The following is a 144179-nucleotide window of genomic DNA, read 5'->3' as shown; positions in this document are numbered from 1 at the left end:
TTCCTCAACCTGTTCCTGGTTTTGGGGTGCTTCTCAAGCTTTTGAGTATTAATGGGACACCCCCCCAAGGATCTCAGTTCCTTCAAGGTCTTACAGGAGGCTCTGACTTCTCCCCTGGCTTGTGAATAACCACAAATTTATCCCTCTGCCCTGGGGCTGTGAGGAAGGATCCTGCTTTATGGGGGCTCCAGACTGCAACTAGGGACTGAATATAGTCAAAGCCCCAGAGTCCTGTCCCAGGGACAGAGGACAGATCTTGACAGTCTCCCTCAACTCTCTTACCTTCCATGGGCTGAACACTCAGGGAGAAGCTGCCAGGTGGCTCCTACTGGGCCGCTCCACAGGTCTGCTTCCATTTCCTGGGATCTGGGCCATGCTGAGGGCTGCGGCTGTGCTGAGGAGGGCCATGCTGGCCTAGGTTTCATGCTCACTCTGGCAGAAGTCTCCCTGCTAATCTTCCAAGTTGTGCTTGGTGCTCCCTGGGGTAGAAAGTCAGGAAACTGCTTCTGCTGCCAGGAGCTGGGGCTCCCAGGGACCTGGGGCTGTTCCTGGAAGGCTGAAGCTCCTTTGCTCAGGTGTGCTGTTACCCTTCCAACCTGGTGGAACAGAGCCTTCCCCCTATTTTCCAGGTTACCTTGGGCTGAGGAATTGTCTCAATGGATCTTCCTGTGGGTTCTGTCTCTTGAAAATAACAATTTTAAAGGTTTTTGAAATATTTTGAAGAGAGCTCCTAAGAAAGGCTGTTCTCTTGCTGCCATCTTCGCTCCTCTCTCCACAATAACTTGTTGATTGAAAAGACAGGGAATGAAGAAAAGCCATTTATTCAGCTTATTATAATATCCTATAGAAATCTCAAACTGAAAATACAAAAGGTTAATTGAACCTAGAAAATACCACAAATAACAGTGATGTGATCTCTTGAAAAGGAGAGAGACATAGCAGCCCAGAGTAAAAGCAGTTTAGAATATAAAATCATCTGCAAGTTCTAGTAGAGGAAGGTGGCCAAAGATTGTTAGCAATTTTAAAAAGATGGAAGAAAAAAATGAGATTATAAAAATTTTGGTATGAATATCAAGACATATCATCACCAGGCTATTTGTGGAAGAATTTGTTATGAAGATAACAGATTTTTTTTCACCAAAATAGTTTCTATAGACAATTATTTTCATCAGTCAAAGAAAATGGACATTTAACCCCTAACATCTCAGACCCTAAAATACAATGTAAAGAAGTAAAAATTGCATTTACAATGAAGCTACAACTTCTAAGTTATAAGGCAAACAAGATGGCAGATGAGATTTTCATTCAGATTCCACTAAATGTCTTTTAAATATTAATCAAAATTGTCCTTTCAAAAATGAAGACTTATGTACTAGATCTATAATAATTACAACTTAGTCCACAGAACAGGGAAGAAAAGAATCCCAACACAAAATAAAATCCTTATGAATTAAAGCTGGAGAATGCTAATTCTTACAGCATTCACTAAGCACCCTTCCCATATTAGCCACCACATTCCCAGCAGGGACTCTGATCTATATAGGCTTCAGACAGGAAGACTCAAATTGGGATCCCCTCGAGCAGCAGGGATTTTGTCAGCATAGTCTACCCCTGTTTGGCACCCCATTACAAAACATGTGGTAGATAACATTTTCTGTCCAGAAATGTGAGAAGGAATGGAAAAAAGAGAATCCTGCCAGCAGCTCCTAGATTACAGTTCCCCCCACCATCACCACTACCACCACCAAGATGTTATCTGGAGCTCCCTTCCTTTCCTGCCTCAATCCTGAAAAAAGTAACTTTCCATTCAGTCCAGTTATGTGGGAAAGGAGAGTCATAGGAGGAACCAAGGTGGGGAACAGTATAAGTAACAGAGGATTTGAGCTAAATTTCTCAACAGATAGAACTTAGGCTGCCATTGAGAAGTTTTTTAATTCTCATGAGCTTCAGTTTTCTCATCTCTAAAATAAAAGGATCTCTGAAGTTCCTTCCAGATGTAGATCTACACATATAAAAAAAATTTGATACTGGTTATATTTTAAGAGCTAAAAGGAAAAGAAAGATCGTTTTAAAGTAAAAATAATACTTGACCACAAGCATGAAATCCTATCAGATCATATCTTCCATTGAAAACCTGGAAAAGCTTTGAAATTTTTCCAAGTAATCTAATGTAAAATAGACATAAACTATTCTGAAGGTGAACTTTGTTTCCTCTGATGCAGATAAAAAAGTAAATTACCTTATCATGTACATTGAGAAGGCTCTTTCATACCCCTGCAACATATTCCACTCTACTTTCTTTTTCTTTGACTTCTGTAAAACTGTTCTCTCCTGGTTCTTCCACTTTTCTGATCATTTCTTAGTTTCCTTCACTGGATCATCATCCATGTTCTGTCTTCCCCAAGGGTCTATTCTTGGCCTTTTATTTTCCCTATATACTCTCAGTGCACTCATTAGCATCAGTATCTGGATAAAAGATTTTTTTAAGGGAAAGGGGGACAGAGATAGACATATCTCTAGAGGGTACTTTCCAGTAGTTTCAATTAATCAATTATCATTTCTATGAAGATAATTTCAAGATCTCTAATTTCTCTCCTAAATTCTAGTCTCACTTCAAGGCCACATTTTTCCTGAATACTCCATCAACATCTCAAACTCAGTCTGTGCAAAAAATTGAATATTCACTTATTAAGCATGCCCACAGATACTGGGTATACAGACACAAAATTGAAATACTTCTTTGCCCTCAAGTAGCTTACATGAAAGGGGATTTCAATATGATTCTAATATCTATAGATAGATGTGAATATATATATATATATATATATATACATGTGTGTGCATATGTGCATGCATATGTATATATGTGTGTGTGTGTGTGTGTATACATATAAAACAGATGGAAATACTTGAAAGAATAAGTTCTGACTGTAGGGAGCAGGATAGACCTCATATAAAAGACAAAACTTAAACTGAATCTTCAAGGAAATCAGGGATCCCAAGAAATAGAAATGTAAAGAATTGTTGAGAAGAAATCTGAACTGGCTCTCTGAGGGATGTGAACTATTGGAAAGGGTTTGGTAAAAAACGATAATGAATTTAGTTTTAGACAAGTTGTATTTGGGAGGCTTATTGAAATCCATTTTATTATTTTTAATGTTATTCTATTTTTTCAATTTCATTCAAAGACAGTTTTCAACTATCTTTGAGCTTTGTGGTAAGAGCAATACCTCTTTTAGAGATTGAGATGGTCCTTGAAGGGTACAGGGAGTTCATTTGGCTTCTTCTGCTGCCTGAGATAGAAAAAGGCCTGGCTTAGTTGGAGCTGTTGTGAGAGGTTTTATTTGAGCTCCTGATGCCCTCCAGGGTAATGGTTTCCTGACAAAACACTGCTAGGTGGCTAATGTACCCATGGGTGAAAAGGGGAATAATGTTTTATTTGAATTATTGTCCTTTTTAAATGAATTATTTTAATCTATTATTATTTATGTTTTATTTAATTTTTATGAGCTATGAGTGCTTCATTGCATTTAAACTCTTAAGGTTGAAACAGTGGACTGGTCTAGGTTAGATATGACACAGAAAATGCTGATTCTAATCTTCAAAGAGATAGAAAGAAACAAAATAAAACACAATGCCTTTTTTTTAAACTGAAGAATGACAATGGTAACATACATAGTTGAGTTAAATACTTCAATTCAACATTCATCAATTAATTAAACAATCAACATTTGTTAAGTATCTACAATGTGCTAAGAACTGGAAATATAAAAAGAAACAAAACATAGTAGTTTACAATCTAAAATATTATTATATTAATATATTGGAGGCACTATGCAAGATGAAGGATTATCTCATTAACCAGCAAGCATGTATTAAGTATATACTATATGGAAGAGAAGTGATTCAAATGCAAAAACTAAAACAATCCCTAATCACAGAGAACTCATATTCTAATGGAGACATGGTCCAACATAAAATTCTATTTTCATATTAGTACTGTATCATAATTTCAGAAGGGGGCAAGAGGGAAAGAATCAGGTATTTTTTTTTCAATCAAAACTGGCAATAATACATCTTTCACTGGTTTCCAGAATTGTAAGGAAAGTACATCTAGAATTATGAGCTATTATAATTTCTGTTAATCTCTTATTTTTACAATCTAATTGTTGCTAGATATAGCCAGCAGGTGTCACCATGGAGCAAAATTGGCTACATAATTCCTTTTATTTCTTCCAATAGGAAAAGTGAGGAGCCAAATACTCCCAGATATCTTTTTACTCCCCCTGGATTGATTCAAGGAAATATTACCTTTCATCAAAGCCTCTATTCTACAAGTTGAGCAGTTGCACCCAACTTCAGTAATTTGACTCATGTTAGGCTAAGGGCAAAATGGTCCCATAGGTCGGGTATCTCTTTCCCCAGGTAGATAATACAATACACATAATTATTAACAGCATCTTAATAGCTTAGAGCCCCTAGTCAGGAAAATCAGTTTGGATTTTTGCCCCAATTACATTCGGAAATTTTACATTCTAGTAAAATCCTGATTCCCCTTCACTTGGTACATGCTAAGTGTACTGATTCACATTAATAACCTTTATGATCAACCATTAATTTTTATATGAAACAAAAATCAGGATTAGGAAACAATTTAGATTTTTTTAAAAATTATAACAAGAAATAATTATGTAACAGTATCTGTCATCAAATAGAAATATGGAGTGGATATTGAGGAAAGGACAAATCAGTTATAATTTACAGTCTCTATTTGAGATCTTGCTTCCATTTACCATTTACCATTGATCTCAAAGACAAACTATGTCAGTCTTTCAATGTCTATTCCCTGATCATTTCATCTTCTCACAAGTATACAACTTACCTGTATACTGAATCATCTCTGCTTTGTATCCCTCATCTGCTTGTCATAGTCTATGTGACACTTTTTCAAAACTACCAAATGTGACCAGTTTCTCCCAAGTTCAAAACTTTGCAGAGGTCCCAGAAATAAATGCCCTTCTGAATCATTAAATCCCAGATTCCCAACAGATCACAAACCCCTGTTTTGGCTGTAATTCCAAATATTTGACATAGTGAAAAATAATTTTTTTAAAATAACAAATTGTTAATATTCTAGAGACAGAATTATTTTCCTTTCCAGAACCTTATTAGGCAGAAAATTAGATATAAAATTACAGTTTATCTGATAAAGATCACATATCTAAAATATATAAAGAACTTTGTCAAGTCTGTAGGAATATGAGTCATTCACCAAATAATAAATGCTCAGGGGATGTGAACAGGCAGTTTTCCAATGAAGAAATCACAACAATTATGGCATTGTGGGGAAATACTCTAAATCATTATTGTCCAGAGAGATGCAAATTGAAATAACCTTGAGATATTATTCTATAACTACCAGATTGGCTAAAGTGTTAGAGAGGATATATGACAAATGTTGGAGGGGGTGCAAAAAAGATTAGGGCACTGGTTCATTGTTGAGGGAGTTGTGAATTGTTTCAGTCATTTTTTAAGGCAATCTAGAATTATGCCTAAAGAGTTATACTACCAATACAACTACTTGGCCTATTTCAAAAACTGATCAGGGCTAAATGAAGAAGAACTTATATGTTCTAAAATGTTTATAGCAGCTGTCTTTGTAATGGTAGAAGGCTGTAGAACCCAGGGATGCCCATTGGCTGCGGAATGACTGAATAGGTTGTGTTGTATGACTGTGATGGAATGCTGCAGTGCTGTAAGAAATGATGAGTCCATTAGAAAAACCTGGAAAGAGTTAAATGAAATAATGAAGAGTGAAATGAGCAGAAATAAGAGAATATTGCATATATTAGGGACTTGTGGTGAGGGGGGGGGGTGGCAGGTAAGGCACAGCTGAGCCTCACCTCTGATGTGAAGGGTTGAGCATGTACACCTGGCTCATATATGAAAACCAGGACAGGTACTAAAACCACATAGGTTTTAGAGTCAGAATGAAATGCCAGACAAAATTGAGGGTAAGACAGGAAAGTTTCCTTTAGAAAGCAGAATTCAAACTGAGTTTTGAAGAAAACTTGGAAACTAGAAATGTAAGAGGTAGAGGATAAGAGAGCATTCCAATCAAAGGCTCAATTTTACGAAGGCACAGACATAGGAGACTAAATTTCAATTTGACTTTATATTTGATTTGGATATTTCTTGTTTATATTATAGAAAAGGACAGAAACCATCTTCACCTCAATTAATATAATCATAAAAAACCCATAATCTTCCTACAACCACATCATAGTGCATGAAAAAGTTATTAATTAATCTGAGAGTATTGTATCATTTTGACCATCATATGAAAATGGAGTATACCACCCAAGAAATAACATATAATTACCTTCAAAAATATCAGAAATATCTAGGTTCATATATAGCAACCAGTCCAAAAGTAGAACAGTCTGGAACTTTAAAACTCCAAGTTTGTAGTGAGATCCCTGAGTGGTAATCACTCTTAAAAGAAAGAAAGTTTCTCCTCCCTCTCTCCTTCACTGCTACCCCTCATTGATAATGTCATTGAAAAGATTCAATCAGTAGTAGGGAATGCTACCAATTGGGATACAAGATACTGGCTGAATAAAAGACAACAGGAATACTGAAGCAAATAGATTCAGAAAAACAGTCACCCAAGGAGGGAAGACAAGGAAGAATGCTGATTAGAGACTCAAGAAAGAATTTCTACACCATGGGTGTCCAACCTTTTAGCACTTGTTTGCTCAACAAAACTAGTCAAGGTCCACAAATAGAATTTAATATTTATTTATGACTACAATGTAACTTATGTCACCAATGATTATAATAATAACATGCAACAATGTCACATGAATGGGCTGTGAGGGCCACAGGTTGAACATACCTGTCAGACTATATATCACTGAGAGTTGTGAGTGTCCCACACTGACACTGGCTTCCTGGCTGTTCTACCACAAGACACTCCAGCTGGTAACTTCGGGCATTTTCTCTGATTGTCCCCCATCCCTGGAGTGCTCTACATACTTTACTCTGATGACTGACTTCCCTGGCTTCCTTTAAATCCCAACTAAAATCCTACCTTCAACAGGAAGCCTTCCCCAATTGATTCCAGGGTCTTCCCTCTGTTAATTGGTTCTTATTTCTCTTATAGGAAGCTAAGTAGTACAGTAGATAGATCTGGAGTCAGGAAGCCTTAAATTCAAATTCAGCCTCAGATACTATCTGGTGACCCTGGGCAAATCATTAATCTTGTTTGCTTCAATTACACATTGAATAACAAAATGGTAAAGCACTCCAGTATCTTTGCCAAGAATCCCCTAAATGGGTTCACAAAGAATCAGATGCAACTGAAAAACAAAAGCTTTATGCTATATAACACTTTCTTTGTATATATTTGTTTGCATGTTGTCTCTCCTATTAGATTGTAAGCTTCCAGAGGGCAGGGACATCTTCTGCCTCTTTTTTTTATCCCCTTCACTTAGCCCAATGTCTGATACATAATAGGTGCTTTAATAAATGTTGACTATTCTTTTTTTTAGGTGGTTTTTTTTTGGCAAGGCAAATGGGGTTAAGTGGCTTGCCCAAGGCCACACAGCTAGGCAATTATTAAGTGTCTGAGACCAAATTTGAACCCAGGTACTCCTGACTCCAAGGCCAGTGCTTTATCCACTACACCACCTAGCCGCCCCCACTATCATTATATTCTAAGGATGAATCCACCCTTCCAATGGACCTATAAGTATTTGTGGAAAATTGTGACCCAGAATTTAGGGTATGGTAATATTTTACACCAACTGTCTGTACTCTACTACTTTAATAAATATTTTTGTTCTAAAGTTAATCATTTTTTGGCTTCTCATTTAAAGAAAACACATCAGTGGAGACTTATGATTAACAATACTAGAAATACATCTCTTCAGATACACTAAAAGTAATCTGAGTGGTAAGTAGGAACTATCTCTTTGAGGACCCTAAAACAGAAGTTTTAGTAAATGTTGAGAGAGCAGTCCCAAAGAGGTTACTTTATTACATATGTACACATTATCTCCCCACTTGAAACAAGGATTCAGAATGATTTACTTTATTACATTTATACATTATCTCTCCTCTTGGAACAAGGGCACAAAATGATCTTTTGTACTTAAGAATATTTTATTTTTTCCAATTATGTACATAGTTTTCAATATTCATTTTTGTAAGATTTTTAATTCCAATTTTTTCTCCCTCCCTCCCAAGAAGGACTCACCCCCCCCCAAGAGAGCAAACAATCTGATATTAGGGGATACATATACAATCATGAAAACATATTTCTATATTAGTCATGTTGTAAAAAAAGAAACGACAAAAAGTTAAGTCATGAGAAAGAAAAAGACTGCAAAAAAGTGAAAATAATATGCTTCAATATTCATCCAGATGTCAAAGTTATTTTTCTGAATGTGAATAGAATTTTGCAGAATGATTTACTTTTATTTTCATAGCCTTATCATTTAACAGAATGCCTGAATTATGGCAGGCACTTAGCGCAGTGGATAGAGCAGTGGCCTTGTATTCTGGAGGACCAAAGTTCGAATCTGGTCTCAGTCACTTGCCACTTACTAACTGTGTGACCTTGAGCAAGTCACTTAACCCTGATTGCCTCGTATTCAGGGCCATCTCCAGTTATCCTGATTCCTATCTGAGCACTGGACCCAGATGACTCTGGAGGAGAAAGTGAGGCTGGTGACCTAGCACAGCATTCCCCTCACTCAAATCTAGTTCACATGCTTGTCATAGTATCACTTCCCTGATGTTGTGATCTTCTTCAAAAATGAAGGACAAAACATTAAAATTGGTTGATTAGACTAGTTTATCTAGAAGGTAATGTGAAGGATAGTAGTGTATAATAAAACTGAAAAGATAAGCAGTGGGCAAATTGAACCAGAGGTTGACATATTTTCAGAGGGCCTTTGAATATCTGAGGTCTTTGTTCAATCCATGAGAATGTCAGAATTTTGATAATATCTGGCTAATAAAATATTTCAATTATATTTTGCCTTCTATTCTATCATTTGAAGACATCAAAAATAATATATTTATGATATGTCCAACATGAAAATTCCTTTTATTTTATTAAGTAAAAATGATTTGGTTTCTGAATAAAAAAATGCCTGGAGGCATTGTCAATGTTTATGTGTAAAAATAGGTGGCAGCTTTTATGATATGATTTGAGGAATATTAAAAAGGCAGCCTGTTCCTCAAAATGCCCCCATTATCCTAACACAGACACTGCAATTATACTGTAAAAGATTAATTCATTACCTTCTTTGGGTATCTATTCTTATTTAAAATCAGAACTCATGCCAGAGCAGAAATATTCATTACATTTATCATTTATCATGTTTCTTTGTGAAAGCAGAAAGAAGGTACCCTAAGAAAATCATAGGCATGTAGAGGGATGATTAGGTGTGCCTTGGTGTGTTGGCATATACCTTACACCCACTTATAAAGGGAATGGAATTCTTATGGTGAAGGATTAAAGAAGAAAAGAGGAAAGCTATTAAAAAGAAAGAACATGGTTTTAGAATCAGTGTTCTCATGTGATCATGAACAAGTTATTTAACCTCAATGGACCTCAGCATCATAAGATGACAGGATCATAGATTTAGAGGTAACCCTACTTACTAGCCTTTTTCCTTCAAGTTTAGTGGAATCATACACACACACACACACACACACACACACACACACACACACACACAGAGAGCTTAGGAGCTATTGAATGCAACTCCCTTCTTTTACAGATGAGCAAACTGAGGCACAGATTGGTTAGGGACTAGTAGGTGTCTCGATTAAGATTTGAATCCATGTCTTCTGGATTCCAAATTCAGTTGGAATCCCTAACTGCTTTATTTCATCATCTGTAAAACAAAGAGATTGTACTCGATGACTTCTAAGATCCCTTCCTATTATGAACTTGTAAAAATTTGAATATAATACTTTCCTAAGGAGAAATCTGAGTGGGTCACCTCTCAGAAAGGCTATAGGTAATCAGAAGGCAGCATGGAAGCCTTGGGCATCTACATTATCTCACATGGTGACCTCATCAGCACCCACAAATTTAATTGCCATCTGACTCCCAACCTATATATCCAGCCCTATTCTTTTTGTTGAGCTCTAGTGACTCATCTTCAACTGACTCTTAGAGATTTCTAACTGGGTATATTTTAGACAATTCAACCTCAATATGCTTTAAACAGTTTTCTCTTCAATTCAAACCTTCTTCTGAACTTTTTTGTTTCCATCAAGGTTACCACCATCCTTCTAATCACCAAATTTACAATCTTGTTACCTTCTACTCCTCAATCATCCTCAGCCCACATGTCCAATCTGTAGGCAAATCTTGTCATTTAAACCTCTACATTTGTCTTATTCATCTATTCTTCTTTACTATTATAGCTACCACCTTACTTCAGGACCATATTATTTCTCATCAGGATTTCAATGGTTTCCTGTATGTTCTCCCTCCCTCAAGTCTCTCCTCATTCCAATACATCCTCACATAGTTGCTACAGTGATTTTCCTAAAATGCAAATGCAAACTGTGTCATGTTGTTGTTGTTGTTGAGTCATTTCCAATCTTGTCTGACTCCATAACCCCATTTCCTTGGCAGAGATACTAGAGTGGTTGACCATTTTTCTTCTCCAGCTCATTTTTCGGATGAGGAACTGAGGCAAACAGGGTCTCTTGCCTAGGGTCACAAAGGTAGTAAGTGCTTTGAGGTTGGATTTGAACTCTGTTTCTCCAGAGTCCAGGGTAAGTATTCTATTCACTGCACTACCTAGAAGCCAAACCAAATTTTGCCCCATTCAATAAATTCAAGTGACTTGTTTTTGCCTTTAAGATAAAATATAAATTGTCTTTTGTCTATAAAGTTCTTCATGACCTGACCCCTACATTTATTCATAGATATCTGGATGCTTTTGCCAGATATGGAGCTCATATTCCCTTCTGTTGGTTTACCTGCTTTTACTCAAATCTTTAATAATTTTTTCCTTCCTGAAATCTTTGCTAATTTCAGACTATATATATATATATATATATACATATATATATATATATATGTATATATATATATGTATATATAAAATATGTTCCCTTGCAGATTACTTTTTGACTACTTCCTCTGTGATGGCAATTTTCATGGTACCTTAGCCTCAAAGCAATCTCATCCTCTTTCAGAATAGACAATTCACATTTTGGACTTTGTTCCAAATGACTTCTAAGGGGACAGAATTGGCCCTAGTTGAATGTTGGCCTCTTTTGGCCTTAGAACACACACACACACACACACACACACACACACACACACAATGTCCAACCCCAGTGCCCTCTGTTCTTCAGAGCTTCCATGTTACTGTCCCAGCAAAGAGTAGACAAACTTCTGTTTTTTGCACTTCTGCAATACTGTGATTAGAGGCTGGTAGGAGGGAAGGGGTTAATGGAGTTCTGTTATAAGCCTTTGGGTCAGCTTGAGTGGAAAGACCTGTTGAGTAAACATGTCAGAGGTTAGGGATTCTTGGTGTCCTAGACACTGGAAACTGCTGGAATCACCTTACCTTGCATATAATTCCTATTTTAGAGAGGGTGGAGAGATGGTGACTATTGGAGAAAATGTCTTGTTATCCAACCTGTTATTTGCATGATTATCAAGTCCCAACCCACTTTTATAATCCCATGATACATTTTTCTCCAGAAGATTGACTTTAATGCTGATATTTATTCAACATTCATCTCCTTTTTCCCATGGTTATATGCTTGCCCCTTTTCCTTTCCCAAAACTCTCCCCTTGCCACTCACCCTGCCCAGTCTGGAATACATTTCCTTCTCATCTCTAACTCTTCAAATTTATTTTGAATATTTTATACATAGACATATTGCTTTCCTTTCTGTCCCGCCCACCTCTCCCACAGGTAAGAGTGGATTTGTCTTTGTATCTCCAGCACCTAAAACTTAGTAGGCACTGAGAGGCTTAATTGATTCTTGACAATCTCTAACATACCTTTCAGTCGGACCATACCAATATACCTCTGGTGACAATGCTCTGTGTTGAACAACTCTAAGGTCTCATATTCCAAGAGAAATTGGGTCAATTCTGTAGCACAGTGGATAGAGTTCCAGACTTGCAGTTAGGAAAAACTTATCTTCCTAAGTCAGGGTCCGACTAAATAACAACATTCTCTGTTAAAATGGCACAATATCAAAAAGTCATGGAGGGGCAGCTAGGTGGCGTAATGGATAAAGCACCAGCCCTGGAGTCAGGAGTACCTGGGTTCAAATCCCGACTCAGACACTTAATAATTACTTAGCTGTGTGGCCTTGGGCAAGCCACTTAACCCTGTTTGCCTTGCAAAAACCTAACAAAAAAAGTCATGGAGAGGTAAGGTATCATTTATGATCTTTAAAACTTTCTATAAGTATGTTTTATTATGCTTCCAACAAGGTCCCTTCATAGATTCATAAATAAAAATTTTGACACCCAGGACAAATAACACAAAACTTACTTGAACTTTAAAGAGGCCAAAAGATGTCTTCAAATCTTTTGACAACTTTATTTGTGAGTGGAGAGTAGGAGGATGGAAAAGATCCAGAAAGAAATCCTAGAAATGTCAGGATGAAATGACTTATAGGAGGATAAACTCTGGGACATTGCCCCATGGGTAGGAGGCAGAGAACCTATTGGACCTGACCCCACCTGTTGTAAGGTAATTTCTAAAGGCTTCTGCCTCTGGGGAAAGAAGCAAACCTGGGCAGGACTGGGCTAGGCTGGGGAGGAGTCCATCTGGGGCATGCTGTAAAGGGGAAAGAAGCTCCTTGTTCTACTTCTTGCTATTTGGCACCTGAGACAAAAGCCCATTCTATCTGGCCTAGTTATATCTCTGCTTTTCTAGTTCTAACTTTAATATCTACAAAAGAACAAGGGTAACTGGGGGAGGGAGGCAGAGGGGGACAAAATTCACCTATTTTACTGTTTTACTGAAGACTTACTTAAAACCATTTACTCAGCAACTAGGAGCCTGTTTTACAGGATAATTTGATAACCACCAACTCTTATGTCCCTGTGCAGATATCCAGCAACCTGGCAAGAAACCAGAGCTATGATACAAACTGTGACAACAGTGTCTGGAGTCTGAGAAAACTTTTTATTATTTGAAAAATGCCTGATGCAACAACCACTGTCTAGTTTGCTGACCAGTTACAGGAGGGAGAAACAAAGTTCAAGGGAATGTTATTGATCTTAGGGTGTCTCTTCATAGAAGGTTATGAAAAATAGAGGGAATTATATCAGAATTTGTTTACCAAAGGAAAAAAGTTCTCTTTCTGCCTCTGTGCCCAAAACCAGGACTGAGAGTTTTTATGTCATTTTAGGAACAGAAGCTGAAACTTGGATGTCAAGAATTTTGGACAAATCATTTAAAATTCTCTGGGACTCAGGTCTTCAACTATAAATTAGGGAGTTGGATTGAATAACCTGTAAGTTCCTTTCCAACCCTGAACCTATGGTCTATGATTAATGACACAGACTGAATATCTTCCTGCGCCCTAACAGGGGGGAATGTGCTGATAAAAGTTTACCACTGAATCTCTGAAAAAAATATACACATGACCCTTTAAACTTTTAAGTTTAATTTGCATATTATTGACATTGTCTCCCTCACTTTTCTGAAGTCTAGACAAACATCACATCAATAAATCAAGGCTTAATTTGTAGCATTTGCTAATTTTAGAGATGTAAACTCACAGGAAAAATTGACTCTCAGTATGATCTATTTTTGTCCCCTGCCAAATAGGTAACCTTCATAAATATCTGTGGCTGAAAGAATTCTCAGCCTTCTAGTGATGGAATTCTTCTTAGATTGGTCATCAGCTGATTCCATCACTGGGCCCATATTTTTCAGTCTGCCAGAGTCCTTCCTATTCATCAAAACCACAAGGGTTACCTTCCTACCATTATGAGATCTGAGGGTAGAACTTCAGTGAAGAAAAAGAACTGGAATAACAATAGTAATTGTTGAAATGCATAATAGTTCTGTTTAGTTACAAAGTGTTTTAACACTCTAGCTCTTATTTGATTCTTACTACTATCCTGGTTCATTTTTCTTTTTTAATATGGGAGCGGAGGAAGACCTAAATTTATGATTTCTTTCAAGCCAAAAACTCTATTCAAATGTCCTCCTTCAATACAAATCAACAATTGTCTATAACTTAGAGTGCTGACTGGGGCAATGATATCATCAGAGATCTACCATATAACAGAAGTAGGACTTGAACCTGATTCTAAGGCTTCTCTCTAGATATTACAACATTGATAATACGATCCTGGCCATGCTCAGGGAGGACAAGGATGTAGGAGAAACAGGAGACTTACAAGAGAGTTCTCTACTTGCTGGGGTTCTGTTGCCCTTTTAGTAAGCATGTTTCTTGCTCCAAATCTATAGATTAAGTCTCAAGCCAATTCTTTGTGCCATAAATTCAATGAGCTTAAGACAAAAGAAAGGAAGGAAAAGAACCTGGAAACCTGCCCTGCCCAAGTGCTTTAAAGCCCTGACAGTAATCATTCATTAATTCCTTTCACTTCATCCCATCCTAATATTTGACAACTCCTTCTAATCCTTATTGCTGTAATTTTCCTTCCCATTGCCACCATACTCTTTGTGTTGCCCAGTGTTTTCTGGCTCAGTCTAGGGTCCAGGACCAGAACACGAAAAAGGTCATGTGTTCTGAATCAAGAACTGACTGAATTCAGAAAAGACTCCCTTAGCTGACCCATGGCCTTTCCCAATCACTGTAAGCATGATTGAGTTTCATGTTTAGTGCTGACTTTCAGGTTGATCCACTATCTGCTACCCAACTCTGGGTTTCATAGCCCTAAGTGCTGCCTTGCCCATTCCCATGGTTCGCTGGTCATCTTGAAGAAGATTAGAGTTTACACTGGGAACTTTGCTTATGCTGTTTCCAACAATAGGAAAAATCAGGGATTGTAAAATAAACTAATTTAATAGATAAAAAGAATCTATGCCCTCAATGTGAAAACCCATTTAATGAAAAATCTATCCAAAGAAAGGAGTTAGGCATGTTTGATGAGGCAATGAGATATTGTTGAAATATGTTGAATTTACAGTCAGGAAATCTGGGTTATCATCCTGACTCTGATACTTACTAGTATCCATTTGTGGTCATGGACAAATCAAGGTTTCCAGTTTTTATTAAGTACCTATTCCAAAGTGTACCACTGTGTCTGACCACCATGGGCTGAACTAGTGATACAAGACCAAAAATGAACCTTGCCATGAGGGAGCTCATATTCTATTGAAAAGGAAATAACTAGTAATTTCTAGAGGGCACTAGCAAATTGGGGTGAGGGGTGATGTGAGTATCAAGATAGGACAAGACAGTTGGACTGAACTTGGAAGGAAGCTGGAAAATTCACTCCATCAATAAGTTGTGGATAATAATCTTTGTACTTATCTAGGTCACAAAACTGTTATAAATGATCCAATAGTCAAAAATTCTATATAAATATGATTTTTTCAATTTCATTCAAAGACAGTTTTCAACTATCTTTGAGCTTTTGGGTTCCACATTTTCCTACCTCCTTCCCTTCCCTCCCCCTTTCCCATGACAACAAGTAATTTGAAATGATTATGTACTTGTCCAATTATGTTCAACATATTTATATATTAACCTGAATGTTCATTTTAAAATATCTACTAAGAAGTTGTAGAGATATGACTGAGAGGACACTATAGTTGAACATATAGATCTGGAAGTTTTTTACATATACATGATAATTAAACTAAAGAAAGCTAATCAAGTCGCCAAGGAAGAAAGTGTAGGAAGAAAAGAGAAGAGGGTCTACAATAGATTCTAAATTCATCATCTTTTCCTTCTAGGTCAATTCTTCTTCCAAACTTCCCCAAGGTCACCATTTCCCCAGTCATTCAGTTTCATAACCTCTGACTTTTCCCTTTTTTAGACTTTCCATGTGTAATTAGTTATCCATAGGATAACCAAGGAATCATATGGGTCATCTAGTCCAAATTCAAGACAACAAGGTGGTGTCAGAGTTTACAGAGTGGGGATCTAGAGTCTGGAAGATGCATTCTGGGTACAATTTGTCCTCAGACTCTTAGTAACTGTGTGACATTGGGCAAATCACTTAACTCAGTTTGTTTTGGTTTTCTCATCAGAAAGAAATGCAAATCACTCCAGTATCTTTGCCTAGAAAACCCTAACTGGCTTCACAAAGAGCAGGACACGATTGAAATGAGGAAGTAACAATGAAAAATCCAAACTCTTCCCTTAAAATATGAGGAAACCAATGACCATAAGGATTGAATGATTTCCCCAAGGTTGATTGGATACCAAGGGAAGACATGGGATATGAACGTACCTTCTGACTCCAAATTCAGCACTCTTTCCAAGGTAACATTTTTTGCCTTCTCTCTACTGGCATGACCACAATGTAATTCAAGACCTCATCACTTGTCAAATGGAATGAGATTTTCCATGCTTCCTCTGTTATCTACCTTTCACAATAACTGCCATAATAATCTTCATAAGGTAAAGAACTGGTCATGACACTCTCCTGTACAAAAAAAATTTTAGTAGTTTCCTACTGTCTTTTATAATCAAATATTAACTCCCAGACTAGTATTTTAGATCTTCCAAAATCTGGTGATTTTTTTCTGCTTCTTTATCTAATTCCTCAACTCCATCCTTGCCTGTGAAATGATGCAGAGCTTCTCTTTGAACTAGTGAGACAGAAACATGTCATATAATAGAAATATGCTTGGTTCAAAATCAAGATAATTGGATTTGAATCTTGGTTTTAGCAGTTTCTTATTATGTGACCTGGGACAAGTTTTCTCAGAACTCTGATCTCTCCTCTGCAAAATAATAACAACAACAACAATAATAACAATAATAATAATAATAATGATAATATTTCTGCTACTTAATTAACTGTTCTAGTAAGAAAATAATTTCCAAATTATCAAATAGCTTTAGAAATGAGAACTATTATTAAATAGGGTTTGTTTTTATTAGGTTCCTATTTGTAATACTATAATGGGGCTTGGGCAATTACTAATCTAGAATTACACAATGGTATCAGAACATTCTTGATTTTTAAGGTGTGGCACAGCTAGGAAAATTTCTATTCTCTGGGCTCCTATAGTTGACTTTAGGAAAGATCTTGATGAGACTGAATATTCCCCGTACTAGGGTCTCAGGCAAATCTTCACCTTCCCTGACACTCTGAATAAATCTAGAAGGGGCTCACCAAAGCTTTCTAAAAACCACCCCAATCCAACCAGTCAGGTTGTGGTTTTGACCAGGTGAAGAAAAAAAGATCATTGGCTTCTCATTGGTCTGAAAAATATTAATAACAGTCATCTTTATAGTCACAAATCCCTATACATTATCTTGTTTAGGAAAAACTGAAATGCAGTGGAATGAGCAATGGTTTTGAGATTGAGATTCAAATACAGTCTCTAATAGTAAATATGTAACTTTGGACAAGCAAATCTAATTAACTTCTCATTAGCGCAAAGGATAGAGCCCTGTATCTGAGGCAAGAAACTTTCAGTTCAAGTGCATCTTCAGGCTCTTAATAGTGGTGTGTCCCTGGGCAAGTCACTTAAGCTCTTTATATCTCAGTTTCTTCTTCTATCAAATGAGAATTATAATAGCATCTATCTCCCAGAGTTTTTATGAGGCTCAAACAAAGAGATTTGTTTAGTGCTTGGCATGGTGTCTATCACCCCTGCAAATGTTAGTGAATTTCTATTTTTAATTTGTAAAGTGTCCTGAAAACCTTAAAGTGGTGTGGAATATAAAGCTACTTCAATAAGTTGGAATTCTTAACCCATGGGTTGACCTCTTTCCTCAATGCCACTACAACCACCCCCTCAAAAATCATAAAATTTGACAATTCACTGTTGACAGAGAGATAGACAGAGAGACAATTCACAATTATCATATAGTCTAGAAAACATGACAGGCTAAAAAAAAACACATCACAGGAGTACTGATGTTTTTCTCTTAACTCTCACCCAACGTCTCCCCTAGTCAATCTGAGGAAGAATAGATATTTAAAACATTAATATAAGTGGATTTGTATCTTAAACACCTATCATAGTAACTAGAACATAGTAAGTATTTAATATAAGCTTGTTAATTGATTGATCATCAAGGGAGAGAATGAAACTGTGACCTGAACTTCCTCTTGTTTCTATAAGGGTGGGATCAGACACATACACACTCCAATTAACATAATTGGTTGGTTTGATTCTTGTCCTTTGTTATTGGGGAAGACCAAAATGGCATCACTATGTTTAAGACAAATTATAATGTGTCCAACTGTGGCTTATCAGATCAATACAAGTTCAGAATGTTCTATCAGGTTGGGCACAAAAAGTCCATGGGAACATCTGGGGTATTAACTCTAAACTTAAGGATGTCATGTTTCCTTTGAGCTGCTTCAATTGCGTTTTCCTCATAGAGTGCAGCATCCTCACTGGTGAGGGCATACCATGCTGGGTGGCCCTGTGCCAGTGTCTCCCATGATATACAATCAATTCAAAAGTTCTTCAATGAGACCTTTGGTATCATTTCTTCTGACACCCTTGTAAGTGATTGCACTGTATGAATTCTCCATAAAATAGTTTTTTAAGCAAGCATACTTCTGGCATTCTAATGACGTGTACCATCATAGTTGTACTCTCTGTAGTAATGTTGGAATGCTAGGCAGTTTAGCTCCAGAAAGGACCTCAGTATCTTCTCCTGTCAGGTGATCTTCAGAATCTTCCTAAGACAATTTAAGTGGAAGCAATTCAGTTTCCTGACATGGCATTGGTAGACTGTTCAGGTTTCACAGGCACATGCAATGAGATTAACACAATGGCTCTATAGACCTTCAATTTGGTAGTCAGTCTAATACTCTTCTCTCCCTCACTTTCTTTTTGAGCCTCCCAAATACTGAGCTAGCTTTGACAATGCAAGTGTCAACCTCATGGTCACTGTGTACCTCTTTGGAAAGGGCACTGCCAAGGTAAATGAACTTGTCTCCAGGACTCAAAACTTCTCCACTGAGAATAATCAATGGTTCTACATATAGATGGTGTGGTGTTGTCTGATGGAGCAACTGTATTTTCTTGGTGTTAATTGTTAGACCAAAATTAGCACAAGCAGCAGAGAATCGATCCATACTTTGTTGCATCTCAGCTTTGGGGATGCATTGAGTGAGCAATCACCTGCCAACAGAAGATCCTGTACCAACACTCCCTTTACTTTGATCTTGGCTTGTAACCTTTTCAAATTGAAGAACTTGCCATCATATTTCTTAATTATATCAATTAATCAAACAATCCAAATTGCAAACTAAGACCAAGTCCTTAAGCTGAAAAAAAATGCTTTTTTCATTGATAAATACATGTTTTCCACAGGAGAAAGATCTTTAGATCTCTGTCTAGCAGGGCAGCTAGGTGGAGCAGTGGATAGAGCACCAGCCCTGGAGTCAGGAGTACCTGAGTTCAAATCTGTCCTTAGACACTTAATAATTACCTAGCTGAGTGGCCTTGGGTAAGCCACTTAACCCCATTTCATTGAAAAAAAACTTAAAGAAGAAAAAGAACTATGTGTAGCAAAATGGGCTTTACTACCATTCTAACTAGAGTTAAAAATTCTACACAGATGTTGACTGTACATGGGGAGATATGTGTGCCTCCCTCCCACAGTTTAAGGAGAATGTTTTTGTAGCTACTACTCTTAATATACCTTTTCAATAAACATCCTTTTGTAAAAGAATAACCCCCAACAGAAAAATGTCTATCAATATATCAGGAGGCAAGTTTATCAAGAGCTAAGGCCCAGCAAGGAAACTGCCTGAACTTGGGTTATCAACAGTCCTTTGTGTTCACCTTCTGGATGATCTCATCCTCTGGCAAAATCATATAATTATTGTATTGCTTTGATCAACACCAGGTGTTCTTTAAACTGGACCAAGCACCTGCTATATCCATGTTCCAGTCATGAAGTCCTGCTATGAATTAAACTTTTCACATTGTTACTGCTACCCCTCATTATCAGAGCTACTGCACAGATATTGGTATCTGCTCATGCTGCCTTGGGTCCCCACACACACACTACAGGTAGAGTCCTGCCCTTCCTTGTAAGCTGTTTCCCTCACCTTGAAATTAAACTTCTGTTTGATTCCTGACTTTCCTGTCTCTAAGCCTGCTCTGTTTGGCTACAAACACCAAGAAGTTAAAGGCTAATTCTGTCCAGTTAACAGTTCAAAAGAGGAATGAGCAATTTTCAAAAGAAGAATCTAAGTTATTCATATTAATGTTTTTAAATGCTCTCAATTACTAATCCTTAGAGAAATTAAAATCAAAGAAACTTTGAAATTCCCCTCCACATCCATTAGAGTAGCAGAGCTGACTAAAAAAAGGAAAATGGCATTATTGATGTATCTGTGAATTGGCCCAGTCATTCGAAATAACATTTAGAATTCTGCCTCCAAATTACTAAGCTATCCATACCTCCTGAAGAAGCAACATCACTGCTCTTTATTTCCCACCTGCTACTCTACTTGTTTTCAACTCCTTGACTATGATGCTCTTACCTGGGATAATCTCATCACCAGGAATTTCATCATTATGGAGATGACTTCAGCTTTGGTCTTCAACACCTCTTGAGTAGCCTCAGTTGCCCATCTCTTCTGATTGGAAGACTGGAGGGTCAAGCAAAAAACTCCCAAACATTCTTTTATAAAATGCTCAGAACGTTCAGTCATCCCTTCATCTCCCACCAGCTGCTCTGCTTGTCATTTAAGAACAGCATGTGCCCAGGGCCTGGTAACCTCTATCACTGACTCAGTCTATAAACCCAAAGAGATTAAAGAAAGAGAAAAAGGACCCACATAAACAAAATATTTATAGCACTTTTTTTTAAATGGAAAAGAACTGGGAACTAAAAGCATGCCCATCAATTGGGGAATGGCTGAACAGATTACAGTATATTAATGTAATTAAATACTATTGTGTTGTGAGAAATTATTAAAGGGATAACTAGAAAAACTTGGCAAAATGTATATGAACTGATACAATGAAGTAAACAGAATTAGGGGGACTATTTATGCTATACAATAATATAAAGGAAAAAAGCTTTGAAAGACTTAAGCCCTCTAATGAATGCAATGAAACCATGATTCCAGAGGAATGAAACATGCTATTTATCAATTTAGAGAATGATGCCTATGTGTGTGTGTGTGTGTGTGTGTGTGTGTGTGTGTGTATATATGTATATATATATATATACATATATATATATATACATATACCTATGTACACACAAATATGCACTCAATGGATTGAGGGGCAGAAAAAGATGTGTATAAACACACAAATATAGCTCTTTATGTTTGCAGTATATCTATATTTACACATATGCCTATAAGTGATGACAATGATGATGATAAAAAAAGACCATGATTATTCAAGAACAAAGGACAAACATCATCATCCTCACATATATATATGCCTCACTCTCTCCTCCAAATCATCTGGGTCCAGTGATCACATACGAATAAGGGTAACTGGAAATGGCCCTGGTATGAGGCAATTAGGTTTAAGTGACTTGTCCAAAGTCACACAGCTAGTAAGTGTCAAGTGTCAAATTTGAAATCAGGTTCTACTGATTCTAGGGCCAGTGCATTATCCACTGTACTACCAAGCTGCTTATAGGTAGATATATGTTCTATATATGTAATTGTTTATAAATATGTATGTATATACCTATATACTTATGTGTTGCACATGTAAATATATGTGTATAGGTATATGTAAATATGAATATATACACAAATGCACATATATATGATTCAAGGAGCAAAATGAGATATGTATAAATATACCTATATACATATATCTCTTCATGTGTACAATAATTTATATATACATATATGTATATTGTATGTGTGTGTATGTGTGTGTGTGTGTTCCCTGAAACTCTGAGAAATATATGATTGCAAACATTTTCCAAGTTCCTAGTCTCCATAGATCTTCTGAGTCTTCTGGGGATTTAGAAAAGCCTAGATTATAAATATGTTCCCTTTCCCCAAATCCTTTTGCATTGTAATTTCAAGTTCTATGTCACCTCCTGCTAAAGGGATTTCAGGAAACCATAAGGAATTGGGGTGTGGTACTTCCAAAGGATCCCTGAAACAAAACTAGAAAAAAAGCTTGATCTTCCCATATTTATACTGGACTGATTTCTTTCCCCATTCTGGAACATTAGTTTTAAAAATCAGGTTTAATTTCTTTTTTCTTGATATAAACCATTCCTCTCTAATTTGATTTGTGAATCTATTATTTCCAAAACCTTGCTAATAGGCTATAATTATAAATTGGCAGTAAAAAAAAATTTCATTTTATGGGTGTAAACAGAACACTTAGAGTAATGTTAATTAACTGGAGATATGAATCCATAGTCTCTAGATTTCCTTCTCTGTTATTCTTCAATAGGATAAATTGAGTTTGTGAACCAGATCATGCTGAGATCTGTGGAGATTCATTCATTGAGTCATTCATCACATGCCTAAAATTCAGAGATGGGATTACAAGTGTCTAAAAGATTCAGTGCTTTCTCAAATTTCTTCATCCTTTATAGACTTGCTGAATGGCTCAAAATTCAATACCCTCCTCCATTATTTACAATATAGGCACAGCTGTGCTTCAGGGAAGAGCCTATGATAAATCTAAAATTCTGTGAAAAATCCATATCTGACTGAAAATTCTTTGATTCTATTCTTGTCTTTTAAGGATGTGCCTCGTAGTTTTAGAGAACTGAAAATTTAGTTTTATCTTCTACTTTGCAGATAAGGATCCTAAAACCCAGAGAGATAAGTGTCCTACTTAGTTAGTGAGTTAAGATTTAGTGAGATTTAAAGAGTTAAGATTCAAAGTTCAGTTACCTCACTCCATTCCAGTATGCTTTCCTCTCTACCATAAACCTATAAATGAACATAGAGTTTGTAATACACTGGAGAAGAGACAAATTAGGAATGTGATGGAATGAAAGAATGAATGAATGAATGGCATTTCATAAACACTTACTATGTGACAAATACTGGAATTACACATTTTAAAAAAGCTAGTTCATGCTCCCAAAGAGCTTATATTCTAATGGAAGAGATACCGTTACCGTTTATTTCCCACTACTAACTGAATGCTTTTTATTTTTGCAGAACCTTTTCAATTTTAATGTATTCAAAACTGATCATTTTTAACTCCTGCAATCTTTTCTGTCACTTGTTTGGCAAAACTTGATCTCTGCTTCATAGTTATAAAATTTATTACCTTCATTGCTCCCCTAATTTGTTAATGATATGTCCTTTCATAACTAGATCATTTATCCATGAGGAGCCTATTGTGATACAGGATTTGAGATGTTGATTTCAGTCTAAATTCTTCCAGACTGATTACTAACTTTTCCAGCAGTTTTGGTCAAATAGTGAATACTTATCCCAGTAATATGTACTTTTGGATTCATTAATTGTGCCACTATGTTCAATGCCATCTGGAACTTGAATACCTAATATGTACCACTGATCAATTTTTTTGTGAGGTAGCACCCCTTTATTGAAGCTTATGAATGTGCTGGACTTTTGGCACCTACAGATTGACAACATAGATGCATTGGCAACAGCAAGCAACATGGGGTGGGCAGGAGAGCTCCTGAATACTCGAGCAGCATGGGCACAGTATGGGGCTGGGCAGCAGAGGATTCAATGGGAAATGTCCTGCCCTGGTATCTGTTTCATCTTCAGAAAACTCAAGTCTGTCTAATATAAAATGACACATAAGGAAATGACGATAAATGGTGGTAAGAGTTAAACTAGCATTGACATAGACCACCAGGCCACAAGCCTGGTCTGAATGCAAAGGCCTGAACTGACCAAGACACCTGAAATCTTGAGCCAAAAGGGCTGAGCCTTATATCTGCCAGGCCTGGAAGCAAGCTGAGGCCTGGGGAGGATACTCACAGCTGTACTGCCCCAGGGTCAGCCATTCCCACCCATGTCCACAGCAATCTCTATCGGATTCTAAGACTCCTTTCTGGGAATTTTAACACTCAAAGAAAGGGGAGCTCTACTTTCTTCAGGGGGCAGTAGTGAAAGGAGGGAGAAGAGGGGGAAGAAACCCTCGTTTCCAGTCTGGGGGGCAGGGGAAGTTCCTTCAAGGTTCCTGGATCTCCAGTTTCAAGCATCCCCTCTGGCTCTGCCCCTAAGAGAAGTCATGCACTGTGAGGTCACAACATCCATGAGGCTGTCATGATGAGGAACTCCTCAAAGCTGAGCCGGACACTGCCCTTCATGCTTATGTCCTTCTCTGGAAAGGCCTCGGTCAGCAACTGAAGTTGGGTGCCCACCTGGATGAAGCGGTCTAGCTGCATGGCAGGATTGGCAGAACGCAGGTAGTACCAAGAGAACAGGAGCTGGGTGAACTGGGGGCTCAGGTTGTAGCCCATCTGAGACAGAGCTTGCTGCAGTTCATTGTTAGCTGATGGAGCCCGAGTGGTCCTGGTCATATTCCTGGAAGAGGTTCTTCCACTGTTGGATAAAGGTCCACAAGGCAGAGAAGCCAAAAAGATCGATTCATCCTGTTTTGGTCTTATCAAACATGTTTATCATCATAAGACAGGTTTCATCATTGAATGTGGACCAATTGGAGTTCACCAAGCCCTGCTTGAGCTCCTTCACAGAAATGTAGCCACTGTGATCTGAATCCACTGTCTGGAACCAGGAGTATGCCTCGGGGTCTACACCAGGAGGAATGTTGCCTGCTGATGGGCCTAGTCCATAAGGTCCTGGCTGAGGGCTATTATAAGGAGTTGTAGCAGGATGCCGTAAGGACCTCCTGGGCAGAGCCTCCATAGGGTTCTCCAGGAGTTGATGAGGGGAGCCCCCCCCCCCCCAGGGCCGGGATGTCCATAGGCCCCACCACCAGATGGTGCTCTGTAGGGCCCTCCAGGAGCTGGGCCTCCATAAGCCCCACCAGGGGGTAGCCCCCCTTCATACTGGGGATGTCCTAGGTAATAACTGCCTGGTGGGGCTCCTGGGGCCTGTACAGCAGTTCCTGGGTAGCCCTGGCCGGATGGGTAGCTGGACATGGCATCAGTCCACTGATCAATTTAAAAAATTTTTAAAATGATGTCAAATAGTTTTAATGATGATTTGAATTACATTTTGAGATCTGGTTCCACTAGACATCCTTCCCATATTAAAAAACATATCACCTTGAGATTGTTGACTTTTTGTCCCTCCTGATGAATTCTAGTATAATACTAATTCTTTTTTTTCCAGTCTTCCTTTTACTTTCCCCAGAAATTTTTTTTCAAATTATGAATTATTGCCCCCAAACTGGACACTTTGGGTTTATCAAATACTAGGTTACTATACTTATTTGATTCTAAACATCATGTACCTAATCTGTTACTGTGCTATATTATCCCTCTGTATTATAAAATTTTGAGGTATGGTCCTATTAGACACTTTTCCTTACTCTTTTTTTCATTGATTTCCTTGACATCATTTTCCTTTTGCTCCTCCAGATGAATATTGTGGGTTTTTTTTCCTAGCTCTATAGAGTAGTTATTTGGTTAGCTGACTGATATAGCACTGATTGAGAAAATTAACTTGATATTTACATTTTTATTATTTGCCTTGGTCTAACCATAAGCAATTAATATTTTTCCCCATTACTTATATTTGCCTTTATCTGGGCAAAGAATATTTTGATTGTGTTTATATTGTTTTTTGTGCTATTTGGCAAGAAATTTCAAGTATTTTATATCTTCTATAGTTATTTTAAATAGAATTTCTCTTTCTATCTCTTCATGCTGGTTTTATTGGTAATATGCAAAAATACCGATAACTTATTTGGGTTTCTTTTATATCCTGCAACTTTGCTGGTTATTTTTTCTATTAGTTTTTAGTTGATTCCCTAGGGCTCTCTAAGTAAACCATCATATCATTTGCAGATTATTAATTTTGTTTTTCATTTCCTATCTTTTTATTTTCTTATTAATATAGTTATCACTCTGCAAACTACTGAATAATAATGATGATAATGGACATCTTGCCACACCCTTTATCTTATTGGAAAGGCTTCTAGCTTATGTCCATTGAAGATAATGCTTGCTCTGGATAAGTAGAAATACTACTTATCATTTTAAGGATAGCTCTATTTGTTCCTGTCCTTCTTTGTAACAAGAATGGGTATTGTACTTTATCAAAAGTTCTTTTTTTCATCTACCTAAATAATCAGAATTTGAGGTTTTTTTGTTGTCAATATGCTTAATTATATTTATACTTTTCCTAATATTGAATCAGCCCTGCATACCTACAATAAATCCAGTTTGATCACAGTGTGATATATTTGTGATACATTGCTGAAATTTCTCTTAATGCTTTATTCAAAATTCTTTTTTGCATCAATTTTCTTGAGATAAATGAGTCTATAATTTTCTTTCTCTCTTTTGACTCTTCCTGGTTTAGGTATCATGACTATATGTATAGAAAGACTTTAGTAGAATTCTTTATCAATTTTTTAAATAGTTTTTTATAGTAATTAATTTTTAAATGATTAATAGAATTCATTTGCAAATGAATCTGTTCCTGGAATTTTATTTTTAGGGAATTTATTTGTTACTTATTCAATTTCTTTTTTCTAAAATAATGTTATATGTATAAAGATGAAATGGTTGCATGATTTAGATATAAAGGGTGATAACATAAGCAAATTAGAAGAACAAGAAATAGTCTATCTCTCACATCTATGGGGAGAGAAAGAATTCATAACCAAATAAGAGATAGAAAACAATACAAAATATAAAATAGATAATTTTGATTATATTAAATTAAAAACTTTTTGTACAAACAAAATCAATGTGATCAAAATTAGAAGAAAAGCAGAAAGAAAGCTCTTTACAGCAAATGTCTCTAATAAAGTCTTCATTTCTCAAATACACAGAGGACTGAGTCAAATCTATAAGAACATAAATCACCCCCAAATTGACAACTCATCAAAGCCTATGAACAAAGAATCAGATAAGGAAATCAAAGCTGTCTATTAGCATATGAAGAAGTGCTCCAAACAACTATTGTCTAAAGAAATTAATGTGACTCTGAGATACCATCTCACACTTTTCAGATTGACTAATGTGACAAATAAGGAAAATGATAAATGTTGGAAAAAATGTGAGAAAATTGGGACAATACCCTGTTAGTGGAGTTGTGAACTGATCCACCCAAACTGAAGAACAATTTAGAACTATAACCAAATGTCAGACAAACAGTGCATATCTGTTAATCCAGAAATACCACTACCAAGTCTGTATACCAAAGAGATCACAAAGGGAAAAGGACCTACATGTGCAAAAATATTTATAGCAGCCCTTCTCATAGTGGCAAAATATTGGAAATTGAAGGGATGCCCATCAACTGGAGAATGACAAAACAAGCTGTGATATATGAATGTATTGGAAACTATTGTGTACTAAGAAATGATGAACAATTGGTTTTCAGAAAAACCTGGAAAGACTTGTATAAACTGATGCAAAGTAAAATGAGTAGAACCAGGAAAACAATATACATAGTAACTGGGACACTGTGTGATGATCCTTTGTGAATGACCCAGCTGCTGTCAGCAACATAATGGTCTAAGACAAGTACAAAAGGAAATGTTATCCATATCTAGATAAAGAACTGATGAACTTTGACTGCAGATAGAAGCATTTTTCTTCAATTACTATATTCTTTCTCATGGTAATTTTTCCTTTTATATGTTTGTTTTTCCACAACTTAGACTAATATGGAAATATGTATTACATGATAGCACATGTATATACTATTTCAAATGAGTATCAATTTCAGAAGAGGAGAGGGAAGAGAGGGAGAGAGAAAATTTTAGAACTCAAAATTTTGTACAAATGCATGCAAAAATTTTCACAATATGTGACTAGGGAGGAAATAAAACATTATTAAAACAAGAAAAGTAAAATAAGGTTAAGTATTTTATTTCCTCTTCTGTTAATCTGAAAAGTTTAGATTTTTATAAATATTAATGTATTCCATTAAAATAGGTTTAATTGTTATATATCTGAGCAAAATAGTTCCTAGTAATTAATTTTATTTCATTTTCATTGCTTGTGAATTCACCTTTTTTCATTTTTAATATTGTAATTTGATATCTTATTTTGTTAATCAAACTAACTAATCATTTATTATTTTGTTGTTTTTCCCCAAAACCAATTCCTAGACTTTTTTTTATTAATTCAATGGTTTTCTACTTCCCATTTTGTTCATTATCTTTGATTTTCAAGTTTTCTATTTTAGTGTTTAATGAGGATGTTTAATTTGTTGATTTTCTAACTGTTTAGTTGCATGCAGAATTTTTTAGTTACTCTTTATGTCTTATTGATGTGTTTAGAGATAAGTACTACTTTGGTTTCATATTGAAAATTATTGGCATTTTTCTCATTTTTGTCAATATCATTATTGAGATTGTTGTTTTTATGATTTATTCTTTGACCTCCTCATTCTTTAGGATTAAATTGTTTTGTTTCAAATTATTTTTTAATCTATGCTTCAAAGGCCCTTTGTTGAATTAATTTTATACATTATGGTTAGAAAAATGCATTGAATATTACTTCTTTTCTACATTTGTTTGTAGAAAACTAGTTAACCAGAATAATATCTTTACATCAAATTTCTCTGATAAAAACCTGATATGAAAGCTATTTAAAGAATTGATATGAAAAATTAGGAATAAAAATGATTCCTCAATAGATTCAATATCATATATAAGTAGTCTACATATGTGAACTGGCAATTCTCAAAAGAAAAAAGGTAAATTATCAACAATCATTTGTGAAAAAAAGTCCATATGAAATAGAAATGAAATAGAAATGCAAACAATTCTGACATTTTTATCACACCTTAAATTAGCTATCTTGTGGGAAACAAGGAAAATTATTATTGTTATTATAGTGGCTGTGGAAGGACAAGTACACACTGGTAGAGCTTTGAAGTAGTGCTACTATTTAACACAGCAATTTGGAACTGTACACCAAAAGTTACTAAACTTTGACCCAGTATATCAATACTAGACCCAGTATATCAATACTAGACCAAACACACATACACACACACACACACACACACACTCAATCATCCACTCACTCACAATTTTTAAAAAACAATGTATAAAATGTATAAAAAGATTTGTGGAAAAACACCCCAGAATAATATAGTCCAAAATAAGTTTCCAAAAAAAGGAATAAAATAATGCAAGCAACTGAAAATAAAAATTTCAAGGAAATATAGTCATTATCACTCATGATTTTACAGCAACTACTTTAAAAAAGCACATTGGAATATGGCATTACATATCCTGGAACAAAAGATAAAGGTTTCTATCTAAGAATATCCTGCAAAGCTAAGTATACATGAGACTTTTTAATAGACTAGAAGATTTTAAAGCTTTTCTGCTGAAAATGCCTTATCTAAATAGTCAAACACAAGTCAAAATAATTCTGAAAATTTAGTTAAATTTAAGTAATTTGAAAAGAACTAAATTGTAACTTTATTATATTTTAATATAAAAAAGATAAGTATCTCTTCAGGCTCCTAATGATTTCAAGGGTCTAAGACAAACACAAGGCCTAAGGTTGGATTGAACTGTTCAGTTTTGCTGATTTTAAACAAAAGTTTAGATGGGGGGGATGAAATATAATGGAGAAGAAATCAAGGAGGGGAAGGAATTTATATTTTTGCATAAACAAAGTTCTTGAGAATAGTATACATATATGGAATAATGGTGCGGGGATGACCTCACCAGGTCATCTATGCATGCAGCTCAGAATTTGATAAGAAAATGCTTTAAACTTATCAAATGGAGACAGGAAAAGAGAAGGCCTGGATATTGCAATGAAAATAGGGATGGAAAGTAAATAATCAGTAGCAAAAGAAATTTCATTGTCAAAGGATGAATCATAAAAAGAGGATTTAAAAAGAGAGAAATAAATTAAAAGAAATAGAAGAGTAGGAATAGACCATTAATAGATTATTAATATTGATTAGATTCTTTTTCTTTTTACTACTGTTTCCTATGTAGAACAGAAATAAAAAGGAGGAGGATGAATATGATAGAGATGTCCAATTAATGGACACCTAGTTTGCTTCTGGTGATTTACTAGAGCAAAAGTTGATGTCCAGGAGGGAGGGAAAATGGAGATGGTAGTTACTGATGTCCTAGTGGGTAAGGGATGGATGGGACATTATTCTGATAACCTAGTAGTAGCATAAGAATTATATAAACCACCTAGTGTATTTGACCAGCCAGGAAGTCCTGTATACTTTCAGTCATCAGGTCCTTCAGTGGGAGAAGATGAAGGTGTAAACCTGTTTGTTTATACAAGGTTAGTTTCTCCAAAATTTGAATTAACCATTATGATGAGGTCAAGCATGAGGAAAATAGAACTGAACCCATCAAATTGCCTCAGAAAATCAAAATACAGAAGCTTGCTCTGACTGGGATAGCAATGTGGTAGTGCTTCGGGTTACAAAAAAACTTCAGCAATAGAACTCAGAAACAAATGAAGAAAACCTGGCTAGGAAACCATTATATGTAACCATGTTACACTCCATTTAACCTTAGGGGGATGAGACCAGAATCCAGCTGAGTCAAATTCTATCCTCTAGCAGTCACTTGGAGTAGAGACTGAGGTCAGGGAATAAGGAATTTATACAGAGTGAGAAAAGCCTGAGACTATTTTGAGGTTTATGGAAGGACTCAGAAAGAGAGCAATATGAAAATTTAATGGGAAAAGATTATAATTTCTGAAACCCTCAAGAAAAAAAACTCAGTTGAAACTTTGAATATAGGCAAGTAAACCAACAAGGATACTAACAGAAGAATATATGACCTTCATATTAGTAAAAAAAAATTCAAGTATCTATGAATATTGCAAGAAAAGGAAAATGAATCAATACCTGATGTGATTGAGGACTTATGGATTCCTTAGAAGCACTGACCACAGCATAATATTCTTGAATGTCTTAAAAGAAAAATAAGAATTGTGAAAGTAGAATGTATAGCCTGCATGACAGAAATAATTGACATAATAGAAAAAATTGAATCTATGTTAGCAAATCTCACCAAGTTAACCAAAAGAGAGATAAGTTATTGTAAATGCAATATACAGAAATGAAGGACAATCTAGAAGAAGAGAAGCAAAAAGCAATAACATGATTTCCCACATAAGTGAAATACATTGATCCTGAAGATAGAATGCATAATGGCAACCTAAGATTATAGGTCTCCTAGAAGACATGAGATGAACTTGTCCATAAAATAGGGAATAGATTAGACTAGAAATTATAATGCAAAATGTATTGTTCATAAGAAAAAATATCTGAAACAAAGATACATAAATAGTCAAATGGGAGGTTGCATCAAAATTTATTATGCCATAAGTGAATTTTTTAAAAAAGAGAGGAGAACAAGATCTTATATAACACCAATAAAAATAATCAGTTAAAGGAAAAAATCAAGGAAATCATATTATTCTCAAAAAACTCGAAGCTATTAAATATTGTCAATACAAATATACATATATACATCAAATGGCATAGCATTTAAGGTCTTAAAGAAAAAGTTAATCAAGTCACAAGGAGAAATAAAAAACAAATTATTAGTTGGTTTCAAAGTGTCTCTTTTAGATCTAGATTAACAAAAAAAGGAAATGAGGAAGAAGACAACTGAAGAGAATTCTAGAAAAGTTAAGTGCTATAATTCTCATCATTACTAAAATGGAATAAAAAGAATAGTTATTTATCAGTTATGCATGGCATCTTTATAAAAATTAACTGTACTTAAGCACATAATAAAATAAAAATCACAAGTTGTGAAAAATTAAATACTTTCTTTACTTATCACATTATGAAAGTTATAGCTACTAAAGAGCCTCTGAAGAAAGGCAACAAGCTTATATGGAGCCAAAATAATATAATTTTTAAATATTGATGATTCAAAAAATAAGTCATGGAAAAATGAGTAATTTCCATAAAGAAATATTACAATAATAATATAACATATAAAAAAATTTTGGATGTAGCCAAAGTTGTCATTAAGGACAAATTCATACTGAGTACTATTGTCAACAAAAGAAATAATCAATGAATCAGGAATACAACGAAAAATGAATTTCATATTATTTTTGTATTTAATTATATTTATATATAATATTTTATAGTTTATTAGAAACTAATAAATAAAAAACACAGGACTAAGTGATATTTACAAGTGAATTCTATTAAACATCCAAAGAATAATTAATTCCAACATAGCAAAGATTATTAACAAAATTGGAAAAGGAGGAATGCTACTAGTAATATGCAGGCTGATCAGTGGAATAAATTACTAATAAGGGATCCCATTCATGAGATAATGTTTAAGCAATATGCTTCTTCTCCTCACCAACCTCAGATCTCAATTTGATTCTCTTACATTCTTCCTCTTTCTCATGAAACACTTTATGATCAGGTCTCCAGTTTATTTCCTTTTACTTATGAGTATTCCTTCCATGAATCTACTCTTCCATTTCTATCTTCCCCTCCTTCTTCCTATTCTTGCTGAATTTCATGTATTTTTCCCAAACTTTTGGTCAGTGTACGAAAATATCTGCTTGTATCACCCCCCTCAACTTATTCCTTGATGTTTATGTACTCTTCTTAGGTTCCTCATTTATATGAGATAGTAATACCTTCACCATCTCCCTTTTCAATTTGTCTTATGTTAATACTCACTTTTTGACCCTTGAAGTCATCAGTTAGAACCTAAAGGAATACATATCTCCTCTGCCTCATTAGAATGTTTACATTCCATCATTATCCCCTTTGAACTGATAGAATGTTTTGTACATTTTGAAGTTTTCCTTGATTCTTGCTCATGGATTTCTTCTCAGTTCTAATCAATTAATCAAGAATGCTTGAAAGTTTTCTTTTTTCCTAACATTTCTTTCATTCCCTTCACCCCAAGATTATTTTTAGTTTTTCAAAGTAGTTATTCTTGTAATAACACTTTTAATGTTGCTTTCATTTTCATTTTCCAGAATATTTTCTCTCTATAGCAGTTGTGATCCTGAGTATGGTTTCTTGACATTTGAGCTCTTTCTTTCTGTTTGTAAAGTTTTTGTTTTATTTTGCTATGATATTCCTGAGTATTTTTGGTTTGCTTTTCCTTTTCTTCAGGAAATGATCAATGAACTCTTTCCATTTATACTTTGTCATCCAGTTCTCATAGATTAGAGTACTTGAAAAATATTGTGTTCATATTTTGGTTTAGTCATTGCTTTCAGGGAGTCTAATGATTATTAAATAATCTCTTCCCAACTTATTTTTCAAGTCAATTATTTTTTATAGTAGATACCCTTTCTCTTCCCCCCCATAATTAGTACCCTTTTAACACAATATAAATCTTTTTTTTTTATTTTTAAAATTTTGTACTAATATAGCTAATTAGATAATGTAATATGTGATTAGTTTTCATTTTCAAATCAGTTATGAGAAACTGAGGAAAGGAGTCTATCTCTTACAGATAAACAGATAGGGAGAATAGAGAAAACTATAAAATAAGTTGATGTATAACAAACAGGAAGGATGGGGGGAAGTCATAAAGAAAGGAATCTGCTTCTACAGATAAGAAATAATTAAACTTACCACAGGAATGCAAGAAACCATAAAATTAGAATGCTGGGTGAAGTAATGAAAAAACTTGGCTCTAGACTAGATGTCAGATTCACCTGTCTGTGTTATGCATTCAAATAAGGGCAGAAGAGCCTAAGGGTCTGATAATTAAACTGAGGGGAAGGGAAAGTTTGATAAGGAATGGGGACCAATGTGGGGAAGGAATTAGGTACTTTGGATAGGCCTTGGACCTCTGAAATATGCAGCCAAGGAAGGCTTGAGAGAGGGAACTGAAGTTTAAGGAACAGAGATCAAAGTTGCTTACTCTTTGTTTCTGTGTGTTTCAAAAGTCTTTGATGACATACATCTTTCCTGTATTAAATTTTTAAGTTATTTCATTCATCCTGGAATCTTTGTTTTTCCTTTAAAATTTATTTCTAAAAATAATATTTTCCATTTTCTTTTCTAAACTATTCTTTTCCCCATTCTTTGAAACCTATTATTTCTCTTATAAGTTCAGTTTTTTAATCTTCTTATTCACCTCTTAAAGTCATTGTGACAATGCTATTTTTTTCCCCGAGACTCTGCTTACACTTGCTATGGATCCATGTTTCTTCTTCTGAGCACATCTTAACCTATAAATAAATACAATAACATTTATGTTTTATGTTTTATGTCCAGTGGTTTCTTCTATTCAATTCCTAGCTTGAGATATTATACCAGGGTCAGACTGTTTCTCACTCTTAAATGGTGTGTCCAGGTTTTGAGTTTTTTCCTGATGGTGAGGGGAGAGGCTTTCCCTGATTTTAATGGCTCCTGCTGTTACTTTGTGCTTCCATTTGTATAGCTGCACTCAGAGTACAAGTAGGCTTCTAAATTCTTGGTCAGAACTTTGAAGGTTTCTGGTCCCCTAGAATGGTATCCACAATTGTACTTTGGTCTTTGAATGTCAAATATTCCCTGTTGAAGTGCATCATTCTTCCGATTCCCTTTCTAACATTCTCCATAGTTTTGGGCTATTTTTTTTCCTGGAGTTCTGCAATAGATGAAGGTCTTCTGTTTCTTTAGGGGGGTTCCTAAATGTCAATTTCTCTGAATTCCTTGTCAGCTATAACTGTTCTTTAGTAGAGCTGGCCTTTTCTATTACTTTCATATTGACATTTTACATAAAAATTCCCAAGTATAATTCTTAACTTAAAACAAGAAAAAAATGAGCCTGGAGACTTTGAATTCAGGGATTACATTGGGATAAAAGGTATAAAAGTAAGTAACACATACAAATACATCAGTCTCCTCCACCTGGGATAGATCAAGCATAAAGATATCATGCAAGCTATGGCTGAATTTGTTCAAAGATTTATTGACATTCTGAAATCAAAGCTGAATGAGATCACATTCAAAGAATTTAACATCTATATGAGTAATATATATTATTATATTATATATTTATATTGTAATATAATTTATATATTATTTATGTATATGTGTATTGTGTGTATATATGTACATGCATGTGTACTGTACATGCATGTGTATATGTATATGCATGTGTGTATGTGTAGATGTAGATGTAGATGTAGATGTAGATGTATGTGTATACATATGTGTATACATATACTTTCAGACCCATAAAATGGACCAAAACTTAGGTAGGTAACTTAACAGACTTGCATAATTCACAAAATGTAGGACCCACTTTCCTTAGATAGTGAATGAGATGTACTCTTTCTTGCCAGACAAAGGAAGAATAGGATTAATAAATATTTTAAACATGATAAAGAGGGAAAAACAACTATAAAACTGTTTTTAGAATTTACAAACCACTCTACCAAGCTACAGTAAAGGGTGACAACAAATATGCATTACTGATTTGTTAATTGTAACAAGTGTATGGCTCCACATAAGATTCAATGAAGTTTAAAATAAAAGGGGAAAAAATCACTTAACCTTTGTTGCTTTGCAAAAAAAAAAATTAAATGAAGTGACATACAAGAGGAGTAACCTATAGGAAGGAACCAGGACATGTCTTTTTTAGAATCTAGAAGGAGAGAGAGTTCATCCACAAAAGTCAATCTCTGACAGACATTGGGATATAGACATCACCCTGGGTTCTCTACAACTTTGAAATTGAGAACTATGTGTCTATCACCTGAGGGTCTTTTTAGTTAAAAACAAACACTTTTGTCATCCTACATTGACTTTTAGTTGATCAGTTCTTTGGCTCTGATTACTCATGAAAGGCACAGAAGATTATAGCTGAGGAAATTCAGGCTTAACATTTTCTTCCATTTCAGTACATTAAGAGACTGGGCCATTTTATTTCATATTCATATCCATATTCAATTAATATTTTTATATAATTTATTTTCTTCCATAAGATCACAAACCCCATCAGGATAACAAATATATCATTTTTTTAGCTATATCAAAGCAATAGCTTTACTAATGTCACTATATTCTTTATAAACTCTAGGATTGTTTAAATTTTTCAATAGGATAATTCTAGGTAGTTTGAAATAATACTATATAGCATTTATACTGGAGTAATTTAAATAGGCCTTGTTGTATACATTTTCAGAACATTTCTGATGAATGACATCTATTTGGGTTTGTCACTTGACTTTCATCTTCAGGTATCTGTCTTTGCCCTCTTCAAAGCACTTTTTCTCCTCTTCAGTCTCTACGTCAGGAGCAGAGTTACAAGGAGTGTCTGCCCCTCTTTGCTCAGGAACACATCATCAGTGAAGGCACTGGCAACTTGGTCTATCTCTTGAAAACACAACCTAACAGGGTCAACATCCACCAAGACATAAGTCTTCATAGAGTTATCTTGCTCATGAGGGTCATGAATCCAGAAATGGTGACAATATCTTAATTGACTTCTATAGACTCCAAAGCTAACTGATACATAGTACAGACTTCTCTAATTCCTCACCTTTAAGCCTTCATCATGCCTTAGTAAACAGTTTTCTTAAGCTGATGTGACTAAAAACATCTAGATCTTCTACTGCCATTCTTGTAGTATTTCACTTGGGCTCAACTTGGAGCTTTGTCATCTTGTAAAAACAGGTCAGAATTTGTACTGTACTGCCATATCTTTCAAAAATTTCATGTAACTTTGGCATCAGAATGAGAACTTGGTGTATTCTCATTGTTTAGAGAAGGAATGCCAAAAAATAAATAAATATACTACAATAACAACACAACTGCATGTACCCAATGTTTATTCTGGTTAGTCTTGATTAGGCATTGAATTCTTTTTTTAACCACTTCCGATATAATTTCCTTCTTGTTCAGCCTCAGAAAAGGAACTTGCCTTTTCTACTCGGAGAAAGTTACTGTGACAAGAAACAAAACACAAAGTAAATCTAATTTGTATAGCCTTAGAAAATTTCCATTGGCAGCTCTTCTTGTTATTCACTTTCATTCAATGAGTTTTGGAAGCCACCCAGATTTTGTACTTGTCTGTCTCTTCTTTTCTATGTGTAATTTGTGCTTTCACATGAGACAGTCTTCAGCAAACTAAACCACAGAAAATAACAACAAAAACAGATTGCTAACATAGAATCATTTGCAAATTAATTGGGACAAAGTAATGTAATTAGATTTATTGACATAATATAATCCTTCGAACTTTTTAGTCAGTCACTTGTTTTACATAATTTGACATTGAGTTGATAAGATTTTAATATATTCTTTAATTCATCCTTACACTACATTTATATTGGTTATTAAGTGCAACTTTGATGGGAAAATTTTTCCAAAAATATTTTTACATATAGGTCATAGTGTGAGGAATATAAGGATATTTGGCTTCCACAAGAATGTGAAGGGATAATTGTTAGTTTACATTACAAAGACTGGGGTCTGCCTGTATTGTTGCCTATGAGTAGGTATGTGAGTTAAACAAAAGATTTAGCCTCAAACTGTTCAAAACTGAGAACAGGTCAAGTCTGTCACACCTAGTCTGAGCTAACGTAGGGTCTGTACCTTTCTCCATTGTGCATGCTCAAGGAAGTAGCTATTCTTCCTCATTAGTATAATGAGTAGGGTTGGGAAAAATGTATGGGGATGAATGTATCAATTGGATTTATGACCCCAGCCAATGATTGGCATCAATAAGCAAGAACAAAACCTTTCAAAGGGTATTTAAGATCTAACATTTCCAGGATTTAATGCACCTCTCCCCTTAAGAGAGAGGTGTGCCATTTATTAAGATGTCTTTTTTAAAATTTATTTAATATTTATTTAGTCTCATTTGTACAATGTGTTTTTATACATTAATAAAATATTCTTGTTTAAGAGTAAACAAAATATCCCCTCCCCTGAAAAAATATATACTCACTTGGGCAAAAAGGTAAATGGGAGAGAAAAAAAAAATAAAATTTAAATTAAAAAAATAATAGGAATAATTGTAGGTATGGCCAGGTGGTGCAGTGGACGGAGCACCAGCCCTGGAGCCAGGAGCACCCAAGCCCATATCCGGCCCCATACACCCAACAATCACCCAGCTGTGTGACATGCAAGCCACCCCAACACCACTGCCCTGCATAAACCAAAAAATAAAGGAAAAAAAGACCTAAATAAAATAAAATAGTAATAATAGTGGGGGCAGCTGGGTGGCAGACAGAGCACTGGCCCTTGAGCCAGGAGCATCCAGGTCCAAATCTTGCCTCAGACACCCAATGATCATCCTGCTATGCGGCCCCAGGCAGGCCACCTAGCCCAATTTGCCCTGCACCCCCCAAAATAATAATAATAATAATAATAATAATAATAATAAATGTGCTTCAGTCTGTGTTCCAAAACCACCAACTCTGTTGTGGGTGGATCATATTCTTTATGATAAGTCCTTCACAAAAGTTACTTCCATATTTTTCCACCATTGCCATTGCTGATTGCAACTCCCTCCTTACGTATTTCTCCACTACCATGTACTATATTTTCTCTCTCCTTTCACTCTGACTCTGCTGTAGGGTAGCTGAGTGGCACAGCAGACAGATCCCTGGTCCTGGGGCTAAGAGGCCCTGAGCCCCCATACCACCCCTTAGGCCCAGCATCCACCTGGCCCTATGGTCCCGGACAGGCCATCCAATCCCAGCCCCTTGCAAGAAATAAAAAAGAAAAATGCATTATATCTGACCGCTCTCCACCCCCCATGGTCCATCCTCTTTTCCTTCCTTCACATCCCCACCCCTTCCCCCTGCTCCTCCCCTCCTTCTTACTCCAGATATCTATACTTCATTGAGTATATATGCTGTTTCCTCACCTCATTAGTCAATGAGAGCGAAGATTCCCTCACTCTCCCTTGCCTCCCCCTTCCATATCATTGCAATAGCTCATTGTAATAAAGAAAAATCTTATTATATGAAATATCTTGGCCTACTCCCCCTCTCCTTTTTCTTTCTCCAATTACATTTCACTTTTATCTATTGACTCCATTTTTACACCATATTTTATCTTCAAATTCATCTTTCTCCTGTGCTTCATCTATAAAAACTCCTTCTACCTGCTCTGTTAATTGAGAAGGTTCATATGAGTATTATCAGTGTCATTTTTCTATACAGGAATACATGTAGTTCATCATCATTAAGTCCCTCATATTTTCCTCTTCTCCTCCAATATCTATGCTTCACTTGAGTCCTGTATTTGAAAATCAAACCTTCTGTTCAACTCTGGCCATTCCAACAGGAACATTTGAAATTCCCCTGGTTCATGGAAAGTCCATCTTTTTCCCTGGAAGAGGACATTCAGTTTTGCTGGGTAGTTCATTCTTGGCTGCATTCTAAGCTCTTTTGCCTTCTGGTATATTGTATTCCAAGCTCTACGAGCTTTTAATGTAGTTGCTGCTAAGTCCTGTGAGATCCTGATTGCAGCTCCATGGTATTTGAATTGTGTCCTTCTGGCTGCTTGTAATATTTTCTCTTTGACTTGGGAGTTCTGGAACTTGGCTATAATATTCCTGGGGGTTGGTTTTTTGGTATCTCTTTCTTGGAGGGATCTGTGGATCCATTTCTATTTTTCCCTCTGCTTCTAGGATATCAGAGCAATTTTCCTGTAGTAATTCTTTGAAAATGATGTCAAGGCTCTTTTCCTGATCATGACTTTCAGGTATTCCAATAATTTTTAAATTATCTTTTCTAAATCTGTTTTCCATATCAGTTGTTTTTTTCAATGAGATGTTTCACATTTTCTCCTAATTTTTCATTCTTTTGGTTTTGAAGTATTGATTCCTGATTTCTTGTAAATTCAGCAATCTCCCTGAGTTCTATTCTTTGTCTGAAGGATTTGTTTTCCTCAGAGAGCTTTCTTATCTCTTTTTCCATCTGGCCAATTTTGCTTTTTAAAGCATTCTTCTCCTCAATAACTTTTTGAACTGTTTTATCCATTTGACCTAAGCTGGTTTTTAGCATGCTATTTTCTTCAGAATTTTTTTGGATTTCCTTGACTAAGCTGCTGACTTCATTTTCATGTTTTTCCTTTTTTTCCCCATTTTTCTTCTAACTCCCTCATTTGATTTTTAAAATCTTTTTTTAGCTCTGTCATAGCCTGAGCCCAATTTCTGTTTTTCTTGGAGTCTTTAGATGCAGGAGCTTGTGCTTCCTCATCTTCAAACAGAGTGTTTTGATCCTTCTTGGGCTCACAGGCAAAATATTTCTCAATGGTGTTCCTCTTGTTTCTCTGCTTGCTCATTTTCCCAGCCTTAGCCTGTTTTGGGGGTGCTTCCTGAGCTTTTGGGACATTCCCACAAGGGTCTCAGTGTGTGAGGCTCTGTCCTCCCTCCTGGTCTGTGAATGACCCTATGCACCCCCCTCGGCCATGGGGCTGAGGTGGGGGGGCCCTGTTGTTCTTTGGGGGGGCCTAGACTGTGATCAGGATCTGAATGTGGTCAGAACCCCAGAGTCCTGTTCCAGAGGCAGAGCTCAGCAGTCTCTCTCTTCACTCCCCTCCCTAGGTTCAATGGGCTCATGCCCTGGGGGCTCCTGCTTACTGGCTCCACCTGCTTCTGTTTCCTGGATCTGGGCTGCCTTGGCCATGCTACTCACTGTGTGTCCTGAGGGCTGGGCTTCATGTGCTCCCTCTGGCAAAGGTCCCCCCCTTCTGCTGTTCCCCCAATTTGTGCCTGCTGCTCCCTGGGGTTTAAGTCAGGAAACTCCCTGGCTGTTGTGAGCCATGGCTCCCAGCACCTTAGGACTGTCTCCAGGAGGCTGAAGTTCTTTCGTTCTGGCAGACCACCCCTCTGTAGGCCACCCCTCCAACCCTGGGGAGCAGAGCCTTTCTGCTCTTTTATAGGTTACCTTGAGTAGAAGAACTGCCTCTCTGGGTCCCTCTGTAGGTTCTGTCTCTTGAAAATTTAGTTATAGTCCTTAGTTTAGAAGTTTTATGAGAAAGCGTCTAAGACACAATCTTCTCTTGTCACCATCTTGGCTCTGCCTCTCCAAGATGTCTTAATAAAAAAAAATTTAATCACCCTGGACTAAATATTCACAAGCTATTGATAACAATTTGTGGGTTCATTGGGGTATCATATAAATCTTTTTGATATTTTCCTGAAAGAATACAAGAAAATAATGTATGTAAATGGTTTGATTTCAAACATATTCACTTGGTGTTCCCTGTGGGAGAAATATCTCAAAGATTCTTGGGAAGATTGGCCCAGGTTTTGGAGCCAAGAGTATTTAAAATGTCTTGGGGGTAAGAACCATAGTAAGAGACAATCTTCATGGTGGTAGGGTGGTGGCCAGAATTGCCCTAGGTGGCTGAGAAGTCCTCCAGGCTGGAGATCTAACCCAAAGGAGAGGCTAGAGGATAATAGGGTGCCCCAAAGGGAGAGAGGAGTATTTTGGGGTCCCTCTCCAGGAATTTCCATGAAAGAAACAAAAAGCCCACCATGGAGAAGATTGCTGGCAGATTTGGGGGCAAGAGAGTCTTGGCTGGTAGCCAGAAGCCAGAAGTAAGGAAGTGGATTAGATCCAGTCTGGTGTATGAATGAGTTTGAATGTTCCTGCAGATTTGTGTGTTTTGTGTGTTCATATGTTCTATGTTCTGTTTTGTGCAAGTAGTCTGGACTAGGTATTTCTGGGTGTGGGGACTCTGGTCTAAGTTTTAAACTGTGGGAGAACTGGGAGTTGGGTTAAGGAATTTCAGAAGGTGTGAGAGGAGGAAGTAGGTCTGCAGTTTCCTCCTTGTGGTGCTCAGCCTTTCCCACACTGGACACTGGTGTTCAGAGTTAGAGAGAGAAAGCTTTGGTTCAGGGAGAGTTTAAGAGAGAAAGAACTTTTAAGGTAAATGATTAAGATTGAGAAGTTAGTTATAGGAGGGAAAGTTTCTTATTCTTATGACTATCTAGGAAAGACCTCATGTTTTCTTCTTGGGTTGGGGGAAGGGGATGGTGGGTTGGACATGTGATATGTCTTGATCGCATCCACCATCTTGTTAAGACTTGAACTCTAGACTGAGTTCAATTGAGGAGTGGGGTAGGGGAGACTTCAAGTACCAAACGCTTAAACCTTAAAGGGATCTATATTTTTAAAGTGGTTTGGGATCTTAAACTCTATTGAAACTAATGTTAAAGGAAAATGTATTATGTTACTAAGAAGAAAAATACGTAATTATGTTATATGGGATATTTACTGATTTCTTTTGGGAAAAAGCTCTAATTCATTTTAATGTTTAGTCTAATAATGATAGCAATTATATTTTTATTTTGAATGGAGGTTTTGGATGTAAGTGCTAGGTTCTCTATACAAGATATTCTAAAGCTTTAATCAAATTAAACTGTTAGGAAGTTTAGATGTATAGTTGATAGCAAACTAAATGAATTGAGGTTTCATCTGATGATTTAGTCCTTTGCCATTGAATTAGCCATGGCATAAATAAGAATTATATTGGGGTTTTAAATGTATCATATATATAAGATCAGATTGTTGGAGGAGCTGGGTACAACTGTTGTGTAGGGCTCTGATGGATGACAGAAAAGTTGTATGGTCCTACTGTAAGATAATTTATTGATGAGTCAATTCTATGTATCAGTTATGTGATATTCTTGTGTAACTACAGAAAGATTGTATTTACAAATATTTGATTATCTCTTGTGAACATATAAACTATTTGAATACTGTAATGTTAAAGCTTGGAATTAACATGTAATTGTTTTGAAGGAGTAATAAGAGAAATATCAAAAATTATGACCCCTTCTGAGATAGATCTGTGGGTTCACACACAAGGTAATAGTGGAAGGATTGTTTTGTTCAGTCTAGTAATTTGTGTGATATTCTTATTGTTGTTTTGTTTTATTGAAATTAATAACACATGTAGGGAAATTTAAAGTCATCTTGTTCTAATAGTTTGAAAGAAATCTGAAAATAATGATTTGTTATGTTAAGGATGGCTAGTAGTTAAACAAGTTTATGTATAGAAATGTTCCAGTTACATATGTAAACTAGAACTATTTGGAATGCATATATATATATACATAAACGCGCACGCGCACGCACGTGTGTGTGTGTGTGTGTGTGTGTGTGTGTGTGTGTATTCCAAAGCTGTGGTTGTCTGCTTTGAAGTAAAAGTTCCTATGTAATATGAGAAAGATAAACACAAGAAAGATAATTTGAGATTTTTCTGGACAATATTTAGCTTAATTGTTATGTTAGGAGATGATGGGCAATCTCCTTGCCAAAGGAGGTGTTAATTTGTGGTAAAATACAACAGTCTAGAAAAAGGATTCTCTAGCCAAGGGGAATCAGATACACCATCTTTATATAGAAAGAGTAGATATGATTTCAGACAAAGGGATGTGGGTCTGGAGATCATCGAGTGAGAGGTAGGAGATGAGGCATGAAAGTCAGTTTTACCAAGGACCCATACTAAGAGCTTTAAGTAGGGGATTCATTAATTGGGACCCTATTAAGAGCATAATTGGAATTTAGTGAATTGGACTCACTTGAAATTCTAATTAGGTAAAATTATTATGTTAGATCATGAGACTTTTAATCAATTTTCTCTTTTTTATGTCAGATAATAGGATATTCAGAAAAAAGGAAGTGTTACTGGATCAATGTGGTCTTGGATTCAAGGATGTCAATGGGCTGAAGATTTCAGGTGACAGGAATATGCAATTGAAGGGTTGACTTTTCATTACAGACTAAGTTTAGACCCTTTTCACTTGATTCCCCCAAAAGTAACATTTGGATCATGTCTCCTGGTAGAATAAATCTGGTCTAGAACATCTGTTTACCCATATAATCTCTGCCTGGTTACTGACATTAAAAATTTTTGTTTATAGAGGAATTTTCCTTTAATGTCCTGAATCTTTATAGCAAGAAGTTTTAGGTCAAGTAGGTTTAATAGCCAGATAGGTTAAGTGTGTGACTCTGACACCTCCTATCAGCTATATGCTTAGATAGAAATTAAGATTCCTTAATTTTTATGTTGGAAGGAATATTTAGATAAGAAGAAAAATGGTGACTTTTTAGGATCATTACAATTTCAAGGACTAATTTAAGGAAAGGAATATGAGTCAGATTAGTAAATCAGGAAAATGAAAATCTATGGTATATTTGGTAATATTTGGGAAAAAAGAATTGATTTTGGTTAAGGATGCTTGAATTGTTTAATGAGAGCAAAAGGTTAAAATTGTTTTTATTTTCAAATCATATGCTGGGTACTCTGAGCTAAGATGATTGTTAAATGTATACATTACAAGTTTAAGTTAATGCAATAATTCTCAGCGGCATTTAATCCACTGTAGTGAAACAATTGTGGAAGTTTATTGTGTTAAAGTGAAGTATGTGTGCTAACATGACAGTGAGCAAAATGTAAATTGTAAAAAAAGCTTCAGAATCTCATTGTCTTGTGATGAAAACATGTGGTTCTTTTGAGTAAAATGTTAGTTGCTTTACCAGAAGATGTCTCAACAAGTCACTTGAGTTGGAGAGGACTTTTTGGAACTGATTCAGAAGATGCAGAAGTGCATAGGATGTCTCCAGGGGAGAAGAGAAGAGACAAGAAGAGATACTGGACCAATTCATCTCCACCATCTGTCACCTATGTGTACATTATTTAGTAAGGGAATCTATTCCTTTTGATACCTGTAACTTCTCCTTGATTCTGTAAGTGTGACACTTCTTCCCTCTCCTTATAGATAACAAAGTTTTTTGATGAAAAGGAGGAGGAGAGGCAGGGTGAAGAAAAAATTAATGATTTCATATTAGATAATGATAATAATGAGACAACATACTAAAACCTATGGGAAACAGCCAAGGCAATTGTAAGGGAATATATTATATCATTAAATACCTACATGAATAAATTAGAGGAAGAGAAAATCAGCAAACTAAACATGCAGCTAAAAAATTAGAGAAAGAACAAATTAAACCCCCCCAATTAAATATCAAATTAGAAATTCTAAAACTTAAAGGAAAAATTAATAAAATTGAAAGCAAGAAAACTATTGAACTAATAAAAAAAACCAAGAGTAGGTTAAAAAAAACAATAAAATTGATAAACCTCTGGTTGATTTGATTTAAAAAAAGAAAGAATAAAACCAAATTGCTAGTATCATGAATGAAAAAAGGTGAACTCACTACCAGTGAGGAGGAAATTAAAGTAATAATGCCCAACCCTATGCCAATAAATTTGATAACCTAAATAAAATGGATGAATATTTACAAAAAGATAAGTTGCTCTGGTTAAATGAAGAGGAAATTAAATACCTAAATAACCCTATCTCAGAAAAAAGTAATTCAACAAACCATTATTGAATTCCATAAGAAAAAATCTCCAGGACCAGATGGATTCACAAGTGAATTCTATCAAACATTTAAGAAACAATTGGTTCCAATTCTATATAAATTCTATTAAAAAATAGGTGAAGGCAGAACTCTGCCTAACTCTTTCTATGACACCAATATGGAGCTGATACCTAAACTAGGAAAAGTCAAAACAGAGAAAGAAAAATTACAGATGTATCTCCCTGATGAGGCAAAAATCTTAAATAAAATCTTAGCAAAATAATTATAGCAAGTTATCACTAGAATAATAACACTATGACCAAGCAGGATTTGTCCCAGGAATGCAGGGGTTGGTTCAATATTATGAAAACTGAATATAATCAACTATATCAATAACAAACCTATCAGAAATCATATAATAATATCAATATATGCTGAAAAAGCCTTTGACAAAATACAGCATCATTCCTTCTAAAACACTAGAGAGCATAGGAATAAATGAATTGTTCCTAGAATAATAAGCAGTATCTATCTGAAACTATCAATAAGAATTATATGCAATGGGGATAAGCTAGAGGCATTTCCAATAAGATCGACTATTCAATATTGTGTTAGATAGTTCACTTCAGCAATAAGAGAAGAAAAAGAAATTGAAAGATTAGAATTGGGAAGGAAGAGACAAAACTCTCACTCTGCGTAGATGACATGATGGTATACCTCAAGAATCCTAGAAAATCATTTTAAAAACTACTAAAAACAGTTAGCAACTTTAGCAAAGTCACAGGATATAAAATAAACCTTCAAAAATCCTCAACATTTCTATATATGACTAGCAAGATAAAGCAGAAAGAGCTAGAAAGATAAATCCTCCTCAAATTAACTTCAGGCAATATAAAATACTTGGGAGTCTACCTGCCAAGACAGACACAGAAACTATTAAAACAACTACAAAACACTTCTTACACAAATAAAATCAGATTTCAATAACTGGGTGAATATTAACTGCTCATGGATAGACCAAGCTAATATAATAAAAATGACAATTCTACGAAAATTAAACTACTTATTGAGTGTCCTACCAATTAAAATTCCAAATACTTTAATGAGTTAGAAAAAAATTTAAGTAAATTCATATGGAGAATGAAAAGTCAAGAATTTCCAGGGACTTAATGAAAAAAAGTGCAAAAGAAGGTGGCTTAGTCCTACCAGATTTAAATTATATTATAAGGTATCAGTCATCAAAACCTCTCTGTATTGGCTAAAAAACAGATTGGTGAATCAGTGGAATAGACTAGGTGCAAAAGAGATAGCAGGAAATGATGATAGTAATCTGCTGTTTGATAAACCCAGAGTCCAGATTTTGGGATAAAATCTCTCTCTTAGATTAAAAACTGTTGGCAAAATTGGAATTCAGTATGGCAGAAACTTGGATTAGACCAACATCTCACAACATATACCAAGATAAGATCAAAATGGGTACAGGATTTACATGTAAAAGACAGTATTAGAGGCAAACTAGAAGATCAAGGAATAGTTTACCTGTAAGAACTATGGAAAGGGAAGCAGTTTATGACCAAGCAAGAGATGGAGAACATCATTAAAAACAAATTAGATAATTTTGATTACATTATATTAAAAAGCTTTTGCACATATAAAACCACTGTAACCAAGATCAAAAGAACCGTAGTAAATTGGAAAACAATATTTATAACTAGTACTTCTGACAAAAGACTCATTTCTAAAATATATAGAGAACTGACTCAAATTCATTAAAAAAAGCAAGCTATTCCCCAATTGACAAATGGTCAAATAATATGCAAAGGCAATTTATAGATGAGGAAATCAAAGCAATCCATAGTCATGAAAAATTGCTCTAAATCACTACTTATTAGAGAAATGCAAATTAAAGCATCTCTGAGGTACCACTTCACACCTCTCAGACTGGCCAATATGATCAGAAAGGAAAATCATCACTGTTGGAAGGGATGCAGGAAATCTGGGGCACTAATGCATTGTTGGTGGAGCTGTGATCTCATCCAACCTTTGTGAAAAGCAATTTGGAATTATGCCCAAAGGGTAATAAAAATGTGCATACCCTTTGAGCCAGAAATACCTCTTCTGGTCTGTACATCACTTGTACAAAAATATTCATAGCAGTTCTGTTTGTGGTGGTCAAGAATTAGAAATTGAGTGAATGTCCATCAATTGGGGAATGGCTGAACAAATTGTGGTATATATACATTATGGAACATTATTGTTCTATTAGAAACCAGGAGGAATGGGAATTCAGAGAAGCCTAGAAGGATTTACAGGAATTGATGTTGACCGACTTGAGCTGAACCAGAACATTGTACACCATAACAGCAACATGGGGTGATGATCAATCTTAATGGACTTTCTTATTTCACCAGTGCAACAATCAGGGAAAATTTGGGGTTATCTGCAAAGGAGAATACCATCTGTATCCAGAGATAGAATTGTGGAGTTTGAACAAAGACCAAAGACTATTGCCTCTAATTTTAAAAAGTTATTTTATTATGTAATTTTGCTATCTCTTATACTTTACTTTTTCTTTAAGGATATCATTTCTCTCTCAACATATTTAATTTGGATCAATGTATGGCATGGAAACAATGTAAAGATTATCAGACTGCATTCTGTGGTGGGTGGGGTAGGGAACCAAGATTAGGGGAAAATTGTAAAATTAAAAAATAAATAATTTTTTTAAATTTTTAAAAAAAGAATGTGAAGGGAGAATTGTTCATTTACATTATAAACACTAGGGTCTGCCTGTATTGTTTGCCTATGGGCAAGTACGTAAATTAAGACAAAAAAATTAAGCCTCAATCTGATCAAAACTAAGGTCAGGTCTGTCCCACCTAGTTCTGCATCCTTTTCCTTTGTGCATGCCCAAGGAAGTAGCTGTCCTTGCTCATTAGTATAATGAGCAGGGCTGGAGAAAAATTGGGATGAATGTATCAATTAGATTTGTGACCCCAGTCAATGATCTGCATGAAGGGGAAAGAATAAAGCCTTTCAAAGTGCATATAAGATCTAATATTTCTGGGATTCAGTGACCCTCTCCCCTTAAGAGAGAGGTGTGCCATTTATTGAGATGTCTTAATTAAAAAAAACATTTTAATCACTCTGGACTAAATATGCACAAGCCATTTATAACAATAGTTTTCCTTTTCTTACAAAAAAGGGTTTAAATTGTCAAAAAAAGAGCTTTTCTATACACAAAATACAATGTAGAAAGAGGAGGAGAAATAAAAAGATGATTCTCCATGTCATACCCTGGTTTTTTAAAAGTATGTAAAAAATTCTGTACATTACTTTCAATCCTATTCTGTTTTCTAGGATTTCTTCTGGATTCCTTTCATTCATTTCTATATATTTTCTAAAATTTTGCAATGGTCTTCTTTTGCTTTTGGGCACCACATTATTGATCTCACCTGATTCTTTCAAATTATAATCATAGAGAAAGAAAAAAGAAGGAAAAAAACATTATAACAAATAAACATATTCAAACAAAATTAATTGACATAATTCTTTTTATTTAAAATTTTAACCTGCTTTATTAAAACTTTCTTATAGATAATCAACCAAAAACAACCCTCAAATTTTGATTTGAACTACTGGCAATTTCTAAGTTGGAATCTCATGTTGAATATTTTCCATGGATTTTCTTTTGGAAGGAAGGGAGGAAAGAAGGAAGGGAAGGGAAGGAGGGAGGTTGGGGATGGGGGGGCGAAGGTAGGGAGGAAGGGAGAAAGAAGAAAATAAACTTCAATCTACATTCTGAGTATATCATTTTGCAAAACACATCTCATCATGAGTCATTTAAAATTATGTGTTGTTCACAGTTACTGGGTCTTTCAAAGTTGAAAATCTTTACAATATTGCTGTTAAATGTATGAATAATTGCAGATAAATTGTTTTGAGTTTTTTCACTTCATTTTGCTTCATTTCATAGAAATCTCAGAATTTTCTGAAATTATCCCCTTTATCATTTCTTATAGCACAATAATATTCCATTATATCCAAATACCATAACTTCTTCAGTCATTCCCCAAATAATAGGCCCCTCACTTTCCAATTTTTGCCACAATAAGAAAGTTGTTATAAATATTTTTACACTTGGAGATATTTTTCCCTTTCTTTTGTCTCTTTGTGCTATAGACCCAGTAATGGTATTGCTGGACCAAAGGTCATGGTGTTAGAGCGAAATTTATTGTACTCCTATTTGATTTAAACACTTGTTTATTTTCAATCATATTATTCAGTGTAGTGATTAGATCTGTTACATTTATCTATTAATATACATTTAGTCAGTATAATCAATTAATAGCAATATTACTACATATTTTATAGACTTGATTAAGTTAAGTAGATTCTTTCTTATATTAGACCCCAGAACTTCAAATTACAAGTTAGAAGTTAACTTGCTTGTTAACCTTAGAAAACTAATTAAAGAACCTCCACCTTTTTGCGTAAGTGACCAAAGCTAGCAAGACAGAAATGACTTAATGATTTGGAAAGTCCCTTGCAATTTTTGATTGTCTCTTTACCCTTATAATCTTTTTGCTCAGAAATGAGCCAGTGGTCACTACTTAAAATTTTATTGTTCAACATAGGATCAGGGAATGTCATCAACTCTGCCTCTATCTAGACATCCTCTATCAGTCATTGACTGTAAGCAGGAACTAAAAATTCTTCTGAAAGATCATGAAACAGGTTTATCAACCAATGAGACAATATTTACTTTGCCTCTTCTTTTTCATCTAGATATTAAGCTCTGGAAAACAAAGTCCCTGGAACCAAGGCATCTGAGATCAATGAGGAAATCTGACGTCCATTCATTAAAGTGGGCCATGTCCCTTTAATAAATGGTTGCTCAGCATTCTGCCTCAACAGTTTTCTTTTAAGTGTATATTACACAATTTTGGCCCCACAGTGAACAGTTTAACAGGGCATAGTTTCAATCTGGTGTCCAAAATGGTTGGTCTAGCTCACAGCTTCTCAATTAGAGCACCATTAGTGAACCTATGTTCATACAATATCGCCAGTATTTCTCATTTTCTTTTTTTGTCATCTTAGTCAATTTGAGTGATGGGAGGTGACATCTCAGAATTAAGTATTAGTGATTTAGAACTTTTTTTGTATGGATATTGATAACTTAGAGATTTTTCTCTGAAAACTGCCTATTCATTTCCCTTGAAGATTTATCAGATTATTCTTGTAAAATCAACTCAACTATAACTTAAGTGAAATTTTAAACAGAGAATGTTGCTGCAAAGATTTTCTCCAGTTTTTGAACTCTATAAAGTAATCCTTTGGTAGTTTAATTGACATAACATTGAATAATAAAATTAATCTGGGTAGAATTATCTTTTTTATTATACTGACTCAACTTACTTGTGAGCAATTAGCAGTTTTCCAATTAATTCAATCTGTCTTTATTTGGATGAAAAGAATTTTATAATTGTGTTCATATATTTCCTGTGTATCTTGGCAGGTGGACTCCTAAGTATTTTATCCTGTCTAATTATTTAAATGGAATTTCTCTTTCTATCTCTTTCTGCTGGATTTTGTTTGCAATAACTGAAAATGCTGAATCAGGGCTTTAAAAAGATACTTCTTATCGTTTGTGTGTGTGTGTGTGTGTGTGTGTGTGTGTGTGTGTGTGTGTGTGTGTGTAACAGGAATGGGAGTTGCATTTTCTTAAAAGCTTTTTCTGCATCTACTAAAATGATAATATGATATTGGTGGTGGTTGTTAATGTGACCAGTTACACTTATAGTTTTCCTAATACTGAAACAGTTCTGTATTCCTGTTATAAATCTAGTTTGTGATCTTTGTGTCATATTGCTGTAATATCATTGTTAGTGCATAACATTTTTTGCATCAATATTTATTAGGAAAATTGGTCTATACTTTTCATTCTCTGCTTTGACTCTCCCTGGTTTAGGTATTAAGACCATATTTGTGAACATTTGTACCGATTTTTTCTTTTTTTTCTTGTCAAGCAACAGTTTTTTAAATTGTATTTACACATTATTAAAATAGTCTTGTTGTAAGAATAAAATTATCTCCCCTCCCCAACAAAAAAGAATAACCTCATGAAAAATAAAATGAGAGAGAAAAAGATAAAGAAAATTGTGCTTCAGGACATGTTCAGATACCTTCAGAGAAGTTGCTTCAATATTTTTTCTCACAGTTGCTATTGCTAATTGTATTTCCCTCATCCATTCCTCCTCACTGCCATTAATTCTATTTTCTCTCTCTTTTCACTTCATCTCTCCTTAAAAGTGTGTTGTGGGGCAGCAGACACAGCACTGGCCCTGGATCCAGGAAAACCCAAACCCAAATTCCACCCCAGACACCCAAGAACCACTCAGTCACGTGGACATTGGCAGGTCATCCAATTCCCACCACCCTACAAAAAACAAAAAAGTGTGTTTCATATCTCACTCCTCTCTCCCACGATTTTCCATCTTCTCTATCACCTGCACCCCGACTCCTCTCCCCCGACCCTTTTCTCCCAATTCCTTCCTTTCTTTTTTCCTCTGGGGTAAGATAGATTTCTATACTCTCTTAAGTGTATATGTTGTTTCCTCTCTGAGCCAATTCTGATGAGAATGAGGGCTCACTCATTTCCCCTTGCCTTCCCCTTTTCCACTCAATTGCAAATTGCCCTTTTGTATGAAACATCTTAGCCCATTCTACCTCTCATTTCTCTTTCTCCCAGTACATTCCCCCATTTACTCCACCTTTATGATATATTATACCTTCATATTCAGCTTCCTCCTGTGCCTTGCCTATATTTGCTCCTTCTAACTGCTCTATTAATTGAGATGGTTCATTTGTGTTAACAGTTTTATCTTCCCATAAGGGAATACAAGCAGTTCACCATCATTTAATCCCTCATAATTTGTCCTTCCTGTCCATCCTCTGTATGCTTTACTTGAGATGGTTCTTGGCGATCAAACTTTCTGTTCAGCTCTGGTCGTTTCAACAGGAAAGTTTGAAATTTCTCTATTTCACTGAATGCCCATCTTTTCCCCTGGAAGAGTGTGCTCAGTTTTGCTGAGTAGCTGATTTTCAGTTTTAGTCTGAGCTCTTTTGCTTTATAGAATATAATATTCCAAGCCCTGTGAACCCTTAAGGTAGAAGCACAACTTGGAAGAATCCTACAGTAGTGTCACAATATTTGAACTGTTTCTTTCTGACTGTAATATTTTCTCTTTGATTTTGGAGTTCTGGAATTTGGCTATAACCTTCCTGGGAGTTATTTTTTGGAGGATTTCTTTCAAAAGGTGATCAATGGATTCCTTCAGTTTCCATAGCTTCTAGGCTATCAGAGAAATTTTCCTGCAGAAATTTTTAAAAAATGAAGTTTGGGCTCTTTTCATGGTCATGACTTTCAGGTAGCCCAATAAGTTTTAAATTATCTCTTCTGAATCTGTTTTCTAGGTCAGTTTTTTTTCCATGAGATATTTCATATTTTCTTCTAATTTTTCATTCTTTTGGTTTTGTTTTATTGTTTCTTAATTTCTCACAAATCATAAACTTCCTTTAGTTCCATTCTATATGGGACATTTCCCTATTTGAAGGTGTTGTTTTCTTCAGAAAATTTTCTTATCTCCTTTTCCATCTGGCCCATTCTGCTTTTTGAAGGTATTCTCTTCATCAATTTTTGTACTGCTTTTTCCATTTAACCTAAACTGCTTTTTTTAACATGTTATTTTCTTCAATATTTTTGGATCCCCTTGACCAAGTTGCTGACTTGGATTTCATGATTGTCCTGCATTGCTCTCATTTCTATTCCCAATTTTTCTTCTACCTCCCTTACTTGATTTTCAAAAATCTTTTTTGAGCTCATCCATAGCCTGAGACCAATTCCTCTTTTTCTTGGAGGCTTTGGATACAGAAGTTTCAACTTTGTCATCTTATGAGTGTGTATTTTGATCATCCACGGGACCAAAGTAATTATCTATGGTCAGAGTCTTTCTTTTTCTATTTACTCATTTCCTCAGCCTGTGCCCTGGTTTTGAGGTGCTTCCCAAACTTTTTAATGTTATTGAGGCAGGCCCACAAGGACCTCAGTTCCTTCAAGGTCTTATAAGAGGCTCTGACTGCTGTCCTGGTCTGTGCTCTGGTCTGTGGAAGACTACAAGCACTGTCTTCTGCCCTGAAATTGTGAGGAGGGTCCCTGTTCTGTTGCGGTAATAGGGGGCCCCAGACTGTGACTAGGGCCTGGAAAGAGCACCAGAATCTTGCCTAATGGATGGTGGAGTGACCTCAACAGTATCCTCTGACCCCCTTGCCTTCTGTGGACTGAACACTCTGGAAGTAATTGCCAGGTGGTTCCTTGCTGGTGGCTCCACGGCCTGCTTCTGTTTCCTGGACAGGGGCTGCACTGAGGACCTCAGCTGTAATGAGTGCCAAGGCTGTGCTAAGGGCTGCCTCTGTGCTAAGGGCCATGCTGGCCTTGACGCCCCAGAGGTTTCCCACTGCTCTTCCAAGTTGTGCTTGGTGATCCCTGGGTTGGGAGCTCTGGAAACCACCACTATCCTGAGCCCAGACACTCCCAGGGACCTGGGCACCCCACAGGCTGTTCCTGGAAATCTTCAACTTGTTAGTTTCAATTTAGTGTGACCTGTCATCCCTTCCAACTCCAGTGGATCAGAGTTTTCTCAGGGATCTTCTAAGTTTCCTTGTACTGGAGAATTGATTCATTGGAACTTTCTGTAAGTTCTGCTGCTCTAAAATTTGGTTTGAGTCATAATATTAAGGTATTTGGAGTATTTTAGAAGAGACTTTCTAGGAATTCCTGCCTTCATGCTGCCATCTTGACTCCACCCCTGTACCTATTCTTTCAAAAAGTTTATATAGTTTTTTTGTTTTGGTTTGGTTTTTGTTTTTGTAAGGTAATGGGGTTAAGTGACTTGTTCAAAGTCACACAACTAGGTAATTATTAAGTGTCTAAGGCTGAATTTGAACTCAGGTCCTCCTGACTCCAGGACCAGTACTGTATTCACTGTGCCACCTAGCTGCCCCTAAGTTTATATAGTTTTAAAATGAATTGTTTTTTAAATGTCTGGCAGAATTTGATTGCAATCATTCTTTTTTTCCCCTTATGAACTTCATTTATGTCATTTTGAATTTCTTTTTCTGAGTTCTTAAAGCACTACATTTCCTATTTGTTAATCTGAGTAATTAATATTTTAATAGATATTCATTCATGCCATTAAGATTACCATTTATTTACATATATTTAAGCAAAATAGCTCCTAGTGATTTTATTTTGTAAATTTTATTTATCTTTCCCATTTACATGTAAAGGTAGCCTTCTACTTTCATACTTTTTGCAACCTTTTGAGTTCTACATTTTTTTACCACCCTTTCTAGCCTTTACTCTTCCCCTGTCCTCATAGCAGTGAACAATCTTATATAGTTTGTACATGTGCAAATGTGCAGACTCATAGTAATTTTCATTTTCGTTGACTATGAATTCACTTTTTTCATATTAATACTGGTAATATGGTTTTCTTCTTTTTTAAATCACATTAACCAATGGCTTATCTAATTTTTTTTTCTGGGGGCAGGGGGAACAATGATTTTGTTAAATTTTCTTCCTTATTCAACTCACCTTTGATTTGCAGGATTTCTCTTTTTGTGTATTTAATTAAGTGGGTTTAATTTGTTGATTTTCCATTTTTTCTAGTGGAAAGGTCAATTTATTTTCTGCTTTTTATTATATTAATGTGTTTAGGGATAAATTTTCTCCTAAGTAATACTTTGGCTACATTCCAGAATTTTTAAAATGTTTTCTCCTTTTTGTCATTATCTTTAATGAAATTATTAATTATTTCTATGATTTATTTTTTGATATACTCATTCTTAAGGATCTAAATCATTCAATGTCCAAACAATTTTTAAACTATACTTTACTTTTAAATTTTTTTTATTTTTTTTTATTTTTTATTTTTTAGGTTTTTTGCAAGGCAATGGGGGTTAAGTGGCTTGCCCAAGACCACACAGCTAGGTAATTATTAAGTGTCTGAGGCCGGATTTGAACTCAGGTACTCCTGACTCCAGGGCCAGTGCTCTATCTACTGTGCCACCTAGCTGCCCCTAAACTATACTTCAAAAGCACTTTTTTAAATTTTGATTTTTATTGCATCTTGGTCTGACAATGATTCAATTAATATTTCTACTTTCTGCATTTTTATGAGGGTCTTATGCCCTAGATGTGAAGGTGTGATGCACAGCTGCAAAATAAGGGTACTTCTTTATAAAACAATTCAGTATTTTCAAGAGGTCCATCATCTAATATTTCTATAATTCTATTCATCTTTTTAACTCATTTCTTGATTATTTTATGATTTGATTTATCTGAGAGGGATAATTTGAGGCTCCCCAATATTGTGATTTTTATTATAGATTACCTTTAATTCAATATTTTCTTCAAGAATTCATTCCATTTATATCAATTTCCTTTAAGAATATTCTATTTTGTACCTGTGTTCAGTTTTATATTAATTTTATGGTATTTTTTAGCAAAATATAATTTTCCATGTCTATTTCTGTGTTTGCTTTGCCTGAGATTATGAACGATAACCTTCCTTTTTTTTAACTTCAGGTTATGTAATAGATTCTGCTCTAGTCCCTTATTTTAACTTTTTATATTTTTCTGTTTCAAGTGTGCTTCTTATAAACTACATATTGTTAGAGTCTTGTTTCTAATCTGTTTTGCTATCATCTTCCATTTTATAGATAAGTTCCTTCCATTCACATTCTACATTATGATTGCTAATTTTATATTTTCCTCTATTATACTTATTCTGGGTTTTGGGGTTTGGGGTTTTTTTCATTCTTTTCCCCTTTAGGCATCTGCCTTACTTTGGGCTTTTATTTTATTTCTTTTAATCTTTAAACTACCCTTCCCCTTAACCCTTTTACTTTCTCTAAATCCCTTTCCCTCCTACTTTCTTGTTGGATAAGAGAAATTTCTGTGCCCAAGTATTTGTGTATGCTTTATTCTTTCCTTCTTGAACTAGTTCAGCTAAGAATGACATTCAAGTGCTGTTTACTCCCCTAATGCCTCCTCCATTGTAAATATACTTTTCACATGCCTTTTGCTACTGTGATAATATTCCCCATTCTTTCTGTCCATTCCCCATTTCCTGGAGCATAACTATTCTTCACTTTCCATTCTTTTTTGTAATCACTCAAGCATAGTCGAGTCATACTTACGCTCTCTGTTAGACCTTTTCTAAGACCTCTACTACATGTACCATTTCTCCATAGAAAAGTGAAAATAGTTTAACCTTTTTAAGTCCCCTATGATTTCATACTCATGTTAACCTTTTTGTGTTTTTCTGGAGTCCTAATATTTAAATATTGCATTTTTTGTTCAGTTCAGGTCTTTTCATCAGGAATGCTTGAAAGTTCTCTATTTCATTCAATTTTTCCTTGCAGGATTATACAATTTTGCTGGATAGGTTGTTTTTTATTATAATCCTAGATCCTTTATCTTTTGGATGATCAAAACCCAAGCCCTCCATTTTTTATTAACAGTGGTGGTTAATAAATTTTATGTGGCCCTGACTGTGACTCCATGTTACTTGAATTCTTTCCTTCTGGCTGCTTAAAGTATTTTCTTCATGAACTGGGAGCTCTGGATTTTGATTATGATAAGCTTGAGAGTTTTCAATTAAGAATTTCTTTGAAAATTTGAGTGGTGGTAGATTCTTCCAGTTTCTACTTTGTTATCTGATCCTAAGATATTTAGATAGTTTTTCCTTCTAACTTCTTGAAATGTGATATCTAGACTCTTTCTGTTATTCATAGTTTTCATATAGTCTAATAATAATTTCTGTTTGATCTCTATCTTCGTGTGTGTGTCCCTGTCACCCTGACTTTGTCTCTCTCTGTCTCTCTGTCTCTCTGTCTCTCTGTCTCTCTCTCTGTCTGTCTGTCTGTCTGTCTGTCTCTGTCTCTCTGTCTCTCTATCAAAAGAAGCTTACCGAGAAAAAAACAGTAACAAAATTCATCTGGAGGAACAAAAAGTCAAGAATTTCAAGGGAACTTATTAAAAAAATGTAAATTAAGGTGGTCTAACTTTGCCAGATCTAAAATTATACTATAAAGCAACTGTCATCAAAATTGCCTAGTACTGGCTAAGAAATAGAGAAATGGTCCAGTGGGTTAGTATAGGTACAAAAGAAACAGTAGTAAATGGCTATAGTTTGAAAAACTCAAAGACTTCTGGGCTAATAACTCACTATTTGACAAAATGACTGAGAAAACTGGAAAATAATATGGCAAAAACCAGGCATAGGTGCACATCTCACATCCTATATCAAAATAAGGTCAAAATGTGTACAGGATTTAGACATAAAATGTGACACCATAGATAAAATAACAGACCAAGAAATATGTCTGTCAGATCTATGGAAAAGAGAGAAATTTATGACCAAACAAGAAATAGAGTACATTACAAATTGCAAAATGGATGATTTTGACTAAATTAAAATTTAAAGGCACTGATAAAACCAATGCTCCCAAAACTAGAAGGAAAATAGAAAGTTGGGAAACAATTTTCATAGCTAGGGGCTCTGCTAAAGGTCTAATTTCTAAAATCATAGAGAATTGAATCAAATTTATTAGGTTAAAAGTCATTTTCAATTGATATTAGGATATTAACAGGAAATTTTCAAATAAAGAAATTAAAGCTATGTATAATCATTATGAAATCATTACTGAGTAGAAAAATGCAAATTAAAACAACTATGAGGTACCACCTCACATCTATCAGATTGGGCTGAGGACAAAAAAGGATGGGGGAGGTTATGGGAGGATTGAGACATTAATGCATTGTTGGTAGAGTTGTGAACGAATCCAACCATTCTGGAGAGCAATATGGAAATTTACCCAAAGAGCAACCAATCATACCCGCTGACCTAGCAATACCAATACTAGGCCTGTATCTAGAAGAAAACACAAAAATGGGAAAAGTCCTCCATATTCAAAAATATTTATAGCAGCTCTTTTTGTAGTGGCCAAGAATTAGAAATTGGGGGAATGCCTATCAATTGGGGAATGGCTGAACAAGTTATAGTATATGAAAGCTATGTGTTCTATATGGAACCATGAATGGTCAGACTCTAGAGAAGCATGGAATGAATTACAGGAACTGATGCTGAGCAAATGGAGCAGAACCAAGAGAACATTGTACATGGTGAATACAACATTGTGAGTTGAACAATTTTTTTTTTATTTATTTAAGGCAATGGGGTTAAGTGACTTGCCCAAGGTCACACAACTAGGCAATTTTTAAGTATCTAAGGTCAGATTTGAACTCAGGAACTCCTGACTCCAGGGCTGGTTTTCTATCCACTACGCCACCTAACTGTCCCATTAGTTGAACAACTTTGATGGATGTAGCTCCTCTCAGCAGTTTAGAAAGTTAAGACAAGACTTCCAAGGTGAAGCTAAAATGGTGGTAGGAAGCTAGCATGCTCCTGGAGTTTTTCCTTATCCAACTCTAAATGAAGCCTCTGCACAGATATTAAAGCTACAGATCCCACCAAAAAAAAAAAAAAAAACCCAAGATCCAAAGAAATGTTTAATGGTAGGCATTGTTGAGGATCTTCAGTAAAGATCTATTTCTTTGTGAGAAAAGGGGAAGTAAAGCCCAGCTAGGTGGGAAAAGCAGAAAAGGCATCAGAAGGCTTTTAGCCAGAGTGCAGTCCAGGTCCTGACAGCTTGACAACAGCACAGCAGCAGCTATATAGCAAGCCAGCAGTGTGGGTCCTAACCCCAAACAAAGTCTGAACTCTGGGAACACTTGGCAAAGAACAGTTTTGGTTTGGTTTTTTTTTTTTAAAAAAAAGCTTTCTAAGAATTTATTTATTTATTTTCTTTCTTTCTTTTATTTTATTTTTTTATTCTCATTTTGTACAAATTTTTTTACATTAATAAAATATTCTTGTTTAAGAGTAAACGAAATACCTCCTCCCCCCATAAATATAGACTTGCTTCAGAGATAAAGTAAAGGGGAGAGAAAAAAAATTAAAATTAAAAAAAATAATTGTACCTATGGCCAGGTGGCGCAATGGACAAAGCACCAGCCCTGGAGCCACAAGCACCGGAGACCACATCCAGCCCCATAGACCCAACAATCACCCAGCTGTGTGACATGCAAGCCACCTGATCCCCAGTGCCCTGCAAAAACCAAAAAGAAGGAAAAAAAAGACCCAAAATAAAATAAAATAGTAATAATAGTAGGGGTGGCTGGGTGGCAGACAGATTATTGGCCCTTGAGCCAAGAGCACCCGGGTCCAAATCCGACCTCAGACACCCAAAGATCACCCTGCTATGTGGCCCCAGGCAGGCCACCCAGCCCCATTTACCCTGCACCCTCCCACAAACAACAATAATAATGATAAAAAATGTGCTTCAGTCTTTGTTCCAACACCAACAACTCTGTCATGGGTGGATCACATTCTTTATGGTAAGTCCATGGCAAAAGTTACTTCCATATTTTTCCATCATTGCCATTGCTAATCGCAACTCCCTCCTTTTGTATTTCTCCACTACCATGTACTATATTTTCTCTCTCCTTTCACTCTGACTCTGCTGTAAGGTAGCTGAGTGGCACAGCAGAGAGATCCCTGGTCCTGGGGCTAAGAGGCCCTGAGCCCCCATACCACCCCTTAGGCCCAACATCCACCTGGCCCTATGGTCCCGGACAGGCCATCCAATTCCAGCCCCTTGCAAGAAGTAAAAAAGAAAATGTGTTATATCTCACCACTCTACCCCCATGGTCCATCCTCTCCTCCTTTATTCACATCCCCACCCCTTCCCCCTGCTCCCCGCCTCCTTACTCCAGATGTCTATACGCCATTGAGTATATATGCTGTTTCCTCTCCTAGCCACCTCTGATGAGAGCAAAGGTTCCCTCATTCCCCCTTGCCTCTACATTTCCATATCATTGCAATAGTTTATTGTAATAAAGAAAAATCTTATTATATGAAATATCTTGGTCTATTGCCCCTCTCCTTTTTCTTTCTCCCAATAAATTTCCCTTTTTTCTATTGATTCCATTTTTATACCATATTTTATCTTCGAATTCAGCTTTCTCCTGTGCTTCAACTATAAAAGCTCCCTCTACCTGCTCTATTAACTGAGAAGATTCATATGAGTACTATCAGTATCATTTTTCTATACAGGAATACATGTAGTTCATCATTTTTAAGTCCCTCATATTTTCCCCTTCTCCTCCACTCTCTATGCTTCACCTGAGTCCTGTATCTGAAGATCAAACCTTCTGTTCAGCTCTGGCCATTCCAAAAGGAACATTTGAATTTCCCCTGGTTCATTGAAAGTCCATCTTTTTTCCCTGGAAGAGGAATTTCAGCCTTGCTGGGTAGTTCATTCTTGGCTGCATTCTAAGCTCTTTTGCCTTCCAGTATATTATATTCCAAGCCCTACAAGCTTCCAATGTAGTTGCTGCTAAGTCCTGTGTGATCCTGACTGCAGCTCCATGATATTTGAACTGTGTCCTTCTGGCTGCTTGTAATATTTTTGACTTGGGAGTTCTGGAAGTTGGCTATAATATTCCTAGGGGTGATTTTTTTGGGGATCGCTTTCTCGGGGGGATCGGTGGGTTCTCTCCATTTCTCTTTTGCCCTCTGCTTCTAGAATATCAGGGCAATTTTCCTGTAGTAATTCTTTGAAAATGATGTCAAGGCTCTTTCCCTGATCATGACTTTCAGGTATTCCAATAATTTTCAAATTATCTTTCCTAAGTCTGTTTTCCATATCAGTTGTTTTTTCAATGAGATATTTCACATTTTCTTCTAATTTTTCATTTTTTTGGTTTTGAAGTATTGATTCCTGATTTCTGTTAAATTCATCAATCTCCCTGAATTCTATTCTTTGTCTGAAGGATTTGTTCTCCTCAGAGAGTTTTCTTATCTCTTTTTCCATCTGGCCAATTTTGCTTTTTAAAGCATTCTTCTCCTCAATAACTTTTTGAACTGTTCTATCCATTTTACTTAAGCTGGTTTTTAGCATGCTATTTTCTTCAGCATTTTTTTGGATTTCCTCGACTAAGCTGCTGACTTCATTTTCATGTTTTTCCTGCATCTCTCTCCTTTCTTTTCCCAGTTTTTCTTCCAACTCCCTCATTTGATTTTCAGTCTTTTTTGAGCTCTGTCATAGCCTGAGCCCAATTTCTGTTTTTCTTGGAGTCTTTAGATGCAGGAGCTTGTGCTTCCTCATCTTCAGACTGAGTATTTTGATCCTTCTTGGGATCATTTGCAAAATATTTCTCAATGGTGTTCCTCTTATTTCTCTGCTTGCTCATTTCCCCAGCCTGGGCCTGGTTTTGGGTGCTTCCTGAGCTTTTTGGACACTCCCACAAGGGTCTCTGTGTGTGAGGCTCTGTCCTCCCTCCTGGTCTGTGAATGACCATAAGCTCCCCCCTCTGCCATGGGGCTGAGGTGGGGGGGGGGGGGGGGGGCCCTGCTGTTCTATGGGGGGCCTAGACTGCGATCAGGATCTGAATGTGTTCAGAGCCCCAGAGTCCTGTTCCAGAGGCAGAGGACAGATCTCTGCAGTCTCTCTTCACTCCCCTCCCTCAGCTCAATGGGCTAATGCCCTGGAGGCTCCTGCTTGCCAGCTTCGCCTGCTTCTGTTTCTGGATCTGGGCTGCTGAAAGACCATGCTGCTGGCTATGTGCCCTGAGGACTGGGCTCCACATGCTTGCTCTGGCAGAGGTCCCCCGCTGTTCCCCCACTTTGTGCCTGGTGCTCCCTGGGGTATAGCTCAGGAGACTCCCCTGCTGCTGTGAGCTGGGGCTCCCAGCACCTTGGGGCTGCCTCCGGGAGGCTGAAGTTCTTTCACTCTGAAGTTCTTTCACCCCTCTGGTGGGCCTCCCCTCAGAGCCGGTGGAGCAGAGCCTTTCTGCTTTTTTCCAGGTTACCTTGAGTAGGAGAACTGCCTTTCTGGGTCTCTTTGTGGGTTCTGTCTCTTGAAAGTTTAGTTAGAGTTCTTAGTTTAGAAGTTTTATCAGAGAGTGCCTAAGACTCGATTCTTTCTTGTCACCATCTTGGCTCCACCCCCCCCCAAAGACAATTTTGAACTGGGAACAAACCACTGAATAGGCAGAACCTGGGCATCAATGAGGAAACAACCTCTGCAAAGGCAATATCTGGACAGCATAGGCAATATTTTGGCCAGTGACAAGCCAGATATCAGACTCCAGTCCCAGCATAAAAAGCTTGGGTCTATGCTCCCCATACCCAGGATTAGAGCTCAGACTAACAAGATTAGCAAAAAAAGCTAAAAGAGAGCTCCCTATAAAAAGCTGCTATGCAGATAAAGATGATAACAATGCCACCTCAGAAGAAGAAAACAGTGAAAAATTACCTACAAGGGAAGTTTCAAGAGTCCATAAACTGGACTCAAATCCAAAAGAAAATAGAAGAACTTAAAAAAATAATTTTAAACCAAAGAAGACAGGAAGAAGACAAATGGAAAAAAAGAAACAAGAGTCATTATGGAAAACTGACCAAAGAAATCAACTCCTTTAAAAGTAAAAATAACCATCTGGAAAAAGAATATAACTTTTCAAAAAATAAAATTGATCAACTGAAAAAGGAATGCAACTCAGTAAAGAATAAAATTAGCCAATTGAAAAGGAAACACAAAAGTTAACTGAAGAAAATAAAACTCTAAAAATTAGAATTGGACAAATAGAAATCAATTAATCTACAAGACTGCAAGATTCCATCAAAGTAAAAAGACTGAAAAAAATGGAAGAAAACAAAGTGCCTTTTTTTAGGTTTTTGTAAGCAAATGGGGTTAAGTGGCTTGCCCAAGGCCACACAGCTAGGTAATTATTAAGTGTCTGAGACAGGATTTGAACTCAGGTACTCCTGACTCTATAGTTAATTAAATGAGACATGACTTTAGTGACAGAAGGTGAGAACCTACTAAGAAGGGTTGGACTTAATCCATACTTCACTTAACAAGAGTTTAAGTACCATGGTTGGGAAGCTAAGGGAGCAATGTGTGTGTGAGAGAGACAGAGAGAGTATGCTTCTGTGTTTGTGGGTAGGTAACAAATGGTTCATGAAATTATTTGACTTTGCAAGATGCTTTAGCTCATGAGGATTGTGTGCCCTTGGAGGGTACTTGAAAACAGGGTAAGGTTTAAAATGTTTATGATTTGATGTGATTCAAGACTCTTGAGAAGTGTATTTCTAAAGAAACAGAAGAGGGAAGAGTACTTAGTGACTATGAGATAATACTGCTTATCAAACAATCAGCAATCAATCAATCAATATTTCACTGATGGTACTTGATAGACAGTACTTCTAACACTAACTAACACCAGGAGAAGAGGAACATAGATTTAATATAGTAGAGGGAAAGAAAGAAGTGTGTGAACATTGAGTAAATACTACTTAATATATTTGACCCAGAAAGGGAATAAGATATATTCCCACTTGTGTTTAAAAATCTATCTTACTCTACAAGGAAAAGTGGGGTAGGGGAGGAAGGGGAATAAGAGGAAAGAAGGGACTGATAAAAGGGAAGGTGAAGAAATAAGTAAAAATGAACTGAAAGAGGGGTGGCTAGATGGCCTAGTGGATAAAGAACCGGCCTTGGAGTCAGGAGTACCTGGGTTCAAATCCTGTCTCAGACACTTAATAATTACCTAGCTGTGTGGCCTTGGGCAAGCCACTTAACCCCATTTGCCTTGCAAAAAAAGCCTAAAACAACCCTAAAAAAACCTAAAAATGAACTGAAAGAAAAGTTAAAGGGGAAAGAGAGTAAAACTTCAGTGAGGAAGAATAAAAGGAAATGAAAGAGAAAAATATAAATGAGGAAAAATAGCATGGAGGGAAATACAGAAATAGTAATCTTTGGTGGGTTTTTTTTAGGATTTTGCAAGGCAAACGGGGTTAAGTGGCTTGCCCAAGGCCACACAGCTAGGTAATTGTTAAGTGTCTGAGACCGGATTTGAACCCAGGTACTCCTGACTCCAGGGCTGGTGCTTTATCCACTATGCCACCTAGCCACCCCTAGAAATAGTAATCTTAACTCTAAATGTGAATGGGATGAATTCTACCATAAAATGGAAGCTGATAGAAGAATGGATTAAAAACCAGAATCCTACAACATGTTGATTACAAAAAGACATATTTGAAGTAGAGAGATACACATAGGGTAAAGATAAAAGCCTGGAGCAAAATATTTTATGCTTCAGTTGAAGTAAAAAAATTAGGAGTAGTGATTCTGATCTCAGACAAAGCAAAAGCAAAAATTGATCTCATTAAAAAGGATAGGAAAGGAAACTATATCTTCTTAAAAGGCACCATGGACAATAAAGCTATATCATTATTAAGCATGCATGCATCTAGTGATATAGCATCCAAATTCCTTGAGAAGAAGCAAAGTGAATTACAAGGAGACATAGAGAGCAAAACTTTAAAATGGGGGACCTCAAGCTCCCTCTCTCAGAACTAAATAAATCTAATCACAAAATAGACAAGAAGGAAGTAAAGAAGGTGAATAAAATCTTAGAAGATTTAGATATACTGGGTGCAGCTAGGTGGTGCAGTGGATAGAGCACTGGCCCTGCAGTCAGGAGGACCTGAGTTCAAATCCAGCCTCAGACACTTAATTGCCTAGCTGTGTGTCTTTGGACAAGTTACTCAACCCCATTGCCTTAAATTAATAAAAAAAATTTAAAAAGAAGACAGATATGATAGGCCTCTGGAGAAAACTTAATGGGGATAGAAAAGAATATACCTTTTTTCTCTGTAGTACATGGCACCTATGCCAAAATTGACCAAGTACTAGGGCATAAAATCCTTATAATCAAATACAGAAAGACAGAAATGATCAGATCGTGATGCAATAAAAAATACATGTAATAGAGAATAATGGAAAGATAAACCAAGAATTAATTGGAAACTAAATAATTTAATTTTGAATAATGAGTGGATCAAACAACAAATTATTGAAATAGTCAATAATTATATACAAGAAAATGATAACAATGAGACATCATGCCAGAATTTATGGGATGCAACCAAGACAATTTTTAGGAGAAATTTTATGTCTCTAAATGATTATATAAATAAAATAGAGAAAGAGGAGATCAATGAATTGGGTATGCAAGTAAAAGTGCTAGAAAAAGAACAAATTAAAGATTCCCCAATACAATGCCAAAATAGAAATTCTGAAAATCAAGAGACAGATTACTAAAACTGAAAGCAAGAAAACTATTGACCTAATAAATAAAACTTAAGAGTTGGTTTTATGAAAAAGCCAATAAAGTAGATAAACTTTTAGTTAATTTTATTTTTTAAAAAAGAAGATAATCAAATTACAAATATCAAAAATGAAAAGGGTAAACACCGCCAATGAGAAGGAAATTAAAGAGATTGTTCAGAGCTATTTTGCTGAACTGTATGTCAATAAATATGATAACCTGAGTGAAATGGATGAATATTTACAAAAGTACAAACTTTACAGAAGAGGAAATAAAATGTTTAAATAATTCCATTTCAGAAAAAGAAATTGAACATCAATAAACTCCTTTAAAAAAGTCTCCAGGGCCAGATGGATTTATCAAGTGAATTTTACCAAACATTTAAGGAACAATTAGTTCCTATTCTACATAAACTATTTTTTAAAATAAGGGAAGAAAGAGTTCTGCCAAATTTCTTTTATGACACCAATATGGTGCTGATACCTAAACCAAGAAGAACCAAAACAGCAAAGAAAATCATAGACCAATCTCCTAAATGAACATTGATACAAAAAATCTTAAATAAAATTTTAGCAAAGAGATTAAGCAAGTTATTAATAGGATAATACACCATGATCAGGTAGGATTTATACCAGGTAGGCAGGGAAGATTCATTATTAGGAAAACACTCAACATAATTGAACATATCAATAACAAAACCAACAGAAATTATATGATCATCTCAATAGAACCTGAAAAAGCATCTGATAAGGGGCAGCTAGGTGTTGCAGTGAATAGAGCACAAGCCCTGGAGTCAAGAGGACCTGAGTTCAAATCTGAACCTTAGACACTTAGTAATTACCTAGCTGTGTGAACTCGAGCAAGTCATTTAATACCATTGGCTTGCAAGAACCTACAAAAAAAGTCTTTATAAAATACATCCATTTCTATTAAAAAAAAACACTAGAAAGAATAGGAACAATGGAATTTTCCTTAAAATAATAAGCAGTATCTATCTAAAACCATCAACAAATATCATATGTAATGGGGATAAACTAGGAGCACTTCCAATAAGATCCAAGGTGAAACAAGGATAGCCATTATCACCATTACTATTTAATATAGTATTAGAAATGGTATCTTTAGGAGCTGTGAATTCATCCAACCTTTCTGGAGAGCAGTTTGGATTTGCACCCAAAGGGCAGCAAAAAATGTGCATACCCTTTGATCCAGCAATATCACTACTGGATCTATGCCCTGAAGAGATGATGAAAAAGGGTAAAAACAACACTTGTACAAAAATATTCATAGCAGCCCTGTTTGTGGTGGCAAAGAATTGGAAATTAAGAAAATGTCCTTCAGTTGGGGAATGGCTTAACAAACTGTGGTATATATGTCATGTAATACTATTGTTCTATTAGAAACCAGGAGGGATGGGAATTCGGGGACTGATGCTGAGTGAGATGAGCAGAACCAGAAAAACTTTGTACACCCTAACAGAAACATGGGGGTGATGATCAGTCTTGATGGACTTGCTCATTACATCAGTGCAAGAATCAGGGACAATTTAGGGCTATCTGCTATGGAGAATATCATCTGTATCCAGAGAAAGAATTGTGGAGTTTAAACAAAGACCAAAGACTATTACCTTTAACCTTTAACTTAGAAAAAAACCTATCTTTTTATGTAATTTTGCTTTCTCTTATGCTTTATTTTTTTTCCTTAAGGATATTATTTCTCTCTCATCACATTCAATTGAGATCAATGTATATTATGGAAGCCATGTAAAGACTATCAGAGTGCCTTCTGTGGAGGAGGGAGGAGGGAAGCAAGATTAGAGGGAAAAATTATAAAACTCAAAATAAATAAAATCTTTCTTGAATAAAAAAGAAATGGTACCTTTAGCAAGAAAAAAATTGAAGGAATTAGAATTGGCAATAAGGAAGGAAAGTTTGCACTCTTTGCAGATGACAAGATGGTATATTTAGAAAACCTGAATAATCATCTTAAAAACTACTTGAAACAACTGACAAATTCAACAAAGTAGCAAGATATAAAATAAACTCAGATAAATCATCAATATTTTTATATATGAACAACAAAGCCCGAGAGCAAGAGTTAGAGAAATTCCATGTAAAGTAAGTACAGACAACATTAAATACTTGGCAAACTCTCTCCCAAGAACCCAGAAATAATTACACAGAACTTCTCACACCAACAAAGTCAGATCTAAGCAGTTGGAGAAATGTCAATTGCTCATAGTTATGTCAAACAAATATAATAAAAATGATAATTCTACCCAAATTTAATTACTTATTTTGTATTATACCAATCATACTACTGAGCTAGAAAAAATAGTAACAAAATTCATCTGGAGCAACAAAAGGTCAAGAATATCAACAATGTGGGGCAGCTAGGTGGCGTAGTGGATAAAACACCGGCCTTGGAGTCAGGAGTACCTGGGTTCAAATCCGGTCTCAGACACTTAATAATTACCTAGCTGTGTGGCCTTGGGCAAGCCACTTAACCCCATTTGCCTTGCAAAATAAAAAAATAAAATAAAAGAATATCAACCATATATACTATAAATTAGCAGTCATCAAAACTTCCTGGTACTGGTTAAGAAACAAGGCAATGGGTAAGTGGCTTAGGATAGGCTCAAAAGAAACAGTAGTAAATGACTACAGTAATCTACTTTTTTGAGAAGCACAAAAACATTAGCTTCTGGGCTAAGAACTCAGCCTTGCAGGGTTCCAGTTCCTCTCAGCAGTTCAGAGAGCTAGGATAATCCTAGGAGATCAGCTATGGACAATGCTATCCCCATCCAAAGAAAGAAAAAAATAAAACATAACTCTAAAAAATTTATCTTATACATGTATTTCTTTCCTATCTCATAGTTTTCTTTCTTTTCCCTTAATCTTAATTCCTCATACTGAAAATGACTAATCTGTGAACATGTTAAATAAAAATGTATGTACAATATTCACCTGACTGTTCGCCATTGAGGGGAAGGGGCAGGGGGATGGGAGGTAGGAAGGAACTTATGTAACTTAACAATATGCTTATACATATGGATAAATGTTGAAAAACTTTCCTAATATGTAATTAGAAAAATAAAATATCAATTAAAAAAAAGAAAGAAAGCTAGGACAATCCTGGGAGACCTGTTATACCATTCACATCCAGATGAAGAAAAAAAATCTAAAAAACTACAGAATCTGAATAAACATTATGTATGTTTTTCCTTCCTATCCCAGTTTTCTTTCCTTTTTTTAGTTCTAATTCCTCATACAGAAAACGATTAATATGTGAACATTTTAAACACAAATGTTCATATACAATGTTCACTAGATTGTCCACTACTGAGGGGAGAGGGGTAGGAAGGGATAATGGAAGAAAATTGTATAACATAAATATGCATGTGGGTTTATGTTGAAAAGCTTTCATAATATGTAAGTAGAAAAATAATATAAAATATTAACAAAAGAAGCTTACTCTTCCTACACTACCATCTCCAAGACACCTCTTGTGACTTCCTGGATTTTGTCCTATTGCCCTGCCTTTAAACAAGGATAAAAGACTCAGTGTTGTCATTCAGAAAAGTCTGAGGATCACTCATGGGATTGTTATCATACTAACTAGGACTAGGAAAAGGGGTTAGAAACAGGCATTTTGTCAGCTTCTAGGAAACAGGATTAAAGATATAAACAGAATCTTTAAAGAGGCACCATTTGATGACATATCCACTAGCAGCAGTCTGAATTAGAAAAAAAGCCCAAACTACACATTTTCCTGCAACACTATGGTTTCTTATAGGCACAATACCAGTATTGCCAAAGAATCTAAATGTAACAGCTCAAAGGGATCTTATCAATCATCTCGTTCAGTTTCTCCCTCCTTACTTTCGTCACCATCATTTTATGAGGAGAAAATTGAGGCTCAAAGAGATTACATTTATCCAAGTATACAGCAAAGATGAGACTTAAATCAAATTTTCTTCTCTTCCCCAAACAGTGTAAGTCCTAATAGTGGTTGTATATCAACACTGTATGTGACAATTAGGAATAAGGATTGGGTGTAGCTTTTTGATTAATAAAGAACATCTATTAGTAGAAGCCAATTGTAGGCCACCTCCCATCAAGCACTGCTCTTGCTAAATCACATCAAGACATAGTTTCACCCTTAGCAGAACTACCTGTTGCTATTGGCTGTGATGTTCTTCTATCAGAATCATATCAGAAATGACAAAATGTTCTCTGCCATTCACGAGATTCAGATCTCCTTGAGGCTGTTCCCGGAGGTGATAGAGAAGTTGATCAGTATATCTGCAACCTATTCATGATTTTCTCATTCATGGAAATGCCTCCAATGAAGAACAGATTCCATTGTAATCACCCAGAGATGACATGATTATGAGCCATTATCTACAAGAAACTAGCTTCAAAAAAGAATCCTACAAAAAGTACACCAAAGATTACATTAATTCATCCAAAAGCAGACTTGAGAACAGAAGCTAGACAAAGTAAAACTTTTGGTGAAACTGCTTAATAAATCAAAAATATTCTCTCAATGTCAAAAACTAACCATTCTTAATGGGAAAAAACATTGACTGATAAGGTGACTTTACTGAACTTCCATGAGGATATTGTGATCCTTTTTATTAATTATCTTTAGGGATAGTTTAGAAATGGAAGGATGTAAATACATTTAGTTGAAGAGTTTAAATAACCTGACATCATAATTGGCTCCTTTTTTCATTTTTATTTTATTTTCAGTTCTGAATTCTCTCCTTCCCTCTCTCCCTTCACCACTCATTGAAAAGATAAGAAGGAAGGAAGGAAGGAAGGAAGGAAGGAAGGAAGGAAGGAAGGAAGGAAGGAAGGAAGGAAGGAAGGAAGGAAGGACAGAAGGAAGGAAAGGAAAGGAGGGAGGAGGGAAGGGAAGGAAGGGAGGGAGGGAGAAAGGGAGGGGGAAGAAGGGAGGGAGGAAGGGAGGGAGGGGAAAGAAGGGAGGAAGGAAGGAAGGAAGGAAGGAAGGAAGGAAGGAAGGAAGGAAGGGAGGGAGGGAGGGAGGGAGGAAAATAAGTTCCTTTTGTCCTTGGAGTCTATCAGTCTATCTGAACTTGGATAGCTTGTTTCACTATGAGTTTTTTTGAATAATAATTGGCTATTATATTGGACAGAGTTACCAAGTCTGGTCATTATTACCTTTCTAATCTTGCTGTTATTGAATAAATTATTCTCCTGGTTCAATTCACTTCACTCTGCATTAATCATAGGTTTTTCTAAAATTATCCTACTTGGTTACATTCCTATACTCCATAATTTGAACAGTAGCATCTGTATAATGCCAAGACGTAGATTAATATGGACTGATGTTGTATTAAGGTTGATAATTTATATTTTGACCTTGATTTATTTAGAATGGAAGCATTGTTTCACAAAAAGTTATGTAGGTTATCTAAAATAAAATACATCTAAACCTTTCAAAAGAAAGTAAATAAAAATCATCTAGGTCAAATTAGCAATTGATAACCCATAAATGTTGTAGACATGGTCAAATTAATTTCATAGAATATATCTCTTCTATCCTTCCCCATGTGGAAGATATCTCACACACATGCATAATCATTCAATCAATCAATCAATCAGTCTTTGGAAATTCCTTGGGTGAGGTAGGAATCTCTCTCTCCTACAGTTAACTAGATTGGGTGTTTTTTTCACATATAAATTTTGGGGTGGAGTGACGGGGCTGACTCACCTTGTCATTAAGGGAGTGGTGTTCATCCTTGCCTCCCACCAAATGCCTAACAGTAAACATGCTTTTAAGAATGAATTCCCTTCAGCCTTGCCAGTTCTCAGGATCTGTGTGACTTTTTCTTTTAGTGACTGCTGGGTTCTTTGTTTTTATCACTGCTATCATCTACATACTGGGGTTTTTTGACTGTTTCAATCAGCTGGGCTCCAGAAATCTTGTGTTCTGGAGCTTACCAACTTTTCACTAAGTGCTCACACTCGATATTTTGGCAAAGAGCATACTTGATAAATCTTCCTTTCCAGTGAAAAAATAAGGTAAGCAAGAACTCAGTGGTTTGCAATATTTTGGTTTTGTATTTAAATGGGCCTTGAAGGTTTTTCTCCTGAAATTTCTCTTGTTTGTTGTGTTTGGAGTCAAAGGCATTTGTGCATGTTTACATGATATCTGGTAAACAGTTCTCACTCTTCAAGGGTTCAGTAACTTGCCTTCAAATTTATTAAATTCAATGCTCATTCATTGGCAATCATAGTATCTAGGAAGAAAAAAATAAACTTTACTATGGTCTTTAACAAATATCTGTTATGGATTATTATTTGATAATTGGAGAAAATATGAGTGGTTTTCATGCTTAAACCCTATGAGCTCAGATGTTACTATAAAAATATATTTCAAAGTATATGTGTTTATATTATGTATGTATTCATTTGTGTATACACACACATATATGGAAAAAGAAGATAAAGAGAGAAGGAAGAAAGAAGAGTGAAGGAGAGAAAGAAAATGTAGAGTATACTGTACTTTCTATGGATTGTCCTTTTAAAAAGGTTCCAAGTTAGTTCATTAATTTAATCTCACTGAATTTATGACTTATTCTCAAATCATTAAAAAAAAACAACTTGAGTTTCTCTGAATCCACATGAAGATGTGTTTCCAATACTCATCTAGAATCATAGAATCTAAGCAACAGCAGCAGCCTCCTGGACAAGATTTTGACTTTGGCTTTCAGTTTCAGTAGCTCCACATCTACTGACATTAATAGGATCTTTGAATACTGGAGTTGGAAAGTTGGAAAATAATTCTGAAATATACTAATGGTTTTTTATTAGGGAAATTACAATTTAGCAGGAGGCCATCTAATACAAAAGAGATATATTCAATAATGACTTAACCCAACTAAGAATGAAATTTCCCATGAATATGTTTGATCATTGTTCTGTCTTCATCACTGCTTGATTCTTGAAGTTGACTTTTATTGACAAAATATATCTTACTTTTCCCAGAGACTTTAGAGGTATAATCCTTTCTTGTCAAGACAAATGACTATGGTAGTCAAACAGATATTTTGTCCAGAGTTCTCAAACATCTGTGGCATGAACACAATGTTAGTGAGAGACTCTAAGAAAGAAATGGGAAGCTATGATTTCATTTGGGTAATGGTATAGAGGAGTATCCCTTCCTCACAAACTCTTTGTAGTAGCTGGAGCAGAATGAGTATAGAATAACAGCAGATGAAATTAATTATAGAACGTGAATGTTAAGTGAAAGTGGACTGCTGTGTAAATTACATCTTGGTTCCCTTCTGTCTGTTGGGAGCAGAGAAGAAGAGATACATGTTCACTGAACATTACTGACTAGAAGTCAAAACCAGATGGTGTCTAAGCTATTGTTTCCCTAAGTGTCAGCTCTTTTCACTTCTATGCTATTCTAATTCTTTGATAAAATTGGTGAGCCATTGACCCCAAGTGGCATGAAAGTAGGATGAAGTTGAGAGAGGGGTATTTTCCCTCAAAAAGAACTAGGGTAGAAGGGAAGGAAAATCTTGCAGAATAAAAGCAAATAAACTTCTAAAGGACATATTAATTTTTATAAGACAGAATGTACAGAGACAATTTAAGAATTATAGATCTCCCATGAGAATAAGACAAATAAAAATCTGAATAAGATAATTTTTTTAAACTTCCCAGAACTTTCAAATGTTCCAAAAAAAAAGCATCAATCAAGAGAAAGCGTAGATTGTCTCCAGAAAAACAATACAAGCAAACAAGCAACAGAAACAACAAAACCTGTGCTTCAAACACTAAACAAAAACAGTGGTTAAATATAACTATTACAATAATAAACCACAAATTTTATAAAGGAAAGGAAACCGAAGAATGGAATGGAATAGGATATTCTGAAAAGCAAGAGTTATATTGTAACCCAAAAATGAAATACCCTTCAAACCTCAATCTAATCATGAATACAAAAGATGGACATTAAGAAGAATTTGAGGGATTCCTGAAGCAAAAATGGCCATGAGATCATTATATTTAACATTCAACAAATACAAAGAAAGGTAAATGAGCACTATTTTAAAGAAAAAAATTAATTGTCCTTAGAGATCATATTTTTTCCTAAAGAAGAGAAAGAGGAAGAAAAAAAGAGGGGCTTTCAAAAGAACACAGCGATAATTAAAAGATAAAAATGATCCAAGTATATAAGAATTTATGTTGAATGTGCATCTTTAACATGGAATGTAAAGATAGAGAAACAAAAATGTGCATAAATTAAATTCTCTGAACCTCTCACAGGTGAATTAGTATATTTTTTAGAATAGAACTTCAGAATAAAGGCTTACATAAATGGGAAGGGGCCAGTGGTCAACAGAGTGCGACAAGTGATGCTCCCTATGTAGTCTGTGGTGCACTACAAAAAGCTGATGATTTCTAAAGTTTTTCAGCAAGAGTAGGGAAAGGAATGAAAAGAAAATTGAGAGAGAAGATGAAAGAGAAAAATTGAGTTTGGGAATTGGAATGGAGAGATCTCACTACAAGTAGGAGGGAGTAGGTTCCATTAAAGGGAATTACCACGGGAGAAGAAATAAATACCTGTTATGGGGACCTAATAAGATCGATTAACCTGAAGGGAGTTGTGAATAGATGGATGTGTGTATATACACATATACACATGTACACATACACACAATATTCAAATATATGTATATTTATTATGCACTAAACACTACTAATTTTTTTGGATACAAATACAAAGGGCAATTTCTTTACTTGAGAAGCTTATATTCTAATGGAGGGAGGAGTCAACATACATACATAATTAGGGAAGTGTTAACCAGGGAGAATTAGTTAAGTTTAACATTTCCTCATCGCTTTCTTAAATTGAAACAATCAATAAAACAATAAATCAGGCCCTGATTTGATTCTAAGATATAAATTCATATATTGAAATTTTAATACTAGGCTTTTGCAAATTGGTTCAAGCTGTCTTCAGTACACTCCTGGAGACACTGTAATTTAAATTCATGTCACTCATCCATCCCACAGACTATGTTTATTTACACCTCTGGTTTGGGGGAAAGTGTTTTGTAATAATTGTTCTTGCTATGCAATTTGATTAACTGTCTTTACTAAAGAGTTATGTTTACTGGCTGATTGATGGGGAGAAGTGCTTAGGACGAATAGGTGTGGAATTAGGATGATAGTCACCTACAGGATTATACCTAAAAACTAGGAATGGTAAAGGTCTAGTAATCTTCCTCTGACCAGCCATCTTCTATCTCCTCTGGCTTTGGGAATGTGTCAAGGGGCAGCATTTCTTTCATTTGCCCCAAACTGACTTCCTCATGTTCTCTACCACTTCCTATTGCATTGCCTATGTACTTGGACAACTGCACTTGGACAACTTCCATCTCTGTCAGCACAAAACAAGTTCTACTTCCTGCTATCAGTCCAATCTCTCAACCAAGATGTAGGTAAATTTAGGTATAAAGAAGAGTAACTTTCCCTTTGTTTTCAGGTCTTCTATCTCCTGCTGTGCCTTTCTCTTGAGGAAAGAAAAAGGAAAATCAGTGAGGAGTAACACTTTCTGCTCATGCTGTGTATGTTTGCCTTCCATCCCCTGTTGCACCCTTTCCTGGATGATCACTAGCCCTTCAGAAGGAAGAGGAATAGGGAAATAAGCCCGACCTTCTGACTTTCTGATCATCACAAACTGTGCTCTATCTTCCTCTGGGAACCAGGGTTGCATCTTCCACTCTTTGATGAATATTTTCACATTCTATTATACTTAAGACATTCCAGTGATTCTGAAACTCAGTCATCATTCATACCACAATCCCTATCCCCCACCACTTGAATATTTATTCCTATCACCCTCAACCCTCTCTCTCGAAAATTATGTCCAAATACCACTCAACCTTTCCTCTGTGCCCTTTGGAATGCTTATTCCCTAGGCAAAAAACAAATTCCTTTTCCTTTCCCACTCCTCTATCTATTAGGTGTTATTAAAATCTGACTCCCCACAATGACATAGATTCTCTTGCCCCCTTTTTTCAGTCCTGGCTACAACTTCATCATTTCCCTCACCTTGCTCTATCACTACATTCAAATTCTGTCCCTATCTCCATCATTCAATAACTTATCCTCCTTTAGGTTCATGCTATTCATTTTTATCATTCACTCAAAATCCTGGTAACTATTCTCTGGACCACTCACTTTCCACACATATCTCTTCCTCAAGAAACTCTGCCACCAACATTCTGAAACTCTCCACAATTTCTCCAAACCTTTTGTGCTTTCCTCTCCCCCTCTTATCTCAACTAAGAATATTGTTTCATTTTTAACAGGAAAAAAATTGATATCATTCACAGTAAGAGACCTCTTCTCCTCTCTTCCTTATTTCATGTCATTCATATGACTTCTACCACCTTCCTTCACTACTGTTTCATATGATGAGGCCTTACCAAGACTTCCTCCTCAAACTGCTCCATCTAACTGCTTCTAAATGCTTCCATCTCTTCCAATAAATTGTCTTCTCTGTCATTCCTCACTTTATCATTTATCTTCAATCTCTTAGTGTCTACTGTCTCATTCCCTGTTGCCTACAAACTTACCTAGTCCTCTTCATTCACTCTATTTGTTTTTATCTCAACTTTTTTTGTAGATAAACTCCTTGAAAAGTTCATCTAGAATAGATGCTTCCACTTTCTCTCTCCTCTCTCTTCTAAACATCTTACAAACTGATTTCTAAACTTATAATTCCACTGAAACTACTCTCTTTCAAAGTCACTAATGATCATTGGTTGTCTAATCTAATATTTTTCAGTTCTTTTTTTCTTAGTTCTTATTTTCCTTGACCTCTCTGTAGCTTTTGATATTTATCACTCTCTCTTCCTTAATATTATCTTCTCTCTAGGTTTCTGGAACACCATTCTCAATTAGTTTTCCTCCTACCTATCTGATTGGTCCTTCTCTGTGTCCTTTGCTGGAGTTTTCTTCAGATCATGCCTTCTAGATGTCCCCCACAGTTCTTTACTGCCTTCTTCTATTCTCCTATTCTCCTTTTATACTAGCTCCCATAGATTTAATTAACCATCTCTATGTAGACAATTCTTTTTTTTAGGTTTTTGCAAGGCAAATGGGGTTAAGTGACTTGCCCAAGGCCACACAGCTAGGAGATTATTAGGTGTCTGAGACAGGATTTGAACCCAGGTACTCCTGACTCCAGTGCTTTATCCACTACGCCACCTAGCCACCCCTATGTAGACAATTCTTAAATCAATCTATCCTGCCCCACTCTCTGTTCTCCACTCTCAAATTTTCAACTGTCTTTCAGACATCTCAAACTTGATGTCTAATAGACATCCAAAGTTCAACATATACAAAACTGAACTCATTACCTTTTCTCCTAAGCCATCACCCCCTCCTATCTTCTCTATATCTGTAAAAGGTAACACTCAAACTCTAATCCTCATTATCTCCTACCTTATCATAGCCAATCTGTTGCCAAGATCTATTGACTTCACCTTTGCATTATCTCTCAAATACATCCTCTGCAATTCTCTCTGACACTGCCACTATTCTAGTATAGGCTCTCATACCTTCACAGCTGGAACATTGCAACAGCCATAGGTAGATCTGCCTCTCAAATCTCTATTTATTGTAATCCAAACCCCTTTCAGTAACCAATAATTTTTCTAAAATTTGGATCTGACCATGTCATTGCCCCTATTCAATAAACTCTAATGGTTCCAAATCACCTTCAAGATCAACACAAAGTTCACTGCTTGATATTCAGTCTTTCATAAACTACTTCTTTCTAACTTTCCAGTCTTTTTATGTCTTACTCCCTTACAACAATTCTTCAGTCTAGGAACACTGGTCTCTTTGTTGTTCCATTAATGAGACACATCTCTCAGCTCTGGGTATTTTTCTCTGACTCTTTCCATGCCTGGGATGCTCTCCTCCTTCATCTCCTCACCTCATACTTAGAATACTGCAATAGCCTATTGATTGGTCTTTCCACTTCAATTCTTTCCTTGTTTCAATCTACTGACTTTCCTGGCTTTCTTTAAGTCAAAATATAAACTCTGTCTTCTACCAGAAGCTCATGATCTCACTTAAATGTAGTGCATTCCTTCCCTTGATTGTGCATATGGCTTGGTTGTTTTTGTTAGCTTGTTGACTTCCCCATTAGACAATTAACTCTTTTTTAAGTGCAAGAACTGTCTTTTTTTTGCCACTTTTTAATATCCCCAGAATTAGCAATATGTCTGTCACATAGTAGGAACTTAATAAATGTTTGTTGATTGATTGCCTAACCTGATTAGGGATTTAGCCTGACCAGGTCAGTGGGGAAATGAGCTTAGAAACAGAAGAGGAAGGAATTACAGCAAAAATACAAAGTACATAATTTGTAGAAAACAAAGTACTCAAGTTATAATCAGTACATAGGACACAAGTAAAAGGCACAGACTTAAATGGAGACTTTTCCATGGAAACAACTAATAATCAGGTGAAATACAGTGATGATGATATATCCTAAAATTTGTGGGATTCACCTACAGCAACCCTAAAATTTAAATTAACAAAAAGAGAAGAGGAAGATTGATGAATTAAATATTCAATTTAATTTAAGAGTTTGAAGATATAAAAAAGCTCCCAAAATAAGCACATGAGTAAATGTTGAAAATTAGGTAATAGCTGAACTCCAAACCCAAGTACAAAAGACTAATAAAAACCAAACTATCTAACAAGAGTAATAAACCTTTAAGTTCAATAATTTTGTTAAAGTTGAAGGAAAATCAAGTTAACAAAAAAATGGATCAGGTAAAATCACAATAAAGAAGAAATAAGAATTATGATAACATTTTACCATTACATGGCAACTAAATGAGAATTCAAAAGAAAGGGAAAATAATAATCTTAAATGATCCAGTCTCAGAAAAGGAAATTGAAATAGCTGAAAAGTAACAGACAAAAAAACCTTGGTCCAAATCAATCCAATTTTTTAAACTAGCACTTGATACTGTACAAATTACTTTCAAAAACTGAGAAAGAAAATATTGTACTGAACTTTTCAAAAAAAATCAATCCTAATATTTGAAAAAAATAAAACAAATAAAAAGAACCAAAGGTTAGCATTAATAAATGTCTTTCCCAATCTGATAAACATGTAGTAGAACATTAGAATTGATTTAATTTTAATTTCTGTAATTGTTAGATTCATTGCATTTTAAATTACTATTAATAACTTGGCTTTTTTCTTTTTAAAACTGCCATTTTCAGAGGCACTTGTTTTTATGAAAATGTTTAACTTCCCTTAATCAAAATTATCAAATTTATCACCCCCTAATTTCCTCCTTCTCTTGTTTGGTCATGGACTCTCTTCCCTTATTCATAAATCTGACAGGTACATATTTCCATGCTCTCCTAATTGACTAAGGATATTACCCTTTATGTCTAAACCATTTATCCATTTTGACCTTATCTTGATAGATGGAGTGAAATGTTGTTCAATGCCTAGTTTCTGCCAATTTTCCCAGTAATTTTTGTCAAATATTTAGTTCTTACCCCCCAAAATCCTGTATCTTTGGTTTTATCAAATTACTATGTTAATTTACCACAATGTGCTATGTATCTAATCTTTCTACTGGTAATTCTAATTTTTAACTAATATCACATTGTTTTGATGACATACAGAGTTTGAAATATAATTTGAAACCTTCTAGGTCACTTAACATGTTTAAATTGATTCCCTTGATATTCTTGACCTTTTGTTCTTCCAAAACTCATCTCAAAGAACAGGTCAAAAATCTCAAAGGAATCAATGTGAAGGGCTTTAAAAGATTAACAGAAGAGTTTAGATTTCATCCTTTCATTTTTTTCCTTCTGTTTTACAATTTATCTTTTAAAATATAAATTAGAGTTTACATTTTTATACTTCAGGCAACAGAAAATCAATAAAGTTGATTGAAGAGGAGAATGAAATAGTCACATCTTTGTTTATCTAGCCATAACCTCTCTCCTGATTTGACTGACCTCCAACTGCCTTTTAAGCATCCAGAACTGAATATTCAATAGACATCTTAAATTCAATAAAACAAAATTAAATTCATCTATCTTTTCTTCAAAACTTTCCTCTTATCTAAATTTTTCTTACTCCTCTCACTTACCTGTCTTGCAACCTGAGTGTTATCCTGAAATCTTCACATTCTCTCATATCCCCATATCCAATCAGTCCTGGTGATTTTACCTTCATAACATCTTTCAAATACATCCCTTTCCTTCCTCTGACCTTGTTACAACTCTAGTGCAGATCCTCATCATCTCACACCTAGGCTACTGTAGCAAAGGCTTACTGATTGATCTTTTAACCTCAGTTCTCTCCCCACTCCAATCCATCCTCCACTCAGCTACCAAATTGATCTTCTTAAAAAGAAAACCTGACCATATTACTCCTCAATTCAATGAACTCCAGTTGCTCTCTATTACCTTCAAGATCAAATATAAAATCTTCTGGTGGTTTTTAAAGATCTCACAATCTGACTCCTTAGCTTTCCAGTCTTCTTAGACTTTTCTCCTCTCCATGTACTCTCATACCTAGTAACTCTCATATTTCCTTTGCTGGACCATCATTCATGTCCTAATCCTAATCACAAATGTCCTTTAGGGCCCTGGCATGGGTCCTCTCCTTTTCTTTCTCTACATTGGACTTCTTATTGTTTCTTATAGAAAACATGTCATTTTAACTGTCCCCCACAACTGGAATTTTCTCCCTTCTCATCTCTAGATTTTGCCTGTCCTGACTTCCTTTACCTGCCTCTTAAAAATCTCATCTTCTGTAGTAAGTCTTTTCTATCCTCTTGTCTTTTTTCTGTTGATTATCTCTAAATTATCTATTATATATCTGGTTTGCCTAAAGTTGTTTGCATGTTGTCTCCCAATTAGACTGAGCTCCTTTGGATCAGGGATTGTTTTTTGCCTTTCTCTGTATTTTCATTGTTTAGCACAGTGTGGCATATTGAAGAAAACAATAAATTCTTTTGGATTGAGACAAACCAGTTGGCTTAACTTTTATGAAAATTGATTTGGCAGGTAATGTGGAGGTTGTATTGGAATAGTAGTGGATTTAAGAGCAATTAAGAAGATGTTGCAATAATCTAGGTGAGAGGCATTGAGGTTGAATGAGCTAAGAGAAGGGATAGGAAACGAGATGTTGTGGCCCTAATTTCTGATGTTCCAGGTGGTCCTCATAAAAGTGATAGGAAATGACATGTTGAGTTCACAAACTTTGGGACAGGAAAGGATCTGTATGTCGTCTGCCATTGAAGAATATCTGACCCAATGTATAAAACCACTCCCTAAGTGCCACCCCTTGCCCAACCTACAACAGAAGGATATTTAACAGGAAGCACCAGTCCTTCTGAGCTCTTGTTCTTGATTCTATCTTCTGATCCTGCAAGACCTCTACATCTTGCTTTCCTTCCTAGGCCATCTAGGCAATGTTCTCCTATGCTACACCCTGGACCAGAGGTGTTAAAATCTCTCTCTCTCTCTCTCTCTCTCTCTCTCTCTCTCTCTCTCTCTCTCCTCTTCTCTCTCACTCTCACTTAAATTTCATCTCCCCTATTCTTAAAAATGGTTACTGCTTTTCTAGGAGTTTTAACCTGTATATTTGTAATAATTTGTTATAATAAAATCCTGAGCAGTTTTACCATCCCATGTTAGATATTTAGAGAGTTCGAATTCTTTTGCCTTTTCAGTGGCCTTAAATCTTCTGTTTTCAATCTCTAAATCTTTAATAAACATTAGAAGGTATACATACAGGGTAACCTCTAGAATCTTGAGAGGAGTATCAGTCCCACCTCTCCAGGGACCCAACTTGTCAGGGCCAGTGGGAGAACTGAGCCTGGATGTGTAGATGGGACAATATAAAACTATCTTATCTCCTCCCTTTCACAACCAAACTCATAGGAAAATCTCACAACATTCATTATTTCAACTTGTTCTCTTGTCACCCATTCTTAACTTCTTGCAATGTAGCATCCACCATTCAATTGAAATTAGTTTTTCCAGATTTACCAATATCCTCTAAATGTCAAATCCACTGGTCATTTATCAGTCCTAATTCTTTTTTGGCCTTTCCAAAACACTTGACATTGTTGCCCACTCTATCCTTCTGGATATTCATTTTCTCCCTTCTATGTTTATATGACACTGTTCATTCTTCTATCTCTCTTGCTTCTTCTGAGCCTCCTTTCTGAATCCCTAATCATAGATGTCCTTCAAGGTCCTAGCATGGTCCTCTCTTTTTCTCTCTCTACATTCTCTCCCTTTGTAATCTCATCAGTTTCCACCCAATCATTTTCACTGTGCAGATAGTTATCCCCCAGATCTACAAGTCCATCCTCAGTCTCTCTCTCCTAAGCTCAAATCCAGAGAAAACAACTCCTTTTGAACATTTTGAAATGAATATTCCATAGCCATCTCAAATTAAGTTTCCCCTCTTACTAACCCATCTTAAACACTTGTCTATTTTTTTTGAAGGTACCACTATGCTTCGATAAACTCAGATTCACAACATGTCATCCTTGGTGCTTCACTCTCACTCCCTCCCCCCAATCCCAATATGTGTCTTATTGTCATTTCAACCTCAGTGATACTTCTTTCATCAGTCTCCTTCAGTTTCATGGTCACAAAACTTGCTCAGATTCTCTTCACCCAAGACTCAAAGTCAGATCTCTTGCCTCTGAATACAATCCTATTAGGGTTACAGCAATAGTTTCCTAATTGGTCTCCTTGCCTCATGCTTCTACTCCTCTCTGGGTTTAGTTGTTGTTCAGTAGTGTCTGACTCTTATGATTCCATTTGATATTTTCTTTTATTTTTATTTTTATTTTTTATTTTTTAGGTTTTTTTCCAAGGCAAATGGGCTTAAGTGGCTTGCCCAAGGCCACACAGCTAGGTAATTATTGTCTGAGACCGGATTTGAACCCAGGTAACTCCTGACTCCAAGGCCAGTGCTTTATCCACTATGCCACCTGGCCACCCCTCATTTGATGTTTTCTTGGCAAAGATATTATCAAGATATTGTCACTTCTTTCTCCAGCTCATTTTATAGGTAAGGAAACTGAAGTAAACAAGATTAAGTATTTAGTATTGAAAACTGCTTAGCATTATTTAGTGTTTAATAGTGAAAACCCCCCACAGCTTGGGTCCAAGCAAATTTAATACATGTACTCCCTCTTACATACTCCAAGATCCATCCAAACTGGCCTATTTGTTATTCCTCATACAGAACATTTCATTTAGCAAGTTCAATTTTTGCAAACCATGTTTGTCTCTCATTCATGAAATAAGTTCCTTCTTTACCTCCTTGTCTAAGCTCATTTCTTTTCTTTTGGGGGGAGGGGGAGTTTGCAAAGTAATGGGGTTAAGTGACTTGCCCAAGGTCACACAGCTAGGTAATTAATCTGGAGCCATATTTGAACTCAGATCCTCCTGACTCCAGGTCTGCTGCTTTTTTCCACTGTGTCACCTAGCTGCCCCCTCCCTAGCTCATTTCAAAGATAAGCTCTAGTGCTACCTCCTAGACATGCTCTTTCCTAAGCACTCCTGATTCTTCTAATCTCTCTGATTCTTTCCCTTGAAACATCTCAGATTTACTTTGCATATATTTCATTTTTACTTACATGTATAATCTTGTTTCTCCGAAGAGAAGGGCAAGTACCTTGGGGAAACTTTCATTTTTGTCTTTGTAGATTCAATTACTACCACAGCACCTTGCACACAATGGACATTTAATAAATGCTGGCTGAGTGATAAACTTGAGCTGGAAGGAATCTTCAAGGTCATCTAGTCTAGTAGTGTCAAACTCAAAGATAAATAGGCACCATTAAATCACACACAAGGATCCCAGCAGTCTCATATTAACTTAAAGAAATACATATTAACATTAGTTGTATTTTACTGTATTTACTAAGTGAATAGAGTGGCATGTGTGGAGTCAGAAAGACTCATTTTTATGACTTCAAATCTGGTCTCAGACACTTAGTAGTTGTGTGACCCTGGGCAAGTCACTTGACTCTCTCTCATTCTCCTTATCTGTAAAATGAACTGGAGAAGAAAATGGCAAACCACTTCAATATCTTTGCCAAGAATACCTCAAATGGGATAATGGCAAATCAGACAACAGCTGAATAGCAACAATATGTTCTACTGTACTTTTATTTACTTTCTTAAATATTTCCCAATTGCATGTTTTAATCTGGTTGGGGCACTGGAGAGAATTGAATGTTGCTGCTGGTTAAGCATTTGTCACCTATGAGCTAGTCTGAATCCCTCATTTTAATTATGAGGAAACTGAGGAAGACAGGATTTAAGTGACTTGCCCTAAGCCACATAAGTAATAAGTAAAAGAGAGAGGATTTCAGTTTTGGTCTTCTGACTCCAAAGTCAGTGCTCTCCTCACTGTACCTTGCTTCTCGCAAAATATATATAAATTATTGTGAAAATAATTATAAAATGATTAACGTCTAGAAGAGGCCAAACAGAACAGTTAAAGAGATTCAAGGGGGAAGGTATGATATCCTGATGGGGCAATCAGGAAAGGGCTATTAATAAATTCTTTGAAAGAAAGGCCCATGTTTATTTCTTCTTTGTATCTGGCTCATCCCTGGCATAGTAAATATGAATTAAATACAGGTAAACTCAAAGAGGAAAAGAATCAGGTATGAAACTCTGTCACACAAATAATTCAATAATGATAATAATAATAATAATAATAATAATCTATAGGGCTCAGTGAATTTACATGGTGGACCTGGAGTTAGGAAAACATAAATTCAAATCCCACTCAGATTCTTGCTAACTGTGTAATTCTAAGCTAGATACTTAAAGTCTATCTCTATTTACAGTCTGCAAAATGGGAATAATAATAACAACCAGAATATTTAAGGATCAAATCAGATAGGTTTTGTAAAGTTTTTTGCAAACCTTTAAATTATATTTAATTATTATTATTATTATTACTGATAGTAATATTATTAAACAGTCTATAAAAATAATCAAGAGGGGCAGAACCAAGATGGGGGCATGAAGGAAGGAATTTCCAGAAACTCATTCCCCAAAAAACTCTAAATGCCATCAAATTATGACTCTAGCCAAAATCCAGAGGGGAAGAGCCCACAGAAACATTGAGTGATACAATTTCCCAATCCAAGACAATTTAGATCTCCAGGACAGGTCTTTTCCACTGGGAAGAGGGTTGGAAAAAGTCACAGAACAGCCAAAGCCAGAGTGCAGCACAGCATGGCTGGACACCTGGTTCTGTGGCAGAGGGGGCAACTTAATCATCAGGAATAGCTGGAAGGGATAGTGAGAGAACTGTGCTGCACCAGTGCAGGGCCTCAGAGGGCCTTGCAGTAAGAACCTGCAGTGGGAGTCGGCAGAGCCACCCAGTACTTCCAGAGTTCTCAGCCCATAGACAGTAAGGGAGTTGGAGGAGACTGCAGAAATCTCTCTTTTCTCCCTGGAGCAGGACTCAGATGTTTGGTCACACTTAGATCCAGGTTGTATTTTGGGCTTCCACACTACCATAGCCAAGCAGGGACCTTCCTCACAGGTCCAGGGCAGAGAGGAGGGCCTAAAACCACTCATAAGACATTGGAGGAATTAAGATCTCTGTGGATTGCCCCCAAAATCCCCCAAAGTCTTGGAAGTGTGATAAATCAATCATAGGCTGAGGAAATGAGCAAACAACAAAAAAGAAGAATCTGACAATAGAAAATTACTTTGGTCCCGTGGAGGACCAAAATAGATACTCAGATGATGACAAAATCGAAGCTTCTGTATCCAAAACCTCCAAAAGAAATAGAAAATGGGCTCAGACTATGGATGACCTCAAAAAAGACTTTGAAAAGCAATTCAGAGAGGTGGAGGAAAAATTGGGAGGAGAAATGAGAGCAATGCAGAAAAATCATGAAAGCCAAATCAACAGCTTGGTGAAAGAAATACAAAAAAATACCGAGGAAAATAATATGTTAAAAACCAGTTTAAGTCTAATGGAAAAAGCAGAACAAAAGGAAAATGAGGAGAAGAATGCCTTAAAAAGCAGAATTGGCCAGATGGAAAAGGAGATACAAAAACTCACTGAAGAAAATAACTCCTTCAAATGTAGAATGGAACTAAAGGAAATGGATGACTTTGTGACAACCCTGGAAGAAATAAAACTGTACCAAAAAAAATTTAGAAGAAATTGTGAAATATCTCATAGGAAAAACAACTGACCTTGAAAACAGATCCAGAAGAGATAATTAAAAAATTATTGGGCTACCTGAAAGTCATGACCAGGAAAATAACATAGACTTCATTTTTCAAGAAATAATACAACAGAATTTCCCTGAGATCCTAGAAGTGGAGGGTAAAAATAGAAATTGAGGGAATTCACCAATCACCTCCTGGAAAGAGATCCCAAAAGAAAAACTTACAGTAATATTATAGTCCAACTCCAGAATTCCCAAGTAAAAGAGAAAATACTGAAACCTAACAGAAATAAGCAATTCAACTACCATGGGTCTATAGTCAGGATCTGGCAGCATCTACATTGAAGGCTCATAAGGCTTGGATTATGATATTCCAGGAGGCAAAAAGTCTTGGTTTACATCTGAGAATCAACTACCCAACAAAACTGAACATCATCTTTCAGGGGTAAAGATGGAATTTCAATGAAATAGGGGACTTTCAAACTTTCCTAATGAAACAACCAGAGCTGAACAGAAAGTTTGATCTCCAAGTACAGGACTCAGGTGAACCATAGAGAGGGTGGATGAAAACGACTAACTATGAGGAACTTAATGATGTTGAACTGTTTGTATTCTTGCATGGGAAAAAGATACTGATAACTCATATGAACTTTCTCATTCATAAAAGCAGTTAGAAGGAGCATGTATAGACAAGCACAGGAAGGAGCTGAATATGATAGAGTATAATACCTTGAAAAGATGGAGTCAATGGGTGATAAAGGAAAGTGCTGGGAGAAAGGGAAAGGAGAGGAAGAAGGGGATAAGATATTTCACATAGGAGTCAAGAAGAAGCTTTTATAATGTAGTAGAATGGGGGAAAGTGAGGGGGAATGAGTGAGCCTTCATTCTCATAAGAAATGGCTCAGAGAGGAAAAGACATATGCACTTATTAGGGTATAGAAATCTATCTTAACCTAGAGAAAAATGAGACAAAAAGGATGGGATAAGGGGGCATGTGAGAAGGAAGGGGGAGAATAGGTGATAGAAGAGAATGAAAATCATGGGAGAGGGTACTCAGATACCACACACTTCTGAGCAGGGACAAGGTGAAAGGAGAGAGAGAGACTAGAAAAAATGAGAGTGAGAAGAAATAGAGTGGAGGGAAATACAGTTAGTAATAACAACTGTGAGAAAAATATTGAAGTAACTTCTTTGGTGAACTTCTGATAAAGAAAGCAACTCACCCCAGAGATAGAGCCATTGAAATCTCAACACACAGACTGAAGTACATTTTTTCCCTCTCTCACTATTCTTAAGGTTTCTCATCCTTTTTGGGGGGGAGGGGGGTTATGATTACTCTCACAAGATTATTGTAATAATATAAAAACAGATGAGAGTGCAACTATGATAAAATTTAAAAAAAAATAATCAAGAGCAAAGGAAAAAAATTCACTTCTGATTCCAAAATAAGTGACAATCTTCTAGGTTAATCCTTTGGATCATTCTTTTTCCAGATCTTGTGATAGACTTCTAGCTCTCTCAATCATTAACTATAGATATCTGGGGGCAGTTCTCTTAATCTAGTTGTATCTCAGTTATCTAATAAATAAAACCAAAATGAAATGTTCTTTCTTACTGGAAGATTTTTCCACAGGTTTAATCCCTGACTTTTGCTCATTTGGCAAGATGCACTGTTAGACAGGGCTAACCGCTGAAATAAGCACCTTGACTAATTACTTCTTTTTGTCCTGTTTCTGGTATTATATAAGTTTATTTGCTAATTCCCACTTTTTTATTTTTCCCATTGCTTCCTTTCTTTGAAGTATAAAGGATTATAAAGAGAAGCTATGTTGCTTTGTATCCTTAAATTCTAACTGAGCAATCTCTACATAATGGAAGCTAAATAAATGTTTATAAAATTGAAACATTATATAAATTGGGATTATTAATTTTCTGTGTTCTTGGGACTTTACTTCCCTAGGGTTTCAGGTATTAAAAAGCTCATTCAACCAAAGATCCTCAGATCCCACTCTTCACTTTCCAATAAAACTAGCTACCCATCAATAAGATTTATTTGAGCACCTACTGAAACAATTATAAATTGTTATATTCATATAATATTTATGATTATAAACTACTTTGCATCTATATAATAAATCATAATATTTAGAAGGAGAAAAGAATATAACCCAGGACACTCTCCATGACCCAACAAAAGATGACTTTGATCATTTCAACAAAGTGTCAGTGAGTTAATCCATACCTTCTCTTGAAAAATGCACTCTATAATCAAAATCCTTTGAACTTCTTCATTTAATCCGAATTGATGCTTCACCTATCTAGGAAGTAAAATAAGAAACTGTCTCACATAATCAAAAAAAACGAATATTACTTTAATCTTATTATGTGGACCTGGCTCTCCTAATAATCATTCTCATTTATTTACTTATTTATTTTTAGTTTTTGCAAGGCAATGGGGTCAAGTGGCTTGCCCAAGGCCACACAGCTAGGTAATTATTAAGTGTCTGAGGCTGGATTTGAACTCAGGTACTCCTGACTCCAGTGCCGGTACTCTATTCACTACACCACCTAGCTGCCCCCTCATTTAATCTTAATAGCAGTCCATTGAGGTAGGCAGAAGAAATGTAGCATGATTAAGCTCCAATTTCATTGGACAGATTATTATTATTATTATCTTTATTATTTTAAAACTACATGTACAGATATTTGCATTTTATTAATTTTATATGAAGGACAGGTAGGTGATATAGTGGAGAGAGTACTGGTCCTAGAGTCAGAAAAACCCATCTTTCCAAGTTGAAATTTGACCTCAAACACTTATTAGCTATGTGATCCTTGGCAAGTCATCAACCCTTGTTTTCTTCAGTTTCCTCATCTGTAAAATGGTCTGGAGAAAGAAATGGCAAAGCATTCTTATATCTTTGCTAAGAAAACCCAAACAAAGTTACAAAGAATCAGATATGACTGAAATGACTGAACTCCAAATTTCATACATTTTTCTAGAGCATTTTACCTAGATCATTCCTCTGTCTCTATCATGCCCACTTTATTTTAAATTTGCTCATATGTTGTCTTAGTTTTGGAGATCTACTCCCAAAGAAGTCAAAATTCTTTGGTGGTCATATGATATACTATAAAGAGCACTAGATTTGGGGTCAGAAAATCCAGCTTTACATCCAGGTTCAGCCAACAATCTGTCCAGCCTTAGGCAAGTCACTCTCATTCTCCTCATCTGTAAAATGAAGGGTTGATTTCAGACAAATGGAATGGTTTCACAAATAACTGGAAAGACTTGTATAAACTGATACAGAATGAAATAAGTAGAATAGGACAACAATTTATAAAATAATAGCAATATTGTAAAGGCAAAAAACTTCAAAAAACAGGAACTCTAGCCATAACAATGATATCAAATAAATAAATTTTATATAATTATGTGATGTGACTGGAAAGACTTGTATAAACTGATACAAAATGAAATAAGTAGGACAACAATTTATAAAATAATAGCAATATTATAAAGGCAAAAATCTTCAAAAAACAGGAACTCTGGTCACAACAATATCAAATAAATAAATTTTATATAATTATATGATGTGACTGTGTGTTGTATATTACAAACAAGATATATGTATGTACTATATTTCCCTATGTATAAGACACACCCTTTTTTCAAAAAATTTGGGATCTAAAACCAAGTTGCATCTTATACAGTGGTTTTAGATTCTTTTACTTGAATTTTCCACTTTTTCATGCTTGTTGCCTTTGTCCTCATTGTTTCACATTTGTTACTGGAATATTAGGTTACATTTTGCCACGTTCTGCCCAGAAATGACTCAGAAAAGATTTTTGTACAATGCTGAATTTAAGTTCAAAGTGATCCAGTTTGCAAAACTGAATGGAAATCATGCTGCTGAATGTCAGTCTGTTCCTCCTCCAACTGGGAAAACAATCCAAGACTGACTACAGAAATAAGGAATCCTACTGAAAACACCCCAGCAGAAGAAGGCCATGAGAGGCAAGGCAGCCAAATGGACTGAATTAGAGAACTAAAGAGGTGGATTGAAGAGCAAAGGGCAATGGGAATTCCTGTGTCCACAAAGATGGTTCTGCAGGAGGCCAGAAGAATTGCTAATGAAAAAGAAGTGACTGATTTCAAAGGGCACAACTGGTGCTTCAGATTAATGAAACAGAATGGACTAAGTGTGGATCCATGCATCAGACTTACCCAAAAGATGCCTGAAAGCTATGAGCAGGAGGGCCTTGAATTTCATAATTTCTTTTCTGAGCCATTTCTGGGTAGAACATGGCAAAAACATAACCTAATATACTGATAACAAATGCAAAATGATGAGCACAAAGACAAGAAGCATGAGAAAGCAGAAATTGCAAGTAAAAGAAAACTTGAGTTCAATAACTTTATGTAATACATTTTTTTTCAAATTTCAGGCTCCCAAATTAAAGTGTATCTTATATATGGGGTAATACAGTATGTATGTCTCAATCTGTACCCCTCTGTTAGGAATGGAGGATTGTGGTTGGTCATTTTGTTGATCAGAGTTTCTAAGTCTTTCAAAGCTGTTTGTCTTTACAATATCATTGTGATTTTATAAATTATTCTCCTTGTTCTGTCTACTTCATTCTTAATAAATTCATTTATAATTTGAATATATGTGCATAAATTCATAAAGTGCATAAATATGTGCATAAATGTACAACATTGTGTGTGTATATATATGTACATATATATTATATATTTGAAATGCAATGTGGGAATTTGTTTTGATTAATTGGATGTTTTTAATAGATTTTATTTTTCTTGCTTTCTTAAAAGGAGGGGAGAGGATAAGGGAGAGAATCTAGATTTGAAAACAAAATAAAATTTAATCAGAAAATATATGAAATAAAATGAATAATTTGGATTATGTTGTCTCTACCAACTGTAAATCTCTGATCTTATGACAATATCATTTCTAATTCTGAATCAACAATGCCTACTGCTTTCTGTTATATCAGGCTGCCTCTAGGAGATTCACTGACCAGGATTCTAAGACAAATTTGAATGAGTTCAGCGAGTGTCACTGAAAATCTCCAGTTATTATGCCCAAAGGGCAAGAAAAATTTGCATACCCTTTGATCCAGCAATACCACTACTGAGTCTATACCCTGAAGAGATGGTGAAAAAGGGTAAAAATATCACTTGTACAAAAATATTCATAGCAGCCCTGTTTGTGGTGGCAAAGAATTGGAAATCAAGTAAATGTCCTTCAATTGGGGAATGGCTTAACAAACTGTGGTATGTGTATGTCATGGAACATTATTGTTCTATTAGAAACCAGGAGGGATGGGAATTCAGGGAAACCTGGAGCGATTTGCATGAACTGATGCTGAGTGAGATGAGCAGAAACAGAAAAACACTGTACATCCTAACAGTAACATGGGGCGATGATCAACCTTGATGGACTTGCTCATTCTATCAATGCAACAATCAGGGACAATTTGGGGCTGTCTGCAAGGAGAATACCATCTATAGCCAGAGAAAGAACTGTGGAGTTTGAACAAAGACCTAGGGCTATTAACTTTAATTTAGGAGGAAAAAAAACTGATTATCTTATTGTCTCATCTTGCTACGTCTTATACTTTATGTTTCTCCTTTAAGGATATGATTTCTCCCTCATCACATTCAATTTGGAACAATGTATACCATGGAAACAATGTAAAGACTGGCAAATTGCCTTCTGTGGGGCATGGGGGGAGGGAAGTAAGATTAGGGGAAAAATTGTAAAACTCAAAATAAATAAAATCTTTTTTAAAAAAAGAAATAAAATCTCCAGTTATAGTGCAGTGAGAACAAACTAACTTTATACTGATCCTGAGATTCTAATGAATTCCTCCACTTGAAGAAGATGATGAGACAGCAAGAGAGTGAGTCTTGACTCTACTTCTTACTCATAGTGGGATTTTGGGCAAGTCAATTAAACTCTCTGGACCTTCATGTCCTCTTCTACAAAATAAGGACATTAAACTTCCAGGCTTCTTAACTAAAGGATAGGGAACATTAAAAAAAAAATTATATAAAGGTAACTAGATGCCACATGAATTGAGTATCAGTTCTAGGGTCAGAAAGAACAGAATTCAAATACCTGCTTAAAAACTTCATAATTGTTTGACCCTAGATGAAACACTTAACTTCTATTTGCCTCAGTTTCCTCATCTTTAAAATACAGATCATAACAGTCTCTACTCCTCCAGGGTTGTTATGAGGATCAAATGAGATAATAATTATAAAGCACTTACAGAGTACCTAGCACATCATAATTACTATATATTATCTGTTATTATGAAAATGATAACTATATTTCAATAAAATAAGTTTCCTTTGTAATCTTATGATTTCATTTTAAGTTTTTAAAAATATTATTCTGAAAAGGTGTCATAGATTTCACTAGAATGCCAAAGGGATTTATGGTCTAGATGGTCTCTCAGATCTCTTCCAGCAATCAAACATTTGGATTCAATGAATTATCTCCCTTGCTAATTTTTAATCTGTTTTTCAACAGAGTAATTCTCATTGACCATGAAAACAATTCTCATTCTGGATTTGCTCTTTGCTGGATGTTTTTTAGCCATAAATGGTCTTCAGCAGCAGATGTCCCCTGCCAAAAATCATCAGGGTACACACCAGGTCAGACACCCCGTTCAGGAATCAGAGGAAAAAAGAGCTGGAAACCAAGTCGTCAGCAAAAACACTGAGTTTGCATATAAGATGTACCAAGCTTTGGCCCAGAAAAACAAAGATGAGAACCTCTTCTTCTCTCCTCTAGGCATTTCCGCTAGCTTCTCTATGTTGACTCTGGGGGCAAAAAATTACACTCTGTCTCAGCTAAGTGAAAGTCTCAACTTAAGGGAAATGCCCACGAAAACTATTCATAAAGGTTTTCATTACATCATTCACAATCTCAACCAACCTGACAGAGATCTGCAGCTTCATTTAGACAATGTTCTGTTCATTGAAGATGATTTGAAAGTCCAGAAAAAGTTTCTGGATGATATCAAGAATATTTATGAAGCAGAAGCCTTTCCTATGAACTTCAATGACCCTAAGAAAGCTATTAAACAAATCAATAATTATATCAGTCAAGAAACTCATGGGAAAATTAATAACTTGATAAAGAGTCTGGATCAGGGGACCATGATACTTATGATTAATCATATTTATTTTCAAGGTAAGTCCTCATATAAAGACATTTATATTAGGCTATAGAGTATAAAGATGCTATGCTCACAATGTTTATTAGAGCCTTATCAAAATTCCGAAGATAGGTTTTATTTGGTGTCACTGTTCCCCTTTAACTATGAGGAAACAGATTGACACATGAGATAGATTAGAGGCAGAAGATGACATGGTAAACAGAGCACTGGGTCTGAAAATAGGATGATCAAAGTTCAAAATGCAACCTCAGACATTTATTATTATTATGTGACACTGAGCAAGTCATTTAACTTTTGTCTGCCTCAGTTTCCTCAACTGTAAAAGGGAAATATAAAGGCATTTACATCCCAAGAGCAAATGAGGTAATAGTTATAAAGTGTTCAGCAAAGCACTTATTTCCTTCCATTCCATGCGATGACTTGTCCAAGTTTGTCCTGTCTCTAGTCTTAGGAATATTTCCATAAACACAGTCACTTCTAATCAAATACTTAGTCATACAACATCTGATAAATTCTCCAAACCTGAAAGCATTAGGACTAAAAAAGTTTAACTAGTTCGATTCAAATACTTAGGAATACTATATTGTATTTTTTGTTTGTTGGGTTGGTTTTTATTATAGCACTCATGTAAATCAAATGTCAAACAGATGTTGAACTAAATGAGAAAGACATGATATATTGGAAGGAATGCTAGATTTGGAGTTCAGAAGATATGCCTCCTGGATCTTCCTGCCTGTAAGAACTTGGTCAAGCTATTTAACCCCTTAGTATTCTTATCTAGAAAATGGGGGGGGGGGCATGATCTAGATGACCTCTAAGATTCCTTCCTCATTTATTCCCCTATGATTCTTTGTTATTTAACATTTCTTCCAACTTTACAACTCATAGCCTAGATAGCCCTGTCACCATTTTTTCTGCTTTGGACATCATCTGACCTTTCCTTCTCATTTTATTAATGAGAAACATGAGGTCCTTTCTAACTTTTGAGTCTATGAAGGGCCTCAAAGTTATGCCATGTTAGGGAACACTAGTGTCTAGCCTTGAGAAGAAAAACTTTCATGAAGACATGAAGGCTATATTTAAATATTCACAAAATTGCTATGACCAAGAGTAATTTACATTTCTTGTGATTTGCCCTAGAAAGTAGCACTAGGAGTAAAAGAGATAGAAATAGATATCTGGACTTAATAGAAAGAAACTTTCCTTATAATTAAGATTATTCAAAAAGGACTTAAAAAACAGTGAGCTCCTTGTCCCTGGAGAACTTCAAGTAGAAGATGCTGATGGATGACAATTTGTTGAGGATATCATCCAGAGGATGATCTTGAGTATTGCTTTCAACTCTGACAGTCAGTCCTTTTCCAATTCTATTGCAATGATAGTGAAATTACCTACATTAGTAGATTAATAGTAGATTTAAGCCAGGCCTGCTGCCTTAAATTTTCAAATCAGCCTTTCTAGAAAATGAAATAGAAAAGAAAATTCAAAACTAAGTTAAAAATAAATTAAAAAGTGGAAGGAAAAAGAGAAGAGGAAGCAGTTATAGAATTGATCCCTATAGTTAATCCAACTTAATACTACTCTAATTCAGCCCCATCTTCCCCACAATAATCAAAATATAGTAGAAAAATGCATGAGGTCCTATTGACCAGCCTAGGGGATTCACATACATCTACCTCTCTGCTTCTTTCATGGGTCCAGGATAAAGGAATTTGAAAAAATATACAGTATGACTATAGGATTAGAAACATTTTAAAAGTTACATACCAAAGATATTTCTCTTCTGAAGTGACTAAAAATCAGTCATGAAATGAGAGTTTGTCAGCTTTCCATAGGATATAAATATAGGATCTTCCAATGATTATTTTCCAGTCTACTTTTCAGCTTTCTCTCTCTCTCTCCCTCCCTCTACCCCTCCTTCATTCTCACTTTTTTCTCTCCTCTTTCTCTTTTCTCTCTCCCCTCTTTCTCCTCTTTCCTTCCCTCTTTTTCTCTCTTCTTTCCTTTCCTTTCCTCACTTCTCCCTTCTTCCTTCCTTTTATTCCACCTCTCTTTTTTCTCTTTCCCCTCTCTTTCCCTCTCCCTTTTCCTATTTCCTGCCTCCCATCTCTTTTCCTCCTCTGTTTCTATGACAATGTTTCATTCTGTGTTTCTCTATCTGTATCTCTCGTTCTCTTCTTCCCTCCCTCCATTTCTCTCTCCCTGCCACCCTCCCTGCCACCCTCCCTCCCCCTTTCCTCCCATTCTCCCTCCTTCTCTCTCATTCACTTTTCTTTCCTTCAGATTGCAGGAAGTGTTTTATGTGTATTTGTGTGTGTGTGTGTGTGTGTGTGTGTGTGTGTGTGTTTGTGTTTGTGTTTATGACAGACAGACAGACAGGAACAGAGATAGACCAAGACAGAACCACAGAAACAGACAGGACAGAGACAAAGAGATAAAGAGACATCTAAACAGAGAGAGGCAGAGACAAAATGACAACAGAGACGGGCAAAAACAGAAAGAAAATCCAACATGTAATAGAGAGAGAGAGAGAGAGAGAGAGAGAATTTGTATGTGAATTATAGTCCCTTAACAGGTACCTCTAATCCTATGATTCCCTCAGATGTCTCAGTGAGGAGAGTGTCCCTGGGATCTCTAAAGCTATACCAGTGTTCTGCGACTTCTGACAAATTCTTCTAATTTCAAAAGGCTTTGAGTACCGGCCCAGAAATAAAGTGTGAATTTGTCATCTGAGAAGTAACCTAGCTAAATGTAGAGAGTTATCATGATAAATTTCAATACCAGATGATTAATTCTCTGATCAGAACAACTCAGGAGATCATCTACTAAGAAATTCAGGGGCTATAAATTGCCTTTGTGTAAAAAGGAATATCATTTAAGAAATAAAGAACGTCAAAAGTATTGAAGGCTTGTGACTATACTAGGCCATCTTTCACATTCCCCTAATGTACTCTACCTCCAACAAATTCCCAATTCTAATGAGTTTTGCTGGGATTTAGAATTTATTCTTCCCTTCCCTTCAGATCTGTGGATCTTGCGACTAAAATTTCATCATGCACATTAAGCTCTGCTTTCCTAGAATTATCTATAATTTTTTTCTATTTTCACTCCATAAGCTGAATGGGAAAAGAATTTTAACCCAAAGGACACAAAAGAAGATGAGTTCTTTCTGATTAATGGGAAGACAGTGAAAGTGCCAATGATGTACCGAGGTGGCAAGTACAAAATTGGTTATGATGAGCAGCTCTCCTGTACAGTTATAGAAATACCTTTTAAGGGAAATGTCATAGCACTTTTCATGCTCCCAGACAAAGGGAAACTGAAGAAAATGGAAGAAGGGCTCAATAAGAACAAGCTGATCCAACTGAGGAAATCATTAAACTGCAGGTAATAAAACTTTTGGGGTACATTGCTCATCATTGGTTCAAATTTCCACTCTAAATATTGTATGGTATGACCTTTAGAATCATGAAACTTGGGACAGAAAGTCAATCAATCAATATTTATTAAGTATCTCCTATGTTCCAGGTACTCTGCTAAGTATGGGGGATGCAAAAGAAGCAAAAGATAGTCCCTGCCCTCAAGGAACTTACAGTCTATTAATGTGTAGGATCATTTAATCCAAGTCCCTCCCTTACAGCACAGAAAACTGAGCTCAGAGAGAAGTGATTTGTCCATGGATCCATAAGTGGGAAATAGCAGTGGTAGGATTCAAAAACCATATAAAATCATATCTAATTTAATTTCAAAAGTATTAAGTACCAGCTTCATGGGACAGACAGATAGTATAGTGACTAGAGTTTAGGGCCTGGAATCAAGAAGACTCATCTTCATCATGAGTTCAAATTTGGCCTCAGTTACATACTAGCTGTGTGACCCTGGGCAAATCACTTAACCCTGTTTGCCTTAGTTTTCTCATGTGACAGAGTTTCTGGATAATCAATGATTTATTAATTAGGCTAACAAATAATCAGTGGTCAGTGGTCTCTTGGTAACCAAAGACATGGAGATAATTGAATATTTTAATACCTTGGGGAATAAAAGGTATCCCTGACAGGTGAAAATCAACCCTAATCAGTGCACATTTAATGAAGGGGACATATTAAAATAGACATATAGACATGTTAATGGGAAGGTGGGCTAAATATAGACATAAAGACATATTGATGGGAAGGTTGCCTTAAAGTTTTCAGCTCCTACTGAGAACATGACTTGATCATGAGACTCAACTGCCTCCAGAAATCTGGACAAGGGAATCCATCTTTATCCATTGTAGTTAGTTTTCTCCTTCACAACCTGAGCCAATCTAAATTCTAATGGAGGGTTGCAATTATATGGGTCTATTTCCTAAGGGCAAGAATTCACCTAGATTAGATTCTGTTTGCAAAATCTTCTAGTTGGGTGGAGTCTTTCCCTATTCTTGAAGCATGTATTCAGAGAACTTGGGCAATCTCATCTACCAGCAATGTTCTTCAGAGATTGACTGACTGATAGACAGGGACTGGTCCTGAATGAGAAAATAGGAAGAAAAAAATTTCAATCCTAATTTGATAATTGGTTATTAATATAATGGAAAAATAATTATCTCTCTCACTCATCTGTAAAATGAACTGGAGAAGGAAATGACAACCACTCCAGTATCTTTATCCAAAAACCCCAAAAGGGTTCAAAAAGAGTTGAACACAACTGAAAAGGACTGAACACGAATAACACATGTAATCCTCTAGGAACTTTTATTTAACCAACCTATGATTTTATTGGCATAGAAGGCCCAACATATAGTCTGAAGGATCAAGGGACTTATCCAGAGTCACTTAGCCTATATGTATCAGATGTGAGACTCAAAGCCAGGTCTTCCTGATGCCAAGGCCAGCTCTCTATCCACTATGCCACATTGCCTCTCTAGACACTGAGGATAAAAAGAAGAAGAAGAAAGAAGCAGTCAATTCTAATCTTTCCACTGTCCTGCATTGCCTTTTCCAGTATCAACAGTATCCAGGTGAGGTGGGGGATGGTAATCCTCTTTAGTAGGTCATAACTTCTACTTTGAGAATTCTGATTTTGTTCATATGAAATAGTAGATAATCTCCATGGTTCTTCATCCTGTCTCTGTCACTGGGCCTAAGTCATCATTCAACTGGTGCTTAATGAACCCTTGCTAAAATGCAGCAAGGAAGACAGGATCCCACAGGTTCCTAATGTGCCCTGAATGACTTCTTATCAAGTTAAGCAGAGAAGACAAAGACATATGAAAAGTCTCACAAGGCAAAAGTTAAATGATTATACAAGACAACATTCTAAAAAATAGTAGAGGCAGAATAAGAGGAGAATCAAATAAATAATTCAGGCAAAGAAATTAATAAGTGTCCAAAATGACAGCTCATTCCTTATATCCTCTACCCTAGTGGGAAAAGATGTAATCAGTCATATTTACTACATTTTAGGAAAAATAATTCTAAATTGTCTCAAGCAAATGTAATGTTCAATGTCAGTCATGTCTGACTCTGTGACCTCATTTGGAGTTTTCTTGGCAAAGAAAGATACAGGAGTGGTTTGCCATTTTCTTCTCCAGTTCATTTTACAGATGAGAAAACTAAGGCAAACAGGGTTAAGTGACTTGCCCGGGGTCACAGCTGGTGAGGCCAAATTTAAACTCAAGAATATACATTTCTGACTCCAGTCCTGTCATTCTATCCACTGTGCCATGTATCTCTGTATAAAATTTATTGTTATTGCCATGTGATCAAACTTGCAGACTACCATTAATGTTGGGAAGGAGGGAATAAAAAGAGATGAAAGAGAAAAAGAAAAAAAATTTTCTTCCTTCAATTGCCAAAAATCCAAGGGAGAAAAAAATTCCCTCAAAGAAAACTAGCTACTTCTCTTTACTTCCTCTTACAACTCACTGATTAAGGCACTCCTCCTGACTCTTTGACCATTCATCATGCACATAACCCCTTAGTTATGAGGATTGATCAATAAGGAACTGCTGTGTCATCTCAACAAAGGAAAATTTTCACTCAGCAAAAGAACTAAATCACATGTCCATTCAGAGATTACCCCATTACATTTCTATTGCCATTTTTGTAGACATTGCAGTTTCCCCCATTTTTCTGCTTAACTTCATTTTGCAGCAGTTCATTTAAGTCTTTCCAAACTTCTCTGAATTCTTTATATATTTCCCACATCTCTAAAGCACTTTCCCCATAGCTCTGTGAAATGATCAATAAAAAATATCTGTCTCTGTCTCTCTCTCTCTCTCCCTTCCTCCTCCTCCTCCTCCTCCTCCTTCTTCCTTCTTCTTCTTCATCTTCTTCTTCATCATCATCTTCTTCTTCTTCTTCTTCTTCTTCTTCTTCTTCTTCTTCTTCTTCTTCTTCTCTCTCTCTCTCTCTCTCTCTCTCTCTCTCTCTCTCTCTCTCTCTCTCCCCTCTGGTTCTCTCTTTCTCTGGCTTTCTCTCTCTCTCTCTCTCTCTCTCTCTCTCTCTCTCTCTCTCTCTCTCTCTCTCTCTGGCTTTCCCTCCCCTCTCTTTCAACTTGCTGAGGATCATGGTTACACAGTCAGAATTCAGCAGATACAGGACTTAAAACCACATCTTCCTGATCCTCAGTCTAGCTCTCTATCCAATGCAGACACTGGCTCTTTGTATGCCTGTTTCACAGAGCTGGGAAACCAAGGGTCAGAAAGAGACTTGCCCAGGGATTACTCAAGTCTCTTCTGATCAAAACTCAAAGTCTCATTCTCTTATACCACACCACTTCTTGCTTTGGATCAGACAATGATATAACACAAAATGTCAGACTTGGAAGATAACTTAGACCAAATGAGCAGATGATTATCTATTCCAGTGGTGAGGAACTCAAATAGAAGCAAATCCCTGAAGTCTGCAAATTGACTTAGAAAACCATAAATTAACATTATCTAGTTGGATTATGTATTTTTAACTTTTGCTAAAATTCTCAGCTACATTTTAATTTGGTTCTAGTGCACTTGAAAGTTTTTGTGATCTGCATGCTACCTGCTAATTTTCTGCCTTCCTATTTTTTTCAAAGGGGAAAACTAAGACCCAGTGAGAGGAAATGAAATTATGTGCACATGATTACAACACATAATTAGTCAAAAAGCAGAGTCAAGAACAGAACCCAGATAAGCTAACTAGCAAACCAATACTCCTGACTCTGGGTCATGTTATGATGCTAGAAAGGAATTACACACAGGTACTTGTGCCCAGATGTTCCTTGATGCTGGGTCAGTTCTACCCACCCAGTTCTACCCATATGTGAAAGGGCATCTGATATCTATAGTTAGTGTAAAATCTTCATCTGGTGAGTAAAAAAATTTCCTAACTGTTGCAGATGTTCTCAGATAAAATCATAATTATATGAAAAATATGTAATACACCCAAAGGATAGGCCACCTCACTTGCAAAGGCAGCCCAACAGGTTTTCATTCAGGTCATCAGAAAAACAGCACAGAGCCAAGTTTCTGAATTGGGTTATTCCTCAACCTCTTGCTAGAGTCAGGTAATAGTAATAAGAATACTGGACTCTCTCTTATGAGAAAGTCTAAAAATTTTTTAAAAGTTGTTGAAGGGGCGGCTAGGTGGCATAGTGGATAAAGCACTGGCCCTGGAGTCAGGAGTACCCGTGTTCAAATCCGGTTTCAGACACTTAATAATTACCTAGCTGTGTGGCCTTGGGCAAGCCACTTAACCCCATTTGCCTTGCAAAAAAAACCTAAAAAAAAGTTGTTGATAAGCTTTCATTTCAAAATGTACCTATTCCCTTTCTTTTTACATTCATCCAATCTAACCATCTTTTATAGCAAAGAATAAAAAAGACCAAAAAAATTCAAGTTCAACAAAGTCAATATATCAACCAAGTATGATAACATTTGTAATATTTCATACTTATAGTCTCCCATTTTTAGAAAAAAAGGAAGAAAAGGCATTTATTTTTCTCTTCCTCAGAGCCAATCTGATCTACAATGATTATTGTTGTTGTTGCTGCTGCTGCTGCTGCTTCTTGTCTTTCTCCATTGTAGTTGCTTTATTATTTTAGATATTCTATTAGGAAGGTCACACTTGAGTGTTTAGACTAGACAGAATTTCAAAGGTTCTTTCAAACTCTGACATTCTATAATTCTCTGTTTCTAGGCTCTAAATTCACCCTATGCTTCTCTTCTCAGAGTCTCTTCTATATTTGATAGCTAAATCCCACCCTGATCTTTTGTCAGTCCTGAGATCCCAAGGGAAAATGGGCAGGTCATATTATCTAAAGAGATTAGGAATCTCTAAAGGCTTTTGGCTCACCCATTCCTACTTACCTGAGTTGAAATATATTCAGTCAAAGTTTCTGAATTGGGCTATTCCCCAACTCTTGCTAGAATTAGGTAATGGCAATAAGAAAGCTGAACTCTCTTTAGGAAGTCTAAAATGTAAAAAAAAAAAGATAATTGATGATCTTTGTTTTTTACATCACTATCATTTCAAAATGTAGGTGAATTTCGATTTAGCCTCATTATTGGATATCCCAAATTATAATGTGATGTTTCTTATATGTGGCTTTGCCCTACTCTCCTTTTCCAAAGGTTATTAAAAATTTTCATCAAGGAAAATTCTTGTCTCACCCCAATTCCAAGGACTTATATTGTGAGCACTCTTTGTTTTGGGATCCTTTTTCATTTTCCCCTACACTGTTTCATTTGGTGATTAAGCAGCTCCCATGGGTTTAAAAGACCATTACTATGAAGATAATCCCAGATCCATATATCTAACTCTAATCTTTCTCTTGACCTTTAACACTATATTACCAACTACTGGGCAGCTAGGTGACATATAGGATAGAGTGCTAGGACTAGAGTCAGAAAGATTAGTCTTCCTGAGTTCAAATCTAGCTTTTCATGCATTCCATTTTTCAATCATTGTAAAGACAAAGAATTTTTAAACTGTGAGAATGGAAAATAAAAGTCTTGATATTATAAGATAAAGGACAATTTCATTTGCTTAGAGAAAATAGAATGAGATTAGTATTGGGAGCTTGAGGAGAATGGAAAAACATTAACAGGGAGTTGAACAGAGATTAAAAAAAGATTGATATACAACAGGGACACAGTCAAGATGGGATAGCATGAATATATAGCAGGAATAGTCACCATGATTTATTGCAATATTCTGGCAGCATTATTTAGATCTAGAATAGAAACAAAAAAATTGGATAGAAAACTGGAAGAACAAGAAGTTCAGAGGTTAAATTTAAGAGTTTAGAAATTTAGGGCAGTTTGGGGTAAAGGTCATGTTTAAAGGTCTGTGTGTCTGTCTCTGTCTTTGTCTCTGTCACACACACACACACACACACACACACACACACACACACAGACACACATCCTTGCAAAGAGTGGGTGATGCAGAAAAAAATTATTAGCCCTTAGTTTTAGTCTTTGGTCATTGTTAAATGAAAATCCCTGTAAGAGTAAAAAGATGAAACTGTTCTCAAGGTGAGATGAATGAATAAAGCTCAAGGTGAATGAATGTTCATCACAGGATCATAAATCTAGTGCTGAAAAAGATCTTAGAGAAGATCAAATCCCATAGCCTAATTTTACTCAAGAGGAAACAGACCCAGAATGGTTAAGTCACTTATCCATTACAATAAAGTGGCAGAACCAGGATTTTAATTGCATTTTTTTATAAGAGAAAAGAAAGTAGGTGACTACCCAAGGACAAAAGTTGATAAATTGGAACTTGAGGGTACGAAAGAAAAATCTTATCTATTTCACAAATTCATGCAAGGCTGACTTTGCTCTCAAGGTACTATCTAAACCACAGAATGCCCATGTTTTAAAATCTGTTCTAAAACTTTTCTCTGATGCTTTTGTTTTCCCAGTTCTGTTGATATATGTTTGCCTAAGTTTTCTATCTCTGGTACCTATAACATTAAAAAATGCCTCTCTGGGCTTGGTGTCACCCGAATCTTTGATGGAAGTGCTGATCTCACCAGAATCAGTCCCCAGAAGACCCTGAAAGTTAACCAGGTAAGACAATCAAGCCTAAACTTTGAACTATAATTGTCATTCCTTTGTAGCCTAGGATGTGCAATACTCTCCAAGATGGCAGTCATTTTCCAGATACCACATCTCACTTCATTGGGGTTTCTGTGTCAGGCGATTGGAGGGTAGGTTCATTCATCAAGGGGTCCCCCTATTCTGGTAACCAAGCACAACACAAATCATTACAAATCAGTTGTGGTCATCATTTTTGACCCACAGAGACTGGCACATTCCTTTGCATAAAGGGACTCCATAAATATTGCTTTAATGAATGAATGAATGACATATTGAACTTGACATGACAAATATATTTTGATTGCTTAAAATATTTAATTGCTTTCAGAGTCTTCACTATATAACTCTCCTCATGTGCTACAGGTTTTGAGAAAATGTGGAATATCCAACTATACAGAACAAGTCATATCTTGTCTATTATCTCAAGGAATTCATGGGATGTATTTTCTAGTGGAAATAGCACCAAGATGAGGCAGAAAATTCCAAAATTATCAAGTCCACTGTCCTAAGCAGTGGAAAAACAATATCCTTGCTCTTAAGGAACTCCCAGTCTAATAGAGGCGATAGCATGCAAACAGCACTATACAAGCACGATCTAAACAGGATAAATTGGAGATAACTTCAGAAGGAAAGAACGAGCATTGAGAAGGACTGAGAAAAGCTTTTTGCTAGAAAATGGAATTTAGCTGAGTTTTGAAGGCGGCTAAGGAAGTCAAGAGGCAGGCATGAGGAAGGAGAGAATTATAGGCATGAAGAACAACTAGAGAAAATTCAGAGTCCAGAGAGGTAGTATTTTGTTCCAGGAGCAGCAGGCTGACCAATATCACTGGATCTTAGAAGATGTAAGGTGTAAAAAGATTGGAAAAAGTAGGAAGAGTTCAATTTTTGAACAATTTTCTTTTTTTTCCCTGATACTAGAAACTAATTAAATAGGGGAATGATATGATTAGATCTACCCTTGAGAAAGACCAGTTTGACAGACAGTTAAGTGGAGAATGAATTAGAGTTGGGAGGAGCTTGAGACAGAAAGACCAATCAACAAACTATTGCAAGAATTCAGGCATGGGATGATATGGATCTTTACCAGAGTAGTGACATCAGTATCCAAAAGATGTTATGAAAGTCAAATCAGTAGGATTTAGCAACAGATTGGATATGGAGAGGCAGAAATCAGCAGTGACACCTAGTTTATGAGCCTGGGGGCTCTGGGGAGAACTGTGAAGATGGTAATATCCTTGGCAACAAAAGGATAGTTCAGAAGAAAGGCAGGTGTGGGGAGGACAATTATGTTATACTTTCTTGGAATTGGGGGAGAAACCATGTCCAATATCTCCTGTTCTATGTTTTATAACTTCTGTTTACTGAGGTTATGGATGAGTGAGGGAACAATAGGCAAGATTTCTTTAAACTGTTCCTTCTTCGTCAAAATGAGAGCAATGCCATGCCAAATCAAAATGTCAGATTTTTCTTTAGAACAGAGATTCTGGGGATGGCTCATAGGAGGTCTATAAATGTCTTCTTAAGTGTCAGTTTTAATGGATGTCTTAGTTTCAAAAAGTTGTCATTTTTCAGTCCTGTCTCTGTGAACCCATTTGGAGTTTTCTTGGCAGAGCTCCTGGGGTGGTTTGCCATTTCCTTCTCCAGCTTACTTTATCAATGAAGAAATTGAGCAAAATTTGATTGACTTGCCCATGGTCACACAACTAATTAAGGGTCTGAAATCAAATTTGAACTCAGGAAAAGGAATCTTCCTGATTTTAGGCCCAGCACTCTTTCTATTACTATTTAGCTGCCCCTACTCTCAAAAAGATAATTTTTTAAAATCTCCTTAGTCATCAAAATAATCATTTATTCATCACCAACTGTATACCAAACATTATGGAAGGTAATGAGAATACAAATATAATAGATGAAACAATACCTCTGCACAAACAACAAAGACATATATAAGTATATGTACAACATAAGAAAAGAAATACTAAGTAATTAAATATCAGCTAGTTTGAGAGGGAATTGAGACTTGGAACTTAGGAGATTCAGAAGAAATTATTGAAAGAAGAGAGGGATTCTATTAACTAAGGTAAGGAAAGAAGCTGTTCTAGGCATAGGGAAGAATCATTGCAAAACTATGGAGACAAAACAGGAAGTGCTATGTGTAGAAAACAAAGAAAGGGCCACTTGGACTGAATCACATGATGAAGGAGAAAAAGTAATATATGATGAGGCTCAAAAATAGATTGTAAAGCTAATACAAAGGGTTTTATATTTTTAATCTAGAGGCAATAAGCAGAACTAAGTTGGGAAGTAACATGATAAGATTTGCACTTAAGAAATCACTTTGGCAGCAATGTGGATGATGGAGTGAAATGGGGAGAGACTTGAGGCAGGGGCCAATTAGAAGGTCACTAAAATAATCTAGGGTTTGAGAGTAGAGAGAAAGTTATAGATGTGAGATATATTGTGGGCAAGTTTGTGTTGTAGTATTAAAACTCAAAGGAGAGATTAGGGCAGGAGATAAAGATCCAGGAGTCATAGAGAGAATAATCAAACTTCTGGAAGCCTATGAGCTTACTGAGAGAGTATATATGATTGTGTGTATGCGTGTATGTGTGTGTGTGTGTGTGTGTGTGTGTGTGTGTGTGTGTGTATATATATATATATATATAGAGAGAGAGAGAGAGAGAGAGAGAGAGAGAGACAGACAGACAGACAGACAGACAGACAGACAGACAGACAGATAGACAGAGACAAAGACAGAGAGACAGAGACGGAGGTAGAAATAGTGTTGGAGATGTTGTCAGCTCAATTGAAGGAAGAAATTCTTTTAAATTACAACCTCATGACCATATAGCAGGTCTTGAATTCTCTATTACTTAAAGCATTCAGATTGTGCATCTAGAAAATGTAAGATTCATGTAACAGGTTCCAAGTTCTCTCCAAGAATCACAGAATTCTGTAATTGGTATTTTGTAGAATTTTGTAGATCATGTAATCTGACACAGACCTGTACAGAAATCTATCTAGAATATTCCTAGATGATGAATACGAAACATAAGAATAATTGGAAGAGTACCAAGTTAAGATCAGAAGTGGAATTCTTTAGTTCTGAATTGAGGGCATAGGACTCATTGGTAATGTTGAGATCAGAATTTTGAGATCAATAACAGTAGGGGGTTGAGTTGGAATAAAGATGAAGGTCATGGAAGCTGAAGAGGCTGGTGAAGTGGAAAGTAGGGGCATTAAAGGGGACACCTACTTTTATATTGAAATTCCCAAGTATAGGGGCATGGATAGGAGTAGAAATGAAACCAGGGAAGCAATATTGAGAAAGAAAAATGAGAACCTGAAGATTATAGTCAAGAGCATCTGGAAAACATTTCTTAACTGAATACAGTTAACCAAAAAGAAAGATATCTGGATGTTGGTAGCAAGGAATAGGTCTAAAAGTAGTAGGTAGGAGTAGGAAGCATCCCTAAAGTCCTTTCAAGTTCAATATCTAATGATCTTACAATACTCAATGGTTTTCATGATTATTTTGATAAATTAACCTGCTCCACAAGTTTATTAGATAAAATATCAAAGGTCAAACCCCCTGAAAGCAGATACAGTATCATAACCATAAAAATCTATATAAGAAAAAATGATGGGAGAGGAGCCAAGATGGCCACATGAGAACAGCCTTTTCTAGGGATTCTCTCCAAAATATTCCAAAAACCTTAAAATTATGGCTCTAACTAAATTTTTGAGAGACAGAACCCACAGAAAGATTTAGTGAGGCAGTTCTCCAGCCCAAGGTAACCTGGAAGATCTTGGGAAAGTTCTGTTCCCCGGGGGTGGAGGGCACAGCACCACATTCAAGAATATCACACTAGAATGAAGGAGATCCATTCTTCCTGGAACAGTCTGCTGGGCAGCTGGGCACCTGAGTACCTGGGAGCACTGGCTCCTGGCAACAGAAGCAGTTTCTTGACCTGCAACCCAGGGAACACCAAGCACAACTTGGAAGATCAGCAGGGAAATCTCTGCTAGAGCCAGCATGAAGCCTAGGCCAGCATGGCCCTCCTCAGCACTGGCCATCAGCACAGCTCAGATCTGAGGAAACAGAAACAGGACTACAGAGCCGGCCAGCAGCAGCTTCCAGAATGCTCAGAACACAGAAGGTAAGGGAGTGGGGAGAGACTGTCAAGGTCTCTCCTCTGACCCTGGGAGAGGACCGGTGTTTTGTCCACATTCAGACCGTGGTCACAGACTGGCACCCCCCATTGCCATTGAGAAGGGATCCTCCGCACAACTCCAGGACAGAGGGGTGTGCTTGTTGGTCATCCACAGACCAGAATACATGCCAGAAAAGCAATCAGAGCCCCTCATAAGAACTTGAAGGAACTGAGGTCCTTGCGAGGGTGTCCTAATAATACTCAAAAGCTCAGAAAGCACCCCAAAACCAGGGCAAGGGCTGGGGAAATGAGTAAACAGAAAAAAAGGAACCTGACCATAGACAATTACTTTGCTTTCATGGAGAATAAATACAAATAACTCAGAAGATGAGAAAGTTCCAGCTTCTGCATCTAAATTCTCCAAGAAATATAGGAGCTGGGTTTAGGCTATGACAGAGTTAAAAAAATATTTTGAAAATCAAGTAAGGGAGGTAGAGGGAAAATTGGGAAAAGAAATGAGGAAAATGCATTGAAAAACCAAGTCAACAGCTTAGTCAAGGATATTCAAAAAATGTTGAAGAAAACATACTAAAAATTAGGTTTAATCAAATGGAAAACACAATTCAAAAAGTTAATGAGGAGAAAAATACCTTAAATAACAGAATTGGCCAGATGGAAAAGGAGATGAGAAAGCTCTCTGAAAAAAAAACAAATTCTTCAAATATAGAATGGAGCTAAAGGAAGCTGATGACTTTGTGAGGAATCAAGACACAATTAAACAATATCAAAAGAATGAAAAAACTAGAAGAAAATGTGAAATATTGCATTGAAAAAAATAACAGAGCTAGAAAACAGATCCAGAAGAGACAATTTTAAAATTATTGAGCTACCTGAAAGTCATGATCAGGAAAAGAACCTTGACTTCATTTTTAAAGAATTTCTACAGGAAAATTGCCCTGATATCCTAAAAGCAGAGGGCAAAATAGAAATTGAGAGAATCCACTGCTCTCCTACTAAAAGAGATACAAAAAAAGAATAAATAAATAACCCCTAGGAATATTATAGCCAAGTTTCAGAACTCCCAAGTCAAAGAGAAAATACTACAAGCATCCAGAACAAAACAATTCAAATATCATGGAACTACAGTCAGAATTACAAAAGACTTAGTAGCATCCACATTAAGGGCTTGTAGGACTTGGAATATAATGTTCCAGAAGGCAAAAAAGTTTAGAATGCAACCAAGAATCAACTAACCACAAAAATGAACATACTCTTCTAGGGGGAAAAGATGGACATTCAGTGAAACAGGGGACTTTCAGATATTTCTGTTGAAATGGCCAGAGCTGAACAGAAAAGTTTGATCTTCAAGTACAAGACTCAGGTGAAGTACAGAGAGGGCAGATGAGAAGGGTAAATTATGAGGGATTTAATGATGATGAACTGCCTGTATTCCTGCTTGGAAAGATAATACTGACAATACTCATGTGAACCTTTTCATTTATTAGAGCAGTTAGAAGGAGCATATTAAGTCAAGGTACAGAAGGGAGCTGAATATGAAGGGATAATATATTGAAAAAATGGAGTCAATGGGTGAAAAGGGAATGTACTGGGAGAAAGGAAAGGAGAGGGAGAATAGACTAGAATATTTCATGAAAAAGAGTAAAGAATAGCTTTTGCAATGGTATGGAATGGGGGAAGGTAAGGGGAATGACTCATCAGGAATGACTCAGAAAGGAAACAGCATGCATAATTAATAGGATATTGAAATCTAGAAGAAAATGGAGAGAAAGGGGGGGCAGTGTAGGTGATAGAGGAGAGAGTAGATCATAGGAGAGGATAGTCAGATAGAACACATTTTTTTTACTTTTTTGCAAGGTGGTGAGATTGGGTGGCCTGTCCGGGACCACAGGGCCAGGTGGTTGCTACGTCTCTGGGGTAGCATTAGGTTTGGAGTCTCTTTGCCCCCAGGACTGGTGCTCTGTCTGCTGCACCACTCAGCTGCACCAACAGCATACTTTTGAAGAGGGACAGAATGAAAGGAGAGAGAAAATATAATAAATGGCAGTGAAGAGGGAATTACAATTAACAGCAACTATGGAAAAATATGGAAGCAAGATCTTTGATCGACCTATGATAAAGAATATGATCTGCCCCAGAGACAGAGTATTGGAACACTTTATTTCTTGTGAGGGTTGTTATTTTTGTTGGGGAGGAGGGGGGGATTATGTTTACTCTTACAACAAGACTATTTCAGTAATGTATAAATAAATAAACAAATAAATAAAAAAATAAACATAAAAGAAAAAATGCAAAAAAAAAATTTCCTAGTTCCGACCCTTGACCCATTTTTTTAGCAATATTTGATATGGCAAAATTCTAAGTTATCTAAGGTGACTACCTCCCTTACTAAGTTGACTAGTTAAGAGGTTAAGTTAAGGCAAGGCCTACTTTCCTCTTATTTTATAGATAACTAAGCTAAGCAAAATTATATACATATATATATATGTGTATATATATGTATATATATACACATATATATATATGTTATAAGGTGGATCAAATTAAACAAAAAAAAATCCAGGAATTGTTACCATTCTATCTTAACAAAACTCATAAAAGTTCCAAGGAGATACTTTACAGAGTTAGCCAAATAACATATTTGGAGGAACAAAAGATATAGAATATTGAGGGATACTGAAAAAAAATTAGGATTAAAGAAGGATGTGGACTTCCAGACTGCCAACAATATTACAAGGCAGAAATAATCAAAACAATTTGGGTTTTTTTTATAAAATAGAAAAGAAGATCGTAAAATCATTAGACAAAGCAGAATCAGAAATAAATGAACTAGTAATACTAGTAATATTGTCCAAACATGAATTATTGAGGAAAAAAATCCCTATTTGATAAGAATTGCTAGAAAAACTGGAATGTAGTCTGGCAGAAATTAGGTATAGTCCAACATGTTACACTATCTAGCACAATAAACTCAAAATTAATATCTAACCTAAATAATAACAAGTATCTCATTTGGGGGTTTGGGGGGATCTTTGCTCCCTGAACCCATCACATACTTTGCTACCTCCCTGATATTACATACATTGTCTTTCCAGTCAGTCAGGTGGAACAATGATTAGAACACTAGACCTGGAGTTAGGAACACTTGAGTTCAAATCCACTTACTAGATGTGTGACCACAGGTAAGTCACTTAACCTTAGTCTGTCTCAGTTTCTTCAACTATAAAATAAAGATAATGATAACATCAAATTTTCATGGCTGGGTTATTGTGAGAATCAAAGGAAGCAATATTTGTAAAATACAGCATAGAATCTTGGCACATAGATGGTACTTAATAAATATTTACTTCCTTTCTTACCCCATCTCTGTCTATTAAAATTCAATCCTTCCTTCTAACCCCAACTCAAACATCACATTTGTCATGAAGCCTTCCCCTACCCATAAAAATGTCATAAGATTTAGAAGAACTTTTTTCATTTCATACAGGAGGAAGCTAAGGCCTAGAGAGATTAAATAACTTACCTACAGTCAGTCAGATAGCAGAACCAGGATTCAAAGCCAGGTCCTCTGACCCAAAACTCAGTCTTTTATCACCATGCAACCATAGCTGAAACCAATCTCCCATTTACTGATTTGTAGCATATTTTTACTTCTCATGAATTTATTCAAATTCATGCCATTTTCCCTACTAGTTTATAAACTCCTGAAGGGAAAGGGATAGAATCCTATTAATCTTTTTATCTCTCACATTTGAGTATAGAACTATACACTATGTAGTCTGTTTGTTTTGGTGAGAGGAGGGTTGAAAATACAGATGAGAATTATTTCTTTAACCCATATTTTGTTTGTTTTTAATTTATTTTTATTAAAGATATTATTTGAATTTTACATTTTCCCCCAATCTTGCTTCGTTCTCCCCTCCCCCCCACAGAAAGCACTCTGTCAGTCTTTACTTTGTTGTTTCCATGTTGTGCCTTGTTCCAAATTGGGTGTGATGAGAGAGAAATCATATCCTTAAAAAGAAGAGAAGTCTAAGAGGTAACAAGATCAGACAGTAAGCTATCTGTTTTTTCTAAATTAAAGGGAATATTCCTTTCACTTTGTTCAAACTCCACAGCTCCTTATCTGGATACAGATGGTACTCTCCTTTGCAGACAGCCCAAAATTGTTCCCGATTGTTGCGCTGATGGAATGCGCAAGTCCTTCAAGGTTGAACATCACTCCCATGTTGCTGTTAGGGTGTACAGTGTTTTTCTGGTTCTGCTCATCTCACTCAGCATCAGTTCATGCAAATCCCTCCAGATTTCCCTGAAATCCTATCCCTCCTGGTTTCTAATATAACAATAGTGTTCCATGACATACATATACCACAGTTTGCTAAGCCATTCCCCAATTGAAGGACATTTACTGGATTTCCAATTCTTTGCCACCACAAACAGGGCTACTATAAATATTTTTGTACAAGTAATGTTTTTACCCTTTTTCCTCATCTCTTCAGGGTATAGACCCAGTAGTGGTATTGCTGGGTCAAAGGGTATGCACATTTTTGTTGCCCTTTGGGCATAGTTCCAAATAGCTCTCCAGAATTGTTGGATGAGTTCGCAGCTCCACCAACAGTGTAATAATGTCCCAGATTTCCCACATCCCTTCCAACAATGATCATTATCCTTCCTGGTCATACTGGCTAATCTGAGAGGTGTGAGGTGGTACCTCAGAGAAGCTTTAATTTGCATTTCTCTAATAATTAATGATTTAGAGCATTTTTTCATATGGCTATGGATTGCTTTGATCTCCTCATCTGTAAATTGCCTTTGCATATTCTTTGACCATTTGTCAATTGGGGAATGGCTTTTTGTTTTAAAAATATGACTCAGTTCTCTGTTTATTTTAGAAATGAGTACTTTGTCAGAATCATTAGTTGTAAAGATTGTTTCCCAATTTACTACATTTCTTTTGATCTTGATTACATTGGTTTTATCTGTGCAAAAGCTTTTTAATTTAATGTAATCGAAATCATCTAATTGGTTTTTAGTGATGTTCTCCAACTCTTCCTTAGTCATAAACTGTTCCCCTTTCCATAGATCTGACAGGTAGACTAGTCCTTGATCTCCTAATTTGCTTATAGTATTGTTTTTTATGACTATGTCATAAAACCTGTAACCATTTGTATCTTATCTTGGTAAAGTGTGTGAGGTATTGGTCTAATCTAAGTTTCTTCCATACTACCAATTATCCCAGCAGTTTTTATCAAAGAGGGAGTTTTTATCCCAATGGCTGGACTCTTTGGGTTTATCAAACAACAGATTACTATAATCCCCTCCTGCTTTTACACCTAGTCTATTCCACTGGTCCACCACTCTATTTCTTAGCCAATACCAAACAGTTTTGATGACTGATGCTTTATAATATAATTTTAGATTGGGTAGTGCTAAGCCACCTTCATTTGCACTTTTTTTCATTAAGCTCCTAGCAATTCTTGACTTTCTATTTCTCCATATGAATTTACTTACAATTTTTTTCTAGCTCATTAAAGTAATTTTTTGGAAATTTGATTGGTAGGGCACTAAACAGATAGTTTAGTTTGGTAGAATTGTCATTTTTATTATATTAGCTCTACCTATCCATGAGCAGTTGATATTTGCCCAGTTATTTAAATCTGATTTAATTTGTGTGAGAAGTGTTTTATAATTGTTTTCAAAAAGATTCTGAGTCTGTCTTGGCAAATAGACTCCCAAATATTTTACACTGTCTGAGGTTACTTTGAGTGGGATTTCTCTTTCTATCTCTTCCTGCTGTTTCTTGCTAGACATATATAGAAAAGTTGAGGATTTATGAGGGTTTATTTTATAACCTTCAACTTTGCTGAAATTGCTAATTGTTTTCAGTAGTTTTTTAGATGATTTCTTGGGATTCTCTAGATAGACAATCATGTCATCTGCGAAGAGTGAGAGTTTTGTCTCTTCCTTCCCAATCCTAATTCGTTTAATTTCTTTTTCTTCTCTAATTGCTGATGCTAACATTTCTAATACAATATTGAATAATAGTGGTGATAATGGGCACGCTTGTTTCACCCCTGATCTTATTGGGAATGCCTCTAGCCTCTCCCCATTGAGTATAATGCTTGTTGATGGTTTCAGATAGATACTGCTAATTATTTTAAGGAACAGTCCATTTATTCCTACACTCTCTAGTGTTTTAATAGGAATGGATGCTGTATTTTGTCAAAAGCTTTTTCAGCATCTATTGATATGATCATATGATTTCTGATAGGTTTGTTGTTGATATAATTGAGTATACAAACAGTTTTCCTAATATTGAACCATCCCTGCATTACTGGAATAAATCCTACTTGATCATAATGTATTATCCTAGTGATGACTTGTAATTGTTTTGCTAAGATTTTATTTAGGATTTTTGCACCTATATTCATCAGGGAGATAGGTCTATAATTTTCTTTCTCTGTTTTAACTCTTCCTGGTTTAGGTAACAGTATCATATTGGTTACATAGAAAGAGTTAGGCAGAGTTCCATCTTTCCCCATTTTTCCAAAGAGTTTATATAGGATTGGAACCAATTGTTCCTTAAATGTTTCATAGAATTCACTTGTGAATCCATCAGACCCTGGAGATTTTTTTTAGGGAGTTCAGTAATGGCTTGTTGAATTTCATTTTCTGAGATAGGGTTGTTTAGGTATTTAATCTCTTCATTCAACCTGGGCAACTTATATTTTTGTAAATATTCATCCATTTCACTTAGATTATCATATTTATTGGCATAGAGTTGGGCAAAATAATCTTGAATTATTACTTTAATTTCCTCCTCATTGGTGGTGAGTTCACCTTTTTCACTTATGATACTAGCTATTTGGTTTTCTTCTTTCTTTTTTTTAATCAAATTGACCAGAGGTTTATCAATTTTATTGGTTTTTTTCATAATACCAACTTTTGGTTTTATTTATTAATTCAATAGTTTTTTTGCTTTCAATTTTATTAATTTCTCCTTTAATTTTTAGAATTTCTAATTTGGTACTTATTTGGGGATTTTTGATTTGTTCTTTCTCTAATTTTTTTAGTTGCATGTTTAGTTCATTGATTTCCTCTTTCTTCAATTTATTCATATAAGCATTTAGAGCTATAATATATCCTCTGAGAGTTGCTTTGAATGAATCCCATAGGTTTTGGTATGTTGTTTCATTATTATCATTATCTAGGATAAAATGGTTAATTCTTTCTATAATTTGTTTTTTTGGTCCACTCATTTTTTAAAATGAGGTTATTCAGTTTCCAATTTGTTCTGGGTCTATATCTCCTTGGCCCAGTATTGCATATGACTTTTATTGCATTGTGATCTGAGCAAGATATATTCACTATTTCTGCCTTTCTGCATTTGATCATTAGGTTTTTATGTCCTAGTACATGGTCAGTTTGTGTATAAGTTCCATGTACTGCAGAGAAAAAGGTTTATTCCTTTCTATCCCCATTAAGTTTCCTCCATAAATCTACCATATCTAATTTTTCTAACAATCTATTTACCTCCCTAATTTCTTTCTTGTTTGTTTTATGATTCGATTTATCTAGATCTGATAGTGGGAGGTTGAGGTCTCCCACTAGTAGAGTTTTGCTGTCTATGTCTTCCTGTAATTCTTTTAGCTTCTCCTCTAACAATTTGGATGCTGTCCTACTGGGTGCATATATATTCAATATTGAAATGACTTTATTGTCTATAGTACCTTTTAGGAGGATATAACATCTTTCCTTATCTCTTTTAACACTTTCTATTTTTGCTGTTGCTTTGTCTGAAATAAGGATTGCTACCCCTGCTTTTTTTACTTCAGCTGAAGCAGAATATATTTTGCTCCAACCTTTTACCTTTACTCTATATGTATCTCTCTGCTTCAAATGAGTTTCTTGTAAGCAGCATATGGTAGGATTCTGGTTTTTAATCCACTCTGCTATTTGCTTACATTTTAACGGAGACTTCATCCCATTCACATTTAAGGTTATGATGACTAATTCTTTATTGTCCTCCATGCTATCTTCCCTCTGTTTATATTTTCCCCCTCCCCCCACCTTTTATCCATATTCCCCAGTCTTTTGTTTCTGAAAACCACCCCCTTCAGTGTGTTTGTCCTCCTATATCACACCTCCTCTTTCTTTCCCCTTTCCCTTTTTCCCTTTTTCCTTCTCTTTCTTTTATTATTTCCCCTTATTTCCCCCACTCCCCTCCCCTTTTCCCCTTTTAATACTTGAAAGGTTAGATGTTTTATAAGTTAACTGAGCATGTGTAGGTTGACTTTAAGCCAAGTCTGATGAGAAGAATCAGGTGTTTCTCCTCTGCTCCCTTCTTCCTCACTATTACCATAGGTTTTTTGTACCTCTTAGTGTAATGAAATTTACCCCATTCAATCACCTCCCTCCTCCCGTCTCTTTCCTGCCCCCCCTTTTTGGGGCAGTAGTGTTTTTTTTTTAGATCATTCTATCTAAGTCATAGAAAATTCTTAGTGTCTGTCCCTTCTAGTTCTGTATATTCTATCGAATAGAGTCAAAATTCCTGAGAGTTATTAGAGTCTTTCTCCCAAATGGGGTTAAAGCCAGTTACATCCCATGAGATAGTAGTCTCATGGATAGGTCATGAATGTCCATCATTTCTGGCAAGGTGTATTCTCTCTGTGAGAGTTACATTTCTGAAGGTTTATGAGAATCTTTTCTTTTACCCCCATGCTGGGATATAGCCAGTTTCAACTAACTTACTGGATTGCATTTTTTTTTCTTTTACAGCCCCCCCCCCCTTTTTTTTACCTTTTCATGTGTCTCTTGAACCTCCTGTTTGATGCCCAAATTTTCGGTTTAGCTCTGGTCTTTTCATCAGAAATTTTTGGAATTCTTCTTCCATTTCATTAAATGTCCGTCTTTTTCCCTGGAAGAGAAGGCTCAGCTTTGCAGGAAAGTAGATTCTTGGCTGCATTCCAAGCTCCCATGCTCTTCGAAATATCTCGTTCAAGGCCCTTCGATCCCTTAATGTTGATACAGCCAGGTCCTGCGTGATCCTTACTGTGGCTCCTTGATATTTAAATTGTTTCTTTCTGGCTGCTTGCAGGATTTTCTCTTTTATCTGATAGTTCTGCAGTTTGGCCACAACATTCCTTGGTGTTTTCATTTTAGGATCTTTTTCTGGTGGGGATCGATGTACTCTTTCAATAACTACTTTGCCCTCCGATTCCATGGTATCAGGGCAGTTTTCCATCACTAGATCCTGTAATATTAAGTCCAGGCTTTTTTTTCTCTTCAATGTTTTTAGGAAGTCCTATAATTTTCAGGTTGCCCCTCCTCAATCTATTCTCAAGATCAGTGGTTTTGTTGATGAGGTATTTTACATTTGCTTCTATTTTTTCTATTTTTTTATTTTGTTTAACTGACTCTTGCTGTCTCGTGGAGTCATCAGTTTCTGTAGACTCCATTCTTTTTTGGGGGGAGGAGTTTTCTTCATTAACCTTTTGCAACTCCTTTTCCAATTGGTCAATTCTACTTTTTAAAGAGCTTTCCATTTGACCAATTGAGGTTTTGAGAGAATTAATTTCTTTTTGCATTTGCTTATTTGAGGATCTGAGAGAATTATTCTCATTTTGTAACTGTCCAGTTGATGATCTGAGAGATTTATTCTCCTTTTGTGTTTGTCCAATTGTACTTTCTAAGGTTTTGTTTTCTTGTTGCAAGGTATTAATTGTCTCTCCCAAATTTTTAAGCTCCTTCCTTATTTCTTCGAGGAAGTGTTTCTGTGCTGTACTGTATTCTACTCAGAGGTTCCAGGTCTCTCTGAGTTGGGGCCTTTCCCTTCCAGGAATTTTTCTATGGACCCACCTTTCCGCTGACCCTTCTTCATTATGCTAAGACCTTGGGTTGGGGGAGGGACTGGTTCACCTGGGCTTGGGTTCGCTAAAGGCTTTACTGAGTGCAGTTTCTCTGGCTGGCCAGTAGGAGGTGCTGGTTGCCCTCTCTGGAGTGTCTGTGACCTGGGTTGCGAGGCCTTCTCCCTTTGCCCAAAGGGAGAAGTTGGAACTATTGAATTCTTTTGCCTTCAATCAATGGTGGGCTTTACTCTGGCCTGAGGTCATTCCTCAGCTGGGCTGGTTCTTTTGCTCACATACCTGGGCCTGAGGCAGAAGTAGTTTGCAATTGTTTGTTTGGAAGGAGGCCTCAGTGCAATGGAGGCATGGACTCAGAGTTTCTCAGACCGGAGGAGCCCAGGGATGGGGTCTGCAGCTCTCCTGTACCAGACCTCTCCCCACAGCCCCGTCCCCAAGCTCCAGGGGGACAGTACCAACACCAGTGCCTCTTATTCCCCATGGACCCAAGCCCCTTTCGTCAAGCCCCACCGCTGATCCAGCAGGTCCTGCTCTCTGGCCCTCAGACTCACGGTTCCAATTCAGCTGTTAATCTGGCTGATCCGGTGCTGATCCTCCCTCTGAGCCCAGACTCACCACCAAAGCTGCAGCGGGAGACAAAACCTGAGGTAGATGCTCTTTCTCCTGGCTTTTCTCTCTGGGTTCCATGAGTCGGACTTCCTCTAAGAGGTTTGTTTCATGTGATAGATGGGGAAGAGATCAGGAGACTCTAGAACTGTGCCTGTCTTCTCTCCACCACCTTGGCCGGAAGTCCTTTAACCCATATTTTGTCCATTCTTCTATAACTTTCATTCTTAGAGTTGACTAGTTAAGAGGTTAAGTTAAGGCAAGGCCTACTTTCCTCCCATTTTATAGATAAATATATGCATAGAGTAGGTGCTTAATAAAGATTGTTGCCTAACTTGATGGATCAGTTCATTTCAAATAGTAGTTTACTGTTCCATCCTGGATTGAGCTATTGCACCTGTAATAGAGTGTCTTTCAAGGAATTTTAATAATTGAACCTTTGGTGTCTCTTTTTCTAGGCTATCCAAAAAGCTGTGTTGAAAATGGATGAAAAAGGAGCAGAAGCTGCTGGAGGAACTAGCATCGAGACCCTGCCAATGACTGTTCCTAAAATCATCAAACTAAACCGCCCCTTCTTATTAACGATTATAGATAACTTAACCAACTCTACTCTCTTCATAGGAAGAATAGTGAACCCAAAATGAAATTCAAATAGCAAGCATCTCTGAGACTGCCTGAGATTTCCTGTTTCTGTCACTGAATAAATATTGTGACTTGAAATGTTGAACTGATTTATTTCTGGAAATGATTGTTGTAAAATTCACATTTGAGGTTCTCTAAAACAACCTAGGAAGATTGGGAGTACAAGTGTTATTTTCCCCATTTTATAGATAGAAAAACTGAAGCTCAGAGTTTTTACCCACCAGACAAACAAAACTAGTTATTTTCTATTGATTGGTGGGTAATTTAGAATAAATCAAAGCATGGTGCAGCAGAATGCATATTGGATGTGAAGTCAGAGGGTCTGGGTTCATACATCATGAATTCAGAGCCAGAAAGGACTTTAATTCTAGGTCAGTACTCTTATTCTAAAGATGGGTAAACTAAGGCCCAGAGATGTTAAATAATTTATCTACTGCAAGTAGGAAGTAACAGAGCCAGGAATCAAACATAATTACTTTGACTCTTACTCTTTATTGCTTTCTACTGGACTGTTCTAACTCTTCCTGTCTTTTATGTGAATTCTGAACCTCAGTTTCTCCATCTGTAAAATGAGGAGGTTGGAATGGATGTCTAGTCAGGTTCCTCTCAGAGGCACATCTCACATTCCTAAACTGCACAATGAATTTTCTTGCTGTATACTCAACTGTCACTTGATAGCAAAACACACACACACACACACACACACACACACACACACACAAACTCATCATGTCCCTTTTAATTAATGACTTCCATTTTTGTGAGAAGGAACAATAGCTAGCTGCCTCTTTAAATGAATGTCAGAAATATTTTCCTGGGGCAGCTAGGTGGCATAATGTATAAAGCACCAGCCTTGGAGGCAAGAGTACCTGGGTTCAAATCCAGTCTCAGACACTTAATAATTACCTAGCTATGTGGCCTTGGGCAAGCCACTTAACCCCATTCGCCTTGCAAAAAAACCTAAAAAAAATTTTCCTTTCCCTAACAGTTCAAAAAAAAAAAACCCAACAACATTGCAGCTTCATTCCATAGGGTGAATAAAATCTGTAAACTGACAAAGAAATTTCTGGAAGAGAAAATCCTTGTTGGTCATCTGTACTCAGTAAAAATGAGTTTATTGGAACCAGTTTGTATAAGAGAAGAGAAAAGGAGGAGGCCAGTGGAGAGAAAGTAGGGATCAAAAAGAAGTATGTAAAGGGGGGAAGAGACATAAAAAAGAGAAACTGGGAGAACTGAAAACAAACTTTTGTTTGGCAACCATGAGCCTTGCAGTTATCCCCAAAAGTAGGCTTACAACAGCCAGCATCTCCCAAGGTACAACCCAAAATGTACCAATGACACATCATTTCCACCAGAGGGCACATTATAGGCAATCTGCAAATATTCCCAGGTTACAGAGCTTAACCATCCTGCACTCCCAATTTTCTGGAATCTCCTAACTTGCAATCATCTCTGCCCTGTTTCAAAGAACTGTCATTATATCTCCCCAAGGTAGCTATGAAGAAATTGAGCCAGTTTCTCAAGATACAGTTTTTTTTTTTAAATTATGAAAAGATTATGACAGTTGAGAAAGCCTTTCAAAGTCATCAGCATGGTAGGATTTAGAACTTGAAGGAAACTTTGGAGTCATTTAGCCCAAACCTCCTATTTTCTGGTGAATTTCTTAGAGTTGATCTCACTGACAGTAAATAGAAGTGCCAGAATGTAAAACCAGGCCTATAAACTCCAAAACTAGTGTCCTTTTCTGCTACATCATGTCCCCATTCACTCACTCTTGGGGTTATATTAGCCATTTCCACTCTCTGGTCTTTTATTTCTTCTTCACTATAATAAAGGGATTGGACTTTATATTAGTTCTCCTCCAGGATTATTATTCTGAAAAATAGTATTTGTCAGCTCTTGTCTTCTGTATTTTAGGATAATTTACATTTTTACATTCTACACATTTGGAGTTTCATTTAAGAAAATTAATAAATCAACAAAACATTTATATATCATCTAGTATCTTCAAGCATCATGGTGTAGAGAGACAACAGGTCTAAAATTCAAGTCACACCTTTAACACAAGCAAGTTATGTGACCCTGAGCAAGTCAATTTTTCATTTAATTTCATTTTTTTTCTACTTTCTTTTATGGAAATTTTTTTTAAAAAAAGAGAAAAACAAAACAAAACCTTTGTAGAGAATAAGCTTAGTTAAGTAAAATGAATTACTAAACACATTTTGTTTCATTCGGTACCTTGAGGCCATTCAGATTTCTACTCTCAGAAGTAATACTTGAACATCGATTCTCTGGAATGATGGCTAATCATTGGGTTGATCATAATTCTTAAGTCTTTCAATATTGTTTTACCTCAGTGTTGTTATTGCATTAAAATAATTATCCTGGTTCTCTTCTCTTCTCTTCACTGTGTGTGAATCCATACAAGTCTTCCCAGATTTCTCTGACCTGAAAACAAACTTTTGTTTTGTCAACCATGAGCCTTGCAGTTATCCCCAAAAGTAGGGGACTAATATTTCATTACAATCATATAATAAGATTTATCTGGTCATTTCCCAATTAATGGACACCTTTTTAGTTTCCAAATCTCTTCCACTACCAAAAGATTACTGTAATATTTTTGTCCATCTCTGCCCTTTTCCCTTTTCTTTGATCTCCTTCAGACACTGCCTAGAAGTGGAGTTTCTATGTTGAAGGGCATATAAAAATATAATAACATTTGGAAGAACAGTTCCAAATTTGGGCAAGTCACCTATAGCCTTAGACAACTTTCTATTATAAAACACAGAATGGATACAGCATTGCATTGGTAGAAGGGGTTTCCTCAAAGGAGACTTCCAGTACCAATTAAATCATGAGTCTGAACCAAAAAAGAAAAATATTCCAAGGACTATGTAAGGAATAGGGAATATAAATAAAAATATTGGATGTTCACTGCCCTCAGGGAGTTAACATTCATTGAGGTTGGAGGTGGGGGTAGTCAGATAAAATGTTCTTGCAAATTAGAATAGCATAAGTACATAATAGATGTACTTTTTTCCTGTTCAGTTGAATTACAAAAAAAGAGAAACTTGCAGAAGAGAGTGGATGAGAACAGGACCTGTTTTACTCATAGGAAAAACAGATAGTTTTCCATAATGTGACCTATGGGAGAGAAGATTACAAGTCCAATTGCCTGAAACTTCACCATAAGAGTGTCATTCCTTTGGGATAAATAATTGGCTCCTAAAAAAATTACAGAGCATCTGGTAAAGAACATGTGAGTCATCTTTCAGTCATCAATGTTTTAGAGGGTAAATGAATTTAACAAAGCTTCTCCAAAACTAATAATAGTTAATATTTATATAGTACTTACTATATGTCACACTGTGCCAAGTTCTTTTCTTTTTTTTAGGTTTTTTTTCAAGGCAAATGGGGTTAACTGGCTTGCCCAAGGCCACACAGCTAGGTAATTATTAAGTGTCTGAGACCAGATTTGAACCCAGGTACTCCTGACTCCAGGGCCAGTGCTTTATCCACTACGCCACCTAGCCACCCCTGCCAAGTTCTTTTCAATAATTATCTCATTCAATCTTTAAAACAACCCTGGGAGGTAGATGCTATTATTATCCTCATTTTACAGATGAAGGAACAGGCAAACAGAGGTCAAATGAGTTGCCCAGGTTCACACATCCAGGAAGTGTCTGTAATTAGATTTGAACTCAAGTCTTCCTGACTCCAGACTAAGTGTGTTCTCAACTGAACCACCCAGATGCCCACTTAAGTGAAGTGGTAAGGAGATGTAGGATACAAAGAACTATCAAGAGAAAACACACCTGTGTAAAAATAGGAAGGTACTGACAAAGGAATTCCTTTTCTCTAACACACCTCAAGCTGGGCATGGGGGAACATGTTGAGGTTGGTAGATCACTTGAGTTTGGGAGTTCTAAGCTGCAATGGTTTAAAGCTTACCAGCTGCTGGCACTGAGTTCTAGTACCAATATGGTGAGTCTCTGCTAATGGAGGACTACCAGGCTGCAAGGAGGGCATCAATCAACCAGAATGAAAATAAAACAGATAAGAGGCAAAGCCCAGTTGGTGGAGAAAAGTCAAGAAGTTGTCTAAGCTCTCCCTAGTTTCCCCAGAAAACAATATTAAATCAAGCATCTAAATGGATTCTGGAGTGAAGGAACCTACAAAAAGACAGTTTTCCAGCTTAAGGAAACCAAGAAAGACTTCAGGAAAGATCTGTCTTGCTTGGATAAAAGTCAAACACAGACTTTGTCCATGCAAGCCAAGCAGGAGACTTTTAACCACAGGAAAGAGAAACAACTGAGCCCCTCCAGTAGGCACAGCAGAACAGCTGACGCCTCCAGCCCCAGTGCAAAAGACAAATTGACAGCCCTAGAACCCCTAAGACAATAAATATGGCTATGTCAGCCTCCCCAGCACAATGGCAAGTCACCAGTATCAGAGGCCTTGACTCAGAAAGTTAGTGACCAGTCCCCTGGTACCCAGAACAAGAAACTTGGGATACTGATATCTGTTCCTCAAGAGCAAAGTTCAACTTTAAAAGTCATGAGACAGGCTAAATAGAGAAAAGAATCCTGACCATAGAAAGCTCAATGGCAAAAGGGAAGAATAAAATACAAAATCAGAAGAGGACAGTAATGCCTACATGTGAAACTTCAAAGGTAAATATGAGTTTGTCTCAAGCCCAAAACATCCTCTTGGAAGAACTCAAAAAAGGATTTTTAAAATCAGTTAATGAGAGTGAAGAAAAATTTGGAAAGGAATTAAAGAAAGAATCAACAGCTTGGAAAAGAAAGATCAAGAGGAGAACTGGCCAAATAGAAAACTAATTGAAGAAAATAATTCCATAAAAATTAGAATTAGACAAATGGAAGTCAATGACTCTATGAGAAATCAAGTCAGTCAAACAAAATTAAAAGGATGGCAGAAAAAAAGAAAAAATATAAAATACCTCATTGGAAAAACAACTAATAAGAAAAATGGATTCAGGACAAAAAAATTAAGAATTATTAAACCAGATAGAGGCAAGATGATAGAATAAAAGTAAGAACTAGTCAAAGCTCTCCCCCAAACCATTCCACATTCCTTTAAATAATGACTCTAAACAAATTCTGGAGTGTCAGAACTCACAAAAAGACTGAGTGAAATAATTTTCCAGCCCAAGACAACTTGGAAGATTGAAGGAGGTAGTGGACAGAAGCAAAACACCAATGAGGAGGGAGAGAGTGAAAGAAGAGAGAAAATATAAAAAGCAGGGGGAAATGATACAGAGGGAAATGTATATTTAATAATCATAACTGAATAGCTATGGAATGAACTCTCCCATAAAATGAAAGTAGAAGCAGAATGGATTAAAAACCAGAAATCTACAATATGTTGTTTATAAGAAGCATTTAGAAGCAGAGAGTAAAGGCAAAAGACTGTAGCAAGTAATATTATGCTTTGACAGAAGTTTAAAAAGCAAGGGTAGGGATCATGATCTCAGCCAAAAATAGATTTAATTCAAAGAGATAATCAGAGAAAATACATCTTGCTAAAAGAACCATAAACAATGAAGTAATATCAATATTAAACATATAAACACCAAGGATAGCATCCAAAATCTTAGAGGAGAAATGAGCTACAGGAAGACATAAGAGAGCAAAACTATATTGGGGGATTAAATATCCCCCTCTCAGAACTAAATAAATCTAACCACAAAATAAACAAAAAAGTAAATAAGAAGTTGAACAGAACTTCAGAAAAGTTAGATATGATAGAACCTTGGAGAAAATTGAATGGAGATAGAAAGAAATATACCTTTTTTCTCAGTAATGGAGCCTACTCAAAAATTGACTATATATTAGAGCATAAAATCTCAGTCAATTGCAGAAAATAAAAAATATTAATTACCTCCTTTTCAGATCATGAGACAACAAAAAGTACATGTAATAAAACACCATGGAAAGATAGATTAAAAACTAATTGAAAAACTAAATAATCTAATTCTAAAGAATGAGTAGGTGGGGTAGGGGGAGGGAAGAAAGAACAGGGGAGAAATTGTAAAACTCAAAATAAATAAAATCTTTCTTAAAGAAAAAAAGAATGAGTGGGTCAACCAACAAATTATAGAAATAACAAATAAAACGGGAAGCTAGGTGGCACAGTGGATCGAGCACTGACCCTGCAGACAGGAAGATCTCAGTTCAAATCTAGCTTCAGTTATTTATTACTTACTTAGCTATGTGACCTTGGGCCAGTCACTTAATCTCAATGTGTTGCAAACCCTTCCCCTAAAAAAGAAATAATCAATAATTTCATCAAAGAAAATGACAATGAAGAAATATACCGAAATTTACAATTATTAGGGGAAATATTATATCTCTAAATGCTTACATGAATAAAATGGAGAAAAAACAGATCAATGAATTGGACATGCAACTAAAAAGGTTGGAAGGAGAATAAATTTAAAATTTCCAATTAAAACCCAAATTAGAAATTTTGAAAATCAGAAAAAATGATAAAAATGGAAGAAAATTATTGAACTAATAAATAAAACAAAGAACCTGATTTTTGAAAAAAATTAAATAGATATATTTTGGTTAATTTTGTTTTTGAAAAAAGAAAGAAGAAATCAAATTACCAGTATCAAAAATGAAAATGGTGAATTCACCACCAATAAGGAAAAAAATGAAAGGAGAATTCATTTCCTAATTATATGCCAATAAATCTGATAATCCAAGTGAAATAGATGAATATTTACAAACTATAAATTGTCCAACAGAAGAGAAAATAAAACACAACCCCATTTTAGAAAAAAAAAACAGTTGAATGAGTCATCAGTGAATCCCTAAGAAAAAATTTTTATGATCATGTGTATTTACAAGTAAATTCCAAAAAACATTTAAAGGACAACTAATTCTAATACTAAAAAAAATTGGAAAAACAGGTGAAAGATGCCAACAAATACTTTTATGGCACAAATATAGTCCTGGAATCTGAACCAGGAAGAGCCAAAACAAAGAAAGAAAATTACAAAGCATTTCCCTAATAAATATTAGTGCATCATTTTTTTCATTAATTTATTCATTTTCACTTTATTACAATAGCATTTCTGTAAAAGTAGACATAATCCCCTCTCCCTCCCACAGAGAAATTTCAAGAAAAATAAAGTAAGAGAAAAAAAATGTAATTCAGTCTGTGTTCAGATTACCATCAGCTCTGTCTCTGGGATGGATCTTATTCTTTATCATAAGTCCATCACAGAAATTACTTCAGTATTTTTTCCCACAGTTGCTATTGCTAACTGTATTTCCCTCCATTCTATTCCTCCTCACTCCCATTTATTTTATTCTTTCTCTACTTTCTCTTTATCCCTTCTCAAAAGTGTGTTGCATCTGATTACTCAACCCAGCTGTGTGATCCTGGGCAAGCCACCCAATCCCACTGCCCTGCAAAAAGAAAAAAAGTGTGTTGTATCTGATTACCCTCTCCCACAATCTTCCCCCTCCCTTCTCCCTATCCCCTGTTCCCTTTACCCCAATCCTTTCCTCTCCTTTTTACCTCTAGGTTAGACAGATTTCTATACCCTATTGAGTGTGTATGCTGTTTCCATTTCCAATAAGAATGAAGGCTCACTCATTTCCACCCACCTTCTCCTATTCCACTCCAAAGCAAAAGCTTTTTCTTGACTCTTTTATGTGAAATATCTTATCCCAGTCTACCTCTCCTTTCCCTTTCTCCTAGTACATTCTTTTTTCAACCATTGATTCCATCTTTTTAATATACTATACCTTCATGTTCAGCTCTCTCTCCTGTGCCTTGTCTATATTTGCTTCTTCTAATAAAAGAGAAAATTATATGAGTTATCAGGATTATTTTCCCATGCAGGAATGCAAGCTGTTCAATATCATTAAAATCATCATAATTTGCCCTTCCTGTCCACCCTCTCTATGCTTTACCTGAGATAGTTCTCCATGATCAAACTTTCTGTTCAGCTCTGGTTGTTTCAACAGGAAAGTTTGAAAGTCCTCTATTTCATTGAATTTCCATCTTTTCCCCTAAAAGAGGATGTTCAGATTTGCTGGGTAGTTGATTCTCCATTGTAATTCAAGCTCTTTTGCCTTCTGGAATATGCTATTATAAGTCCTATGAGCCTTTATTTTAGACATTGCTAAATCCTGTGTAATCCTGACTGCAGTGCCACAATAAAATTTGAGGCTTTTTTCTTTCTTGCTATTTATAATATTTTCTCTTTGACATGGGAGTCCTGGAATTTGGCTAGAATATTTCTGGGAGTTTTTTGAGGGTATCTCTTTCAGGAGTTGATTGGTGGAATCCTTCAAATTCTATTTTACTCTCTGCTTCTAGGATATCACGACAATTTTCCTGGAGATTTTTTTTTAAAAATGAAGTCTAGCTCTTCTACTTATCATGACCTTTAGGTATCCCTCTAATTTTTAAATTATCTCTTCTGGATCTATTTCTCATCAGTTTTTTCCAATGAGATATTTCAAGTTTTCTTCTAGTTTTTCCTTTCTTTTGGTTTTGTTTTATTGTTTCTTGATTTCTCACAAAGACATCAGCTTCCCTTAGTTCCATTCTACATTTGGAGGAGTTATTTTCTTCAGTGAGTTTTTGTATCTCCTTTTCCATCTGGACAGTTCTGCTTTTTAAGGTATCCTTCTCCTCATTGATCATTTGGATGGGTTTTTTTTTCAGTTAAAAATTCATTTTTAATATGTGATTTTCTTCAGGTATTTTTTAGTTATCTCCTTCACTAAATGCTGGCTTGGTTTTCATGACTTTTCTGCATCGTTCTCATTTCTCCTCTCAATTTTTCTTCTACCACCCCCCTTACTTGATTTTAAAAATCCTTTTTTTGAGTTCTTCCATAGCTGAGATCAATTCCTATTCTTCTTGGAGACTTTGGGTACAGAAGCTTTGACTTTGTCATCTTCTGAGTGTGTGTTTTGATCATCCATGGGATCAAAGTAATTATTTATGGTGAGATTCTTTTTCTTCTGTTCCCCAGCTTATGACCTTGTTTTAATGCACTTCCCAAGCATTTGTGTGTTTTTGGGACACTCCCCCAGGGACTTTAATTCCTTCAAAGTCTTATGACTGCTTTCCTGGCTTGTTCTCTGGTCTGTGGACTATCACAAGCACTCCCCACTTCCCTGGAGCTGTGAGGAGGGTCCCTGCTCCACTATGGCAGTAGAGGGCCCCAAACTGGATCTGAGAATGGACAAAACAACAGAGTCCTGTCCCAGGGACAGTCTTTTCTAATCCCTTTACTGTCCATGGACTGAGAGCTCTGGAATCAGCTGCTGGGTGGCTCTACAGGCCTGCTTCTGGTTCCCAGGGTAAAACTGTTCTGAAACCTGACTGACTGGGCTGGCTCTCTCTGGTGTGGCAAAGATTTCTCAATAAGATTAGGGATGAAACAAAGATATCTGTTTTCACTATTGCTCAGTATTATACTAGAAATATTAGTCTTGACAATGAGAGAAAAAAGAGACATTGAAGAAATTATAATAGGCAATGAGGAAAGAAAATTATGACTCTTTATAGATAATAAGATAGTAAACTGAGAGAATTCTAGAGAATCAACTAAAAATGGTTTAAAATAATTAGCAACCTTAGGAAAGTCACAGGATATAAAATAAATCATCAGCATTTCTAGCTAATCCCAACAAAGTCCAGCAACAAGAGATAGAAAAAGAAATTCCATTTAAAATAACTGTAAACAATATAAAATATTTGGGAGTCTCTCTGCCAAGACAAATCCAGGAACTATACAAACACAATCACAAAACACTTTTCCACACAAATATAGTCAGATCTGTACAATTGGAAAGATATCAAGTCATGGGAAAGCTAAGTTAATAAAATAAAAATGAAAATTCTATCTAAATGAATGCACTTATTCAGTGCCATACCAAACTTATTTTACAGAGCCATAATAACAAAATTCATCTAAAAGAAAAAAAGTCAAGATGTTCAAGGGAATAAATGAAAAAATGCAAAGGAAGGTGGCCAGGTCATTCCTAAAACTGTATTATAAAGTGGCAATCATCAAAACTATTTGGTACTGGTTAAGAAGTAGACTGGTCCATCAGTAGAATAGGTTATGTACACAAGATACAGTAGCAATTTTCCCATAGAAATCTACTGTTTGATAAACCCAAGGGGATAAGAACTCACTAATACAAAAACAGCTCTCTCCTGTGCCTTGTCTATATTTGCTTCTTCTAATAAAAGAGAAAATTTATATGTTATCAGGATTATTTTCCCATGCAGGAATGCAAGCTGTTCAACATCATTAAATCCATCATATAATTTTCCTTTCTCGCCCACCCTCTCTATGCTTTACCTGAGACAGTTCTCCACACGCAAACTTTCTGTTCAGTTCTAGTTGTTTCAACAAGAAAGTTTGAAAGTCCTCTATTTCATTGAATAGCCATCTTTTCCTCTAAAAGAGGATGTCCAGATTTGCTGGGTAGATGATTCTCTGTTGTAATCCAAGCTCTTTTACCTTCCAGAATATCATATTATAAGTCCTATGAGCCTTTATTTTAGACACTGCTAAATCCTATGTAATCCTGACTGGAGTAGCAAATAAAATTTGAATTTTTTTTCTTTCTGGCTATTTGTAATATTTTCCCTTTGACTTGGGACTTCTGGAATTTGGAAAGTAGTATGGCAAAAACTAAGCATATTTCCATATTAATCATATTGGGAAAGAATCAAAATTAAAGGGAAAAAACATAAGAAACAAAAAAAACAGAAAACAAATTTTAAAAAGTGAAAATGGGGCAGTTAGGTGGCACAGTAGATAGAGCACTGGCCCTGGAGTCAGAAGTAGATGAGTTCAAATTTGGCCACAGAAATTTAATAATTACCTAGCTGTATGGCCTTGGGCAAGCCGATTAACCCCATTGCCTTGCAAAAAAAAACAAAACTAAAAAAAAAAGTGAAAATAGTATGAGTTGGTATGCATTCAGACACCATAGCTTTTTCTCTGGATGTGAATGGCATTTTCCATCACATTTTTTTAGAACTGTCCTTGGTCACTGAACTGTTGAGAGTTGTTAAGTCTATCCTAGTTGATCATTACACAATGTTGTTGATAATGAGTATGACTGAAATTCAAAATCTTATAAAAATGAATGTTGTAAACTATCTCCACAATGGGAAAAGATAAAGCACAATTAAGTGGAGAGGGAAAATAAAAAAGTATTTAAGGGAAAAAAGAAAATAAAACAAGTCAAAACTTCCATGACAATTAATAATGAGTGAGTTCAGGTCCAGGCAAAATTGGGAGACCCAGTTTCAGAGAGTGAAAACAAGATAGAGAGAGAGAGAGAGAGAGAGAGAGAGAGAGAGAGAGAGAGAGAGAGAGAAATATAAAACCACTATAAGGCAAAAGATGAAATCCAACCCCTATAGCTGTACTATTGATTTTATACAACCATCTTTCTGTAAGTCAGGTTAGTGGGAGAGAGGGCAATAACAGACTAGATCTAGCATCATAGCTAGCTATATGCTTAAGACTTTTTGATAGTATTTCTAGCAGAAGAACATCATGAGAGAATTTTCACCAATAATCTGTAGACAATGAGTAAATATAACATAACAGAGATGATGGAGCTAAGTGTGAACCAGCCTGATTTCTTACAGTTATTCCAATTATTCAAATCCCTTACTGAAAACCATTCATGACCAATAACTCTTGATTGACCTCTATGTATTCTCATTATTGGCAACTATAATCTTTAAGGGAAAATGTATAACTCCAAACTCTTTTTATCAGCAAAAGACAGAAAGTATATATCAACAAATAAGAATATATAGCAAAAGAACAAAACTAAAAAGAAGCAACTAAATTTTAAAAGCACAATTAAACACCAAAATTAAATGCTAAAAATCAAATGAGGGATAAATAAAATTGAAAGTTAAAAATATTAAATTAATGAATAAACTAGGAGCTTTTAAAAAAACAAATTAGCTAATTTGATTTGAAAAAGAAAAAACTAAATTGATGTTTAAAATGAAGTAGAATTCACAAATAAAGAAGAATTAAAGGATTTTACTAAAATTATTTTGCTCAGCTGCATATATTTAGAAGCTACAAGTTAAATAAAATTGGTGATTTTTTACAAAAATATAAAACTACAGATCAACAAGATCAAGAAATTAAGAATTTAAAAAAATCAATCCAAGAAAATTGAAATTGAACAATCCATAAATGAACTCCCTAAAGAAAAAAAAATGGATGAAATTACTTATGTATGGTTTTAAAAAAATCATTAATTTCAATGTTTCCCAAATTTTTCCCAGCAACTTTTGTCATGAACTGAGCATTTTTTCTAGGATCTAGGGCCTTTGGGTTTCAACAGTATTAGAATATGATTTTCATTTCTATATGCTATTTTTAAATCTGTTTCACATATTGGCTTTTCTATTTTTTAACTAGAATCAATTCTTTTTTTAATTGCTACTTTTGTAATGTATATGTATATACATATGTGTAAATAAAATTATGTTCAGAAAAGAGCAATTATTCCTATACTTTCTAAGTATTTTTAAAAAGAAATGTATTGGGGGGGGTTCAAGGCAATGGGATTATGTGACTTGCTCAAGGTCACACAGCTAGGTAATTATTGTGTCTGAGGCCAGATTTGAACTCAGGTCCCCCTGAATACAGGGCTGGTGCTCTATCTATTGCATCACTTAGCTGCCCCTAAAAAGGAATATAGTTTATATTTTTCAAAAGTTTTTTGGGGCAGCTAGGTGGCACAGTGGACAAAGCACCAGCCCTGGGGTCAGGAGTACCTGAGTTCAAATCCAGCCTCAGACACTTAATAATTAACTAGCTGTGTGGCCTTGGGCAAGCCATTTAACCCCATTTCCCTTGCAAAAAACTAAAAAAAGTTTTTAAAATTTATTGATATAGTATATTTTATTGTTATTATCAGTAAAATGATTATGTTCACAGTTTTCCTAAAGTTGAACCAGCCCTGCATTTCCAAGCAGAAATTCAAACTGATTATAATGTATAATTTTTGTGATATGTTACTGTAACTTCTAAGTCAATATTTTATTTAAATTATTTTTGCCAAATTTCAATGGAAATATTGGTCTATAATTTTTTTCTCTACTTTGACACTCTCTAGTTTTATGTAACAGGTACATCAAAGAAAAAATTGATAGTACCTTTCTTTTCTTTGGGAAATCCAGAAGGCACTATAGCAAAAACTAAGCAAAGACTACATATCATCCTATATAATATATTAAGCTCCAAATGGATACATGATGTGAAAAGGGATGATCTCATAAAGTAATGAGAAATCCCTTGAAAGAAATTACCTTTTTAATGTAAGGAAAAGGCAAGAGTTCATGATCCCATAAGGAACAAAGAATGTCACAAAGAGAAAACAGAAAATTTTGACTTGTTTTTCAGTTTTGTTCAACACTTAGTGACCCATTTGGGGTTTTCTTGGCAAGGATATTTCTCCAGTTCATTTTACAAATAAAGAACATGAGACAAACAGGATGAAGTCATTTGCCTAGAAATTGTTTGAACACAGAAAGCTATCTTCCTGACTCCAGGTCCAACATTTTATCTACTGCATCACCTAATTGTCCCAAATTTTGATTACATAAAACTAAAGTTTAGCACAAACAAAACTAATACAACTAAAATTAGTTTAAAAAACAATCAACTTGAAAAAATGTGATGAAGATTTCATTTAGAAGATAAATAAGAAACTGATTCAAATTTATAAGAATAAGAACTATTCCTAGTTGATAGTGAAAGGATAAGAGTAAGCATTCAAAGGGAAAACACTAAGCTTTCACTAATTGTTAAAGAAAAGAAAATTAAAGCAATTCTGACTTTACAGTTCATCCCTATCAGATTGGAAAAGTTGATTTAAAAAAAATAACAAACGTTGGAGGAGTTACAAGGAAACAAGTATATTAATAGATCGTTGGTGTGGCTGTGAATTGCTACAGCCATTTTGGAAAGCAATTTGGATCCATGATCAAAAAATTACTTAATTGATTATTTAAGATCGAAGAGGTCATAATCTCCTTGGCTCAGAAATAACATTATTAGGTTTATATCCAAAAGAGATTAGAGAAAGGGACTGTAACTATATGAACAAAATTATTTGTAGCAGCTCTTTTGTAGTAGCAAAAGTATTGGAATGTAAGTGAGTAGGTGTTCTTCAATTGAGAGATGACTGAACAAATTATTTTATAGGCATGTAATGGAATACTGCTGAGACATAAGAAATTATGAAAGGATTGGTGTCAATGGAACCTAGAAGACTTGCATGAACTGATGAAGAGTGAAGTGAACAGAACCAGGGGAACAATCTAAACAATACCAAATCCATTTTAAAAAATCAAAAAAAATTAAGAACTCTGATTACTTCTGTGACCAGAGTACTGTTTGATGTTGGAGCATATTAAACCACTTCCTGAAAGAGAGGCAATGGACTCAGGGAAGAATGAATCAAGTAGTAATAAAGTAACTGTCCCTTTCAGGGACAGGGACAGGAACCTAATACTTTTCAAAGGCATTCCTTCAGCACAAAGAATATAAAGCATTTTGTTTTATGAAATAGTGTCTTTCAGCTTTACCAATACTTTAATATTTGCTTTCCTGTATGATTATTATTATCCTGCTTTCTCATGAGCCTCCCAGCAGGAGTGAAATAAGAAAGAATGGTAACTGGTTTCCTCTTTGTCCCTTCCTCACTTCCCCTATATACATACATTCTTTCCAGTCATTGTAATTCTGTTCAATTTGTTCTGTCCATCATAAATACTCTTCTTACTATCTCCAATTATCATTTTAAAATTTGATTCAACTTTTATTGCTTCTGTGACATCTTCTTTGACTAAAATTGGTTCGTGTTTATGTAGTTCTTTGGGATTCAGTTAATGTGATATCTGTTGACTACCATTTGAGGTCAGCAATAGAAATATCAGTACTTCCATTGTGCAGAGGAGGAAGGTAAGGCTCAGAATAGTGAAGCTAATTTGAAAAATGAATGACTGATTAAGAAAATCATCTATCAGAATTAAACAAAAGATATCTTTTTGTTATTACTTTTAGTTGTGAAGATCAAATAAGATAAAGTATTTAAGGTAGTTTTTCAAATTTTAAGTACTATAAGAATGCAAGTCATTCATACAATCATTCAATATTAGTCGAGATGTTTAGACCACAGATATTTTACTACATAGACTTCCTGATTTACTTTTAGGTGAAAGTCAGACATCATCTTCTGCATGAAGTTTTTCCTGATGCTCAAGACTGTAAGATCATGGAGGACAGCGACCAGATCGATGCTTCATCTCTATATATTTTACACTGTAGAAAAGTGTACAATGAGTTCAGTTTAATTGTTACTAAAAGTGGATTCCAGGATTCTCATATAATCAAAATATAAAGTGAAATGTCAATAGATTATGCTGAAATTAAAGTGGAATACACTGAATTTTTCATGTTTTATATAACCACAAAGTTAACAGAAAGATGCATTCTTTACTTCTCAGAATAGAAAAGCATAGTGAGGAGCCAAATGAAGAGAATGTTGGATTTGGAATTCTGGAATTAGGTTCAAACGTATAATCTATTTTTCTATGACTAAATCTTTTAATCTCACTCAATCTCAGTTTTTTTCATATATGAAATAAGGATGAAAATAGCTGTTCTTTGTAGGAGTAATATGAGAATTAATGAGCTATAAGATATCTAAAGTGTCTTTTCAAAACACGAAGAACTATTTGAATGTCATTTATTGCTATAAGGAATGATGAATATGAAGAATACAAAGAAACATGAGAAAACATATAAAACTAAGAATAAAATGATCAGAACCAGAACAATATAAATGAAGACCACAGCAAATCAAGTGAAAAACATTCCAAAAAAAGTCAAATAACTGAATTGACTATTATGCAATTATATTGACCACTCTTGGTCTTGAAAAAGTGGTGAGAAAATGCACTTCTTTCCCTTATTTGCAGAAGTGGAGAATTATAGATTCAAAACAGTATTAGATGTGGTTAATACTTTTGTTGTTCTTGTTGCTTTTGTTTTACAACAGCATTTTTATTTATTTATTTTTCATTTCAGGGAATAACTTTCTTGGTAGGGGAGAGAGAAGAAAGTTAGTTGAAAATGAAAGAGATTTTAAATAGTATCAGTTAGAATATAAAAAGAAAATAGTAACAGTTAAAGGAAGGAGCAGCTAGGTGGCACAGTGGATAGAGCACAGGTCTGGGAGTTAAAAGGACCTGAGTTCAAATTTGATCTCAGATACATAATTACTTAGTTGTGTGACCTTGGCCAAGTATCTTAACTCCATTACCTTGCAATCAATCAATCAATAAACAAATAAATAAATAAATAAATTTTAAAAAATAGTTAAAGTGAAAAATAAATCAGAACATAATTTAGAATAGGATTGTAAGATTTGATTCTGGAAGGGTGTTATAGGTCATGTCATGCTAATCCCTGAATTTATATGTAAGGAAACTGAGAGGATCCAACATGCCTAACTGTGGAAGATAGTATGAAATACAAAGTTAGTAAACATAAACATAAATATGAATGGGATAAACTCTCCCATAAAACAGAAGTAGATAGCAGAGTGAATTAATAATACAATTCTATAAGCTGTTGTTTACAAAGAAACATATACGAAGCCGAGTGATGCACACAGAGTAAAGTTAAAAGGTTGGAGTAGAATAAATTATGCTTCAGCTGAAATTTTTAAAAAGCAGGGATGTCAATTCTGATCTCAGATGAAGTGAAAGCAAAAATAGATCCAACATTAATTTTCTAGTGTAGGAGGGACTGTGAAAGTGTAAACATATTAGTGCTTTGTTGGTGGCCCAACTACCACTTGGAATTATACCATTGAAATCACAACACATTCATGCTCTTTGACCCAGTTATACTGCTACTACTAGGCCTAAGTCCCAAAAAGATAAAAAAAAATATGGAAAGGAACCACATGTATAAATTATTTATAGCAGCTCATCTTAGCATAAAATTAGAAACTAATACAGTGTTCTATCAATGAGGGAATGGCTGAACAAATTATGGTACATAAATATAATGGAATATTATCTTACAATAAATTGTGAAAGGGATGAATTCATAGAAACCTGAAACTATTTGCATGAACTAATAAAGAATGCAGCACTAGAACACAGTGAATACAACATTGTTGTTTTTTTAAGAGATTTCTGAGAAAAGATGGCAGTGCAAAACTAGGAAGTTCCCAGAGTTTGTCCAAAGCAATTTTAAATGAAGCTTCTATATGAGCTCTAAAGTTATAGATCCCACACACAAAAAAGAAGGAAACAAGTTCTCAACTCAAAATATCATGGAGGAGTTTCAGTAGAGGTTTGTCTCGGGGCAGCTAGGCGGCTTAGTGGATAAAGCACCGGCCTTGGAGTCAGGAGTACCTGGGTTCAAATCCAACCTGAGACACCTAATAATTACCTAGCTGTGTGGCCTTGGGCAAGCCACTTAACTCCGTTTGCCTTGCAAAACCCTTAAAAAAAAGGTTTGTCTCACCTGAGTAAAAGGAGAATATAGCCCAGTGTAAGCCCAAGAACTGGAAAGCCAGCAAGAGTCTCTTAGCCACAGTACAGTTCAGGTCAAGGCTCAGTAAGCCAATGTTGCAGCAGTCAGCAAAGAAGGTCCCAAACCAAGTTCAGAAGACAAAGTTTGAGCCCTGAAAACACTGGTACAAAAGACAGCATTGAGTTGGGCTACCCTAATGCAGGGAACAAATCACTTATATAGGCAGTACACAAGCAAGTGAAAAACCAGAGACCAGATCCCAACCACATCACAAAAAGCTTGGGTCTATATTCCCCGTGCTCCAGGCACAGAGTTCATTTATCAAAATGAGCCAAAAAAATAGAGCACTAACCATAGAAAGCTACTATTCTGGTAGGGTTGATAAAAACACCATCTTAGAAGAGGAAAACAGTGACAAAAAGTCTACCAAGTGAAACCTCAAAGGAGTTTGTGGATTCTCCTCAAATCCAAAAAGACCTCATAGAAGAACTCAAAAGAGAAGAAAAAGAAAAATGGAGGAAAAAAATTAGAACCATACAGTAGAAATATGAAAAATTGGCTAAAGAAATCAACTCCTTCAAAAGCAAAATTGACCAAATGGAAAAGGGATGAACACATTAAAAAACAAAATCAACCAACTGGAAAAGGAATATACCTCATCAAAAAATAAAATTAACCAACTGGAAAAGGAAACACAGAAGCTAACTGAAGAAAATAAAACCTTAAAAATTAGAATTGAACAAATGGAAACTAAAATTTTGAAAAATAAAAGAAGATATAAAGTACTTCTTAGGAAAAATAACTAACCCAAAGAATAAATTCAGGAGAGATAATTTATGACTTGTCTATCTGAAAGCCTTGATTTAAAAAAGGAGCTTGGAAAATACTTTTTTCCAAATAATTTGATGATGAGTATTTTATTTCTAATGGAACAGTTGAATGGAATACTTGGACAGAGATTGTGAGTATGAAGTTATTATGAGGTAATGAAGCTTATAAATAAATCCATAAATCTATCAATGTCCCTTGAGAGTTGGACTTCTATCAGGATAGATAAAAGGAGCATTTCTTGATAGAGGCTATGGATATAAGACAGTTTTAAAACAATTAAAACATGAAAAGAAGGATTATACTAGGAGTAGGTGAGGCATTACAGGATAAATAATACCACATGAAGAGCCACAAAGACATTATAGTGGGGGGGGGGGTAAGAGAGGTTGTAAGCACTGAGTAAATCTTACTCTCAACAGGTTTGGTCTGAAGAGAGAAAGACATGCATTCCCAGTTGGGTTTAAAATTTTATTCCACTCTTCAGGGAAATAGTTGGGGAGAAAGGAAAAGAAACTGGTAATAGAAAGGGCAAGAGTAAAAGTAAAGGTAACACTAAAGTTAAAGTTATTAAGAAAAGTCAAAGGGGGAAAAGAAGAAGAAAAGGGAAAAGGGCTGATTGAGAGGCAGCACTACACTAGAAAACTTTGGTGAGAAGGGATAAAGAGAAAGTAAAGGGAAAAGTACAAACTGGGGAACATAGCATGGAAATAAGGAGTTAATAAATATAAACGTAAATGGATGAACTGTCCCATAAAACAGAAGTGGATAGCAAAGTGAATTAATAACACAATCCTATACTCTGTTGTTTACAAAGAAATATATATGAAGCAGAGTGATGCATACAGAGTAAAAGTTAAAAGGTTGGAGCAGAATACATTATGCTTCAGCTGAAATTTTTAAAAAGCCAGGATAGCAATCCTGATCTCAGATGAAGCAAAAGCAAAAATAGATCTCATTAAAAGGGATAAAAGAGGAAACTATATTTTTTTAAAATGCACCATAGATTTTGAAGTAATATCAATATTAAACATATATACATGAAGTGGTATAGTATACAGATTCTTACAGGAGAAGCTAAATGAGTTACAGAGAGATATAGACAACAAGACTATAATAGTAGAGACCTCACAATTCCTCTCTCAGAATTATATAAATCTAACTACAAAATAAATAAGAAGGAAATTAAGAAGAAGAATAGAGTATTATAAAAAGTATAGAGTATTATAAAAAGTATTATAAAAAGAATAGAGTATTATAAAACTGAATGGGAATAGAAAGGAATCTATATTTTTTCTCTGCAATACATAGCACCTACACAAAAACTGACCATACACCAGGACATTCAAAACATAACAAACAAAAAGCAAAAAAGGTGGAAATATTAAAGGCATCTTTTTTAGATCATGATGCAATAAAAATTTCATATAATAAAGGGCCATGGAAAGATAAACAAAAAATTAACTAGAAACTAAATAACCTAATTTTAAAGAATGAATGGATTAAATAGCAAATCATAGAAATAATCATTAATTTCATCCAAGATAATGACAATAATGAGACATCATACCAAAACTTATGGGATACAGCCAAAGCAGTTATTAGAAGAAATTTTATATTTCTAAATGTTAATAAGAAAAGAATAGAGAAAGGGGAGATCAATTAATCTGACGTGTTACTAAAAAAGTTAGAAAAAGTACAAATTAAAAATCCCCAGTTATATACAAAATTAGAAATTTTGAAAATCAAATGATAAATTAATGAAATTGAAAGTAAAAACAACTATTGAACCAATAAATAAAACTATGAGTTGGTTTTATGGGGAAAAATACTAAAATAGATAAACCTTTGATTAATCTGATTTTGTTAAAAGTAGAAAAATGAATTACCAGTACCAAAAATTAAAAGGTTAAACTCACTACCAATGAGAAGGTAATTAAAATAATAATTCAAAGCTATTTTGCTCTACTGTATACCAACAAATCTGACAATATAAGTGAAATGGATAAACATTTGCAAATATATAAGCTACCCACATTAACAGAAGAGGAAATAAAATGCTTAAACAACCCAATTTCAAAAAAGAAATTGAATAAAATATCAATAAACTCCCTAAGAAAAAGTATCCAGAGGTGCAGCTAGGTGGCGCAGTGGATAAAGCACTGGCCCTGGAGTCAGGAGTACCTGGGTTCAAATCCAGTCTCAGACAATAATTACCTAGCCATGTGGCCTTGGACAAGCCACTTAACCCCATTTGCCTTGCAAAAAAAAAAAAAAAACCTTAAAAAAATAAAGAAAAAGAAAAAGTATCCAGAGTCAGACAAATTTACAAGTGAATTCTACCAAACATTTAAGAAATAATTAATTCTAATTCTTTATAAACTATTTTGTAAAAATAGGTAAAGAGGGGCAACTAAGTGATGCAGTGGAGCACCAGCCCTGGAGTCAGGATTACCTGAGTTCAAATCCAATCTCAGGCACTTAATAATTGCCTAGCTGTGTGGCCTTGGGCAAGCCACTTAACCCCATTGCTTTGCAAAAACCTAAAAAAAAATAAAAATAAAATATATAAATAGGTAAAGAAGGAGTTTTGCTAAATTGCTTTTATGATACCAATATGGTGCTGATACCTAAATCAAGAAGAGTCAAAAACAAAGAAATTTAAAGAACTATCTCCCTAATGAATAGGATGCAAAATATTAGCAAAGAGATTACAATATGTTCTTACTCAGATAATATACCATGATGAGGTAGGATTTATACTGGGTAGGAAGGGATGGTTCAATAATAAGAAAGCAATCAATATAATTAATCATATCAATAAAAAATTCACAGAAATCATATAATTATTTCATTAGATGCTGAAAAAGTCTTTGACAAAATACAGAACTCATTCTTATTAAAAACACTAGAGACCAGAGGAATAAATGGTGTTTTCCTTAAAATGATAAGCAATATCATCTAAAAACCATCAACAAGCATTATATGTATTAGGGATATACTAGCAGCATTTCCAATAAGATCAGATGCCTATTCCAATAAGACCAAGATGCCTGTTATCACCACTATTGTAGTGATTATTGTATAAATATTACATTTGAATGTACTGTTACATTAGAAATATTAGCTTTAGCAATGATATAAAAAAAGAAATTGAAGGAATTAGAATAGGCAATGAGGAAAGAAAACTTTCATTCTTTTCAGACAATAGGATGGCATATTTTAGAGAACCCTAGAAAATCAACTAAAAACTACTGAAACAATTAACAACTTTAACAAAGTAGCAGGATATAAAATAAACCCACAGAAATCATCTGTATTTATATATATATATGTAATATATATATATATATATATATATATATATATATGACCAATAAAGTCCAAAAGAAAGAGATAGAAAGAGAAATTTGTTTTAAAGTAACTTTAGACAAAAATACTTTGGAATCTACCTGCCAAAACAAACTCAAAAACTTTATGAACACAATTACAAAAATACTCTTCACATAAATAAAATCCTATCTAAACAATTAGAAAAATGTCAGTTGCTTGTGGTTAGACAAAGTTACAATAATAAAAATTATAATTTTATCCAAATAAAACTACTTTTTCAATGCCGTACTAATCAAACTACCAAAAAACTAGTTTACAGAGCTAGAAAAAATATTAAATAATCAATCTGAAGCAACAGAAGGTCAAGAAAAATGAATGAAAAAATGTAAAGAAAGGCAGCCTAGTTGTACCAGACCTAAAACTATATTATAATACAACAGTCATCAAAACTGCTTGGTACTGACTAAGAAAGAGAGAATTGGAACAGTGGATTAGATTAGGTACAAAAGAAATGATAGTAAATGACTATAACTTTCTACAGTTTGATAAACCAAAAAAACTAGCTTCTGAAATAAGAATTCACTATTTGACAAAAACTGCTAGGAAAACTAGAAAATAATATGATGAAAACTAAGCATAAACCCATATCTCACACCCAATACACAAAGAAGACCAAAAAAAAAGGTACAGGATGTAGACATAAAGGGGGTGCCATAGACCATTTTATTCTATCTATTGGATCTAAGGAGAAGGGAGAAGTTTATGACCAAACAAAAGATAGAGAACATTATAAATTACAAAATGGATAATTTTAACTACATTAAGTTAAAAAGTTTTTGAACAATTTTAATCAATGCAGTCAAGATTAGAAGGAATGCAGAAAGCTGGGAAACAATTTCCATAGCTGGTATTTCTGATAAAGCACTCATTTCTAAAATATATAGAAAACAATTAAATTTATAAGATTACAAATCATTCTCCAATTTCTAAATGGTCAAAAGATATTAACAGGTAGTTTTCAGGTGAAGAAATTAAAATTAATTATAGTCATAGGAAATCATAAAATCGGGAAGTCTCACATGTTCAAACATATTTATTGTTGTTCTTTTCATAATGGCAAAGATTTGGAAAATTGAGGGTATGTCCATCAATTGAGGAATGGTTGAACAAGTTTGTGTAATACTATTGTTCTGTAAGAAATCATGAGTGGTCAGACTTTAGAATAGAATGTAAAGACATGCATGATTTGATGCTGACTGAAGAAAGCAGAACTAAGCAAACATTATACACATTAACAACAACACCATGAAATGATCAATTATGATGGACGCAGCTCCTCCCAGTAGTTCAGTGATCAAGGGTAATCCTGAGAGACATGTTATGGAAAACACCATCCACATCCAGAGAAGGAACTACTTTTTAAAACTTCTTTTATGCCTTTTCTTTCTTTTACATGGCTTTTCTCCCCTTAATTCTAATTCCTCTTTAACTACATGACTAGTATGGAAATATGTTCAACACAATTGTACACATACAAATTTTACCAGATTGTTTTCCACTGAGGAGAGGGGAGAGGATGAAAAATGTGGAACCCATAGGCTTGCAAATGGATGAATGTTGAAAACTATCTTTGCACATAATTGGGAAAAATAAAATATTAATTTAAAAACTTGGGAGATTTAAGAACTATGATAAATGTCATGATCAGTCAATCAATGACCATGATAATGCATTGTGCTTTCCTCTCTTGGCATAGAGGTGATGAGTTAGAGGTGAAAGTTGGGATGTACATTTTTCAGCATGGCAAATGTAAATTTTTAGTGTGACCTAACTTTTTGTTACAAAGAAAGACTTTTGTTTATTTGATGGTAGGTGAGTTGATGAGTTGGTAGAGCAGTGAAAATGTTGCTAAAAAGGAAAAAAAGGAAAGAAAAAATGATCAAAGGGGTGGCTAGGTGGCTCAGTGGATAAAGCACTGGCCCTGGAGTCAGGAGTACCTGGGTTCAAATCTGGTCTCAAACACTTAATAATTACCTAGCTGTGTGGCCTTTGGCAAACCACTTAACCCCTTTTGCCTTGCAAAAAAAAAAAAAAAACCTAAAAAGAAAAAAAAGGGAAAAAAAAAGAAAAAAATGATCTATAAATTATTGTGGGGATGGCAATTGGGGTTGAGTGACTTGCCCAAGATCACACAACCAATAAGTGTTAAGTGTCTGAGGCAGAATTTGAACTCAGGTCCTCTTGATTCCAGGACTGGTATGCTATACACTATGCCACTTAGTTGCCCTATCAATGAATCATTCAATATAAAGAGTTCAAAACAAAGTTAAGAAGAGTTCATAGACTAGCAGGACAATGAAGAAACTGCTATGTTAAATTTGAAATACACCCCAAAATCTATACATTGTGGAAACTCGTGGTTCATATGCAATCCTCATTTTAGTTTGTTTGGATTTTTTTTGTTGTATTAGGAAATGTTCATGCTTGTTAATATTTATCAAGCTAGTAATAATGAGATAAAAATGTTAAAACAAGAGAAGATCTGAGGAGTCACTCATCTGGTAATGAAGCTCCAGTTACAGAAGAAGAACCCAGTTCTTGAGGGGAATCATTATCTGCCCTTTTCCTTTTACCCCTAATAGGGTTCAGTAGGAAGGAAATTTGTCTTTCTTCTCCTCTCTGTACTGTCAATGTCATCATTCATGGGAGCAACTCAACTACCAGTAGATATTGTACCCAATAAAGAAAAGGCCTATAGAGTTTAGTTGCAGACTTGAGGAGAGCCATGGAATGAAGAAGGCTCAGAGAGCCCAGAAAAATGACCTACCTAGCAAAAACCATGAGTCAAGGGAAGTCAGGTGAGGAGAACACAGGACAAGCAATAGGGCTATGAGATAGATACTATTACTATTTCTAATCTACATATAGGGAACTTGAGAAACAGAGAAGTTCATTTATTTGCTCAGATTCACACCAGAATGACTGAGGCAGGATTCAAATTCATGCTTCCTGCAGGGCCACCAACACTAAAGTTCAAGTGTTGCCTAGAATGTTACTCTTGTGCCACCCTTACAGTATCCCAAGAGAACACTAATAGAGAAATAGTTTAACACTTCAAGAAGTCATGATTTCATTGGCTTCACAATGACCCAGTAACCGATCACAAATTTACAGCTGGATAGGAGTCAGCCTATAATAGTGCAATTGTTCTCAAAGTTTGGTCCCAGAAATCTTAGGGCTTTCTAAGATCACATCAAGTGTCTAGAAGATCAAAACTATTTTCATAATAATACTAATATGTTTTAATTAATCATATGCTAAATATTAATGCATGTAACTTGGATAAACAAAAACTCTTGGGGCCCTCAATAACTTTTGAGATTATAATGCCATGATAGATAGAGAACCATATTTAAATTAGGAAATTTATATAGTGCTTTATGGTGTGCAAAGCATTTTATAAATATTAACTCATCTGACCTTCATAATAACACATAGGATGCAGGTGATATTATTATCCCCATTTTACAGATAATGTTAGAAAGAAATTATATGTTTTGTCCATGATCACAAAGTTAATCATTGTCTGAGACTGGATTTGAACTCAAGTCTTTCTAAGTCTAGGCCAAGTGTTTTATCCACTATGATACCCAGTTACCAGTAAGCCCTGGATTTAGGTCCTACCTTTGACACATTTTGGTTATGTGACCCTGTATAAATCACTTAACCTCTGGGTAC

General features: G+C 35.6%; 1 protein-coding gene and 1 pseudogene across 4 annotated transcripts; one reads left to right on the top strand and one right to left on the bottom strand.

Moving 5' to 3' along the window:
• Window positions 1-23714: 23714 nt before the first annotated feature.
• Window positions 23715-25227, bottom strand: LOC141506323 (peflin pseudogene; annotated as a pseudogene).
• On the top strand, window positions 24411-118735 carry SERPINA12 (serpin family A member 12). Of its 4 annotated transcripts, none has more exons than XM_074213000.1 (6): window positions 71643-71889; window positions 91131-91301; window positions 92675-93340; window positions 96443-96713; window positions 103212-103359; window positions 118489-118735. In XM_074213000.1, exons 3-6 carry the CDS (start codon window positions 92692-92694, stop codon window positions 118672-118674), a joined length of 1254 nt encoding a protein of 417 aa, XP_074069101.1. In that variant the 5' UTR covers window positions 71643-71889; window positions 91131-91301; window positions 92675-92691; the 3' UTR covers window positions 118675-118735. The 4 variants fall into 4 exon arrangements, with proteins under 4 accessions (XP_074069102.1, XP_074069101.1, XP_074069103.1 ...); XM_074213002.1 differs by lacking the exon at window positions 91131-91301 and adding an exon at window positions 82763-82972; XM_074213001.1 differs by lacking the exons at window positions 71643-71889; window positions 91131-91301 and adding an exon at window positions 24411-24531.
• Window positions 118736-144179: the final 25444 nt, after the last annotated feature.

Source organism: Macrotis lagotis, chromosome 1 (assembly GCF_037893015.1).
Source record: "Macrotis lagotis isolate mMagLag1 chromosome 1, bilby.v1.9.chrom.fasta, whole genome shotgun sequence".
In the NCBI taxonomy this organism is placed as follows: Eukaryota; Metazoa; Chordata; class Mammalia; order Peramelemorphia; family Peramelidae; genus Macrotis; species Macrotis lagotis.
The sequence above is the reverse complement of the archived record's forward strand: the minus strand, read 5'-3'. Positions and strand labels throughout refer to the sequence as shown.

What these genes read in the sequence shown, in the direction of transcription:
- SERPINA12 (XM_074213001.1), top strand. Translation starts at nt 92,692, where the DNA reads ATGAAAACAATTCTCATTCTGGATTTGCTCTTTGCTGGATGTTTTTTA. An exon ending in AGGAAATCATTAAACTGCAG is followed by an intron (nt 96,714 to 103,211) that starts GTAATAAAACTT and finishes TTGTTTTCCCAG; the next exon opens with TTCTGTTGATATATGTTTGC. An exon ending in AGACCCTGAAAGTTAACCAG is followed by an intron (nt 103,360 to 118,488) that starts GTAAGACAATCA and finishes CTCTTTTTCTAG; the next exon opens with GCTATCCAAAAAGCTGTGTT.